General features: G+C 39.9%; 3 protein-coding genes across 5 annotated transcripts in view; all 3 read right to left on the bottom strand.

The window, feature by feature from the left end:
- Window positions 1-11369, bottom strand: part of plekha6 (pleckstrin homology domain containing, family A member 6) — an 80231-nt gene extending 68862 nt beyond the window's left edge. Inside the window, exon 1 of one of the 2 annotated variants that reach the window (XM_053652500.1) lies at window positions 11079-11369. The gene's annotated coding sequence lies outside the window, so the exon portion shown is untranslated. Of the gene's footprint in view, window positions 1-1873; window positions 2038-11078 lie in introns of those variants that run through there. The other variant, XM_053652502.1, reaches the window with a different exon arrangement.
- Window positions 11370-36289: 24920 nt separating this feature from the next.
- Window positions 36290-45167, bottom strand: LOC128625168 (uncharacterized). The gene is made up of 2 exons (XM_053653292.1): window positions 42270-45167; window positions 36290-37953 (listed from the first exon to the last, which is right to left on the bottom strand). Exons 1-2 carry the CDS (start codon window positions 44172-44174, stop codon window positions 37762-37764), a joined length of 2097 nt encoding a protein of 698 aa, XP_053509267.1. The 5' UTR covers window positions 44175-45167; the 3' UTR covers window positions 36290-37761.
- A 4005-nt stretch (window positions 45168-49172) lies between these two features.
- pik3c2b (phosphatidylinositol-4-phosphate 3-kinase, catalytic subunit type 2 beta) lies at window positions 49173-109549 on the bottom strand. Of its 2 annotated transcripts, XM_053652599.1 has the most exons (33): window positions 109216-109549; window positions 97965-98824; window positions 97604-97704; window positions 95835-95995; window positions 90646-90766; window positions 88244-88355; window positions 83414-83493; window positions 82990-83053; window positions 81901-82047; window positions 81562-81595; window positions 79304-79499; window positions 76363-76485; window positions 75195-75365; window positions 71833-71944; window positions 67549-67691; window positions 63091-63279; window positions 62618-62711; window positions 62363-62457; window positions 61187-61367; window positions 60943-61050; window positions 60466-60558; window positions 60261-60390; window positions 59954-60090; window positions 57669-57838; window positions 57349-57505; window positions 56849-56958; window positions 54748-54949; window positions 54491-54615; window positions 53214-53331; window positions 52465-52555; window positions 51715-51821; window positions 51501-51629; window positions 49173-50579 (listed from the first exon to the last, which is right to left on the bottom strand). In XM_053652599.1, exons 2-33 carry the CDS (start codon window positions 98721-98723, stop codon window positions 50388-50390), a joined length of 4752 nt encoding a protein of 1583 aa, XP_053508574.1. In that variant the 5' UTR covers window positions 98724-98824; window positions 109216-109549; the 3' UTR covers window positions 49173-50387. The 2 variants fall into 2 exon arrangements, with proteins under 2 accessions (XP_053508574.1, XP_053508575.1); XM_053652600.1 differs by lacking the exons at window positions 49173-50579; window positions 51501-51629; window positions 51715-51821; ... (1 more) ...; window positions 53214-53331; window positions 54491-54615 and having other exon boundaries at window positions 54879-56707.
- Window positions 109550-133213: the final 23664 nt, after the last annotated feature.

Here is a 133213-nt window from a genome sequence, read left to right as displayed (position 1 = left end):
TACCCAGTCCACTACTCATAACACAGTGCATAGGATAAGTTCTAAATCCTTCTAAAAACACAGGATTATGTAAAACACATTTAATATTTGATCTACATGAAATGTGACACACAATGATTTACCACTTTATCTTCAAACAAAGCTGTGGGTTATCAGCACTTCAGACCTCCACAAAGCGTTTTTTCCACAGTGGCTGTGGTCATTTAACAGGAGGTGAAGCACTGCTAATATTCACAGACACGTGAACCACATGAACCACATTCTTTTTTGTTTACAAAGCCAGTCCTTAACAGGAATTAAGCAACAATATAATGAGTTTTAAAAAAAAATAAAATAAAAGAAGAAGAGGTACTTTGTGCCTGATATCTTTACACATTGGTCTGTGTAAAAGGCCTTAAATAATGTTTTGCCCTGAAGGTTAGTGCAAATCATAATAACAACTCTAGAGTGTTGTGATGTATTGCTTTCCACACCATGTCCATGTGTGCATGTACGTGTACATGTTCACATCTGTGTTTCAAAGAATGGGTCTGCGTGTGTGTTTTAAACAAGGTGTCAACACCTGCCTGCTCTCCAGATGACATCCGGCAGATTGAGACAAAGGAGCGATTCTATCAGTGCTGCCTCATCAGACAGGCATTTAGCTGGAGTTCTGCTCCTCCTCGTGCCTTAAGCTAGGCACACACATAGGTACATTTAACATGCTTGGACAAGTTAGTCAGCCATCACAGTTAGGATAGAAGTTGGCCCCGTGCATGGTCTAGGATGAGTTTTCCTTAAACAAATCCTGTTTGGTTAAACCACAAAATTACTCAGATAAGACTAAAAAGGTATCAGCAAGTCAGGTTGACTTTACTGTCATGCCATCATTGTATAGACATACAGTGGGACAAAATATTTTTTCTCCAGGACCTTGTTGCAGGACCTTGTTACAGAGGTGCTGTACAGGAAGTGAAAGACAAAATGCTTCCTGGGATAGGCTCCAGGTTTCCCCGTGACCCTGAAGAGGATAAGCGGTATAGAAGATGGATGGATGGATGGATGGAGTTTGCATTAGGGTTGAAGTTATATTTACACACAAATAACCTTATAGAAATTTACTATACTTATAGTTACTAGTACCTCATGGTAAATATGGTACTTCAAACAGTCTATGCTTATGAGATCTTTAATAATGGTACTGACACAGTTTCACTATACTTACGACTATGTCTTATGACATGGTCATAATCCTGACCATGACATAACCATTACTGTGTTTTTATTTATGGTACTTATCTTTTGTTACTCTTAAATCAGCAACCACAGGTTACTACTACTGTACTGTATATGGTTGAAAACATATGGATTGCCTGATATTTGATTATGGAAGAAAAACAGTGGATTTTTCCTCAGGTTACAACGATCAAGGTTTCTTCAGTTATAAACAAACAAACAAACACTTTTCTGTTCCAACTATATTCCCATTATAAGGCCTTGTTCATGTACTAGGTAAGGAATAACACACTACAGACCGGATTGTGATACGGCCAACGTGAAGCTGAAGTGGATTGTTTCGGTATGACAGGATGGTATGAAGTGTGTTATTCCGATTATACTGTAACAATTTACCAACATTTACTATTTTTAATTCATTAATGAATGGCACGTCATGCTTTTTAACTGTTTATAGTGTGAGGGAAATTACTCATTTTTACTATGTAATAATTTTGTTCTTGTTCATGTTCATCTGAGGATAATGTCACTGAGATCAGTACATAGCGTTTCATATATATGGTAGTGGTTTAATACAAGGGCTTCAGAGCACTCTCATTATTCTATCCTGCTTTATTCTATCCTGTATTAACCATCTTTCTGTAATAAACCTTTTTACCTTCAGAGGACGAGTCTGCGAGTGTTGTCTAATTTCCACAACAATTTGGTGTCTCCTGGCTGGGCTGAGCGAGTCTTTCAGATTTCCTGAACAAGCAAACCGGAGGACGCTTGTGAAAAAGTTTAACCCTGAAGCCCGTGTTGACACGCAGGCAACCCTTTGTTGTGCAGAGCAAAAGACCACTGACTGGTAGGAATCATCAAGAATTTAGAATTAGAATTAGAATTTTACGAAGTCATAGTGTATTGATGTCATAGTGTATTGCTGTCATAGTGTATTGCTGTCATAGTGTATTGCTATCTCTATGGAAGGGAGTCAATGATTTAGAATTAGAATTTTATGAAGTCATCGTGTATTTCTGTCTGTATGGAAGGGAATCAATGAGATAAGAAATGTGTGTATTACATTGAGAGAAGTATTACATGAAGTGATTTCTTATAAGAAGTTCCAGGAACCACCTCTGCGACGGTAGAGATATTGGTGTTTCTTAGATCACAGCTTCAAAACTAAGATATATAATGACGGGTATATATATAGAGAGAGATAATAACGGTAAAAATATTTGCTAACGGAAAGAGTCCGGTTTGAGCAATAAATAAGTAAAGAGAGTACTGATTAAGAAGCGCAAGAGGCGTAGTATTTTTGCGGCAGGTTATCATCAAGTGGCATGCCCCACTGACTCATTCCATCATATCAGCGGTACATGATACATTTGGCAAATTTAAAGCACAAGTAAATTTTACTGAGATAAAAATAATAATAAAATAATAATTATTATTTAAAAAAAAAAAAAGAAGAAGAAGATTTTTCAGTACATTCCTAATCGTGCACCCTTCTCCTGGTATAGGTGGTATCTGTTAGTAAGTCCTGTCACAAAAATAAACTCACAAATCACTGGGACCGTTCCCGACAATACTGGGGGTCCAGGGGTAGACACTTAAGCTGGAAAGAGAAACCAAAGCGCGATATTGAAGTTTATTGGGTGGAAGACTTGATGATCAATCACGTCAATCACATCGTTGCAGCAGAAAGAGTGCATGACACACACACTTTTACACAAATTTGGTATTTAGCTGATCGTGGTGACGGGACTAAGTGTCTAAGGCGACGTGATTTCTATAGGTCCCACATAAGCCCGCGAAGTTCTTTAGTAGACTATTGCTGCAGATTGGATGACAATTAGTAGTTAAAAGCCCGTATGCCAAGATATTGGCTGCCTCTGTAAACTGTTCTGTATCACCTTTGGTCAGAAGAATCCACCCACACAACGTCACACGTCCCCTCGTCACACAGACACATAATGATTATTCTATCATTGAACACATGCGGTCTGCGATACGCAACCCTCCACAGACTAGCAAGACAGGGTTTGATTAACTGAACTCAGTACTCGGGGGATTGGGCTCGTGGATATTAACCGTCTGTCTACCAATAGGTGCAATGATTCTTCTTGTCTTGCTCATTTTGCCTTGTATTGTTTGTTTCGTTTGGAGCTGTCTCTCACGCTCGTTGAAATCACTAATGACTAAACGCTGATGTTGACAAAAACTGATTACTATCCCTATGATGACCAACCTGACTTGTATCCTAAACCTGACTGGGTATCAGATTCTCCCAGCGACACTGACGATGACGACCCATTGACTTCCATTTCACACCTATTGTAAATATTCCTTTGACCAGGACGACTCTCATTTCACCCTAAATGAACTTGCTTGACTATAGGATACTTTATATCCGCAAAAACAGCCTTAGCGCCTTCATTATGTCTGTTTCATGATGAACTCAGTTGAACCGTGAAAGGATTCTGAAGTTCTGATGTACTCACAGCATAGTAATTTCTCTGTTAATTTTAGTTATCATATTTTGTAATGATAAAATGGGGGAAATGTGAGGGAAATTACTAATTTTTACTTTGTAATAATTTTGTTCTTGTTCATGTTCATCTGAGGATAACACCTAAGAAGGCCATGTCATGTCACTGAGATCAGTACATAGCATTTCATATATAATAGTGGTTTAGTACAAGGGCTTCAGAGTGCTCTCATTATTCTATCCTGCTTTATCCTATCCTGTATTAACCATCTTTCTGTAATAAACCTTTTTACCTTCAGAGGACGAGTCTGCGAGTGTTGTCTAATTTCCACGACAATAGTTACACAATTGTGTTCTTTTATTTGGACATGACTGATTTTCTCAAGAATATAAAGAAATCATCATCACTATATGAGCTCAAATGAACTGAATAGTAAATGGGTACAGTTATAAGCCCTTACTCATCAAATGTATGCACAAATCATTCTGAGCTTAAATGAACGTATACAAATATCATACAGCTTTGGTATTCATCATTTCCATGTTTGGTGCCTCTATCACCATCATCATTATCAGTACCATCAATAAAATCCCTATAATATTCTAACAATACATCTAGTTAACTCTAGTCATAATACTTGAGTTAAGTGGTCGCATTTGGTAAGCATCAGAGTAAACAGAGGAGAAAAGACAGGATCCATTTTGAATTCAGTCTCAATCTTCCTGCATTTCCATATTTGTGAAACTTCACTGAACCCTACACAATATGACATACAGTAACTAGACAAATATTCAGACTTTCTCTCTCATGTTCTGATTATTTTCCTGTAATATAGTAAAGACCTGTAAACAGGGTGTCCAAAAAGCCCCATTTTTATTTAGTGAATCAACATTTTCCACTCACACACAGACATTTGGGTGGGTGTCATGTAAATTATGTGCATCTTTATTAAATTGGGGGTGTCATATTATGTAAATAAAGGACTGGTGGGCAGACTCTTGTCTCAATATGACTGAAACTGAGTCACCAATTCAATTACTCTCAAAAGGCTCATTCTGATGCTAAATGACAGGTTAATGCCTCATATGTCTTTCCTGGAAATTTAATCTAGGTTTGTTTCTATGCAACTAGGATGAACAAAAGGATTTAATGTTTCCACCAGCTTCAGTACGTTCTGACTTTGTTGGTTTGTTTGGGGTAATAAACAAGAAATCTGTGTTTTGTGCTCTGCCACAAAATCACTTTCGTCCTCTCTGTCAAGTTAAGCTTGCCATCACAAATTAGCATTCTTTATCATTACTTCTAAACCTACATATGACAGAAATTTACAATCTAAAAATCTAAAATTCACACTTGGGCATACACTCTCCACCAAATTAGTGCTTTTAAGCATAAAAAACAAGGGTTATAGCTACAGGCTCTCAACAAAGTTACATTCTGCCAAATTACACCATTCTATATGTACCTGATGTATCTAAAAGCTTGTTCCTATTAACTCTGGATGTCTGCCAAATACAAAACCAACGAGGACTGTCTCTGAAACAAAGCAGTCATATTACTGCACTCCCAGTTGATTAGATTTTTATTTCCTACTCTCCATCACTGTCTATTTTTTGCATATATCTTTTTCTGCTCATCAATCATTTCCCCTTCACGAAGGGGTGAGGGGGGACAGGGGAACAAATGAGGAGGCTGAAGTCTGTAATTTGGTCTGGGTGTGGTCAAATTAGCTATGGCCAGTAAACATGTGTTATCCTTCTAATGACGCATGCCATAAAGGATTAACATGCTCATTGCCACCTGACACTGTGATGGTATCAGGTGCAATGAGCATGCTAATGCATTGTGGTATACGCCATTATTTCTTCTTCTTCTTCTTATTATTATTATACTTTGACACGGTAGTCTATGGCAGCCCAAAAGAACGCATTTTAACGTTTTATGGGAATTTGGCAGTGATAAAGTATAGTCTCAACTACATACACACCAAATTGGGTGTATGCCACTTGAGTGCTCAAGTGCCACCAGCAGGGCAAATCTGAGCATACATTTGCAAAAATAACCCTCTAATGCTGTACAAGCACAATTCCACTTTCCTCTAATTCATTGAATTCATGCCAAGTTCAAAGTACACCATGACGTTAATTTACACCATACTGGATTTTACGGTGAAGTTGCCAAACATGGAGCGACGATGTATCTCGGCTATGGCATGATGTATTCAGACCAAACTTCCTACATAAGTAAAGGGCCAGAACCTATGAAGATTTTTTGTCTATATTCACCTCTAGTGGGTGCTTTAATTTATAATTTGTAGTAAAACTGCTTTTAAGTTTTGAACAGCGCAACATCAAACCATGACTGGTCTTCCTGTTGATTCCCTGGAAAATTCGTTTCTTTTTCTTCTATGAGATGGTTCATCCATAACGTGCAAACAAACTTTGATGACAAATCTGCCAAACAGGAAGTGGCACCATTTCTCAGCACTGCTATTACAACAAGCAACATGTCCTGATGTTAACAAACAAGCTTTGAGTTCATTTGCAACTTGGGAGTGCTACTAAAAAATTTCAGCAATAGATTGACTGACATGTTCCCATCAAATTTAATATATCTACTTAGGAACAAATGCTGATGATCCCCTTTTGGTGTTTCTCAGTCGGTAAGAGATGGGCCAGAAAGTGCTTGGCCCCTTAATTGCTGCTTGCAGCTATATTCACTTGTTAAGTGAAAATAAATAGTACATAATCTCTGTAATATAAATACATATTTTACAAAAATTTATGGTGTAAACATCAGTTATTATTAGATAACATTTAAGTACACTTAAGATTCCTAGTGATGTAAATAAATTCAAAGACTTAGCCCTCTATATGACCTTCTGCGTTAATTAAGGATCTCTAATTTTCTGTAATAGGATGCTTAAAAAGGTCAATAGGATACTTAAAAAGGTCATATTTCAGTCAGATACAGAAAATGCCTGAGGCAGAGGCTTAGAGATCAGAGCAGAGCAGAGCCTCTTAAAAACAGAGAGCCCGGCAGTACGGAGAACCCACACAAGCATCCACTGAATGTGTGTATAAATTACTCTTTCAGACAAGGGCTTTTCTGGGGAGGAGTGTCCCAGTGACAGCAGTCCACCACCAACACAGATACACAAAGACACACAGCAAAAGGCCCCACAGTCACAGAGGACAAGCAAGGTATTCTTCTCGCTGAAAGCGTCCATCATCACCAAACTCTCCATTTACCTCAGCCAACCTGCTGGCAGTGCCAAATCTGGGCATTCAGCTGCCATTTAACCAGTCTCAGGTCCATCTACACCACCCATGGCAAGCTACCAACAACCGGGCCATTTTCAGACTGTAGTCGGACCAGTCAACAATAATCAATTCCTTATATAAATCTTTATTTAAAAAAAACAACAACTCCATACTGAAACTCTGTATTGTGAATTTACTGTATTGTAATTTCTGAGTCCACTCCCAAGAAGTGTTTTAAATTCATCAATGAAGAAATATTTAAGAAAGAAAGAAAGAAGGAAATTTCTCAAACAAGATTGAATCATTGTTCATTTACATACATTAAATAGCGCACTTATATAGCGCTTTTATCCAAAGCGCTTTACACTGTGTCTCATTCACACACGCACTCACACACCAATGGTAGCAGAGCTGCCACGCAAGGCGCTAACTTGCCATCGGGAGCAACTTGGGGTTCAGTGTCTTACCCAAGGACACTTCGGCATGTGGAGTCATGTGGGCCGGGAATTGAACTGCCAACCCTATGATTAGTGGACAACCTGCTCTACCACCTGATCCACAGTCGCCATCAGTAAGCGCATATCACAAAAAGCGCCTTTCTAACCAGGATGATTTCAAGAGCCAACAATAACAGACTATCTTATATCACACTAAAATACATGGTGTCACAGCAATAAAAAATAAAATAAAAAAGTCTGCAAGTGGAATGTTATAATTTTCTTTTTTTATTATTATTATTTCAGTTGTATTTGAGTATCAGCCCAGTTCATTCCAACTGCCCTCTGCATTCCAATAGTGATTTACATCTGATATTTTACTATGACACTCTTTATATTAACACAGCTTCCAGAATTTTCTTTTATCATAATATTACAATTTGCTTGGTTTTGCTATTTAGCTTGTCCATTAGCTATCATGCTAACATAGCACAACAACTCACCATTTGGTTAATGCCTTCTGCCCACCATCTGAGACAAATCAACATTTAACATCTTCCACTTTTTTTACTTAACTTACTTTACTTCCTTATCTGCATTTAATATAACTTTTAGTCACTGAATGGTTCAGCAGATTTAAAGCAACTGTGAAATAAACCGTATCTTCTAATAAAGAGACGTACTGCTGATCTTTAAATCTCTGTAGAAGGAATGTGCTAATAACACTAATCAAGAGCTTCCTGTTCCAATCTGAAAGGCTAAAGTCCAACACTTCCCAGCTCAAAGATGTTTGATCCAATTAACTGATTAATAACCAGGTTTAGTATGTTTAGTAAATGTACCAGTGCTGGACTATGGTCTTCTGCGTCTGGAATCCAAGATCTCTATTTAGTGGTGTATCAAAATTTTAGACAAAGGGGTAGAAATGAAGGACACTTACACTATAATACCTAAAGTATGTGGACACCTGACCATGACCCCAATGTGTGGGCATTCCCCAAACTTTTGCCACAAAGTTGGAAGAACATAATTATCTAGAATGTCTTTGTATACTGTAACATTACGATTTCCCTTCATTCGAACAAGAGGCCCAAACATGTTCCAGCATGACAACATACCTATGTACAAAGCAAGGTCCATGAAGACATGGTTTGCCAAGGTTGGTTTATAGGATCTCAAATGGCTGCACAGAGCCCTGACCTCAACCCCACTGAACTGGAACACAGACTGTTCCCCAGGCCTCCTCTCCTGACATCACTGATGCTCTTGTGGCTGAATGACTCACATAATGGTCACATAATGACATTAGTGTCGGATCTACAGGGTGGCATCAGGGTCCCAGGTTCTGTGCAGAATTTTACATGTTCTCCCTATGTCCATGTGCATTTCCTCCAAGATTTCTGGTTTCCTTCCACCTCCCAAGAAATATGCCAGTAGGTGGACTGGCTACACTAAAATGGTCACCTACGATGGACCATCCATCCAGGGTGTATTCTCATCTCCCCAGTGTTCCTGGGAAAGACTACATATCTACCGCATCCCTGACAGGATAAAACAATTACTGAAGATGAGTGAATAACACAGTTGCTCCAAAGTTTCTAATACTCAATACTGACCAAAATACTTACAATGCTAAAAGGATTTAGGTCAGTGGTCACCAACCCTCTTCCTTGAGCTCTACCTTTCTGTAGGCTTCATCTACAACCAAAATCTAATACAATTGCAATGATTAAGGCAATGATTAGATGGTCAAGTGGGCACGATTATGGATGGAGCTAAAGTCTTCAGGAAGGTAGCTCTCTAAGAACAGAGTTGGTGACTACTGATTTAGGTCAATGCTGGGGTGGTGAATAGAGTAACAAGGCAGCTGCCACTCTGTACCAACTAGCATTCTAGGCAGGCTGGGAGATTCAATGCTAAATGTTAATTTGGCTCAAATGGGCTCAATGGCCATGCCCCTATCACTGTTATTCACAGTACTGGGACAGCTCTTCACATGGTGACAAACAGTTAGGTGACAACAGCAGGAAAACCAATATTGGAATCTCGGGTCACGGATACAAAAAAGTGCTTACATGGTGTAATAGTTAGCACTTTGAAGCCTGTGATCTAATTTCAAACACCTACTAGAACTTTTAATGGTTCACAATTTTCTCTTGCCACATAATTCCTGGCTATAACAAAAAGTGTTCATTTGTTGTAGCTGCACAGACAGAATAGGTAGTCTCATAACCTGGAGGTCTTGGATTCAATCCTCACAGGGGCACTTGGAAGCTTTGTTTCAGCAGGAAGGAACTGATCAATGTTCTCTTGGGCAAAACACGATGCCCATGCGATGATTTGTCTTTCTGTAGTAACAACAAAATTACAAGCAAGACTGCAGTGATTGTTTTATCCTAGCCTTTTCCCAAGGTAAGCATTGAGAGAAATTGGCCAGTGTTTATTAACAGAGAAGGCCAAAGCAGCAGTGCTTCAAATCTTAATAAAAACAGTCCACTTGGTAGTGCACTTGGACACTAATATATACTGAGTACTGACATAACCTAATATATGATGAACTCTTTAATAGAGAACATGAGAAGGTGAATATGGACATCATGTCTATAGGACATTACAGCTCACAAGCATTTCATCATATATGGTTTACCTTCATGTTCCAGCCAACAGCACTGCTTACATTTCTTTGGAGTAATAAAGTAGAGGTCTGTCATTTGCGGTGCCTCTCCTGCTTTCTCCTTCCTTCTATGGCTAATAAGCATCTGCCCACTGCCAATTAGCAGCCTATAATTATGAGCAAATTAAATATAACAAAAACAAGCAGGTCTAAAAGTGACACTACACCATGATTTTGAAATCCATAAAAACAAGATTATGACTGTGTATAAATGCAGAAAAACCCCATTGGTTAGTGCTAATGACAGGTTTAAAAGCAGACTGCTGGGAGCTCAGTGGTGCACAGGAACGATATGGCACCGCTGAGTTTGTCAGACTCTCTATGAGTTGTTGTTCCCAGCATCAGAGCATCATCAATCGAGTTTGTACACCCGGCTGTCTTGTCTGAGGCTGTATGACTCAAATAGATAACCTGCATCATGCAGTAGACTTGTAATGAGTTCTGTGGTTATGGTGTATGATTCAAGCATCAAAATTGACTTTAGAGATAACTACAGATATCTAAGCCCTCTCATTTGGTCGAGCTTCTGTTTAAGAAGATGCTTCTCAGGTGATATCATTTGCTCTAGCCAATCCAGACTTTGAGGTTCCCCAGGGCAGTCTGCGATTTTGTGTTTTTGTTCTGCTCCTGGCCGCGACATACCTGAGTTATGTAGTCAGTGTGTGTCCCTATAGTTTGACTACCTGGTACAGGTGATCTAGGAGCGAGAAAAGGACCATATTTGGAGCAAAAAACAGAGCTGTGAAACTGTATCAGGCTAAAGACTCGCAGGCTGTAAGAGTGATACAAATTAGGAACATATGTGTCTGAAACTGAATTGTTCAATAATTATAGAGCTACATTGTTTGCATGAAAAAATTGTGTGTCTAGACATCTCACAGACATCTCACAAATCCACACACAGTAGATGAGAAGAGAAGAAAGAACAGAATAAAGTGTTCCCCAAATAAAAGTACCACAAGTAGTCCTTGGCCTTTATCTCTCTTTTTCTAAAAGCAAAAGAAGGAGAGCCTACCTTTCTGAAAGTCTTTCCGTGCGTTCGTTTTCCTCACGATGTAGTTTCTTGTCTGTCTCCCTCTCTTCCTGTATGAGAATGTGGTGTGGCTCGACTAAAGGAGGTGGGAGTGGGGACAGAGAGAGAGAGAGAGAGAGAGAGAGAGAGAGAGAGAGAATAAGAAAGAAAAAGAGAGAGTTGGTGAGCAAGCAGAAGAATCGAAAGCAGAGGAGGAGAAACACGAAACCACCAATGACCCTCAAACAATCAATCCCCCCCTCTCCCTCTCTCTTTCCCGCTATTTTTCCCCTTCAAGTCTCCAGGTCCTTCACAGGCTGTAAGAGTGGGGACAGACAGATTTGTTTCAGTCTAGATTGAGAGGAAAACAAGGAAATTTGATGAATGGGAAACATGTAGCCACAAAGACTGCGAGTAAAAATATGACCCGTGAAATGGGTTTCCTTTTTTAAAATGCACGGGAAATTACAAGCAGGACTGTGGTGCTTTTTATTATTCCAACCTCAAGTTCTTCCAAAGTAAGCAGAGAGAAACTACCAATGCTGACTAACAGAGAGAGAGAGAAAAAGAGAGCAAGAGAGAGAGAGCGACTAACACAGGTGGATGGAAACAAGTCCATGGGAAAGTTATGGAGCTTGTCATGGCACAGTAGGTGACAGTTAAACAGATCACACATGTCACTCCTTAATATTTTCATTTTCTTTCTCTTCGCATGCCGTGACATGAATTTGCAATCACACAGGAGGTTAGTTCATAAAAATTCTACGGAAAACACTCCTAACTTGTTTTCTCTGCGAGTGATATTAGGCTGGAACATGTTTACAACATCATCCTGGTCATCTGATGCTGATGGATGATGAAACAACACTTGACAGCATGTGTTTATATTGCGAGGAAAACACACACTCAGGTTACTCACCTAACAAATACACTGCACAAACATTTAAGAGGATATATAAAATGTATATATATATATATATATATATATATATATATATATATATATATATATGTGTGTGTGTGTGCATAAGAAGCCTTGCTTGCCAGTATAGATATTAGACTTCAACAAGTTATTCCTGGAGGCATGCATGTGTGCAATTACTGGTGAATACTGAAAAGCCTCTGTGGGTCTTTATTAGCTTGTTATCACACATCCACAGCCTGAATCACCTGAGGGCAGGCTTCTGCATTTGTTTAGATGTCTAGGCTTGCAGGGGTCAAAGGTTAACCGTTGTCAGGCCAACTAGTACCAACTTTGTGCCACTGCCAGGAAGCCATACACGACCTCAATGCAGCCATACAGACGTGCAGATCTACTTCACACAGTACTCTGTGTTTGGCTCGTAATAAAACATCTAAAAGTGTCAGAGGATGTTTTATTCAATATGATGCACATGCAAATCTCTTGTATGAAAAGTTGTAATGAAAGTTATGATTCAAGTTAGGCGCAGGGGTGGCGTTTCTACCTTTTCCTACGGCTTTATTCATATGAGATCAATCAAAACCTTTCTGCATTCAAGTTCATATGGATTTCTCATGAGATTGGGTTATATTTTTCCTCAGAAATTGGTACTCATTTAATGCTGCTAGTACATTATCACAACAACTAAGGTGCACAGCTGTCCTTGTATTAAATAATTCATTATGGTTTAAACATTTATAAAACAGACGCGAAGTAACTAGTGCAACTCATTATTTGGAAGTGGAAGGTGGAAGGTATATGCTCATTTGTCTCTTTTCCTGTCTCTCTTCCTCTCTCTGCTACCTGATTCTGCTAGGGGAGCAGACCCTTAAATGTGAACACAAAGACGTCTTTCTTCAGCCAGCAGGCACTCAGGTCTGTTCTGTTGCACTGTGTTGATATAACGCTATAACTACAGAGATACACGCCTCAGGGAAAAGGAGAGGGACAATCAGACAGACAGACAGAAAGTAGTGCTGATGGTAAGAAAAGAAAGTTTAAAGAGAGAGACAGAGAGTGACAGACAGGAGGAGAAAGAGAGAGACAGTTACAGAAGAAGAGGGAGAAAGAGATACATACAGAGGGAGAGATAGGCATCATTTGTGAAAGACAGAGAGTGAGCGAGACAGAAGGAGAAAGAGAGAGACAGAGTAAGTGAAATAGAGGGAGAAAGAGAGAGACAGAGGGAGAAAGAGAGAGACAGAGAGTGACAGAGACAGACACAGAGGGAGAAAGAGACAGAAGCGTTTATGAGAGACAGACAGAGTCTGATTTCATCTCGTGTCACTCCAAACTGTTCCGCAGAGACTATTTGATGAGTAAACTGGCCTGGTAAACTGTTCACTGATTATTAACCAGAACAGGTTTAGACATATGAGAACTCACTGTCCTGCCCCTGAACATGGAAACACAAATCAGTTCCCAGCAGCTCAAGCAAACACAGCACTTGCCATCTCATTATACCAAGCTGTGGTCCAGCAAGCTACTAAAGGCTCATAACTTTTCTGTAGCTATTTGGGAAACACCAAAAAATCAACACAAGTGCAAAATGTGTGCCTTTATTCTTAAGGGCTCAAAAGGAGCCTTGACATGGCAACGAGTGGCAGCCTTAAAGGATTTGAACTGTCCCATATGCTGTGTTAAGCTTAAGAAGAAGTCAAATTCCTTACTGGTTATTTAAATAACAACCCAGGACAGCAGTGATAACCTTGCTGCTAACAGTGTCACTCAGGGAAGGGGAGGGGATTTAGGGAAGGGGAGGGGATTTAGGGTAAAGCAGCGGGTGGATGTCTGGGAGGCCGCTGAACCTCAGTACAGGATTACACTAAATCTGCTGATTAGACAAAGCCACATTATCTGCCTGACTACAGATTCACCTCCATTTCATATATATATATATATATAAGTATGTATGTATGTATGTATGTGTGTATATATATATATATATATATATATATATATATATATATATATATATATATACACATACATTACCAGTCAAGTTTAGACACACTCATTCTTTATTTTTACTTAAACATTTTAGAATAATAATAATAATAAAGTCATCAAAACTCTGGAATAACACAAATGGAACTATGGGAATTATGTTGTGATAAAAATTCAAAATAAATCAAATTTTATTAATAAATCAAATAATTTAGTATTTTAGCATCTTCAAAGTAAAGTAGACACAATTTTTGCCTAGAATTTTCAGAAATGTACTCTTGGCATTTTCTCAACAGATTTCTTGAGGAATTCCCCTGAGATGCTTTTTAAACAGTATTAAAGGAGTTCCCGCCTATGCTGGACACTTATTGGCTGCTTTTCAGAATATTTCGCTCCAAGTCATCCGTTTAAAAAATATATTTTTGTAAATAAAATGTTAGTTTTCTAATGAAAGAAAGAAATATGTTGGGACAATTATATTTTTCTCCACAACACCGATTTCAAACATTTAATCATACACCTTCAAATCAAAAGGTTGTTAAGATCATGAGAAACATTTCGGTCAAGTGTCTCCAAACTTTTGACCGGTAGTGTGTGTGTCACGTAATGGAGGACAGGACGGGCGCAAGTGCAGATAAGAGCTTTATTAGACGAGAGATAAGCAAACAAATCCAAATCGTGAAACACAGGTGTGATCAGAACAGGCAAAGGGTCAGGCGATCTGCAAACGGGCATTAAACAGGCGAGGCAAAAGCACAAAACGAGAAACAAGATCAAAAACGATGAAACAAAACATGAGGAACAATGTACAAAGGCTTAGTAGGGTGGTAACACTCACAATACTTTGCGATGTACAATGAGAAACGAGGGGTTTAAATACTAAAAGTAATCAGTGGGAAAACACAGAACAGCTGTATACAATGATGCCACGTATGGGAACCAACCAATGACAATACAGGGGCGGAGACAGGAGAGAAAACATAAATGCACACATGTCGAAAGTAAACATAGTCAATGTCATTGTAAAACCCGGAAGCGCTTTGAGCTTCGGAGCATGCTGCGTGCTAAAGTGCGAGGGGAAATCATCACAGACGCAACCACAGACATATGTGCTACTTGTACTGTTGTGTGTGAGATGCACATGGGGCGGAGTGAGCCAAAAACAGGCTACTTCTAGGTCATTGTGAAAATAAATAAACAAACAAGTGCTTTTTTTGTATCAAGTGCTTTTTAACCCATGCAGAACCCATGTGCAGAAAACTGTGCAGAACCCACATTGTTAAAGTGAAGAATCTGCAGTAATATCAACTTAATATGACAATCACAACAAGGTGATAAAAATCAGCCTTAAAGTCCATCCATCCATTTTCTGTACCGCGTATCCTACACAGGGTCACGGTGAGCCTATAACCTATCCCAGGGAACTCAGGGCATAAGGTGAGGGACACCCTGGACGGGGTGCTAGCCCATCGCAGGGCACATTAACACACACACACACACACACACACACACAGACACACATACACACACACACACACACACACACACACACACCCATTCACACACTATGTACAATTAGAGATGCTAATCAGCCTACAGCGCAGGTCTTTGGAATGGGGGAGGAAACTGGAAAAAACTGGAGGAAACCCCCAAAGTACAGGGAGAACATGCAAGCTTTGCGCACACAGGGTGGAGGCAGGACTCAAACCCCTAACCCTGGAGGTGCAAGGCTTCACATTTGTTTACATTTTAAGCAGTCCAAGCAAAAAAATTAATGGAAATTAGCTATTAATAAAAAAAGGTTAGCTGAGCAACAACAACAAAAGCTCTTTTTTTTTTTTTTTTGATTTTTTAATGGGGTAAGCTTGGAGACACATGGGCATGTCAGTATATCAAAAAAAAAAAAATCCTGTTCTGAGAGCTCTACACAAGAAAACAGACAAAGTTTAGTAACCTCAGAGGTATGGCTGAGTGGCTGCCCATAAAGTCATGTTTCTGCTGCTTTACACTGGGTTTTGACACAGAAAAAAATGATTTCCTTGGTAAGTTAAAATTCTTGGTCTTCTATCGCTCAATATGACATGCTCACTGTAATAAACTTATAAGACTGCTGTTATGGCACAGCCTTGTGTACACTTTTCTTTAGCAACATGATGTACTTCTGGATAAAACGGCATATGTAGGAAGGCAGAATTTTTTATCTATCAGCTTGTGTAAAGTGGGTGCTAGCCTGCCATCGACTGTAGAGGAGTACGCACCTCCCACACTACTACTGGCACTTGAGGAAACCTGAGGCGAATGAAATCCTGCTAACGCAGGAGGCAGAAATGAAGGAAGACAAAGATTTCGTCCCAGAAGTGGGGACAAAATATATATTATATTTATTTGAGCATGTGACTCCAACCGATAACAGTGAGTTGACTCGAAGGCCGAGGCCAACGTTTGATGCTCACTCTCATGAGTACCACGAGGGGAGGTCAAACATGAAAAAAGTCTGTTTAGAGACGAAATACATAGATTATTCAGATGAATCATGCACAATCAGATCAGGGACATGAACTAACAAGATAAAAAGAAGGAAAAAAAAGTCTGCTTTGATTTCAGGTTGTATTTGCACACCTGTGAAAGCAAGGTCTGAATACAGAGAACTGTTCCTTGGAAATAATGATGCTCTTTTAGATGAACAAAAGTAGACAATGCTAGAGTTTTCCCCAAACATAATAATAACAATAATAATAATAATAATAATAATAATAATAATAATAATAATTGGACAATAACTAGCAAATCATTTCTGATCCTAGGAACTATAACTCATTTACATTTAAAGCCTACTATTATTATTTACTTATGCTCTTATCTTATCTGTGGGGTACAGAGCCGCATGACTGGTGGTACATAGCAGTAAATAGCAAGCCAACCACCTGCGACGTGATAGGACATTAGTACAAGCACAGAAAATATCGATACCATGGGACTTTGTTTTCACCACATTGCAGCAGGGCAGATCTCAGACAAGAGTTAAAGAGCCGTGAACCATCTCTGCTTGCCAGTTAAAATATGACCAAGATACTAAACAAAGCCTCTTAATAAAATAAGTCTCTTCATTTCCATTTTCATAATGTTAATGTTTTGGCTAATTAGTGTATGATACAGTTTGTTCCTTTTTCCCCCAATTTGGTCATCTGCCAATTCACACCCACCAGCTAACTCTCGCTTATCATATGACAGCTACCGACAGGTAGGGTGAAGGCTAACACATGGTTCCATCAAGACATGCAAAGCCAGCCAACCATATGTGCTTATGCTGTGTTACAACACAGCATAACACATGGGGTGAAAAGCACTATCTGCCCTCTTCCAAATGCTTGACCTGATTGGCTAGTAACAACAGTATGCCATCCCTCCCTCCCAAATAGTTATTAAGCGTCCATTTTAATTCCATTTTCCACTCCATAAACACATTAATTGGAAATTTTAGACATTTAGACATAACATGATAAATGGCAGTGGTCTTTAGAAACAGACTGTCATGAACAGTGTAGATAGAGGCTGACAATTTGTACATGCAACAGATAATATCTATAACAAATAAATAAATAAAAAATAGCAGCTAATCAGGTGGCCAGTGAGTGGAGCAACCGATACAGTACATTTACAATTTAAATCATTTTATTCCAAACCATGAATTCTGAAATATTAGCCTATTACCAATGCATATCTTTTCCCACAATGACTATATTTAAATACAGAAACAACCCCCTTGAAGCAACTCCATGCTTAATTATAGTCCATCACTTTCTTGATCAGATTTCACAGCTATTACTTCAGACGTGTGAATGCTTGTTTGAAGTTGTGTAACACATTGAAACAATGGCAAAACTGTACCTTGTTGTTGTAAACATGACAACAGAGAATGTACTATCCTCGTTATCCAGTTACGCGCCATGCTATCGACCTTCAGGTCAAGATCTATGTAACAACTGTGCTTATTTTGTGTAAAAGAAAGGCTCATTTATGGAGAATATGCTTATTTCATTTAAATGTTTTGAAGACATTGCTTTGAAGACATGCATTTTTATTCTGAATTGCCTCTTTTACTACTAAAAAAAATAATAATCTTAGGTTTTTCTTGCAGTTGCCATTTTTGGGGCCACTGTATGGTGCAGAACAGTTGAAGCATTTGTGACAAATAGTAAACTGAACTGAACTTAATGAGCAAACTTAGCAACACAACCTCAGCCAAAAGCAGGGCAAAGTACAATCTGTTCTAAAATAACGCATGAATACATGAAATAGGCCACTGTAGTTTGCGCTAATGACATGACTACAGAAATAAGTGCACTTAAAGTTGCATTAGGTAAATTTAGGCAAGATTATCTTCCAGATTAGCTCTCTAACAGTTAAGTAGGTGGGTTAGACATTTGAATGATTTTTTTTAAACTCCTTGAGCCCACCCAACCCCATTCCTGCCCATGAGCACAAAACTCCGCCCCCAGGATCTACGGTGGCCCGTGGAGTAGAGTGTTTATAACATGACTAATGGGAGGCCAATCCAAACACAAACAAGCAATCCAGACTGGAAGTCACTTTTCCAAATGCGTTTTCTCAGCCACATAATACTTTTGCCCTGTGGTCATGTCTTAAATCATTATTTAATAATAATGTTCTATGTATATTTTCAGGTTATTTGTACAAGTAATCTTTTTTAATCATCTACTGGACCTTTAAAGTATGATACAGTACACAGGTACATAAATCTAAACAAATGTTCTTAATCCACCACAGAATACATGTATACAATACAGGACTTTTAAAGAGTAGCAGTAATGTATGCATCATGCAATTCACAGTCAAGAAAAGGGTTAACTTGAGTGTACCCACTCCATAACTCACCAGCTTTTAAAAAGAAGTTGGGGCGGGTCGACTGTTGAGCTACACCGGAAAGACAGAAGTTTTGCAGAAGAACTGTCACAATGATGGAAACGTCTTTGTTTATTGCTAGCAATCCATTTGCTATAATGGTCCTAAAGACATGAGATCAAGAAACCTTTCTCATGGCCTCTAAGAGAGACAGTGGTAAATCAACAGTGCTTAGGAATCACTAAGTGCCTGAGAGATGAAATACAGAGAAACACAGGCTCTGTGCTAACTGCGTGGTAACTGAGCAGACAAATAGGTCTCCTAGTGACAACACGTCAGCTCTTGTTAAAGGGAGACGCGAGGGCCAGCAACAAAGTCCAACAACAAGTCCAAAATCAAGTCAGACAGAATGAGTTTCTTTGGCTCAAGAGGAAAAGAAAGGAGAGACAGGGGATGTGTGTAGTAAACCAGCTGCCATTAGCTGAGGCTTAATGGCTCAATTTTATTCAGTTGCCTTTTGCAAGTTGTAGATATTCTACTTCTCATAAGAGTCAGATAAACCCAGTGAAGATATTAGTACCAGCATAAACAAGAAGGGCCATCATTTGATGACTTATGGGTGACAAATTATTGGTGCAGTGAGTGGGAAATGAGCATTATACAGTTAATGTGATTGTATCCTTCCTGTTTTTCCACTCACATCTGAATGTGCTGGTTAGAAAGACTGAGAAATTTAGAAATTTGGCACCTTTTGACTCCATTGTTGATATGAACTCATAGGGCAATGGGTACACCTGGTGGCATTAGCAACACCTCTCTCTCTCTCTGTCTTTGATCAGTGCAGCAGAGAGGATGATTCTTTCTGCACCTCCTGTGCTGCTCACTCCATTTTCCCCTTAGGCGCGATTATGTCCTCACTCCCCAGATGACCCCATGTCCATGGGATATTTATGGGATATTTTTAATTTTCCAAATCCACTTCATTGTTCCTTATTTTTGTCTTGTTTTTAACCCACTCCCAGTTGCTCTGCATAGTAGAAATGTTAAAGAGGGCTTCATCTGGAAAGATTAAAAGGCTAAGCATGGCATCAAAAGTAGGGCAGTGCTAATCAGGTTCAGTCCTTAGTGATATGGGAGAATACACACAGCTGCCTAACACGCCATCTAGAGGAGGCATTGTTTTACTGCACTTTTAACTGGTTAGAGCTGAGCTCAACATGAAGTTCCCTCGCACACTATTAACGGTACCACAATAAGGACCCTTCATCACAGCCACCAATAGAGAATTTAAATGCACAGTCTTAGTGTACAGGGGTTTAGGAATGTGACGTTGCACTACAGTGGCTTATAGGAAATCCCCAATATTGGCCCTCATTTATCAAGGTGGACACAAACAAATTCATTTGTAAATTGGCTGTAGGAGCATTTTCACACAAAAAACATTCGTGTTCATGAAAAATCCTGTAGGTTTGGGGGAACTGTTGTTATCAAATGAGAGTTCCTGAGTGTGTGTAATAAGAAAACTAATCCATGTAAACCACAAGGTCTCAGATCATCTAACTGGCATGGTTTACTAGACTAATCATTCAATTAAGACAAAATGCTGCTGTGTAAAAGGAGGACTGCTGGTCTGTCTATACGGTAGCCGCAAGCCAACGTACTGAGCTGGCCTTAGGCTACTGGAAGATTTAGAGCATGCCACGTTTAGGAGGGAACGGGTATTTAGAGAGAGTTGCTGAGACACTTAAAACAATTAAACATAGCCCTTTCCCTGTCTGAGGTGATAGTTCAGTTTGGCCTACAAAAACATTTACACTTTATTAACGGTTGATAAATCAGGCCCATTGTTTGGATAACATATAATGCATTCAGACAACACAGCTAGCTAACAAGCTAGTTGCTACAAACAATCTAGAAACAGTTTCTTTACAAATTCACAGCCATTTTGGAAAACAGAAAACAGAACAGTGCTTTATAATTTTGCTGCAAGGTGAAAAACAAGAGAAGTAATGTTGCCTGAGGTGACAAACATGTCAAATAGCTCGGGTTTAAACAACAAGATGCAAAACACTCATCTGCAGCAACTGAGCGAACTGGCATTTTCATTCTGATGGGTTTGAAATGTATTAAATGCTGCTTTGCTATCCGCTTTGAACATATAAATTAAATTACTGACCTTGCATCTTCTCTCTCTGTTAGGTAATTCCACTGTAACTGTGCATGGTGGAAATGTGCGATTCACAATGTGGAAATCAGCATTGTATTAATCATGCATCTAAATAAACTGCACCTTTTGAACACCGGACGTTCCAATCTGCGCAACCCATAGAGTTCAGTTCAACTCTGACCTGTGAATTCGCACCACGTGATGACGTGTGACCAAAAGAAGATCAACTCATCAGGGCGTGACCTCTGCAGAAAATCCAAGATGGAGGAAGTACTGATTATAGCCGTGTCACAACCATCCCGTTTTATACAACACAGATTTAAAAGAATATAAAATCAACATCAAAGGAGATAGGGTGAACCCACAGCCTTCTGCTCTGCAGACGCTTTCATTGACTAGGGCAACTATAGTGTAAAAATGCCAGAGTCCATGGATTGTGGATTAAAAAAAACAATGCCTTGGGGCATAATGTAATATCTGGTTGCCGCCCACAGTTGCAGTGGTCTCCAAAGATGTTTCGCATGCTAAAAGTCTAGTGTGACTGCCCTTTTAGAGTATATAGAGAGCACGCTGGTCACATGATCACATTCTTTTGTATAGAACCTGTGCCATTACCAGGAATCGTCTGCACTTGTGAAGTGACTGATAGCCCCAGACCATCACGCATTATAGGTTATATGATTAAATGGGAAATGTTCTGCACTTATATAGTGCCTTTTAACCACTGTTTCTCATTCACCCATTCACACATGCACTCACACACCAATAGCAGCAGAGCTGTCATGCAAGGCGCAAGTTGGGGTTCATTGTCTTGCCCAAGGACACTTCAGCATGTGGGCGGGGGATCGAACAGCCAACCCTGCAATTAATTGACAACACGCTCTACCACCTGAGCCACAGCCACTCCATATGATTATACAATAATGTTATAACCAATAAAAAGTACTCTTCAGTAGCTTTCAAATGACACCAGCCCCATGCCGCTGTGATCTCCAGGAAAGAGGCTATGGAACTCTGGCATTTTAGCTGACTTTGGAGCTCTAGCTCAGGTAAAAATTACACCTCAGGTGCTGCCATGGAGCTCATTATGTTTCAGCTAACCATTTTCCCCAGGCCAGAGACTTTGTTTATTCCATCAAATTCTGTTATTTATTTTTAAGACATGGTGCACCTGTAGTAAATTTTGTTTATAATATTAAACCTCTGTTTGTTGCATTTTTATTTATTTATTTAGCATATTACAGACAAAAATGCACATTGTTTTGCATTGTTTATGATTTTGTTCAAAATATTCTGAAAGTCGAATTGAATTGTGAAGCCAGTATTCTGAATCGAACCAAACTGAAATGTGACCTGAGTGTATAGTTACACCTCTAAATTCCACAGTAATAACATTTATACAATCTGAGGAAGCAAAATGTAAGGTAAGAGAAGGCACTGCTTCCTGACCAAAATGATCAACATCTTTTTTTTTCTTCACCATTTTCTGCTTAAATTGGTCTTGCAAACACACCACTAGCTAACTCTTCTATCTCCCCTATCATACAACAACAACCAACTAGGGAGGGTGGAGTCTAACATGTGACAAGACATGTGAAGCCAACTACTACATCTTTTCAAAAACAAGCTGCGTAACACAATTAGAGGAAAGCTCTCTCTGCCCTTTTCTGCATGCATGAGCTCACAGACACCCATCATTAGCTAGTGTCAGTGTGATAGACAGGGGAGAGTCAGTTAATGCCATCCCTCCCACCCAGACAGAACAGCCAACTTTGCTCTCTGGGCTCTCAAGCACGATTGACAACGGCATCGTAGTATTGAACTCACAAACTCCTGATGATAGGGAGATAGCTAATGCTTTTCTCTTGAGCTGCATCATTATTTGTCTTTGGGTCATAGTTCCAAATATTTAGAACAGCAGTGATACAACTCAGTCCTTTGGCTCATTTTTTGCATGCAACTGCTTAATCTAGCAGCTCTCACTACAAAAAAAAGAAGAAAAAGCTGCAACCCAAAATACATGACATGCTTGGTTCACTTCCTGCAGTTAGGACAATTCAGAGTCAAATCACTTTCTCACTGCAAGCCAACCATGCTGGAGCTCACTTAGAACCAGACTTGCTCAGACACTCTCAGACCAGCTGTTTTGGTCAGTGTGAGAACAGATGCTGTGCAAGGGGAAAAACACACCAGCACCCCATACAAACGGAGTAAACACTGCATACAGGCATGTGAAAGCACCCTGCGTGTTTGTTTTTCATGCATGCCAGATCCTTCAACATGGACGCTTCAAAATACTCGAAAAGGCTTCAGGCGGAAAGCCATTAAGCCCTCATTAGCTTCTTTTGTCATCTTGGGAAAACAAGTTCATCCTGCTTTTCAAGTAGCAGCTCAAAAGTCCACATCCAGTATTTGATACTTTTTGTCATGAAAATACAAATAGTAAATAGTTTGTACTGTAGATGAAATGAGCTACCAGAAATGGGGCATGAATGTAATGTGATTAGTCAGCATGTTGCCTTGGATGAATGACTGCTCGTCAATGAAGGATGCATAATAATCTGAACACCTTCCCTGCCATTTAATTAAACAGTGCTTTTAAGGCCTGTGTTCACTCTCACTGATCAATACTCTAGAGCCAATTAAACAATGTGACAACATGTCAATATAATCTACAGCAAGAAATGCCTAGTAAGTAAAAAGAGCTAAAAAGAAAGCTGAATGATCTTTGTACATAGGTCAGTGAGTGAAAGTGCAAAAAACATCAAGTGGTTATATTTCACCCAAGAGACTCTATTCAGAATGCAAAAAATGCATTATTTCTTGTATATAATGTCAACATAGACAGAAGCAAAGCTCTAATCTTTAATATACTTACAGCCCATGCATAATAAATACATGCACTTAGTGGGCACTCTATTTATTAATAATTATCAATTTAATGTAATTCTATTCCATTAGCAATAGTAATCCCCTCAAAAATGCTCTAAAGATCACAATTGGGACTAAATAAACAAAAGAATGAATACACGTGCCACGTGGTTTAAATGATGGCTTCATGAAGACAGAGAGATGACGCAGAACAAAGGCATTGAGCCACTGTGAGGGTCTTTGTGTGGAGGAGGGTCTCAGAGGAAGGCAGGTGCCTCCAAACAGACCCATTATCTGCCTCTGCTGCATCTGAGCACTAAACACCTCCCCCACCCACCTATAATTCATCCATCTACTGCTTCAGCTCCACTCCTACTCTCTCTGAGAATGACAAACAAAGCCAAGACGCTGCTTTATTATCGGAAATCAAGGTGTAACGTTCTGATTTCTTCAGTGTAACTGGCTGCACTGTATGGCTGTATGCTATACACAGAGTGAATCACTGATAATACATTTAGTGTAGCTATATTAGAAAACAAGAAAAGAAACAAAACAAGACGACTGATATACAATAATGTGGTGATATTACATGTAATATCGTGCTGTGCCATGATGTGGAAGATGCTAATATCAGTTGACCATGATGACTAAGTGAATTATGCCAAATTTATGTATGTTAGTAGAGTTCATTAATACTATGCTAAAATACTGACACATAAAAAAACCCTATAAAACTTGAATTAGTGTATGAGCTTAAAAAAATAAGAGGTGCAAACAATCTGAGCTGGCATGTGTGGAAGCTTTGCACCTGGTTTTATAGTTGTAGAAGAATAAGACCAGTAAACTGATTAATAATAAGAAGGATAATTCGGTTGGGTTTATAATTCATTTGCATTTACATTTATACATTTAGCAGACACTTTTATCCAAAGCGACTTACAAATGAGGAAATACAATCAAAGCGATATATCACGCAGAGAACAATACAAGTAGTGCTACCATACAAGATTTATAATTGAGTTCTAGAGAAGCAAGGTGCGCAGAGTCGAGGTGTAAGAGCCAGAGTAAGTTTTTGTTGTTGTTGTTGTTGTTGTTTTTAATAATGTAGGGGTTAGCAAGAGCTGGGTCTTTAGCTGTTTTTTGAAAATAGTGACAGATTCTGTGGTCCGGATTGAGATTGGAAGTTCATTCGACCACTGAGGGACAGTTATTCAACCGAATCATTAGCATTAAACCTGTATAACTGGATAAGATGGTGGGAAATATTCTTAGTCTTTGTACCTCTTATTCTGAATGCTTACTCCGCAAACAAAACTGGTCTTACAGTGACCTGTTTGTGATTAAACAAGGCACTTCATGGCTGTTAAAAATGAGTGTAGCGTCCTATGTATCACTGGTTAGTATGGAAAGAATAAAACAGGACAGGGTGTGCAGCTGTAGGAAAATAATCAAGGATGAGCTGATGTGTGGAGTTATGTTACAACAACGACTAGATTATTTTCCTACAACAACACACCCTGAAGCGTTTATTACCTCTTATACCACAGCAATTTGACAATAATTAATATTTTTATATAATGAAGAACAACATGTTTCTTTTCATCCAACTGTAGTTGCACTTAATGTTGTGGAAACGACTACAAAACAAGTTATCACTTACATACACTTACAGCTAGAGTCATCAGTCCCTCATTTTCTCTTGAAGTTAATCAGACAGGATAAAATGTAACCGACACTGGAGACTCAGAACATTTCCTTACACAAAGACCCACCATGTCAACAACACACTTTTCTTTGTTAAGTCACACCATGTTTTTTTAAAATCTCTTTATTATTAGGCTTACATCCGGTGTCATGGTAGAAACTACATAATACAACGAGCGCATTAATATAAACCTGGGAGTTGTACCTGCACTGCTGTCAGAGTTACTATTCTAGAAAATCAATCAAAACCTTCTGACCAATCACGAATTCAAGAACTCAACAGCGGCATACTACTAATGTATTATATTTTAAATCCAAACTAAAACTGGAACTCAAAAATATTATGATATGAAATCCTGTCAGATTAAAGAAAAAACAATTTTAGTGCTCCTTCTGAGCTACTCACTGTGAATATCTGTGAATCACATATGAATAACTCCGAGAGACTTGTTTCTGCGATGAGTCACATCATCCAGTAAGAAAAAGACTTCCCACACAGACATACACACCCCGTGGCTAGGAAGAATGAACAATCTATCATCAGCGCATAAAACAGATGCCGTTTCACTTGAAGATGAAACTTGGCATTAACAACTTGGCTATTGGAATTAACAAGGCGAAATCAGCGAAATATCCTGCGCGTGTTTCAATGAGCCAGTCGTGTGAATGATTAATGACTGAGGTAGCATCAGCAATGAGGTTGCTCGATTTCTGAATTGCTAAATGGGTGAAATGTACAGTTGAAGCCCTTGATTAGTTGCATGAGATGAGGTGTGCTTGAGACAACACCTGTTTTGCATATTTGTGCTGTTGTGAGGGATTCTTTTCAGGCGGTTGAATAATTTTGAGACTGGAGAAGTCATTATAAGTTGCATTTTCAGTTGAATTTGAGGAAAGCACTTAAAGCATTCATTGTGTTGAACTATTTCAATTGCTTTTGTTTGATTTGTTCATTGCAAACAGTTGAAAGTCTGTACATTTTCACAATAAACCTGATTTGCAATGGGGGTTGAATCATTTTAATTGCAACTGTATTTACCAGTAGAATAGATAATCAATGCAAGATATAAACACACCCAGACACACCTGTCTTTGACCTAGCTGCTCTAGAGTCCAAGAAATGCAGCATTCCTGTGTCAGAAAAGCACAAGAAATTCAGGCTTCAAGAACACACACGCCACCCTGTATTACGGTCCACAACACTGTGTACAACAATAAGAAAATTACTGTACCTCCGATTTTTGTTTTTACACTTGCATCTAAATCATTGTTCAATCTATGGTTGACCAGAGAAACACCTATTTTTAGATCACTATTATTACATTGTTTTATTATTATATCTAAAATAATGCAACAATGAAGCATAAATTGTATTAGAGGAAATTTATATTCCGTTTATTTTATTTTCTGCCAATGGGACTCTAACTGCACACCAGTAGAGACAAAATATTGGGCAAAGTCACAAACATGAATCAATGTGCCAGAAATATAGCTATAAAAAGCAGTGCCTGATGACTCAAAGGAACATGTACTTGAGCACATGGCCAATATTGTCATAACATCCATGGAACTGAATGAATGGGGGGGGGAAATACAAACACATTCTGGAGAAAGGCAAGCTAAATGCTTAGAATGCTTGCACTGTACTTTTCAATGACAGAAAATAGTACAACATGCAACAGGCATTTCTAGCACTGGCCTATAACATGCATGTGCAGGCTCGCAAACTTGTTCTACATCTCTTGCACGTTTCTGTACATATTTAATATAGCATTTAAACAGCAATAAAAATATACTTCAATGTGAAAAGCTACATGTGGCCGTCTTGCAGCTTTTTAAAAAAAATTTTTTTAATGCATTAATCCCTCTTTTCCTGGTCTCCTGGCTTGACCTAGAACAGAATTTGGATTAGTTGATAGGTAAGGGGTTAGAGAGGCACTAGGGAGCATGGCCAAGGTCAATCATCTGTTCTCACACTGATATCACTCTTTCCCAGACACTTTATATTGCTCTGCTTACTTAATTGTCTGCTTTAGCAATTTCACTATAATCTCTACTGATCATAAATCTAGGGACCAGACTGATTTGAAAGAAACATTAAAATCCACTATTAAACCTCTGTATAGGAATTCTGAGGGCTTATGTAATCAGGTCCCGGGTTTGAGTGTTTTACACAGCTTTTAGATTTTTTGTATTTTTCTTGGCCTCATGGTGCATGCTAGAGTCTTGATTTCTGAAAGTATTGCAGCTAGTACAGACAGGATGAGCTTCAGGGAAAATTCAAATCTGCACATGTGCACATTAATGGCAGCCATGAATTATGTGATGCTTGTAAACCAAGCCATCCATATATAACCTTAGGGAAACCAAAGAAAGGGGAGATTATATGACGAAGGCTTAGATGCTCCAAATGATTTCTTCAAAACTCATAAAGTGCTGAGTTTGAATGACAACAACAATTACACACAAGAAGAAGAAGAAGAAGAAGAAGAGGAAGAAGAAGAAGATGAATGATATTAATCCACAGGTGAAGTCAAATGGACATTTAAATAATCAGAGCTTTATAAAGCACCACTAATTCAACACCTCTCAGGTTGTCCAACAGAGAAGGCCTTACTGTCTCATGTTCTTCACACACCTCTTCATTGGGAACACAGCCAACCGGTTCCAACCATGAAGTGCTCTAAAACATGGGGATTGAAAAGGAGTAGGAGTAGGGGGAGTCTTCTATTACCAGATGGCAGAGAATAAGTCTCTGTGGACTGGGTGAGATAATGAATGTGCAAAAAGATAATAGCAGGAGAACAAGAGATGGCCTGTGTGTACATTTGGTCTGAAATATCTGTGGCTTCAGGTTAGATGTGTGAAATAAGAAAGTTCTGTTTTTCAGGTCCAGGTAAAACTAAGTGGCCATGAAAACCTGTGGCCTAGCCTGAGGTCTTGCTAACATAATGGTTAAACAAGAAGCAGTAAATTAGTTTAACTAAACATTGATGACTGACTCCTGAGTGCTGCAAGAAAAAAAAGCATTCACCCTATCATTGGGAGATCGTGAGTTTCCGATAGTTTCCGGGGGGGGGGGCATACCTTCTCAATCACAGTGACACTAACCAGCCGTGGGCATCTCTGAGCTCATGTATGCGGAAGAAGGTAGATTGGTCTTCTTCTTCTGAGTGTGTTATGCTGCCCTGTGTAGCATGAGCAGTAGCTTAAAAAGATGTGGTTGTCTGGTTTTGTGTGTCTCGGAAGAAACACGCAACAGCCTTCACACTCCCCTGTTGGTAGCTGTAGTATGATAGGGGAGAGCTGGTTAGTGGGTGGGAACTGGTGTACAACCAAATTGGGGAGAAAATGGGGCGGGGGGATCGCTCATGCCTGACTCAGTTCATGACCATAGCAGCTCTGACACTTCTTAAGAGCTTTTTTTTATATGGAAAGTAGGAAGTGTGTGGCATGCTAGATGATTGAGGAAAAATCTCTGAAGCATTGAGAGATGATGTTCTGCTGAAATCTACTATCTTACTGGCCTGGGTAAATAATGGACAGGCAACCCTAAAAGCGTAAAAAAAAAAAAAGAAAGAAAAAAAAAAGAGAAAAAGACACCCTGTAATGTTGATTAAGCAATGTTTTATTCACACAAAAGGCATGACAGCTTTGAATTTTAACTCCATTCCAATTCCCAAAATGCAATAAAGAAAGGAAAGGACTGGGTGTGGAGAGACGCAGCTGTACAGAACCATCAATGAGGAAGAACTTTACATTAAAAATCTGCCTAATTAGTCCTCAGGGAGAGATACATGCGTACCCATGAGTCAGGATCACACACATTCTGGTTTGCCAGGCAGCCCATGGGGAGTGGAACAGAGCTAAACAGGGCCATTCACATGCTAATGGAAGCACAGCCCATGTGGTTACGGTTCTCAGGATATGAAAATATGGATCCAGAACCAGCAGAGAGCAAACTCAAGTATATTGGCCTGCTATTAGTCTCCCATTGCACAACAACAGAGCTGAAAATAATAATTAATTAGGAATATGGAGATGGAATATCCAGTGATGATGCAGAGCACAGAAACATGGTTAGTGCATTAGACAGTATTAAAATCCTCATTGGGGGGCAGTGGTGGCTTGACGGTTAAAGTATTGGATTACTGATTGGAAGGTCGGGGGTTCAAGCCTCAGCACTACCAAGCTGTCACTGCTGGGCCCTTGAGCAAGGCCCTTACCCCTCTCTGCTCCAGGGGCGCTGTATCATGTCTGACCCTGCGCTCTGACCCCAACCTCCTAACATGCTGGGATATGCGAAGAGAAAAGAATTTCACTGTGCTGTAATGTATATGTGACCAATAAAGTCTCATTATCTGAGTGCTGCGCGATGAGCATCAGAAATAATCTAGAATATATGTTCAGTTGAGATCTGTTACCTCATTTTGGCACAAAGAACACAATCGCATGGATTGTGTGGATATTTATCACTTGTGCATTGTTTTGGTGCCTTCATTTTAGTTAGCTTACAGAGAGGTTAAAAAATAAACGTGAATTTCCATATAAAGCATAAACCAAAAAGTTTCATAAATGATTATTTGCACAGCATTCTGGTGCCAATGTGTTAAACAATGGAGTCAGCAGTGCCAGTGTGCATCTGCTTCCAACTCAATGTACTTTTCACTGTGCAGATTTTGTGTGGTTTTAAGCAAACGCAACAGTCAAACAGTTGTTCTTCTGCAAGAGAATAATCAATGGCTCGCTGTCTTCAGCCTGCTTTGGTGAGCAGGCAAGCTTTTAGTCAGTACCATAAAAAACCAGCAGGACCTCTATCAGGATACATTTAAGTGTGATTTGGTTGCAGATTGTCTTACATATTAATGAGCCCGTCAGAAATCATTTCCCACTTGAATAACCGGCCACAGCGGGTGATGCCAGGGTACTCATGCCAAACTGCTGTTGCTGGCAAGTCAAACACCGATCATGGATACATTCAAAGTGCTCCCTGGCATCTAGTGTTTGATATGGAAACAGACAAAATGTGGAATAAGAAGGGTCTAGGTGAGCCAGCGAGGCTTCTGCCATGTGATGCAAACGGCTGATTCGAATCCAAGCAGGTAGCAGTTCACTCCCAATGGTGTAGATGCAACACAAGCAAAAGAGCACAGCAGCGGAGGCACAAGGGTTAACTCGTTTAAGCCGATCTGCTGTAGGCTTGGCACATCCACACTCCAAATGACCAAACCTGCTTTCACAGAAAGTCATTTTTTAGCTCTTTTGATTGTTTAGGAAAATAGTCAGATGTACATGAATAAAAAATATATAATGAACAGATAACAGAACAGACACTTATCTATCTGTAAGGCATCTGGAACAGGGTACAACAAAGGGCATCAAGGAAAAGTAATGTGACCTCAACCATCCCCTCCCCTCATCACTACCTCTTTTTATGTCTCAGTTCCTCCCCCCGCCTTCACACACTCCCCAGTCCCCCTCATTCTCTTCCTTTGTCCTTCCATCAGAGACCATGTCCCTGGGCATCTCTGCATAGCTGATTTGATGGGTTCCTGTGGTAAAGGTGCACAACTCTGAAAGTTTACGCTTTAAACTCAAGTTCTTGATGCCACCTTTCATCCATCGATTGCCAAAAGATGTCACACTCAGGCAAATGCAGGAACTGGAGTGGAGCCTATTTTGCAAAGTGCTACGTTTCATCTGTTCTTAATTACACTTGTGATGAAAAGTAACAGCATGCTGTAACGGTTGAATTGACAGAGACGGAGCCAGAGCCAATCTTGTGTGGCAGTAAGGTTCTGCTTATTACTTTTTACACAGTGGCTTAAGGAAGTCTGATAAATAGACTTACAATATGTTACAAATCATACAGTTCATAAATAATACATGCATTATGGCACCTAGGATAAATTTTTAATTCATAGTTGCCTGACAGACAAAAGATTAAAAAAAAACTCCTTAACGACTTTGGAATACCAGTCCATACAATCTTTCCCCTGAATTTATGACTCATCAACCCCTGCTGTATTACCTCAGTACCAAACAAACCAGACCTTATTTTTTTCAAGCATGACAAGGCTTATATAATAAGGATAACTAATGTGTCATTATGTCACATAACTAATGTGTCAAATAAACAGTGTGATCAAACTCTACATCTCTTGCAAACTCTTTTGTGGAGAATGTTTTAATGAGTTTGGAAAAAAAACAAAACAAAACAAAAAAAAAACATGAAACAGGTTAGATATGTTGCCTGGGTTCTGCTGAGAGGAGGATCCCTCTGGCTAGATATTAAATTTCTGAACGTTAATAACGTTCAGGGTTTTGTGTTACACTGTAATACTTTATGTACTCATCTCCTGTATTGTCTTTCAGGTTACACTATCGTCCTGAAGACTTGATATTCAATCCCACTGTATACATACAATTTACGTGAATATAAAATTACTTTGAAGCTGATTTTATTTGAAGCCTGAATGCACGACTGTCAAGAGGACAAGTATGAATGCATTGATTACGATTTGATTAGTCAATCAAGGATCGAATCATTATCAAATAACTGCACCCGGTCTACTACAGACATCTACCATGCACTAAGATAAACATTGCCTCTATATTCGAGTCCACACACTGCTTTTCAACACACACAGCTATACTCACCACACTGTGGCCAATGAGGGATTAAAACAACAGCTCACTTCTTAACCACAAACCAATAAAGAACAAAAACAAAAGGTGAAAGGAGGACAGATGAGATATTGGCAACTACATAGACTGAGCTGAAGGGACAGAGAGATAGTGTGTCTCCTTATGCCATCCATACACACAAACTCTCCCTGAGAACATGTTCTATTGGCCTGTGCATTTGTTGCGTAATCCTAACCTTTACATCTGTAAGCAAAAGTCATTCTAAAGGTCGTCCAGTTTTTTGGGCTTAAAGAGTGCGTATGAAATTTGTTGTCATGGATACTGAAAAAAAAATCCCCAAAAATGAATAGTTAATCACTCACATCACCATTTGCACATGTAGGGAGCCATACTGCCTTGAATGGGTCAAACATTTCAATCCCAGTGTAAGCATCACACTACATTCCACTGTGCAGACTGTGTGTAGCACCAACATGTAGAGAGTTGGAGAGAGAGCAGGAGAAAGAGAGAGAGAGAGAGAGAGAGAGAGGGAAACAGACAGAGAATGAGAGAGGGAGACAGGTGGTGGCATTCCGAGGTTAAGATAAAAAGAACACATTTGGTGGCACAGCATATGCAATGAGCAACGAACACCAACCAAAAAGGAACCTTCTCATCACTAGAGTATACAGTTTCGTACTGGATTGTATATTACCCATGGCTACGATTGTGCTGTAATAGTACCGTAATCAATTATTCCTCTGAACCCATTCAACAGCAGTTCATATGAATGGAGAACGGATGAGAGCACGGATGTCAAAACAGGATTAGTGTGTTGACAACACATGGAGCGTCCAGCATGGCCATTTCAGAGAAGCTTATCCCCCCCACCACACACACACACACACACACACACACACACACACACACAGAGAATCTTGTAATGCTATCATTGTAGGGTATTTCCATTGACGTGTCTTATGGTAGCTAAGTAACACTACACTGATGGCTGTTTTTATTTTTCAGAACATTCAGGCAATGTCCCCAAAATTGTCCTGTATTACTATCACCATGGGATCAGTTGATCCCAATACAATCCCAAACACATTGTGTCTCTAACACACATAAAATAAACATGTTTAATACCCGAGCACAAAATCACATCAACACCACTGACATCCATTAATGCATACTCACCAGCCACCTGCTTCAAGCTCTCCTCGATGTCTCCGATTACCCGTCTCCAGTATGTCCACAAGATATAAAATCAGCCTCGTAGAGCCAGGAGATGATGGCAGTCTGGCATAGGCCGTGTATAAGATGGTCAGAGGAATGAATAAATAAAAGGCTTAGCTGGAAAAAAACAGCCATTCATCAGGCAGCTACAACAGAGCCAATGCTGGTGGGTGTGAGGCTTTGGGATGCTGTACAACAACATGCATCCTCCTCTCAGAAAGGGATGAAAGGAGGGAGGGGCGACGCACGGAGGGAGGGGTGGAGTGAGGGAGCATGTTCGCTGCAAATCCTAAGGAGTCACATGACTCTGTCTGAGCTCTCCTTCAGGAGGGAGGACGAGAACAAGAGGCAGTAAGGAATCTCAGTGCTAATGAGTGCAGTGCACAGTAGTGGGTGGTATCATCACAGCTGCAGTTCCATGCTAAAGACAGAAAGAGCTGGAAGCTCCTGCAGGGCCGCCCACAGCACCTAGCCGACTAATAGCAGCAACGCATTTCTGGATTAACCCCTGGATTCATCTAGGGTTTCTGAAGGACCTGTAAAAGAGGCACAAATATAGAACAAAGCAGACAGGCAGAGATGTCCCTGTGGAGAGAGTTAGTTAGTGGAACTGACTAACAAGAAAAAAGAAAAACTTTCTTAAAAGAAGAGCCCACACTGCAACACGTTAAATATGTTTCTACTGAAATATTTGTGTTGTGTTTAGTGGTTCTGCTGCTAATTTGTTGGTTGGTGCTGTATTTTCAGTGTTCCTGTGAGAAGCTGTCAGCTGTGTGCTGTGCTGATGTCATGGAGGACATTATGAAATGACGTTTAATAGGAGAGAAAAAAAATTCACTGAGCTCAAACATAAGGGATGAATGCTAAAAGCAAACTATATAGCTAGGTACTGGTGTTAATAATATTTATCTTAATATTAGCTAATATTGCTAGCGAACCTAGCTACTAGTTTTTAAGCATAGCATAAAGTGTATAATAATAATAATAATAATAATAATAATAATAATAATAATTCTATTACTATGATCATTTGAGCAAACCTGGTTACTGCTATTAATTACACAGTATAGTTTAGTATTAGTTTAGTATAAACTAACCCTGCTCGCTAGCAATACAGTGTGTATTAGCACAATGTTAAATATGTTGCGAACCTGTGTACTGATGTAATACATAACATGAACATTTTAGTGTTTTGCGACACTGCAAAAAGTTAACAAACTTTAGAGTCACCTGGCTAATGTTTGCACAGTTCTGTGGTCCTGTAGATGACCACCTTAGTTAATGTTACTAAATTATGTATTTTAGCGTGCAAATCAGTATTTAATGCTAAACAGCGCGCCAAATGTGACGTCACGTGTTCGTGATGTGTCGTTCGCGAATGAGTCGACTCTTTGTCCGGCTCTTTTAAGTGAACTCTGAGAGTCGACTCCCATATCTGAAGAGCCGTATCCATCTTCTTTTTCTTTTTTTTCTTTTTTTGCTTAAAAATATGCGCTCATCTCAAGATTAATAACCACATTAATTCCTTTAATCACAGAAACCAACCATCAGTTGAATCTTACTTGTTTGGCACATCATATCGATTTATAAAGTTGTGACGGATTGCACTGCTTATAATGGGGGGGGGGGGGGGGGACGTGTAGTGTAATGTAATGTAGTGTAATGGGGGAGGTGAACAAACATCTTTAAAACATCAGGTGCAATAATACTGATGCAGGCATACTTACTGTATTTGTCAATGCAAACATGTAATTGTTGGTTTTACGTAGATCTGTAATAAGTATAATAATATTTTATTAATCAGAAGTAAAAGAAGAAGGTAATTTTATTAAATAGTTTAAGTGATATGTCAAACTGTAGGTAGATTTTTTTTTTTTTAAATTACGGCTATTGTGATTGGCTGTAGGACTCGCTGCAGCACTGGTGGGCGGGGAAATATGTACGTTACCTAGCTGAAACTGATTTTTATTGGCTATTACCATCGCTGTAACAGGAAGTGGTCTAGTGATCGGAGAACGCAGAAGTGAGTTTGGATCCAACCAACGGTTGATTTCTAGGTGCATGTTTATACATAAACATAACATGTTAACAAATTCTTATTTTGTGTGTGTGGTGTTCTGCGATTTTAAATACATCCACGTTTTAAGTACACCACCGAAACTTTATTTAGTCATTCAGCGCAAATAGAGACACACACTGCCCTCTGGTGGCAAACTGTTCATCCTGCACTAAATGCACTTCAACTTTGTGTTCCTGCAACCGGTTCAACTTTGTGTTCTGCTGCAGAAATTCATTCAAATGTAGAAGGAAGAATTTTATTTCTCGGTTAGAAATGATTATTTTTTAAGCATCAACACTTGATTGATAACGTGCCTTTTAGTAGAAAACGTGTAAGTACATTAATTACAAAATATATTTGTGGTACATGTAGTTACCAATAGTTTCCACTAGATGGCACGACTGCCTGACATTTTATTTATTTTGAGTACTGGAGCAGTTCCATTGATATGCAGTAAATAACGTTTACGTAATATAGCAAAAGTAAATTCTAAACTGTAATTTACATTAGAGTATTAACATAGCTGTCCCATTGTGCTCAGTATTTCATCACTTTATATCTTCCATTAAAACTGACAAATAACTATTAACTGTATTTAGTCTAAAGAAGTAAATAAGTGTTTATGGCAGCGCTTACTAGGAACATTTACATTCTGTACTGTGGAAACCATCTATATTTCCAGACACCAGTACATTAGTGATTCAAAATCAAAAGTGAAACATTCAATACTCTGGTATCATCATTCCTAATGACGTTTCTGTAAGAACCGGACACAGGGCTCAATTTAAATAAGGTTTATTTGCATGTTAAACTGATTAAGACAAAACCCAGAATATATGCAGAATAACTATACTCCTAAATGTTTTAGAAAAATAAAACACTTCCATGTTAATTATACAGATTAACCCTATGCTTTGACATCAAGCATATTATTTCAATAGATCATCATGCATTTAAGCTCCCTGCATTTCTTTTTAGTCACACACATAAATCCAGCCACTTGGGACTACAAGGACACGGCCTCTCGTTTAAGACACGATACACACCACAGTGATTCTCAAGCACTAGAAAGTCAAGCGGGTTTAGTAGATAATGAAAGCTAGGGCTGTACGCTTATACAGGACCATGCAAATATGGAGCGTGACGACCCGCCCGCCTTCAGATGCAGGAACAGATACTGCCTTCAGTTTAGCTGATCTCTAGAAATACCGCGTGTTCATCATCCACATTACTGCTTTGTGCTGTGTGCTCAAACATGGAGCTTCCACTAAATGATCTTTACACAACTCAAGTGCAATCTTTGGCTTGAAGGTTAATTAGTGAACAGGTTTTACAGCTGCATTTAGAAAGGGTTGGGACATTTGACCCGGGTTTATTAATGTCCCCTTCTCATGCTATAAAAGAAGAGACTTGGCATGTCTGGAGCGTTACTTTTGCAATAAAGGGAAAATTTTTTGAATACATGTTCAACGCACAATACAAATTTTAAAAGATTTTCTCTTTTTTTGGCACGAGGGACAAAACACTTACCACCCCGAAAGATGTATAACATTAAGAAATACTCAAAATATCCATTTTATGAAACAATTAATGGAAAACAAAAATGGTATTGACATGAACGGTCAAGTCTAAACCATTATACAATAAGGGGGAGGGGGGGACAAAAAACACCCACCCATCTAAACACAGCCTAAATAAAATCCTGCTAGTACATGAAGGCAACAGGAAACTAACACTACAAAGGGCAAGATTTGAATACTGTTGCACTAATACGATAGTTGAGAGGCTAAATTTAGGATCTATTTAGTCAGAGTTGCAGTTAGTGCATAAGTGGCTTTTAACATGAACAACAGCTGCACAACATTTCAACGCGGTTTGAAACCTTCCTTTTTGTCAAAGCTGTGACCTTTTTGTTTGCAGACCATTGTGGACATCATATAAAGTCATTTTTCACTTCATCGTGGTGTTCAGGAAGCTGCAGTACTGCATACTGTAATGCAATGAAGCTCTCCACAAAACAACAGTTCTTTACTGTATGACTCAAGTGAAAGGTTAGACCCGAACACACTGTAGAAACGGCAACGCGGGAGTCTTTATGCCTTCCTTTTTCATTTTTTTTTTTCCCCATTTCCGTACCTCTTCTTCACCCTGAATTAGACCCGATATGTATGTAATTTAGTCTCGTGCAATCAAAAAAAAAAAAAAAAAAAAAAAAAAAAGAGTAAACAAATAAAAATAATTAAAATGTTAATCAGCTACTAGGATAGCGTCTTTGAAATATGTTAAGGCGGAAGCTGGGAGACAGGCAGTAACTGATGCTCTCCTCCACCTCCTGAACACGACGCTGGAAGCGACAGCGGTCTCGGGCGTATTCTTCCCACGGACCGTGCCGCTCCTCGTCACTGCTGGCGTAGAACTCCTCCACCTCCTCGATGAACGTCACCTGCAGCCAAACATACAGAGACGAGGCTTAAAACTTGTGTAGTTCTAGGAGAGAAAATCATAAGCAACTTACTGTTTTATTATAGACATTTTGTTACACTGTTGCAAAAAAGAACACCCCCCCAAAAAAAAGCTTCTATGCCAAAATACCAACTCGTAATAAAAATGCTGACAAATATAGTTGCTGTATAAAACTATTTCCTTATCAAATTTATGACCTCAGGTAAAATGCCTGAAGTAAACACTGTCACTATGCCGACACGAAATTCACGTTAACTCCAAAAGAACAAAGTACAAGTGTTAAATGTAAATGTTTTTCATAGAGATGTGCCTTCTGCCCATTTTTATACGAGTACATGGAGTTAGAAAGATGTTCTGTTAACTGCGAGAAAAGAAAAAATTGCACTGTAATCCAGTATAATTTCCCCGCAGTAATTAAACTTCCCTCCTGTCTGAAGTGCAATTATTAAACACAAAGCTTTACTGAGTTTCAGCTCAATATTTCAGCCTGTAGTCCAGCTGTAACAGATCTGGTGGGTTTCTTTTTTTAACTTTTTATTAACTTAAGAGTGAGAAGTGAACAGGTTTTGATGGTGATAACAGAAACTGACTACTTTTACAGATGTTCAACATCTATCTAGTTTTACAGCATTAGATGTAACTCTAAATGCATAAAAAGTACTGCACGTTTTTAAAAAAATATATATATAAAATAAGTTTGGAATTGTTGATAAACTGCTCAGTGTAGAAGTAATAAAAACACATCAGGACATGCTACTAAAAATCACACCATCCTATATGTGATTATTTGCCTATTACAACAAGTTCTGGGGTGTTTCATCACTCACGTAATCCAATGGGCCACACATTGGCAGTTATAACTTCAGAAAGTAAAATTTTATGCGGTGTTACACCAGGGCTACAGGCGCAAACACTGAGCAGACACTCAGTAAAGCTTTTGTTGTGATTGTAATGTTTCTGTTCATTATTTCTCTCTATTATATCTGTCAAACACAAACACTTGCAGCACTGAAAGAAGGAACGTTTCAGGACAGCGGAAACAGACAAAGACATCTGTTCCCCTCTCTTAGCAGTTCACAGAATATCTGGACATTAAAGCTTATGCATATTTAAAGAAGACATATCGCTAGTACATGTATTTATTTTAGATACACAAACAAATGATCCAGTCGTCTACCATGGGGGAATTAGAAAGGAGCCATTTAAAATGCTACACATGCATATACACTCTTACCATCCCCTTTATTAAACACCTTCATAAGCTCATGTATATCTAATCAGCCAATCATGTGGCAGCAGTTCAATGCATAAAATCATGCAGATGTAGGTCAAGAAATCAGTTAAAGTTCCATCCAAACATCAGAATGAAGAACAAATGTGATCTGTGACTAACTGTGGCATGGTTGCTGGTGCCAGATGGGCTGGATTGAGTATTTCAGAAACTGCTGATCTCTTGGGATTTCTTTCTCTCTCTCTCTCTCTCTCTCTCTCTCTCTCACACACACACACACACACACACACCTAGAGTTTACACAGAATGGTACAAAAAACAAAAAACATCCTGTGTGCTGAGGGTCTGCAGGCAGAAACACCTTGTTGATGAGAGCGATCAGAGGAGGATGACCAGACTGGTTTGAGCTGACAGGAAGTCTATAGTAACTCAAATAAGCACCGTTTACAACCAAGGCGAGCAGAAAAGCATTTCAGCATGCAAGAAACTTCAAACCTTTAAGTGGATGAGCTACTACAGCAGAAGGCAACACTGGGTTCCACACCACTCATCCAAGAACAGGAATCTGGGGCTATCATGGGCAATTTCCCCTCTAATATTACAGCACTGAGCAAATAAACATTCTCGGAGCACTAATTTCAAAACTTTCAGAAAAAATTTATTCTGTGACTTTACTGAGATTATATATATTATATATATGTATGTATGTATGTTTGTGGAAAGCCTTTCTGACAGCAGCATCTAAAAACAGATTTGGGGAAAAAAAGTTAACCACCAAATGATTACAGCAATAATAAATAAACATTTCTAGGCACTAAACAAATAAGTTTCTTCAATCTTCTATCTATCTGTTTAACTTCAGTGATTATAGACTTTATTTATATACAATCCCTTATTTCTTCTTATTTCTGCGGTTCTTTACACATACAACAAAATAGTAACCTAAACTTTAAACAAAATTTAAAGTTGCAGTCAAATAATTAATAATTACTTTATACATTATAATGATGAGATGCTTAAGGAATTATTAAAATTGTTCTAGGCTTATACAGTAAACAGTAAAAATATTGCCCAAGTCAAGCACATTAATAATAAAACACATTTTCGTATTGTAGCCTACCGTTTTGTATTGTAGCCTAAACTTTTCCCCATCTGTTCTTGTCTGCTTTCCAGTGGTTGTAGATCTTGTCCAGATTTACAGGACCCTCTGCTTGTATAGACTGGATTCTCATTAGCTGATAAAGTGGGTGGTCTCAAGGTCGGTTTCGTGATTTTTGTCTCGATATGATTAATCAGACTGAAACCACGTTCACAGCCTGCACTAGATGCTTGAAATGTACCACAAATGTCAATGAGCTGTACAATGCTCAGTGAACTCCTCACATTTTAGTGTTCAGGATTATCTCAGCAAAAGTCCGCAGCACTCCCATCTACCATTTTTCCTTAATAGTGAACTTGAACTTCTTGTACTGCTGACAGATACATTGTGTAGCGTTTCTTCTTTTCGTTTAGTCATTTCTGATCGCTGTATGCTCGCCTACTTGAGGCGGCAGGCGGTAACCAGTTAGTTTTTGTGCGCAGCCTAAAATTGTGTTGCGCAGGACCTTCAATTAGTCTGCGTGACCGCTCAGAGGGAACATTGATCATAGGCACAGACTCACCCAAACTGGACAGTTGAATATTATTGGGGGATTTTTTTTTTTTTACCTCGTCTTTTACAAATCTTCAACCTTTCAGTTTGGGTGAGTCTGTGCTCACGATAGCCTCAGAGTCTTGGTCTTGGCAGAGTTATTATATTGTTCCTGGCAGCTCAAACCAACCTGGCCATTTTCCTCCGAGTCTCTCTCATCAGCAAGGCATTTCCACACACAGAACTGTTGCTCGCTCAGTGTTTTTGTGTTTTCGTACCATTCACTGTAAACGCTAGAGACTGGTGTGTGTGAAAATCCAAGAAGGAGTTTCTGAAAAACTCGAACTAGCCCTTCCCAACATCCATGCCATGATCAAAGTCACAGAGATCACACTTTCTTCATTCTGATGTTTGATGTGAACATTACCTGAAGCGCTGGACCTGTATCTGCATGAGTTTTTTTTTTTGTTTTTTTTTTGCACTGCGCTGCTGCCACATGAATGAATAATTAGAAAACTGCATGAATGTTCATTGTAAGTACCATTTCATATTCCTCGAAAATGACCTGATATTAAATCAAAAGGAGAACGCGAGGAGATGATGGCAGACAGATGGTCCACTGTAGTGGCTGATACAGTGCATACTTCTACAGTTACACCTATTGTCTAAGACTAGACTAGCATAGAGTCAGAGATTGAAAATGGGCCAGACTGATGATGAATAATGGGCAAAATACTCATTCACGCTTCCCTGGAGAGAGTAGAATGGAAGTGTTGCATCAGAAGAGGGGGGGGGGGGGGATGGTCTGCTTGCACTGCTTTACATCATTCCCACATCATTTCACAGCTGAGCCTTAATAATAATGATCTAAATTCAGCCTGTGACTACGGATGCTAAAGCTAATAACCAAAAATGGGATGTCTGTCACACATCTAACAAAAATGACAGCAGATAAGAATTTTCACTGTACGTCTATACTGGCTAAAACAGCAATATGTAGAAAATTGCATATTAACTTATCAGTTAGCTTTACAATAGGAAAAACATTCAATATGTTTTGTGTTCCACAGAGACTAGAGGTGTATACTGTTAAATAACGACATGTTGAACTGAAGGAAACCTACACGATTAAAAGCCAAGTGGGTTTAAGTGAAAAGTAAGTTTATATACACAGACAATTCATTTTTCTTTTGTATTATCTAGGTAGGTGGCTATAAAATTGGGCTCACATCACTTCCTTATCTTCCAAAAGGCATTACCTACTGCATCACTATCGTTTCAAATATAACATTTACTCAAAGCCCTCTCCAAAACAAATACCTAATCACAAGTAAAGAAAACAGGACAAAGCTTGACCATGACATACCACGTTAGGTAATATGTGAATTTCCTGGCCTACAAAGTAATTGCTGAAAATTAGAGACATCACACTAACCTTTTTCAGCCTGACGACTCCAGCACTTCCGAGGTTTTGGACAGTGGCTGCCTCCGAGAATCCGCTGTCCATCCTCTCCTCTGCTTCCTCTTTCCTATAGAGCAGAGGCTCAACCGGTGTCTCTTTCTTACAGCGCTGTCTGGCTGGCTGCAGTGTCCTGATTGACGCCTGAAAGTTCAGGAGACTGTAGGGATCCGATGAGCAGCTGAAAGAGTTCCAAAGTCTCAGGCTCTCAGCTTCGTCCATCGATAAACAGGCCTCTTCGCTGGACTCCATGTCTTTCTGGGTTCCTCCAAGAGGTGCAGGAGGGGATGATTGGGAGGAACACAGAAGGGAATCAGGCTTTACTGGCGATCCCACAGGGGACGAGTTCACCGCAGATGCACAGAGTTTCCGGGACGTCTGAATAGGAGCCGTGAAGTTGCGAGGGTTATAGGGGTCCCTGGTTTGGCACAATGAATTCCACAATCTCTCGTTCTCCGAGTCAACTTCCTCAGATTCTGAGTCCTCCTCGTCCTCTTCCTCCTCATCACTATCCTCTAGGTCCTCGGAGTCAGAATAGCTATCCAAGACGTCACTGTCAAAGCCGTCGTCGTCATCACTGTCCCAAACGCTGCTGTCTTCCATGTCTGAGTCGTCGCTGCAGGGACTGCCTATGATGTATGCGATCGCCTTATTCTGACAGCGAGGGGTGGACTGAACTGGCAAAACCTCATGTACAATCTCCAGCTCAGTATTTTGCACTTTCTCCTCCTCGTTCTCAACCCTCTCGCAATGAGTATTCCCTGCAGATTTGTCCTCCTCTCCTCCGTGTCCATGATCGCCAGCCTGAGAAGCAGCAGAACTATCAAGGTCCACCAACTCACAACCAGCATTCATTTTACACTGCCTTGCACTGGCACTTTCTTCCTCCAAACTAGAGTAGCCATTGTCCTGATCCGGGGTCAGAACTGCCACCTCGCTGCAGGCGGCAGCAGCTCTGGTACCGACCTGATTCTCTACAACGCTGTGTTCACGAGCTGACGGAAGGCAGTCCGAGTTTGGAAGGAATTCCAGCCTAGTTATGTGAAGGCTTGTATGGTCAGCTGACTCTTTGATGCGTGAAGGTCCAGCACATTCACTGCATGTCCATTCAGCCTCATCACTGTGTTCCAGCGGTTCTACCGGCATATCAGCTGCAACAGCTGACCCCTGGCAATCCGGTTCACAATGACCATTACTGTGGTGCCCTCCACAATGCGTGGACTTTGTTTTAGCATCAGCAGATGTTCTAGTCTGGTACAAAGCAGGAGTGTTTCGAGGGTCGTCAGAGCTCCAAAGTCCCTGCCACCACCAGGTGTGCGTGGCTCTCGTGGTTGGACTTGGGTAGCAAACACCCAACTTGGGCTGCATGGGCTCAGTGTGCTTACCTTCTTTTGGTGCCAGAACCTGGCTGAGAAACTTCCTCATGGATGCAAGGTACCGGTATTCTACCGGGGCTGTTTGTTGAGCCTTAGAATTCATATTCACGGCGTCCTGAATCCCTAATTCCCTCAGAGAGTCTGCTGTCAACCAGCTCAGAGTTTCTGCATCGCCGGAGGTGAGAAACCCGCCGTTTTCATGCCGACAGTGAACATAAGCTACTCGCAGGTGAGTGGAACTCTGGTCAGAAGGCATGAGGTTATCAAGACCTGCCATTAGCTGGTGTCCAAAGTCAATATTGGATTTTCCTGCCTCGCTGGACCACGTCTGCATTCTTCCAGGCAGATATTTCTGAAGAACCGACCACGCAGGCCTCGACACTGCTGACAGCATGCTAATCCACGAGCTAGCCCAGCTTTCGTTCCCCACCTCAAGGCTAGCAGTGGTGGTGGGCCCTGAACCCCTCTTAGAGAAGTGTTCCTCTGAGCTCATATTTCTATACATTATTATATATTAATATTTTCCAAAATATTAAATAGGGTTATGAAATTTAAAGCACAGAAGAAGAAAAAACAACTAACGTTTCCGGTAACTTAGCTTGTGAGCTAGTAAAGTTTTTTTTTTTTTCGGCGGTGGGAGGTGTTCTCTCCTGTTCTGACAAGCCTAGCTTAATAGTTAACTTAAAATGTTAATTAAGACTTTAGACGCTAACTAGTTAAGTTGCCCAAAAATACTAATAATACCTGTGTCAGAGTTACAGTTACAGCTCCAGCTGTTAGCGTTAGCTAGCAAACGAGTCGGAAACCTTACAATTTCATGTGCTGCTAAATATTAGCTACTGAAGAACTAGCAAAGTCAACGACAAAGTGTCGCAGTCCAGAATACTGTCCGTGTTTAATATAGTCAAATCCCCAAAGTGTCCATAGTGTTTAAACGGCAACGACATGTTGCCGGTTAACTCTCCATGCGACCCAGCAGTGAAGGCAGTCGGCGCCCATATTGTCCCCGGCATTCGCCATGTTCATATTAACAGCAGCTGTACACTGAGGATTCATCAGACACGCACACTCACTGAGAACGGGAGAGAAGAGAGAGGACGACTGAATGATGAAGATCGAGCTGACACAATCCATACTTCCCAAATCGGACGTCGATATACAAGCCATCTTGGTTTTGAAGTCGATACTGAAGCTAGATCTGTCGCTGGTGAAGATCCTCCTCTTCCGATAAGAGCGCTTGAACGCGAAGCTACTGAGTTGGCGCTTTAACGAATTAAGCAAGCGTTTCTTTTACAACTCGATGGAATGTCTCATTCAAAGAAAAACAAAAAATCAGCGAATAAATGCTTGTTATTGAAACAGTTGTTATTTGCCAATAGACCCAGCGGCGGTTTCTCCTGTTCCTCCTTTTCCTTCTCTTCCTCAAAGCTAGCAGAGAAAAGCCCAGCGCAAACAAGGGGAGATTTCATCAGAAAGGTTAAGGGACCGTCAATAAACTCCGTGGTAATGAAGGCAGAGTTAGGGATCGTCGTAGAAATGCAGTCGCACGCGCCCAGTATCTGTTAGTGATGTGAAGTTCGGATCATTTTACCGACTCGGATCTTTGATTCTCGTTCAGCAAAAATGAACGGATCTCCCCCCCCCCCCCAAGTCATTTGGTTCATTTCAGCAAAATATAATTCAAATGTTACATGTTAAATTCCCCCAACACATCTAGTAGGCTACTTACGCAAACAGTGATCACATTTGGAATAAAAAATAAACTATAGGCTAATGCAGCCAAGGTCACATTATGAGAAACAGAAACGATTCATTAATTGCTAAGCTGGTCTTCAGGCTATGCAGTCTGTTAGTTCACCTCACCTCCAGAGCCGAGTCGTTCTTTCAGAAATGAGTAGTTCACCTCTCGAGTCTTCGGGTTAGAGTCATTCGTTCATCACATCACAGCCCCATAGGATCAGTTTAGGACAAGCTTAAAAACAGGCAAGTTAACTGTAATACACTATGGCCAAAGGTTTGTGGACACCTGATCACCATACAAATTAGTGCTTTATGAACACCTCATTCCAGACTTGGTCCTCCTTTGATTTTAAAATAAAATCCACTCTTCCAGGAAGGCTTTCCACTAGATTTTGGAAAGTGGCTGTCAGGATTTGTGCTCAGTCAGCCACAAGAGCATTAGTGAGGTTAGGCAGTGATGTCAGGTGAGGAGGCCTGGGGCGCAGTCGGCGTTCCAGGTCATCCCCAAGATGTTCAGTTGGGTTGAAGTCAGGGCTCTGTGCAGACCACTCGAGTTCTTCAACTCCTATCTTGGCAAACCACGTCATCATGGACCTCACTTTGTACACAGAGGGCATTGTCATGTTGGAATATACTTGGGCCTCTTAGTTCCAATAAAGGGGAATTGTAATCCTATAGCATACAAAGACACTCTAGACAACTGTGTGCTTCCAACTTTGTGGCAACATTTTGGAGGTGGTCATAATATGGGTGTGAGGTCAGGTGTCCACATACTTTTGGTCATAGTGTATTAAGACTGCATATTTTCACAATAAAAGCAGGTCCTGAACCTGTGAGATGCAGCAGTCACTACAGGCAGAGCTGCTGTTATAGAAAACCAATCAACACCTGAACAATTCCAAAGAAGATTCACCAGCACTGTGGTATAATTACGGAGTAAAACACAATGGGACATGCCATTATAGGAAAATAATCAACAATGGAGTGATGTTCTTTGGGATGTTCATTGAAATGTATGTATTGCTACAGAAATGATTACAGTTTTTGTTTAAATAATGAGCATAACATCATACACTATATAGCCAAAAGTATGTGGACACCTGACCATCACACCCATGTGTGACTCTTTCCCAAACTATTGCCACAAATCAAACTGTATAGAAGGTCTTTGTATGCTGTAACATAAGAGGCTCAAACCTCCTCATAACAGATGAAGAACCAGTGAGCATGTTCTCAGCTGGAGAACAGTCGTGTCCTCTTTACCACGGTAGCTCTACTCCCTTAACACACTTCTTTACCCATTCTAAAATGTATCCTTTATATCATTATGCGCTATACAAAATAGGGCTGAAATGGCATGAAAAGTTTACAGTATGCTAAAATACACTTTTACCCTCATCAAGAACTCTATGAATATATAAATTGGATGTTTTCCCCATTTAGTGAAGCATTTTAAAACTCTTGTATTGTATTCTACCTTAAACAGGCTACAGTACAAATTTTGTTAATGCCGTCATTATGTATCTTTGTAACATTACAATTAACACGATAACCAGTTCAGATTTCCTTAAATCCTAACATCTTGAACAGTAAATCTTGTAGGAAGGAGCCTTTTGTTTGGATAATTACCAGCTTTGTCATTCATCATTACTCCTCCCAGGACCGTATTAACATTAATGACTATAATCAAATGCAGCAACAAACACTGCTTACACAAAGTAGCAGACACGTGGCCAAACACACAGGCCTGATGTAATTCTGAACACTGTAGGATGCTAACAAAGCTGGGTGAGGGCCACGATCAAGGTGTGAAGGACTTTTCACAAATCCATCAGAAATTCGTAAAGACGTGTACTCAATGTCCACTTTATTAGGAACACGTGTAAAAACTGCTCATTTGTGCAATTATTCGATAAGCCAATCATGTGGCAGCAGTGCAACGCAGAGACAGGTAAAGAGCTTAACTTAATGTTCACATCAAACATCAGAACTGGGAAAATGTGATCTCAGTGACTAACAGCAGTGTGGTTTGAGAGCTCAGCATGGTTGCAATGAGTTGTTATTTTAGTTACCGTAACTTTCCTGTCCGCTCAATGTGAACATTAACTGGAGCACTTGACCTGTATCTTCATGACTTTGTGCCTTGCACTTCTGCCACATGATTGTCTGATTAGAAAAGGACATGAAATGTGCAGGTGTACAGGTGTGGATAGTGTGTGTATATTGCGCATTAGGCAGGCTAAATGAGGGCATTCCATCTGTGTGAATGAAACCTGATCTTCTTTCACATCCAGCAGTCTTTACAGAACTGCCCTTTCAGAGATTAATAAATATGCAATGCGAGCATTACGTGCAGAGCAAGTTAACCAACACTGGCAGATTCATATCCTCATAGACACAGTCTGTTTTCCATTTTGAATTCAAGTTCTTTTTTATTATTTAGTGCAAATAATATTGAAAAAAAAATCATGGTCTAAAAGGAACATATCTATGTCAGGAAATCAAAACAGTGTGACAAAACCATAAAAACACAGACAAAATTATATTCTTAATATGCACAACACACTAAAGCCTGTTCATTTTGAACTTACATTCTTTCCTATTTTCTCTTGCGCAAATGGCCTGTGGTCATTCAAATTGAGCTAATTTGGGTTTGTCGGAGTCCTTTGCAAACCTCCTGCGTAATCACAGCAAGTCTAAGCCTTACAAGGGCACACAAAGAGCAACTCACCAGTAATAATACTAACACTCAGTACAGTTTGCTACTTCAAAAATAAGTTGACTAACTTCAACATTAAATAAGAAACATTAGTGACAGAACCTTATAATCTCAGACAACAGCATGAGTAAGACAGCTGGCATCTCAGGAATGGATCTAGTCTGTTGTTTAGAACAGTTCATCTTTCCCTTTTGGCTCCATGTGGTTCATTGTTAGGTGCTTACCATATCAGACCACCACGTTATACACACCTGTAACTAAACACACTAGTTATTTATATACATATTGCTCAAATAACTTCTAAAATGTAGGTGAATTTCAAGCAACTAGTTTCCTTCATTAAACTTCATCTTTTCTATCAAAGCCTTTAGTTTACTTTAGAATAGTGAGTTAACGATTGAAGTGGACAGATCAAAAAGTTTGTGTTGCAAAGAAACAGAAAGAGAAAGTATGTGTAAAGGTTTACAAGAGAAAAAAAAGAAAACAAACAGCCTTAGCCACATGTTTAGCGAATCATTTGCATGCATCAAATTCTGGAAAGGAAGAACACACGGATTAAAGCTTAAACGTTAGATTTAGTTCCCAACAGAATAAGGAATGAATACTAACAATACTTATGTGTTAAGGTTTATCTTCACTTCCCTTTCTTGAAATAAATAAAATATTCAATTTAAAGAAACAGACTAATCCCAGAAACGTAAGCACAAAATACTTGATAGCAAATAAGGCCAAAAGTGCAACATTTATCCAGTAGCAAATATCACAGCATGCACATGAATCATTCAACTACAAATTTTCACTGGAGAGACCGGTGCTAGGTTGAGATACTGCATCGAAACCGAAACTTAGGCTCCCATCATCATGTTTCAGCCTTCACACTTCATTTCAAGGCAAGCTGTTAAGAGCACATGTAAATAAGGTCATTGTTAGGTTGTGTGCTATTGGGCTAGGCGATATATTGGAAGTATATCACGGTCACAATGTGGGACGCACACATTCGTGGTCTATAAAGTGCCAATGTGATTAAAACAAGGCAGTGCCTACTGAAAGCTAAAGGTTTAATTGGTTTATAGATACACAACAAATAAAAACAAGTCTAGAATTCACCTGGAAACCCAGAATGTTTTATAAAGCATGTATATATTAATGTACATTGGAGGAAATTCATTGCACAAATAAAGAACATGATTAGATTTTGTTGAATATTAACCTGGATTTTTGTTCATATCGCCCAGCCATAGCATGCATTAAATCCCTCTTAGGTTCATTAACAGTGTTGGTTAAAAAAAAGGAGCCATTTTAATTCAATTTCTTGCTTATATATATGAAACGGCATGTTAAGGTCACTGGTACAATGTGAAGTATAATATAACATTGCTAAATTTAGACTCCAACCTACATAAGTCCCACCATGTACAGATTTTTAAGAAAACGCTCAGTGAAAATCACTGCATCCTGGATCTATTCAAAGCCTGGTGCTTGTTTAAAAAAAAAGTGAGTAATAAAACACACGTATGTTATTGAGCTATTTTCTTGCCATTCATACTACAGAGGTTGTAGGACAACTGGACTGAGTTAGACCTTGCATGAGTACACACAAGCTTGCAATGCCACAGAATCTCAAGTGTTTTAGTTTTTCAAGATATGGTAGATCCCTTCCACCAGCACCGTGAATCTAATCGTTTTACAACACTCCCTTTAACTCCCTTTTTACTTGATAGGTAAAATCTGTAATAATCTAAATCAGAGACATAAATGTCACAACAAAAGCTAGCTCAAAATCGAGCCAAAATAAAAGAACATCTTAAAAAGAAATAAGTTAACATTTCACTTCCTCTCGCTTAACAGGAAACTGTGAGGCTGTACAATGGACAAAGTTTTCAGATCCTTCTGGAACACATCCGGCATCCAAGAGAGTCAGTGTTTCTTATCTCAACTATAGTCCATGTAGAGGGCAAAAAAAACAAAAAAACAACCCCAACACAACTAGCACATTTAGTGATAGCTCTCCATCACAGAGTCTCCAGGTCTCCAGGGCGGGAGAATCAGCAATAAACATCCCCACTGTGGGGAAAATACATCCTTCTACGCAGCAACTCACAGATGCTAATGCAAAGACAGACACACCTACATGGTCCTCAACAGGCTTCATCTTCTGAGTCAGTTCCCTTTAAAGGGACGCACCAAATTACACCAGTCGATCAGAATGCAGCTATCAGTTCATCACGTAATGTCGGTCTTTGCAACTGCATGTTTCTGTTAGCGGCTGGCATCGGAGCTGCCCGTGCTCAGCTGGTGCCAGTCCACCCAATGCTGTCCAGGTGTTAGATTCTTTAAGGGGATGATGGCCTCGCCCAGCAGTGTGTTTTCCCAGAACGCCCCGTCGCCTAGCACTCGAAGATGGATTGACCTCTGGCTCAGGTCCCCATCTGGTATCCCATCATACACCAGCTACAGGGTGAGAAAACCAACGCAAACATCAGACATAATGGTTTTACAATCTGACTGATCACAGCAAAAAAAAAAAAAAGTACATTCAGCTTCATAATTATTGGTACCCTATGGCAAAATTTACACTTTTTTTTCTCAAAATGTGACCACCTTAAATTGCAAACAAATGGTCATAATTTTTTGTAATTGTTTATGATCGATATCTAAGTGCTAAGGTATTACACCAAAACACACTGGCTGTCTCTACCAGGAGCTTAAACTTTGCCATGGATAGATGTTTCCAAAACCTAATGAAGAAAAACAGAGTAATGACTATCTCATTCTCCAGACTTGAACCCTACTGAAAACCTGCAGTTGAAATGAAGAAAGCATTTACAGGTACATGTGCACAAAAAGACTAGGAATAAAGAAACTTGAATTGTTGTACATGGAGGAGGCATTGCTCTCTCTGTTGTCAATCAGAGCAACACTAACCAATCATGGGCATCTGTGAGCTCGCATATGAAGAACAAGGAAGTTAATGCTTTCCACAGCTGCAATTTCACATAACATGACCAGCATTTTCAAAAGTGTGGTTTCATGTGTCTTGGACGAAGCACGTGTCTTCGCTCTCAATGTCAGCGGTCATGTGATGGGGAGAATTAGTGAATGGGAAATGGCAAATGATACAAGTGGGAGAAAATGTGGATAAAAAAAACCCCATATAAATAGAATATAATTAAGGATACAGTGCTCTGTGATGTTTCAACGTAATGCTATTTTTTTCTCTATAAACGAAGCCATTATCTCTTTTGTTTGTAATAGACTGCAGGTTCTCAGGAAAAAGTATTGTTTATCATAGACACTTTAAAATGCAGAAACTGTCTCTGTTGACCACTTTAAAGAAACAAAGTGCTCTCGTGACATTTATACAGTGTTTACCATTTCGTTATACGTGGGGTTGCATGTGCGGCGAGCTGCCTTCGTCTTCCTCTTGCTTGTTTTCTGCGGATCAGGGAGCAGGTACAGTTTGACGTACGGATCAGGATCGGTGCTGTCCTGCAAGGGTTGCTATTGGAAAAATATGGGATTGTTATGTTACACTTCTTCTTAATGCAATATATAATGCAAACGCAACCAATGCCAAAAGACTCACCAAGCCTCGTATGTGTATAACCATGATGAAAAGTTTGTTGCTCTTATAGGAAATGGACAATTTCACTTCACCAGCCACTTTACCAGGCACAGGAGTCCAAGAACCCTCTGTAATAGCAGGAGAATGTGTTTATCACAAAACCTGTTTGGTGGAATCTTAGAAACGTGTTATGTAGCACTGTTTGTGTCTGTGCACGAGAGAAACACACGTTTATGATTTAATATTTAAGCTGAACAACCTGCATCTGCCACCAAGAGTGGATAATTAATTAATTACTATTAGATGAAGAGAGAGAGAAAAATTTACAGAGCTCATGTTAATTAAATATTAAACAAGAGTCGTGGAGCCAGACTTGTCTGAATGGTGTTCACCACTGACCTGTTCACTGTCCCTATTAATGTTTAACTAGCTTTATTGAATTTCTGGAGAATGGTGAACCAAAGTGCTTATAGACCAGTGACAACTCACTCTGCATGATTACAAGTTCCCTCCATGTGCTGGCTGATTTCAAGCTCATTGGAAATTACTGATAAGGCCCTAACACACCATTGGCCTTTTTCTGGTCATCACAGTCACACATGCACTCTTAGGCTGACTAGTTTGAGTTTTATGACTCATTACTGGACTGAGTCACATGATGATGGTGGATGAACATTAACCCTGATGTACTATGTCATGCCCACATGCTTGATGAATCACCAACATTTAGCTTCTAAAACAGAAACACTGTGTACATGTCAGAACAGTCACCTGTTGGTTTGTTTCCCAGTGTGTTTACAGCCGTTCCGACTGGCCGCTCGTCTCTTGGTAACGGGTGGAAGAAGGTGTAGACCAGGTCACTCTGCAAGGAGGGAGACAGAAACTAAGAATCATCATGGCACCTAAACAAACAGCTTAGCTGGAGGTTTACATCAGGTTTACAAGCAGCGCTTTGAGAAGCTGCTTTTAAAGGCGCTTTATAAAATAAAGTTTGTTATTACATGCATCCTAAATGAAATGCTACGTCGAACATCATTCTTTTTAGACACTCCCAAAAGGAGACGCAGTCGTGTAAGTGTGAACTGCTCGGCTGTTCTCAGAGCTGACTAGGAGGGGCAGAAACACTGCCTATCTAAAGCACAAGGTTTTTTTCTTTCTTTCTTTCCAAGAAGTGTGTGGCTGATTTCCAGGAAGCAACGCTGTCAAACTGAAACACAAGCACACAGATCATTTATGACCGTCATAACAGCCAAGTGAGGAATTCCTGCTGCATGAGCAGCATGGGATGAACATGATCCTAATTTATAGCTGTGTTTGTTTATTATTTTGATGCCAGGATACAGGCGGACTCTGTGTTCAACCGATTATAAATACATCAAACTGCATCATTTAAACTGTTATGTGTGGTTATGCAAATATATAAAATTACCCTGATTTTCATTAGGGTTTTCCCTGTCAACAGTAGTCCTAGAATTGGACAGCGTGTGCTGGAAATAACAGGAATAACAGGTGGGAAGTACCTGAGCAACCTCGGCAGCCGAGTGGATCAGATGCCACACATATGCGTTCAGCTCGTCTTTCCTCCGGTCAGCCATGGCTTCTCCACGAGAGCGGCCAATCACAAAACGGCTAGGGAAGCTGTAGGACAGCAAAGTGAGGGACGGACAGAGGTATTTTAACATGAGCTTGTGTACAACATCGAAGTGAGGAGATACTGGTAGTGCCAAGAAAAACACTGCGAAAGCGTTTGCCTTCTTTTAGCTTATCTGCTCATTCACTGATAAAATACAGGCACAGATACAAGAGTTTAAAAAGAGTTTTTCATTAAATGTTCTGCTCGACATTCACATGGGATTTTTCCCACAGCACCAAACAAACAAAACAAAACAAAACACAACAAAACACAACAAAAAAAAAAAAAAAACAAGAACCAAAAGCAGAACAAACGTTAACTGTTCTCACCCAAGGTCATTCTGAAAGACAGGTGGAACCGTGACAGTTGTTGTGTGTACTGAACCAGACTGAGCGATTAAAGGCTTTGCAGGTGTTTTGAGTTAATTATGTGATTAGAGCTCTTCTCAGGTCGACATTTCTGTATTATAAATTCTTTATTCTAATATTTTGAGATACTGGATTTTTGATTTCCATGAGCTATAAGCCGTAATCATCAAGATTAAAACAAAAAAAGGCTTCAAATATTTCACTTTATGTGTAATGAATCTAGAATATATGAACGTTCCAACTTTTTGAATTAAATTACCATAATTTCCCACGATATAAAATTTTTTTTTTTAGATGTACCTGTAATTATGATTAGCTCATTTTCATTTTAGCTTGGTTAATTAGGTTTCTGGGAAACCAAAACATGTTCTGAATCCCAAGCACCAATCAGCAACAAACACTGCTGTTAGACCCACACCGAAGGTATCACCCATTTCTACTGGCACCAATCGGCTGCAGGTACAAAAAAATCATACAACTGGAACCCTTGGTACTGGACTGGTAACCATTGGTAGTTTTAGTTTTCTGGATTTCTTGTTTTGATACTTTGATGATTGATGGTAACTATAGTATTTTCTATTTTATTCAGTGAGTAAGGCTCATTAGTATTGCCACTTAGTAAAGATTTATTTTTAATTATTCATATACTGTCAAAATACAATGAGCAAGAGAAAATCATTTCCACTTGTCTGCTGCACAGTTTGATCCGAGGTATTAGACTCGGAATCAGTTACAACCTGCATTATAGCTAATAAAAGTTGTTTCATGGTTCTGGTGAGAGACATTATTAGTGTACCTGGGTAGTTTAAAAGAAGGGAAGATGAGGCGCAGTTTGCTATGTAACTCGTGGAACTCCTCAAAGCTCCTCTGGACCAATGTCGCCCCCTGCTGGCCCTCTCGCTCCACTTTCACCACATAGGACTAAACAAGAGGGAAAAATTTCCATCAGAGACCTCTTAATTGAAAACATATTTACTACAACAGTAGCACTACGAGTGTGTCTGTGCTTCATGTTTCATCATGATGTCTGAGCTGTGTTTACAGGGGACGTACATAACCCTTGTTGGGGCTGTAGGTTTTAACGTGGCGGCACACAAACAGGCTGCGTATGAGGCCGTCACTTTTCAGTGTGTAGACTCGTGGTGCAAAGGACAAAACGGGTCGCTCCTCGGATGAGGCAAACTTCATCTGGGCAAGGTTGTGGATGAAGAAGTTGAGTTTTGTGGCCACGCTGCCCAGGCTGGACTCTATCAACCTGGAAAGATGAGAAAAGTGTCCATGAGATTCAAAGAATACCTTTCAGAACTCTATTGTATGTATTTGTGGTGTATTTCTTGGACTCCACTTCTAAAGACTAACAAAATATCTGAGCCCATACCAGAACACATGTAATTATCAGTTATATAATATACTGCAATTTTCAATGCGTCTCTTGATTTTTAAATTTTTTGTGTACATTACAAGCCCTGCGCTCATTCCAGAAGCAAATGTTTATCCACAACAGGCAACAAATGGCCTCTCCTTAAAATGCAAACTATTGTGCAAAGCACAAAATAAAAACTACAGAATAAAATAATTACATGTTTTTTTCACAAACATTATGTACTGTAAAGCTCTTAGACAAGCATCCCAGTGTTGACTGGAATATTAGATCTGTCAAATTCACCTCATCCTCACAGCAATGTATTTTTATTCCACAGTTAGGCTTAGTCCCATATAGATTCCTATTCATGACATATGTGTTCCATCTAGGCAATAAACATGGTATTGTACATCCTATGTAATGCACCATATGCAGTAAATGCCATTTGAGATTCAGCTGTAGAAATCAAAAAGCAGCGTACGCTCAGCAAATTGTTATGGAGGAATAGTACATTTCTGCCTTTACAAATTTTCTCTAATAAATGTTCTGGCTCTTGGAAATGTAACAGAGCCTCCACTGCTCAACACTTTTTACATAAAAGTTGGGTCTGGGATGTTAATCAGATTTCAAAAATGAAATACTGCCAAACTGCAGACGTGCCTCTGTCCTTCCTCCTGACTTACAGTCATGTAATCCGAGCAGACACACAGCTTTCTTTTCAACAGTCCTGACTGGATTTTGAGTCATGTTATGAATATCCTCACACGGGAGATTTTAACACTTCAGTTTAACTTCAGCCCAAGACCAATGGGCCAAAAGGGTCATGATTCTTAACCAGTCACCTACATATTTTATAATACAGATAATACACAGAATGTATGCTTCTGCTACATGAAATGTGGATTAGCTTAGCTATATAGGTTTTCTACTATAACGTATTCTGTTTAATACATTAGTGAATAAATCTTTAGATTCGGTCATGGCCCATACCTACAACAATATTCCTGAATTGTGATAGAAATACGCAGAAAAATACACTTATATCGTTGTTTGTTTGTGGACAGTAGAAAGCCCTTTGGTTTTGACTTGCCCTAGGACCAGTTCTGTCAGTTAACACTAAGACAAATAGCTGTAAAGTAGTTAGATCTCATCAAACTCTTGAGCACGTATCTGGTCTGAACAATGTCAGACAAAAATGTGCTCACAAGTGCAAGGTTATATTTGTCTCCATAGATAATAATCTGTTATAATAAGCTGTTAACTTTATTGTAATGGTTAACTTTATCCAGTTATTGTTAACTTTATCCAGTTATTGTAACATAACCTGCTAGCCATGGTTAGTGTACCAAGTTTGAAATGTTAATAAAATATTTATTTTTTAATTGGTTATCTATTCTAGGAAGTTAGTAAACAGCCGTGAATGAACAATTATGTGTACAATTAAAGTATAACGAATCAAAGTTCTAAATGATTCAGTCAAAGTTCCTTTTCTGATGTTCAATTAAACTGATGCAAATGAATAGTTAAAACCTATTTAACACAACATTGTGACAATGATAAAATGTAACACGGTTATGATGATATACCTGGGCTGGTGAAGACTCGGGTTTCATAAGAGGCTACATTACACTTAGTCCAATATCAAGTGGACTACACCAAATAGAAGGTTTGTTGTTTAGTAGAACAATAACACATCAACAACTCCTATTAAATTTGTTCATTTATCTGTATTTATCTGAAAGTTACGTTCTGAATGCATTAATGGCCTGAACATTATTTTAGTTTTCCAACCTGGTGAAGTACATGGTGGCATCTGCTTCAGACTCATGTGGTCTCAGAGTGTCATAAACATACTTTAAATCCTCTAGATCCGACAGCTCAGGAATGCCACAGGACACCATCTGTACACACCCAGACACAAAACAGATTTAATAATGTAGATCAGGGGTGTCCAATCTTATCCGCAAAGGGCCGGTGGGTGTGGGTGCAGGTTTTTATTCCAATTAAGCAGGAGCCACACCTGATTCCACCTGTTTAATCAGTTGAGCTTGGCTTTCAATAGACTCAGGTGTTGCTTCTACTTGGTTGGAATGAAAACCTGCACCCACACCGGCCCTTTCTGGATAAGATTGGACAGTCCTGATGTAGATAATATACATGAAAGAATACAGGTTACGAGAAATGCAAATAACTTCAGAGAAAGAAAAGAAAATTGTCAAAAACCAGCGGAACAAACTGAGCTAGACAAGTGCAGATGGAATAACACTGATGATCAGATTTTTTTCACTCACCAAGCCCAGCAGGTTGAGGAACAGATGTGCGTGTTTCCTGATGAGGTTGTACGCCTCACAACACAAGTCCACAAAGTCATGAAAGCGACTCGAAGGCTTGTCACCCCCGTTAATCACGTAAGCCATGTCAGACGTAAAAACGAAAGGAGCCCGGTCCCTGAACAACACAAAGAGTAAACCAAACCATAAAAACACATCACAGTTTTTCATCTTAGAGGGAAAAGTAAATTCATGTCGATGGCTGTAAATGTAGTGTTGGTCAGTCCTGAGTAAACTGGTGTAAACAGGGTTTTCCCCTCCATTCCAATTCCTGGTCTCACCGTTTGATGTTGCCAAACATCTGCGCATGGCCCAGGAATTTGCCGAAGTCAATGTGGAACATGTGGCCGCTGCTCTTAAGCATGATGTTGTCATTGTGGCGGTCGCAGATGCCCAGGATGTAGGTTGCCACACAGCAGCCTGCACAGGAGTAGATGAAGTTCTCTACTGCCTGCAGAAAAATAATGACACGGTGTCACTGGTGTGATTGACAGCTCTGTATCTATGCTGTGAGAAACTGTCCAGACTGTAGGAATTCGGATAATGAGTGCAATAAATCTTTGGTGTCAAAAAATGGGCATCATATTTGTGCCAAACATGCTTTAATGATTTATGCCTCTCATTACTTCACTTGCACTCATCACACTCTGCATGGCAGCACGTTATCTTTCAGCCACTGGCACAAGATACAGGGAAGTTTTATTTATCCAGAGTTCCAGCACCCAGGTGTTTCCAAACCGCTGAGTCAACTGACTGAGGACCTACAGTATCTTCCATAAGTACTGTACTTCTCCCGCTTGAACTTTTCCACAATGAAACTTAAGTGGAATGAATGAATGAATGAATGAATATATATATATATATATATATATATATATATATATATATATATATATGCGTATAAATATAATGTTTAAGAATGCCTTTGACAAAAGAAGAACATATATTAATCCTTCTCATGGCTGGATCGGGAAGCTGTCGCAAGATTGCGACTGAGCAAGAAACATGGCAAGAGCATCACACGTGACACTGTCGCCAAACTTAACCCTCTTACCCCTAAGTTCCCACAGTATTATGTCCCATAACCCTATATTCCCCAGAGAAACAGCACGCCAACCCTGAGTTCCTGGGCCAAAATCAACATTTTAATTTTAACATTTTTAGGCCTTGAAACAACTTATAATAATGTATTTGTGTGATATTACTTTGAAAATGAAGCAGTTCAGTGTTTTTACTAAACTTGGAGCACAATTCTTAACTAGAGAAATTACAAAAAAATGCTTGCTAAAATCCTTATACTCATTTAGAAGTACCATACGAGCATCAGCGTGGGCAATGCCTTTGAATAAATTCAAGTAAATAATAAATAAATAAATGCATTTTAGCGCCAAAAGTCAACTTTCTGGTGATAATCAGACCAGCAGGTAGTGTTTTCACGAATGCACAGAGATGGTCAGGTTATGACTCCAGACCCCTGCAGTGTCAGTCGCACTGGTTGATGCTGAAGATGAAGACGGATCAGGGTCTGAATCAGGAGAGTTTGCGTCACTATCAGTTTCGGTTTCGGTTTCAACATCGCCTGAACTTTCACTGCTGTCACTATCTAGAATCCTCGCTCTCGCCTGTGTAACTGTGTATGTTTTTTCTTTTTTTTCACTGTTTTAGATGTACCTGTGTTCACTGTAGGTGTAACTTTAGCTGGAACACGATTAGCTTTTCACTTTGGCATTTTTAGTTCACTTCTACTAGTACACCAATATTCACGCTTGGATCAGCTTCATCGTAATGACGGCGTAATGTCATAATCACGTCCTGACGTCATGAACCTTCCACGCTAAAAAATAATATTTAAATAAGTAAGGAATCATAGCAGAGTAATGCCGGTACACCGGCCTTATGGGGATAACGTTTACACTGTAAATCCGCTATATCGGCCTTACGGGTATTTGGCATAGACGACCAAGCCGGTATATCGTCCTTACGGGAATAGATCAAAGACGGGCAAGCCGGTTTTTCGGCCATACGGGGTAAGAGGGTTAATAAGTTCAAAAACACTGGAAGTGTTGGGACCACCTGAGAAGTGGACGTTCACGAAAATCCACTGACGAAGGCACAACCGACGTGGTGCTGGCATACATGGTCCCTTGTGTATGGAGACTTTTGGGACACCCTTCAATTCTGGTGTTACTATTTGCCATCAGAAGTCACAAAATTAGCTGAATGGAGTAGCTCAGTGTGCAACTAAAGTGTCATGTGATCTCAATATAAATTCAATAGAAATCTGCTCCTGGAAGTTACCAGAGCTTGTTTGAGAATATATCTAAACAAACAGCATCAGGACAACCCAAAAGCTATAAAAAGATGCCGTTTTTGTTGTTGTAATAGCTGCTCTCCAAGAGGGTTTTCATAACAGTATTCACATACCTTGAGCAAAGTTTTGTACTAGCATTAGGATGTGTTCTTATTGCACATCTTATTACTTCAAAGCACTTTTGGAAGTCTGTATAACGGCAACTGCTAAATGCTGTAAATGTAAATTTATACAAGGATGAAACCTCAGGCTCACTTTCTCATACTCATCTTCAGTGGGGTTGTGTTTCTGCAGCCAGTCAGCCAGCGGGCGGTCTTTGAAGGATCCGGTGACCCCGTGCTCTACTTGGATCTTCCTCAAGGTCTCGGCATTCGGGATCATCTCCACCATGCCTAGGATAACATTTAGACAGACCTCACAAACTGTTCAGACAAATCCCAGCATTACTCCAATGATTGTGCAACATCCTGTTTAAGCCGAAAACTAAAGCATACATGTGCACTGAAGAGCAAAACCAGACTTCATCTCTCTCACACACACACACACACACACACACACACACCTCGGCTCCGGCCGGTGGAGAAGCAGCGGAAGATGACCATCCTCATGTCCAAGCCCTCCTGGATCCAGATTTTGTTCATGATGCGGATGATCTGGAGGGTGAGCATGTCCTGCCGCAGGTCATCTCCTGACTAAATGCGTTTAAACGTCAGTTATAATTCTCACACCTTTAGCACCTCTAACAGATTTAGCAAATGAGTAAGCACCTTAAAGATGACGTTGATGTTGTCTCCAAGCGGGTCCATGTTCTGGAACGAGAGCTTGAGTGGCACGGCGTTGGAGTTGAAATAGGAGCAGGACTGGGGGGGGGGGGGGGGGTTACAAGGAGAGAAAAGATATTCTGTTTTATTGCTGTTGAGCCCTGAAGGAGTGCTGGACAACACACAAAGTTTCTCTGTTTATCAGCAGCATGCAGTTTTGGCATAATATTCTGTACAATAACCATGCCATTTTGCTTCTCACCATCAAGAGACTGGAGAATGTAGTTACTAAATTAAATCATAATATTTTCCTAACCGCATGCCCTGTCACGTTTTATTCCTTACTTTTTGCATACGACATAAAAGCTTACCATTATGAAAATAGTCACTGTCACCAATGTTACGGACTTTTACAACAATGATAGCCCACTTATGGATCAAACTGAAGACTGTATAAGCATTGCAGCTACATGAACCATGTACCTGTATGTTAATGCCCTTAACTAGCAAGCCAGGGTTAAGGGGAAGGCGGCAGCTGCTGCTTATAGAGAAGAACTGCTTGACCTCATCTAGTCCCTCTCTCAGAAGAGCCTAGAGCGAAACACACAGGAACACCACCTTACCATCTCACTTCAGAATAAGCAAATTAAACAGCTTCACAGCTGCTCAGAGTTCAATGACCAGTACGGGAGATATGGCTTGATGAAAATGAGGAGGAGGTTCTGACCTGTCTCGATGATGGCGAGGCGTCTCGGACACGCTGTGCGACTTTAGCCAGGATGCTGATGAGCCAGCACTGGCGGTCAAACTCTTCACGGAGGCCTCGGCCTGAGCAGCAGAGCAACGCGGCCAGCAGGTGCTGATAGCGTACACTGAACTGTGAGTCCTGCAGAGTGTCTTTCAGCAACCTGTGACATACAATTCTGCATTATGAGGCTAATCCGCAGTATACAACACTATACCACTACGGGGTGTCCCAAAAGTCTCCATAGATAAAGGAAATGAACACATTCTAGCAAAATGTCTTCCAAAATTTTTCATAGTTAATTTTTTTTCAGATGAATTCCTTAAACAAAAGAAGAATGTATTGAAATCATTCTCATGGCTGGATCGGGAAGCTGTCGCAAGGTTGCAATGGACTTTAACGGGAAACACTGAAAGCACATCACACACGATACTTGAACTTCCACTGACGAAGGCACAACCGACGTGGTGATGGTAAACATATTCCTCCTATGTATGGAGACTTTTGGGACACCCTGTATAACAATCTATACTGTACACAGTGAAATATCCTACAGCAACCTACCCAAGATAATACAATACAAATGCTTTGCACTTTACTTGCACTAATTTTTGCTTGCTTGTGTCTTTAGTCTCTATAGCCTGATCTGGACTTGTCTTCCAGACAGGCAAAAAAGCACTTCTGTAATTTATTGTGGATAACAGTGTGATACAATGCACATGAGCAGCCTACAGTAGACAACAATAAGATCTCTTCTAACAACCTATACAATACACTACGCTCTAACAACATTTGTTGCCTTTTTATACACAATACAGTGGATCTACAGCAGTTGAAACATCATGAGCCAGTGAGACAGACTTTAAGCAAGGATCTTTCCAGCAGATGGCGCTATAGCTGCCCGAGTGAGCAAGTACACTGAACGGGGTTATTATGAATCTCAGATGTAGACCCAACACCATATGCACTGTGCTGGAGGCAACTCAATATGCCTCTTGTTTTAAAAGGGTTTACTCATGTTGACTAGGACTGGCCGTATGACACTGACAGGTGCATGTGTGTGTGTGTGTGTGTGTGTGTGTGTGTGTGTGTGTGTATTATCAGATTTCAGAGTATGCTAGATGTCAGTATTGTGTGCAAAACAGAAGGTGGACACACCAGAAAAGGCAGTGAGCGACACGCACGTCTCCAATGGCTCTGCGCAACAGGAAGCGCACCAGAGGACTGTCCAGGTAGCACTCATACTTCAGCGCCTGACGAAGGGAAAAAAGACAAAAAAGATTGACACATATCAGCTACAATGTATCACGTACAGAACAAGGAAGGTGTGTGTATGTAAAATAGAGAGAGAGAGAGAGAGAGAGAGAGAGAGAGAGAGAGAGAGAGAGAGAGAAGACAGTATGTCCATGGTACCTGCACCAGCTGTGGGAGAAAGTCCAGGAGCTCAGGGTCAGAGATGGAGTCCATCCACTGGACAGCTGTGCGCCTACACTCCTGATCTGGAAACCTAAATATACACATAAAACTTTTGAGATTTTTTTAATAAACAAGTTTTACTTCTGCTTCAATCCAACAGGACAGAAAAATCTTACAGGACAGTTGCTGAAGGAGTGTCTACACAGTGTCTACATATATTCTAAAGGTATATTAGTTATTTTAAAATAACTATTTTAAACTAGTTATTCCAGAGAAAGAAAGAACGAACGAACGAACATACAAACGAATGAAAGAGAAAAAAAAACGCTGAAATAATTTCGGATGAGGATTTGAGGATTATGATATTGAACAATAAAGAATCAGTGCATAAAATGATGTGCTGGAGGTGTTAGAGTTGGTCACATGGGCTTGACAGGATGTGAACAGTGAGCAGGAAACGGAGCTCTTACGTGGCATGCAGCAGGCCCAGTGCATCCAGGTGGTTGGTACATATCCACTGGCGCAGGAGGGCGTAGATATCAGGCAGACAGGCCCACTCCCAGCTGGGGGCACTGGCGAGGATCAGGGGCAAGCGGCTACTCTCAGCGTGGCAGAAGTAACGCTTTTCCCACAGCAGACGCTTGTGCTCCGGCGTCAACCTGACAAAACACAGAGACAGAGAGATGATGTGCAGTGGTTAATGTACGTTATGTATCGTCACCCAGTTGACTTCTCCAACATCGGCAGTACTGTTAAAGTATGCAGAATTTGAAAAGTGTGTGAGTGAGTGAGTGAGTGAGAGTGAGAGAGAGAGAGAGAGAGAGAGAGAGAGAGATGCAGTAAAGAGAGTAAGACCAAGGTAGGGGAAACGTTGAGTGGGTGTAAAGAAGATGAGGACAGAGGTTGTAAAACGAACTTGGGATAAAGGAGAGATTTTGAGAAAGTAAAAGAAGAAACAGAAACAATAGTTGAGAGAGAGAGAGAGAGAGAGAGAGAGAGAGAGAGAGAGAGAGAAAGAGAAGGGCAGAATCATCTCTGATTATCTAAGGGTGTAATCAGATGCTAGAAAAGTGAGACGTCCAGACATTCAAAGACATGCACCTGGCTCGTATTGATCTGATAAGAGACATTTGACAAGATTTTACGACACAAGGCAGTAATTCCTGTCACACATCGACAGACTGCAGATACACACCGAGATTATTAATCCAACCACATGCAGTTGCTCTTGTCTCCAAAGCTGGGACTTCTTCAGCACTTCAATCTGTATATTCCGAAGTTGCACATATTCATGTTCATCATGAAACTCCTGTTCTACAGGATGTGATGCATATGTTCATCATCATCATCTCTCTGCTTACTCAACATTCTCAGAGTACCTCATAAATAATGCATCCCGCACGGAATGTGCCATTCATCTGAGAACGGGGAAATTTGTTTTCAGCACAAATTGCTGACAGCTCATTCATTTCTCACTCAGACATTTGACTAGTCCCATTCCTGGGATTCCTACACTGGCTTGTGTTCATATTTAACCTTTAAGAAAGAAAGAAAGGCAAATAGAAAGACTGAAATACAGAAAGAAAACAACAGAGACAGAGAGACAAACTGAAAGAAACAGACGATAAGATTGAAAGAGAAAAAAATGAAAACCAAGAGAAAGAGAAACAGCAAAGTAAGAACAAAACGAGGCGGACAACATGAAAGGAGCTGAGAAAAAAAAGAAGACATGAAAGATTCTGATGAGGATAATCAGGAAGTAAATATTTGTTCAATTAATCGATATTTATATTTAATCGATTTTCTGTGCAAGAAACGACAGTAGTAGAAATAAAAATCTGAAAAACACACGAGGTGTGATTGAGCTCCGACATATAAAACTGAATCGTTTCCATTCTGAAACTGCATGCGCACATGCGGCATGAACAAAACTACAGATTCATAATTCATAGAAATTTATTCTGCCCTATGCACGATCCACATACATTTTCACAAACATGACTAGTTTTTGCTCATGAGCTCATATGCATATAAACAGAAGCATGATCGTCACGTGATTTCTCTGTGATGATCTCTCCAACACTCGCTCCAAATCGGAACACAATTCCGAGGGTGTCCCGTGGGAACTGAAAACGGCTCAACAGCGAGTCATCGTGAGCTAAAAATTCCGTAAAAACATGGCCCCTTCATAATCTGCCTATTGGCAACATCCTCCAACTGCGCCCACGCAACCATCATTAGTTGTTCTGCAACACCACTGAACCACGTTTGACAATGTGAAGCAGTGAAGGGTGGTACAACGGTAGAAACGTGACACGACTAGAAATCTTGACATTTCATTTGAGATATGAAATATCACTTCTTACGGCCATGACCTTTCTATTTTATACGAATATATTTGTGTGAAAGCTTAAGTTTGGAAAACACTGCAGTAAAGGTTGTTTGGTTTTCATCAAATCAGACACCAGTAAAAGGCTAGAGAGTTCGTATGATATCGGAATATTATGATATCGGATATCGAATATTGGAAAAACATCGTCTGGCTTTGTAAAAAATAAAATAAAATAAATTTTAAAAAGGCCGATTTTGGTGTGAAACAAAAACGTGTTGAGAACATCTCTACACCTTTACCCTCAGCCTGAGTAATGAATAATGAATGAGTGATGAATAAACGTAAAATGTACAACATCGAGTCCTCAGACTTCCCCTAGATTTCAATACCTGAGGAGACACACCAGTCAAAATCGAACACCACAACAATCAAAACTATTACTCATGACTATCATTAGTCAAGTTTGCTAGCAGGCTACCTTAGCATGCAATTACTGTGGATAAAAGTTTCCTAAAATATAAAAAAAACAGTGCATGTTTCACAACTTTGTACCTATTTAATGACGTGATGGACTGAGCTTATGTAACTCATGAGAGTCTCCATTAAAAAAAAAAATAATAATAAAAGTGAATTTAGTGAGCACTGTCCTCAATCAAAATTTGACCCAAACATCAACCTGTTTAAGTACAACCAGCAAGAGGATTGGTACTTGTGTGGTGATGGCCAGTAAACCATCCCTCAGTAAGAACTCTCACCAACCCAATGCTGCCTTAAAAGTCCATATTTTGGGAGCGGCTCTCTCTCCTGGGATGCCAGCTGTAGGGCAAGACCCCTGAATCATATTACCACCCATGTGTGCTGAACCCAATCCATTAGGAAATGCCATGCCACTCCCTCAGCCTCTGGATTTGAGCCAGAGTACTGTAAATGACCAGTCCCATGCCCTTTATGACTGCATTTCCAAGAGTTCACTAAGGACCGAAAGAGCTTTGAGGACTAGTCTAAATATTAGAGAGGAAAAAGAATACTAGGCTGTCTGTTTTTGGTCAAAATATGACACTTAAGTATCCAGGATTTAATACTAAACATATCCAGTCCCCCAAAACAGCGAGTTTATGGATCTGATTTTGCTCAAAGAAGAGGTTTAAGAACCAGGATTTAATGCCCTCATTACTAGCTGTAACACTACTGTGACTAAAGCACACCGCTTATTTGTTTGTTTGTTTGTGTTTATCGCCATACCAGCTTCAATGGCGATTTCATGGCGAATACCGGTATTTATCAGACATAAATAAAACAAAATTTTGTAATAATAAAAGTAATTAAAAATAAGTAAACAAAATAAAAGATCACAATATAATTCAGCTTAAAAAGACAGACATTTCTGTACAAAGATAAAAGATTCTTTAAATTTGCTTGTGATAAAATTTTTTCTGGGTTCATCTTACAAAACAACTCTTTCAAAGTCTGACCTGATAAAAGGCGCTGTCTCATGACATTATAAATAGGGCAAGCTAAAAAAATGTGTTTTATGGTCAAGGGAGTGTTACAGTATGGGCATTTTGGTCATTCTTCGTCCTTCAAGAAATATCCATGTGTAAGTCTGGTTTTGTAACTATGTTCTGTGTGTACTTCATTAATCCACAGACAGGTAGTTTCAGGATGGCCATGGAGCAGTTTCAGCAAGTGAAAACGGTAAAATATTTCAGAACTACCAGAAACAACCACCACCAGGTACACTGTGAAACTGAACAAAAACAGATCTGAATCTCACATCAACGGCTGATAAAACAGCACACACCCAGCTCCAAACATTTGACCTTTGTTCTGACCGATATATGACTTAATATTTACAGGTTGACGTGTCACACTCCAGTAAATGTTTAACAGAGTATCCGTGTATCTCAGTAGGAGACCTACGTGGCAATATGAGGGACAAAAAGCCAGATAGAAAAGTGGTGGAATGGGAAAGAGAGAGGAAGAAAATACAGAGAGAGGGAGTAATTGACAAAGTAGTACAGAGGAAGAGGAGACAGCTGGGAGGATATCCACATCAGCTGTTTGCAGCTGGATGTACCAGAAAAAACAAACAAACACAATTGCACTTTTGGGAAAAAGAAAACAATATATCGAAAAGGCATTAAAGTCTAAAATATCACTAATGAACTGTTCTTGTGTGTTGGTGAGAATATGCCTACTGGCCGGGAACGGTTTGCCAACTTGGGTTTTGGGAATGTGGGAAGTCTAGGCATCATATCACTAAACTATGAATGGAATGACCTGCTTGCAATTGCTTAAGCAGACAGTTCAATAATCCTGTTGCTAGGATTATTATAAATCTTGACAGATTTAATAAATTGGTTAATATCCCTTTCTACATTCTACATTGAACGGACATTTAACAGCTGAATGAACCTCAGTATTCTATCCAGTAAATGAAAAAGGCTGAATCTTAAAACCACTTAACTACAGACACCGACTCATGTCCAAATGACTTACGAGAAGCCAAGCAGAGCTAGCAAAGACCTTGGAATGGTTCTCTCCCCTTCCATTAGAGATCTAATGCTCATTGTTTTATTACAGGTGTGGTTCTCACCAGAAGAGAGACTTCTTGCTCAGGATGTCTTGGAGCTGCCTCTGGCTGCCCTGCTCCAGTCGGGAGAACTCGTACCGAGGACTGAACTCGGCCGGGGGAGGGGTGCTAAAACGCACCTCGAACGAAGACGTTGGGAAGTCCACCTGAACAAGTGAAAAAGTGGAGTTTAGGAAGTTTCATGGTGTTTGCATTGAAAAGAGACATACAGAGATAAGTTTACTGAACATTAAACTAAAATAAAACCAAACTAATTCAACATATATAAATAAAGATATACTACATTGGAATTTTGCTTACAATGGACTGGATATATTCAAACATCTAGTCATATGACACAGAAAAAGGAAGTGGGGAGAAGACGACAAAGCTAGTTATTAGCGCATCGACAACATCCATAGAACTGTTATTTTCATTTAATCATGTTCATCAATCCTTTAAACATAGTGTGGATTTTTATTTTTTTTTTACTTAATGGCATTTCAAAATCATTTTGATAGTAAGCATCTTTGTACACAAGCTCAACACTGATTGAAATTAAACTCTGAAGCGTGATAGATTCAGAAAAACCAGCTGTTCAGTCTCTTCTGGAAATCTTCCAGAAAATTGGTTGGGGACTTCTCCTTAAACAGAACATTGCACTCAATGTGGAGATGTGCAAATGCAGAGGCTGGTGTCTCTTTACTACAGCGGGAAGAAGTGGCCAGGTTTGAAACTAGTAGGACAAAGAAATGCCATGTTCATTAATATGTGCATGTACGGAGCATACAGTGCTGCATAACAAATTGAGGGCATGCTTTTATTCATTGTCCATATTTACTTTATATAGGTCAGAATGGTTTAAATTGCAAATTTGTTTATATTTTAGGAGATAGAACCAATTACATTTGTCAGAAAATATCATGGGCAGGTGCCAGCAATAATAATAACTGTGTGAGTGGATGGGATTAGTTAAAATTCCTTCAGGAGCAGACAGGAGTGGGGTGTATTTTAAAAAAAAAAATTAATAAAATAAAAAATTAACACACTTCTAACTTCAATCTCTCCTAAACACAAGCAAGTTTTATGTAACTCTATAACATTCTGACAGATCAGCCTACACTAATGTCAATCTAAAAAGTTTTTTCTCCAATTCAGAAGTTTTTAGCAGAGGGTAAAAGGGGATGAGAATGCAGCACCAGGGTTTATGGTTATCATCAGTTGCTTTAGCTCACTGTAAGTCTTGGCAGCTGTGTCAACAGCTGTGCTGGGCAGTAACAGAAGCTTCTGATACAGTACGGCCCCTCTAACAGTGGGGGCTTCCACCTTACCACGCCAAGTCAAACACTGAACGATTCACTGCCATCTTTCCCTCACATACATACGTGGCCATGCAACACTGAGTGTGTGTGTACTGGAGCAGGAAAGAAACACAGATACAGCCAAGGCACATGATTTATAAAAAAAAAAAAAAAAGAGGAAGGGAGGACAAAGACAAATAGACTTGAATTTTAAAAAAATAATCGAGATCAACTGAAAAACTTATGGTGCTGGATTGAAGGAGGTGGGAGAAGAATGTGAATAATGGGATGATCATCATTTTGAATCTTAAATAAAGCCCAGATGTGCAGCAGTGCCAATCAGTTTGAGGGAATAAAACTTCCCTGCTGTCTTTCAGAAGGGACAAAACAAAGGCTGTAATAAGGCTGGAAGCTGTAGTCCATCCAAACAGCGGTCCATCGGTGTCCGCTCCACAGCCCAGTGCCCTCAGACAAAGCTGCAGCTACCAAGCACAAAGCACAGCTGGCACAGTTCTGAGAATTCAGTCTACTTCACATTGTGCCTTTCTGTGCGACTGATGGACGTTTCAGAGCATTATCATGATCTCATTTGACTTTGCTGTAGGTCAGCAAGAGACCAGAAGGGTTTGGTGATTTCTTGGCTCTAACTCGTAATGAGTTCAGTCGGGTGTGTAAGAGCAGGGAAATAACCCGACTGTGCTGGACTCTAGCCAGGTAGGACCACAGCTCTAGGGGAAGAACTGTAGAGGGAAGGAGAAGTACCATTTTCAAAGGGCACTGCAAAAATGTCATGTCTGAATGTCTTATGAGGTGTCAAGTCAGTGTAAGAGAGTGTGTAAATGTGCGTGGGGGTCTGTGAGAGGCTGCGGGGTGATGGAGTTTATGTAGTCAATGACTATGTGTGTGTGTGTGTGTGTGTGTGTCTCTGTGTGTGTGTATGCGCTGGAGGGGATGTCCTGCAGGACGAGATGAAAAAAGAAAAAAAAAGTTTTTTCTGGCCTATTTCCCTCATGCTCTCTCTCAGAATGAACTGACCTACTTTCAGTCCTCTTGTACTAGGCAGCAGGACACACCCCTACAGAACCAAATCTCAGCTAGAACTCAGCTCTTCTATGTAGACTGTAACCAAGTTAAACCAAGACTTAAGGTGGACCAAAAGCACGGCTTTTTGACATCACAAGCAACCACCAGACATCTACTATATAATGTTAAATATATATAAAAAAATAAAATTAAATAAAAAAAAAGACACAAAACAGTGAGCAATAAGTAATACACACAGGTATCAAATCTCCAGCAGAAATTTGTAGCAGTGCAATTTCACTACTATTTGCTGTCATTTGTATGTTCAACCAGTCAGTCAGTTAGTTCATGTTTCACTGCTGAGCTTCCACAGAATATCAGCTAGCCAAGATGAGAAAGAGAATTACTTTTGTTCGCGACAGCTCCTGTTTATCAGTACTAAAAGATTTTATGGCAGTTCTGTTTGAATTGTGAAGCCCAGTTTCACCAGTTCTGGATTGCGAGGTAGATTTTGATTTGATTTCTAGTACTATGATCTGATTACTACTTTTATACCTAAACAAAAGATTCTAATGTAGTCTGTCCTCCTGCAAAATAGAGCTTGCCTTGGTCGGTTATATTTTGGTTCCTCGACACTAATCGCCTAAACCCCTCTCTACCTACTACTACTGCTGCTGTAAATAGAGTTCAGTAGTGATCAATACAATAGTCTTAGTGAGTGCAGCCATGTGAAAAGGTCTGGCAGTTAACGAAACTTTTTCGCTGAGGTCAGTGTATATGATGTGGCTGTGAATGTGTGCTGGCGTGTTCGTTATGTTGGTGGGAAGTGAATGTAGCACATTCAGCACGTTTCTAAAACTACTTTTTGTCAAGACACCCACAAAGAATACTCTGACTTAAATTTAAAGTCAAATTCTTGTTTGGTCGATTTTAGCAGCTACCAGCGCATACCTTTAGTGTGTACAGATTAGGACTGCAACTAACTATTTATTCGATTAATCGAACGGGGTGGGGGGAGACGACAAACTTTCAGCAGCATTGTTCATTTATTTAAAATAAAATCCACAAACAGTGTTAAAACTTTATACGACTGTTTTTCCAATTATATAAGACTGAAAAGAACCCAATACACACAGACACACACCAGAATATATATTATTAATTTAGGACTGTAGTTTAATTCAGTGCTATATAATTGTAAAATACTTATGTAAAATACTTAAATAAATAAATAAATAAATAAATCTCGCACACATACATACGTATATACATACAAGTATTTATGCATTATTTTTTATGGATGCACAAAAAGCACTGAATAAAACTACAGCCCTAAATGAATAATAAAAACTCACTTTCACTGCACTTTGTGGTTTCTGTTACTCACTGCCTTGGCAAATTGTTTTACTTCTGTTTACTTTTGACCACAGTGTTTTAATTGGACATTGCAGATCTTACTTGATCTCCCACCGTTTAACAGCGCGTCTACACCGTGAGTGAGGAGCAACACGGCCTCGTTTCTAATAGATCACTTCCGTTATAATAAATGAAAGAACTTGCACTGCAAGCGTGCAAATAGACCATATAATGACAATAAAGTTAAATTAAACTAAACCTTTTAAGCAATTCGCACCAGTTCCCCAACCCCTTGCACACAGTGGAGCATTTTGTTTGTTTGTTTGTTTGTGTGTGTGCGCGCGATGTTTAAATAACTCTGAGGTGTGTGATGTTATTGTAATGTTATTTTTTATCAGGGAACTTGCTTTTTTGGCACAATAAGAGAAGTGGTGGACTTTTTCAGGAAGAAAAAATAAATTAGCAGGTGACTGAAGAAAGGGAAGTGGTTTGGCATTGTACATGAACAGAAATAATCCACAAATAAAATAAGTCGAGTGAAGTAGATGGACAGAATGATAGCACTGAAAATAGAGAAGCGAGAAGACACAGGTGCATGAGGAAGTGTTTTCATGTATAACATTCTAACCTGCAGGATGACACTGTCCGGCTGGCTGAAGTTGGGAGTGCTGGACCGTGTGTTTCCACTTCCTGGGGTTGACGGCCAAAGACCCAACAGCTTCCTGCCACACGTCAAAATGCTGTAACACAGGAAAAACACAGCTCAATCCCACCAACCAAACATCCGCTTCTGGATATGCACAATGACGACAATGACAGGGGCTTTGCAGTAATATTATTATGCACAGTGTGTATGTTTCATCTGCTTTCAGCATGTTTTTTAACTTAAGTGTCTACACGTAGAACGAAGGTCAATTCTTTTAGAAATGATGCTATTTGAATGAATCCAGAAAATACAGGATTTGTTCACATTTTTTGCTAGTGTGGAATAAATACTTATGCAATAGTCATGTTGTATATCCATAATGGCGGTCACCAGTGATACAGAAGACTAAACTACACCAATAAGGAAATGTTTTGCTTGGTTGGCTTCATAGGAAGAGTTATTTACTCAACTTTTGGTAAACAGGCTTCCAAAGAATGTATTACGTGTATGATGACTGTTTTCTCGATCTGAGACAGTTTACATGACGAGTTTAATGTGTGTGAGAGAAATTGTCCTTTATTTCATGCTGTACGTTGTGTTCTACGCCTGCACAAGGAGGCACGCCTAAGAAGGTCGTGTCATGTCATTTAGATTAGTACAGAACGTTTATCTGCTTACAGAGTCACAAACATGTTTTTTTTCTGTTAAGGGTTCATCTGCACATTTGCAGATGAACCCTTGCAAGACCCTTAAACAAAGCCTGTTTGAACTGCCTCAAACTGATCCTTATCGATACATAGAAGTGTATCCTGCCCTGTGCTTCCTCTATATAGTAGATGTTCAGCACAAGCGTCTTAGCACGCTCTCATCTTCTATTCTGTATGCATCCTTCTATAATAAATTTCTTCATCGGAGAGGACGAGTCTGCGAGTGTTTGTCTTTAAAACAAACAAAAAAAATCCATACTTGCATAATGGACAAATGACTCCAACAGATTACTAATAGAGTTTCCACAAGTGTTTTTCCGTCTCATCCAGCAATTAGAGAAAGAAAAAACCCTATTGACTTTTTTACGTGCTTCATGGCATAGCAATGCACTTCTATTGCACGCACACGACTTATTCTGAATCCAACTACCTGCTGCACTACACACATCAGCCAAGGCACTAACTGGCTCTTGGTTTTTATAAATAAAAATTTCAAAAGTGGGGTAGGGGTTTGCAGGGCAGATTAATTCTTTTCACAGTTACACTCTGATGAAACCAAGTAAATTAAACTACAGCGGAAAGCTGTTCCATTAAACTTTTTCCCCACTACATTTTTTATTTTCACTGCACAAGTAAGTATTATTTCTTCTTTCCTCAGCAACATTCACCATTAAATGCTGAAGATGTTTCTTCCTCATAACATCTTAGGGAGTTTTTCCTCGCCACCGGTTTGCTCAATTGGGATTAATCCACACACTTAAAATCTGTATCCTGTGATTATGCTCTGAGACAATGACCGTTGTAAAAAGCGCTAGACAAATAAAATTGAATTGAAAAATTGAATTGAATTAAATGTCACTCTTCTTACAGGAAAAACAATAATTGAAATGAAAAACCCTGTTCATTTTGAACAAGGGTGGACAAATCCCCAGCTCCTGGGACAAGCAGATTTTATTTTCAGGTTATTGACCAGAAGAAAAGTACATTCGATAACCGGAGAAAAAAAAGAAAATCTTACTCCTTACTGACGGTCACAAAAAGAAATCTTTCATTTGGTATGTGCAGTACGTGTAAAACGAATACACAGTGGTGACACACCAGGGCTGTAACTGCATCTTGTTCTTCTGTAGCCCACCACCTGCTGCACTACACACATCAGTTAAGGTGCGATCTGGTTGACGGTGGAAAAAATTTGTACTAGGTGGATTAATTCGAGTAAAAATGACAATCTTTTCACAATGCGGTAGAAAAGTTATGTGGAAACGCTGATTAAACCAAGCGCAGAGCTGTCGTATAATTTTTCCCCTAGCACAAAACACACAGTCTCCTCACAGTTAAATATACTGTAGATCAAGAGAAAATAAAGTTAAAAGATATTAGAATTATGTCTTTTACGTGTGATGAGATATAGGTGATCGAGCATATCTCATAGTCAAACCATTGCCCAACAACTCGCTGACTTTTAATCGAGGACACAAACACAATAACCCTGTTGCATATCTGATGAATGTATGACCCCTGCTTATTTTTTCCACGCTAGGAAATATACTTATGCCTCTGCTAAACAAAGTTAATCTGATAAAGCACATCAGTGTCTAAGATTTCTACAATAAGACCTTGGCCTAATCTTGGATTAACTCTACTTGGCTAAGGGAAAGACAATCCCTGCCGTATCATACATTCCTCAGATTGATCTACAGCAGCTGCAGAAACTTAGCATCCCTCTTACCTCAATCTTTTTTCACTCCAACTCGATCCTTTGTTCAGCAAAATTTACCTACTTGCATACAGTGTGGTAGTGCTGAGTCAAAAGCAAATCTTTTTTACCACAGAGACAGGTTTGTTCTTTTGTTCTGCAGGATGTTTTTGAGCACAGAGGAAGTGCTGTTTTGCAAAAGGAGTACGTTTCTTGTACATTTACCCCTTAAAACTCTCCCAGTGCAACAGTGCAAGATTTTGCACCAGTGGATGTTTGCTCTTCTCTGACGCACATAAAACCATGCATAGGTAAACTATTTAATGTCAAGCCAAAGCGGAAGCTTGTTTCCCTTAACTTACTAAACAATTCCATTAAATAGTGTTTAGAGTGATTATTCATTATATTTCCCTGCTTGATAGTTGGTTCAGACGTATGCCAGGCTTACACTATTATACCTCATAACTGACTAATACACAGTCAACTGCTTGTGTATACGGAGTTACAATTTGCTTACAAAAGGCTCATTTTCAAACACGTGCATCAGTCAGATGTGTTTTAGTATGCTTTTGCTGATAATGGCCAGCACATGTCATTTTTCCATCTGTGACATGACAAACCCATCTCCTGCTCTATGATTGACTAGCAGTTCTTACTCAAGCAGTCCATGACTGCATGTTTCCGGCAATGCCTTGTTGATGTGGGAGGTCAGGAGAACGGTCAGATTGGTTAGAGCTGGTTGAAAGTCTACAGTAACTCAAATAACCACACTTTACAACTGTGTTGAGCAGAAAAGCATCTCAGAGCAGACAACAGATTGAAACTACACACAGCACGTAACCCAAGCTCAGGAGCAAACCATGGACCTTGGAGTTGTGAGGAGCGGCAGCACTCTGCTGTCCTACACAAATGTATAAATAATCATTTCTCGATGCACTCACTGTCTGAAGTTGAAGAGCGGCATTGTGACCCAGCCCAGTGCCTCCATGTTGCGGGCCTTCTGCTTGCTCTTGTCCTCTGCTCCTCCAGGGGGTGGTAGCGGAGTCGCATGCAGAGTCACTGTCAGCTGAGACTCTCGTGGCAGCTGGTTGATCTGCACCGGGAAGCATATCCTACAATGTAAGATGAGAAGAAGAGAGGAAAGAGAAAAAAGGATCATTCAGCATCATGGCATCTCATCTAGAGCACCTAGTACAGCAGCTGGTCAAAGCTGAGTGGATGATAACTGGTCATTCATCACACACAGAAGGTCCCAAAATAGTTACAGAGGTCCCTCTGTGGTGAAAGGGATGCCCCTTGTTCTTCATAGTAAAGCACTATAGATGGCATCTAACTGGCTACTGTTGCTACTGCAACAGTGCTCTTCAAGGAGACCTGATGAAAAGGAGACGATTAACTTTTGTTGTGAAGATGGGGATTCTTTATTTAAGGATCCCAGGTCTCACTTCCAAGAACAAACTGTACTGGCTGAAAAAGTTAACCATTTACCAGTACGTAAAAGAGATATTTTATATTATATATATATATATATATATATATATATATATATATATATATATACACACACACACACACACACACACACAAATATACATACATGCATATCTCAAGGTTATAAGGTTAACAATATCTGCACTTATTATATAGGATTATTATATAGGATATATTACAGTGTGAACATAAAAGCACACTCTTGTTTATAGAGAAACGGGGGGGGGGGGGGGGGGGCTGACCGAGGTTCAACACCTGGTGACAACTATATCCTCAAGCCATGCACATCAAAGCATTAAAAAAGGGGAAGAATTTAAATTTTATAATGCAACAGCTTTCATTATAAATAGTTTGTGCATATTTAAATTACATCTGACAAAATCCTTATTGTGCTTGCTAGGAAGTAAACAAAGTATAGTCCTCCCACACCATCCCCAGACAATACATTAGATGCAGACGTGAGGGCGGAAAAAAACAGCCACAGGATGCTGCACTAGTTCCTATTTCAGATAACATGCAGAACATTAAACAGATTTCTATTGGAATGCCATTTGAGGCAGTATGGTGTGGACTATGCAGAGAAAAATCATAGCTGTGAAGGCTTCATTTGACACTCACCTTTGGTCCCAAACCACCAGATGGAAGAGGTATTTGCTGACTGACTGTTTGCTTGTATGTTGAGGGGCACACAGTTCGTCTCCCCCATGGGTGAGAGAACACGACAGAAAGAACCCTTCATAACTGTGAATGATAGAAAGAAAGAGAGACAGTCAGTAATTTGCTAAGTGTACTTAAGCTTGCAAAACAGCCGCATATTTGATTGGTGATCTTCAGTGATCTTTAAAGCATCTCTAATTGATATTCTAAAATTCCCACCACTAAGAAAGTCCATCCCCATCCAGACGTGTCTCCAAAGCTCCTCGCCCTAAAAATGTTCACACGCACAGTACAATGGTGGCATCCGATCAAAACAACAGTCAATCCAAAACATGGGTCGTGTTTTTGTCTAGCAAATGATGTCATATACACCATAAAGTTACAGTTTCTAAGGAATAAAACACAACAGGGTGTGTTGTTAATAGGAGAATAATTAGTTGATTATTTTCCTATAACAGCACTGATGTGTAAACTGCTGAAACTGGAGACTCATTCCAAAAATGCTAAACAAACATCTCCTCACAGAAAACTATAGCAATTCAATGATTAATACTCATTTAGTTTTTAAATAACAGCACAGTTTTATTTTATCCATTTTTCTTTGTCCTAGATCCTATAGTGCATCCCTCATAAAAGTCCCTGTGAATCAGTGGTTACTATAGAAACCATAACATATTAGCATGAGGATATTAATATAAACCTATGATCTGCCTTGCAGCTATTATTACTATCAGAGCCATGCTGTTATATAAGATTAATCAACATCTTGTGACCGAGAGGATAACAGTCATAACCAACCAAGCCTGAAGTGCAAAATAATTTCCCCTTAAGAAGAAAAGTAAAGCAATCTTCCACTTTTCACGTCTCTCCAGCGTTCTTCTCACTTACTCCGTCCCAATGCTTTCTAGATGCTTTCTTTCCTTTCTATTTTCACGTTGGAACTATGACTTCGCTCAAATGTCAGCCTTCTTTCAAAAGATATCTCAGTATCTCTGCTGTATTCCTAGCCTTATCCCCTACGCCATCAAGCTGCCACTTTGCTTTCTATTTATTTATTACCTCCCCTTTTATCAGCTGCCTGTGCATGGTGAAATGTCTACTTGTTCATTACTCAATGCATTTCATTTGCTGAAACATTTCTCTCAAAACATAAATTTTAGATAATTTATCAGGTCAGAAGCCTGGCAGAGATCAAATCCAAAGTACATGGGAGTGATATAAGTTATATAAATGAAATTAAATGCATCATACAAGCCTCTTGCATGCAATTCCATGGGCACTAAATGTGAATACCATCAAAGGCAAATTTGCCTATTGCAAAAAATAAATGCGCAGAGGCACCTGATTTGCCTAGACGTGGATCAATAGGTTCTCTAATGTGTTAGAGAGTTGTGACTACCATGTCAACAGGCAGAACAAGGTAACTACTGTAAGCAATGTAATGGTGATTTAGCATCATAAAGTAATGAAAAAAATATAGAACAAACAATTGGATCAGGCTTCAATTCTACTTGTACTGTGCACTTTTTCAGCCATTCCATGACCCAGAATCTCTGTTTCTGGAAACAGACGAGAACTTTTTAGGTTTTGAAGAAAACTCCAGAGGGCATAGGTTATGTGTAATATTTAGTGCCAGCAGAGGAACATCTTTCCATCACCGTTTCACCGTTTCTTGTACTGGAAAAGTCTTTAAAAGGGAAAGGGCTCTCAAGAGTGTGGTTCAAAATAGAAACAATAACATTCGCCAGCTAACTGGAATGCCAGATGACTGAAATATACAGAACAGCTAGATAGATGCCAAACGTTCAGTTAATTTAGAACTTCCTGTCCACCCTTTCCTCTGCCCAGTCACCAGATGGCGTGCGTCACCACTGCACAGGTGCTTAGCACCCCGACTTGCCCTCCAGCCTGCCTCCAAAAGGGGTCAAAGGTCATGGCGAGTTCCCATGCTGCATCCTTTGTGGCAGCTCCATATGCAAACAGCATCAGTTTCAGAGCGAGACAAAGGACATTGGTCCATCCCGGGCAATGGGTGGAAGAGACTATTCACATGGTAGGAGGGGGAGAAGGCAGGGCTGAACCATTCTGGGGGTGTGGAAGATTATGGCAATGGTTAGTATTTGTTTCCAAGCACTACTGACGATGCATTGTCAATACGTGTGTGCATTGAACTCAGCACTGTGTATGTATTATGTTCAGCCCAGTGAGGTCTGTGTGTGTGTGTGTGTGTGTGTGTGTGTGTGTGTGTGTGTGTACTGGGAGGCTCAGAGGAAGCAAAAAGGGCTGTCATTTTCAGGGGTTCCCTCTGCACCTCATAATACCATGTAATCCCATGTGCAACTCAGAACATCTGTGTGTGTATGTGTGTTAATGTATCAGAGCAGTGTTCGCTTTTATCTCCAGCTTTCCTCTGTGGTTTTGCTTCCTTTGCTTTAAATAAATAAGTATACTTACTAGGGTTCCCACTTGGAAATCAATGAGGAGGATTTTCCAGGAAGTCTCTACATCATAGTCACTGTGTGTATTAATTTAAACCTTGTATATGTATTATAAACATCACAACTGTTGCTAATGAGGTGTTATTTTAAAATGATTCACGTGTGCCAACATCGTTAGTATAGAAGTTAACAAGAAGTATAGAAGTTTTATTTAATTTGTTCAAATCGCAACACGGAATACACTAATGAGCCAAGTAGAATTTCAAGGATTGCATGAAAACACACAAAAGCAATTTGACCCCTGAGAAAATCGCAACTCTGGCGAGAATTCGATACTATTTTTCATTAAAGCAAATGAAAGGCACAACTTCAACACCTCTCTAAATAAAAGAGCCAGTCAAGCTCGTGACATGATTTTCTCGGCTTTAGGAATGCTAATGAATGCTGGTGTGCGTTTGTGTTACCTGGCGGCCCAGGTGATGGGGACACGGTGGGCAGCATAAATGTTGAAGGACAATACGTTGGTCACCATGCCTGCCTCCTGGATTGGTGCTGTGGCCCGGCTGCTGTGTGGAGCCGTGTGGAAGTTGGCGTTGAATGTGCTGCAGTAGAGCTCCACTAGATCCAAGATGGCAGCTGTCAACCTTTCAACTATTTTCTCTGGAAAGGGAACATGAACAGAGTAGAGGTCAAAGACTTTTCCATGTAAACACACTGATGGGCCTGCAACTGGCTCAAGATGTAGATGCACAACACACACACACACACACACACACACACACACACACACACACACACACACACACGCACACAAATCTACACAGTTTGATTTCAAGCGGTCTTCTTTCAATCAGCATGTATAGACAGCATGCATACACTTTTTGGAACTAGTCTTTATGCACAAATGTTTGTGCGTACTTATAAGAAATATGTAACAAACGATGAAAAAAAAAAAGTCTACACTTTTGTAGCTAAATAAACATTACACAACATGGTTATATTGAATGGTTTAAGTTAGAACAAATATGACCAAAGGAATGTGTGTGTGTGTGCGCGTAAGCTCTTCAGAACATACAAAATAGGTTGGTCTTAAATTCCCTCAATTGTATATTTTGCACATTATTATTATTATGATTATTAAGCACTAGGATGGGTTGCCAGTCCATTGCAGGGCACTATGCACACACATGACACATTCATAGCTAGAGGCAGTTTAGAGTAGTCAGTCCAGTGGGGAGAAAAACAGAACAGTGAAAAACATACGTGAACGCAGGGAGAACAAGCAGAACTGTACATAAACAACAACCAGGGCTCAGGATCGAACCCTGCTGTGAGGCAGCAACACCCACTGTGCCCATTCAGCACTTTTTTAATTATTATTATTATATTTTTAGATGTTATTTATTTAAAGAAATAACACATTTATTAAGGAAATCATACACATTATTGTTATTATTATTATTATTATTTTTATTGATCACGGCTAATACCTGTGTATTTGCCTCCAGATTAGCAACCGTGCATATTTATTGGGACAAATAAAGACTCATTTAGATACAGCACATGTTTATGGAGTAAAGCACAGAAGAGGAAGGTGAACAGTGTGCATCCTGACGCCAGACATGCATCCTTCCTGTTTATCCCAGTAAAGACAGACGTCCTTGCAGCAGGAGGTCTTTCCACACAAACACACACTGACTACGAATTGCCGCACACACACACACAAAAAAAACACTCCTAAAAAAAAAAACTAAAAGTAGAACAAAACAAAAAATTATATTTAAGTATCATCAGTGAAACAAGACTTCACAGAATAATACACAGACGTTTAAACTCAAAAAAGGTCAAATGACTTCTATACATGGAAGTTTGAATAAAAGGCAATAGCTACATTTCTAATTTGCTAAATTTCTGTTGGTGAATAACACTAGGGCCTGATTATACATGCTTTGAAGCAGTCTTTCTTAGCTAATCTTATACTAACGGTTGGTTTGCTTGTAATAATTTGTTTGTACCCTGAAAAACTAAAAGGCTCAGTGATTTAACGTACATCAGCTCCACTTGATTAAACTGAGTTACATCAACACAGTTTGTTTACATAACAACAACATGATTTGATCAAGATCCAACCTGGGTCGCTGGCATTGTGAAACAGCAACAGCTGTGCTGCTGCACGGTTACAATCTTTCTTTCCTTCAGTGCCAAAATCCTCATGAGATGTCATAACGTAATTGGATAACATTTAACGACCCGAATTGATTATTCACTCTAAATAATTGAAACAAGTAATTATAAACGTACTTAATATAAGCAATTAAATCATGTTTTGATGAAAAAGTTAACATTTTTAAGTAAACTATGTTCCCTTAAATCTGACCGCCTGCATATTCCTGTTTTCCCCCCACATTTCCCACACAGGAAAGCTTAATTTCAAAATGATCAACTGATGGAATGCTTTTGTTTTATTTTACTAAACGTTATTTGGCGCCGTTTATAATAGAAAAAATCTAATATTTCCCAGTTATGTTTATACTGCTAATGTTGCTAATATATTGAGTAGTGCAAAAACTGTATTTCTATAATAATAAAGAAAAAAAAGATCACTGCGATGTTCATTTTTAAGCAGTGATGAGAAAATAATGGCTATAGTGATACTGTCTCTAAAAAGCAGGTCACAGCAGAAGCGTGACACACAAACTTCTGGGTATGATGGGAACTGTACCTCGGTTTTCTCTCTTCGCCAGCACGCTCACATCCTGTGAAACAGAAACACACGGACAGTCAGAAAGCAGATGAGACTTGCACTGGGGGGAATTTCTGCAGCATTAGCGTTTTGGCTTTAAAAGGTTAACAGTATGAGAGAAGACGTTCGACTGTACACTGTGTTCGCACGCTGTGCCGACACCAGCATGGCTGTTTATAATAGAGCCTCCAACAGAAATATGGTGCTAGTGCAGCGTGCAGCTCAGCAGACCAATACATCACTGCTTTCCAGTAGCTCATCCATGTTGGATTTTCCACAGGTATTTATATTTGTGTCTGTGTGCATGTGTGTGTTCACCTTCTGCACTCTGGGCTGCAGTCTGCAAGGGCAAGCAGGCAGCTGATTCAGGGCTGAGGTGATGTCGGGTGTTTCCACAGCAGCAAGCGAGCTGCACAGAGCCTTGACGGACTGAACCAAGCGCTCCACGTGCAACTGCAGTTCGGCCTGGAGACGGGGAGAAGTAGAGAAAAAGATATATATTTGTTGAGGTTTTATATTTTTAGAAGTGTTGAGGTGCAGGTAGATTTACTCATCATGTATATAAATGCAATATACATTACATACACACCACTGGCACCTATAATACAAATCTTTCATTATATATCTTGATTTGTATACTGTTGGGTACCACTTTGTCAGTAACCTCCTTTGTTTGGAAATAAATAAATAAACAAACTAAAACCTTGGCGACATCGCAACTTATTTTCCAATAACAGCATGTCCCCGAGTTTGTTTTTTTTTTTATTCCTCTTATACCACAGCAATTTGTCAACACCAAGTTTTTTTTAAAAAAATAATTACAGATCACATCATACTATTTTTCTGTCCCTATTTACATTTTAATGTTGTAAACAGCTGTGTAATTTCTATGATCTCTTATTACATATTATTAAAAGTTTGCTTATCAACCTCTTCCTTCACCTCTCTTGAGGTAAAGAAGACAGAAAATGCAGATTATGTTACAGAGGAACTTCGCCCTGAAGTGTAAAGAAAACCTAAAAGAACAGCTTTATCTCTGAGAGTGCTGACACTGGAGACTCCTTCCAAAAATGCTAAATAAATGCCTCCTCACAGAAAATGACACCATATGAACAATAATTTTTTTTTTTATCCATTTATGTAGACCGTCTGCCATACGAGTACCTGTGAATTAACTGTTACTTTAGAAATGTAATAACATATCAAACACTGCTAGGAAATTAATCATCTTCTGGCCAATCAGATTTGAGCAGACTTGAGTTCTATGGGTATTGTAACAGCTCCACTTGCACCAAAACCCTGTAATCAGAGAGTCACCTAATTTTCATTCTATAGGATTTGCTCTAATTGATCCATAAGGATTTGATACCTGCAGTGAGTTTTGTTATGAAGCCAAACTCGTCTTACCTCTGATAATACGAAAGACTCTGCCTCATTATGAAAGGTGTCCAGAAGCAATGTTAGTGCCTCCCTGTGAAAAACCCACCAAAGTCAAATGTTAGGTACAATGATGACATTTATACTCCTATAGCCCCTTACATTTTCTGCCAAATTTGATCATTTGACAATTCCCACCCTCTAGCATGGATGACACTCGCAGTATAAAGCGCTATCTGCCCTCTTTCTCATACATGTGCTCACAGATGCCCATGATTGGATAGTGTTACTGTGATTGACAGGGGAGCGAGAGAGTATGCCGTCCCACCCAGAGAGCATGGTCAATTTTGCAATCTCTAGAATATAGGGCGAGCACTTCTCTGTTGTGCTACCTGAGAGCCATAAGTATTTTTATTTTATTTTTTTTATTACTGATCCTTCTTCCTTCCCTCACCTTGTCACAGTCTGCTTGATGGGCCTCTCCTGCAGCAAGATGCTGTGGTTCAGGGAAGACAGCATCTCATCATCCTCTACCTGCAGAAACAGTTAAAAAAAAATCAATTAAAAAAATTATTCACCGTTAGATTTTCTTCTAAAATCTGCTTATATATTATATATACACAACGTCATGTGAAAAAAATAAGTACACCCTATGGAAATTGTTGGCTTTTTTTTTTTTTTTTTTTTTTTTTTACATATTTGGACAAGCAAACATTCGATCCTCTTTGAAACAGTGCCTATTTATAAAGTTGATACACTATCCAATCACACATAAAATCGACATTTTGAACCCCAAAATTCATCACAGGATCTGCTAGTAAGTCTCGCAACTGTTGGTGTCAAAGTGCATGCAATTACAATCAGAAAGGGATTGCACAAATTTGACCTGCATTTGTGGCGTGCCAGGAAAAAGCTTTTGCAAGACTACAGTTTGCCAGTGAGCATATAGGCAAAGACCATTCCTTTGGAATAATGTGCTCTGGACAGACGAATCAAAGCTAGAGTTGTTTGATCACAGTAATAGCGGACATGTTTGGCAATGACCAAAGACAGCTTTTCAGGAGAAGCACCTCATACCAACTGTGAAGCATGGTAGTGGAAATGTTGTGGTTTGGAGTTGCTTCGCTGCCTCAGGGACTGAACAACTTGCATTTACTGTATCAACTATGAATGAATTCTGCATCATATCAAAGAGTGTTGTCAGATAGCGTGAGGCCATCTGTACGAAAGTTGAAGTTGAACTGAAAGTGGACCCTTTCAACAGGATAATGATCCTAAGCACACTAAGGAATGGCTAAAATAGAAGAAATGAAGGGTAATGGAATGGCCTAGACAAGGCCTGGATTTTAATCCCATTGAAATGTTGTGGGGGGATTTGAAAGGGGTAGTACATGCTAGAAAATCCTCAAACATCTTGCAACTGAAAGAATATTGCATGGAAGAGTGGTCAAACATTTTAGCAAGCCTGGTGGACAATTATGAAAAACACCTACAAGAAGTAATTTCTGCTAAATATGTTAAAAAAGCCAACAATTAATTATTTGATCAAGTTTGACCCCAACTTCTTCCCATTATCACAGCACGGATGGTTATCTAGCTTTGTGCGATAAGAGCACGGCAAACCCGAGTAATATGACGACAGAGGAGACAGTGTCCACCCTGCTGAATGTCAAGTTTCGCTATATGGAAGCTTTGATAAAACCAAAGTTGTGTGCACTTATTGCAGTAATGAACTGTCCTTCCACTGAAGCACGACAAGTTTGAAGTACTATCTTCGGGCGAAACACATTTTTGCTGATGTTAGCAAAGATGCTAGTGCTGAGACTACGGTGGCCGAGAAGTGCAAAACACAACGATAAATCCGAAAACACATTAATAGGTCAGAAAAAACGGAAAAGGTAGGTATATTTTGCAAATGGATTACTTACCGCTGGTTGGACGACACATCTGTCAATCAAGATATACAGGAAGTAAGAAATTATAAACAACTTTTTTTCTTGTACATTAGTGGACTTCTGTGTTTACGTTAAAGCATTTTTTGTCCATAGCGAAACTTTAATGTTAGAAAATAAAGTTTATATTGGCAAGAAATGAGAAAATGGAATTTATTAAGCGCTACTTTGAGGAAGGAAATTCAAATGCCGTGATTTTGGATATGCTGTTAACATACCATGACAAAGATTAGCTTGCACTCTCTAAAATCACACCTAAAGGACGCAGGTCTGTTTAGACAGAAAAATATTATTCCCCATTAAATGAAGTAAGGAATGCTATAAGAGCAGAGCTGTGTGGACCAGGACCGTTGTTCGCCTACCGGACAATGTGGTTAGCGCTTCAGCAGAAACGCAAGCTGCATGTAAAACATGATGTTATGCAGCTGCTGCAAGAACTTAACCCACAGGGGACAGATCAGAGGACACGCCATAGATTTGCTAAATTTTTATTTTAACCGCAGTACGGACAAAACATATTAACACACGAGCACACGAATTGACTTTCCAGTACTGGTGTAGTGCCGCAGCCTGCTGTACTTCCTGTATGTCTTGATTGACAGATGTGTCGTCCAATCAGCGGTAAGTAATTCAGTCAGAAAATATACCTACCTTTTCCGTTTTGTCTGATTTGTTAATGTGTTTTCGGATTTGTTCATGTGTTTATAATTTTTTGTTTTGTTTTCGGATTTGTTATCTTGTTTTCATATTTGTGTTTTGTTCTCTGCCACCATGAGACAGGGTCAACAAGCCATGCTTGTCAAACGACATTGGCGGAGTGCAGCCGGGGCAAGTTTGTCAACAAAATGACAACAGCAAAGTTAACTAGTGCAATCGCTAAATGGATCGCCACAGACTGCAGACTAATCAACATAGTTCAGGACTGGCGGCTTCAATACATCATTCAGATCATCTAGGACATCATTTAAGGCCTGTACCCTAAACAGATACCATCTGAATGAAAACGGTAGTCATTAAGTCAATTCTTTGGTGCTCTGTTTGCACTGTAGGTACATCACTGAGCTCCTAGGTGGTGAAAAGTATGTATCCTGCTCCGTGGTGCTACCTGCACCATGTCATCTCCTGCGTACAATGATGTTGACCCTGCCTACATAGCGCACTTCAAGGCTGCATTCACAAAGAACCTTAACGGGCAAAAGAAGAACTCAAACCTGTGGTGGTTAAAGGTAGCAACCGTTCTAGACACTAGGTTCAAGGAGCTTAGGTGCTTGCCTAGAGCAGAGAAGGGAGAGGTGTGGCAAAAGCTGAGTGAGATGCTGAAGGATGGAGAACCTACACCACAGACCTCTGGAAAAAAAGTGGAGCCAGAGCCACCAATGAAGAAGATGGCCCTCCTAATGATGGGATCAGAGTCAGATGAGGTACTGGTGCCTTGTACCTCTAGAGAGTGACAGAATAGAAACATGTCCACTACAGTAGTGGTCATCACAAGCAGGTACATATGGTAAGCTGGCCATATGGCAAAAAGGTACTTGGCTATACCTTCCTCAACAGTGCCATGTGAGAGAATGTTCTCTTTGGCAGTCCACATTCTGCAGAAGAAGAGGTCAGCTCTATTATCTGAAACTGTGAACAAGCTAGTCTGTCTGAGCAACTGGTTGGGGGGGGGGGGGGGGGGGCGAAAAAAAACCACATACACACTAACATTTTGGACTATGCACAGTATCTACGATTGTGGCTGAGGGGCATGGTCGAGCATCAGCTGTGCACGAAGAGGAGGTGGGCCGAATTGGCAGGCAATGCGTACTCACCTGTGCTGGATTAGCCAGAGTTTATTTATGTACGTCTGTCTGTGCTTTCAGTGACGAGCATGAGTGAGATAGAGAGCCGACCATCACAGAGATGTGTGTGTGTGTGTGTGTGTGTGTGTGTGTGTGTGTGTGGTTGAATGAGTCCGCTAAAAAGCGAAAGTAAAAACAGAGAGAATAAAAAGGCCTTTTGAGTTGTAATCAGCCTGCCTCCTTATTCCCGACCCAACCTAGAAGTGTTACAGCAATATAATAATGACAAGTCAAATCAAATCAATTGAAATATATCCGAGTACACGTTACAGGAGAAACTTGAGAAAAATATTTGCGCCGAGACCTTATTTAGATGTGTAATTGTGAACGTACTTTGTTATTATTTGTAACGGACATTATGTCTGACAATTTTTTATTTTATCGGACATTTTGAACTTTTAACGATCAAAAAAAATAATAATTTACTAGCTAATGGAAACTCTGACATATATACACACGTGTAACATTTGTCCAGTATAGCACAGCTGCCTATCTATATCTAATCACAAAACACCATGTGGAAGGTTTAAGCAGTCTATGCACCCTGATATATAAGGCCTACCATAAAAACAGCATGGTTAAATGAGCAAGCTATATAGTTAGCACATTTTACCCTATATTGTTTTTGTGTCTTCTGGTGCATCGACAATCGTGTGCTTTACGTTTCATTGTCATTATACATCTGATCATTTCAGCAAGCAAACACTTGGGTTACCATTATAAATACTTGTTATTATACATTACGATTGTCTTAGAATTAATGTAGTAAAGTAATATTACGGACCTCTCTCTCACATACCACTTATGTATTTCCTGAGTTTGAGTTTATCTTGAAGCGGCTTATACTATATTTTACTTTTATATTGTCCTGTCTTTCGTTTCTGTAACAACACAATCTCTATTACACCATGAAGAAAAAAAGAAGAGTTATGCTGTGGTCATGGTGCCTTAGAAGTTGTCATTTGAAAGTTATTTGTGGTAATATGCAAGTAATAACATTATTTCCCAGCTCTGCACATTTAACATGCAAAGTGGGGGACAATATACATACACGCCACCGTGAAAGCATGTTTTTGTTTGCGCATAAAAAGCTACTTTAACAGCACTTTTACATTTACAGGCCCGAGTGGCTATCGGTACTGCTCTACAACCCTGATTCCAAAAAATTTGGGACGCTGTGTAAAATGTAAATAAAAACAGAATGCAATGATTTGCAAATCTCATAAACCCATATGATATTCACAATAGAACATACAAAACATAACATGTTTAAAATGAGTCAATGTACCATTTTAAGAAAAAAAAATAAGGTCATTTTGAATTTGATGGCTGCAACACGTTTCAAAAAAGTTGGGACGGGGGCAACAATATCCCCCGCACCCACCCCTTACAGGGAGTTCTCATTCCCCTCCCTACTCTATGTTTTCAATACTGTGATGGCTCTTGTGCAAACTCAGGTCTCAAGAAAATGTGCTGTGTTGTGGTACTCACAGTGCGGGCTAACTCCATATTAACAGAGCTTCTCTTAGTGAGGAAAAGCTTGATGTCCCAATCAAACTTCAGACACTGCTGGATGTATTCAAGCCCAGCCAAGGTCTGAGAGCTGAGGGAGTGAGAGAGAGAGTGAGAGAGAGAGAGAGAGGCAAAAAAGCTCTTTGAATCTTTGTGTGTCCCTTGTGAAACCTAAAAATCATATGAAACATTTGCAGTGAAAAGTCATAAACTGAAACAATTATTAGTGTATTTTTTAAACGATACTGTCATCCTAATATACACAAATAAATTTGCACTATGTTTAGCTTTGACAAGAACTTGATTTGCCATTCAAATGAGTGAAGTTGAAATATGATTTTATCTGTGTTGTTTCGAAAACCACAACCTATTTCCCCCATCCATAGCCACTGAACTATAACATTTTACAATCGCTGACGTTTTTCTGCATTCCACTGTTAGTTACTACCAGCAGTTAACACCATGATTTATTGTTAATCTCATTAAAAAGCAGGCTACTTGATTCTGTCGTCAACACTGGTGGAATAATAACAGTGCTACACAGAGGAAGTCCCTCCCACTTTGCACAAGTTCAAGGTTATCGTGACGAGACACATTTCCGGCCAGCTGCGCCCTTAGCAAAAACATCCAACTCTTACACACAGTCACACATACCACTTGCTATTGTACTCTATGCACTATGACAGGTTGATTTACGTTGCTGTTAAGTTGTGTAATACGTTTCAGTCAGGGATTGCTCTCAACCACACTGGTCGGCCCACCAGCCAATCAGAGCAAATATGAACACATTAAGAATTACATGGCTGGATAGAGGTTGTCGCATTTTCGAGGAAACCCACTGTGGTTTTATGCAACCACAGAAATAAGCACAGCAAGTTTTTTTTAATGGTTTTTTTCTTCTGAGGGGCTCTTAGTTGAATGACAACTATTTGTACCACAAACCACTAAGCAGGCGCTTTTCTTTCGGAATCCCCCCTTCTTCCGGCCACAGCGCTGGCAGCAAACACTGACAAGGAAAGAAACTGCCTATATAACACGTCACTTGTTACATTGTCTAGGAACTACTTTTCATGACTGACCCAGTACACATACTTTTTGTGTGTTTTTTTTTTCTAAACATTGAGTGAGATCTGGGCTGGATGCCCAGGCCTCTGTGCCCAGTGTGAGGTGGGCATTATAGCCACAGGGGAGAGGGGAAAGAGAGAGGTCTGGGTGCCATGATGGCAATGGAAAGGCATTACAGGAGGCCTCTGCATGGCCTGGTGCCAAACTTTCAGCAACATCATTCAGCAACTCTAAACCATTGCACCATTTGTAAATCTTCTGTTGTGGCATGTTGCAGCCAATCACTAGGAAATTTTTTTTTTTTTTTTTTTACAGCATTTGACAGACGCTCTTATCCAGAGTGACTTCCATTTATCTCATTTATACAACTGAGCAGCTTGAACTCAAAAGCTTCCGATCAGCAGGCCGTTGTAACCACTGCGCTACCACTGCCATTTACGTACATTATTTAGATACAGGAAGCTCATGGACCATAGATTAGCTCCAGTCATTGAGAAAAACAAGGGACGGAAACGTATGCACTTATTCTCCCGCATCAAGTTCAAACCACACGTCGTTTCTGTGGCATTAGTCAAGTGCCACTACGGACCAAAACATAACCACCTCGAATTGTCTTATTTATAACCATAAACTATTCACTTAAACATTAAAAGGTGATCGTTGTCATCATTCACTCAGGATAGCTGATTCTCCTTACCTTTGTAAGCAAGGAATTTCATATAACTGGAGCTTTACAAATTTTAGTTGAATACTTCTGGTGTAGAGAGTGATTATGAAACTGTAACTGGGTGGGAAGGACTTCGAGAACTCAGGCTGGAGATCTGGGCAGCTGTACTTTGCACTAAACAGCCAGGAAGCCCACTAAGATCTTCGGTAGGAGTCAGCGAATAATAGGAAGGTGACATAGATGGTGGGTGTGAAAGCTCCAGCTCGAGGAATGAAAATGAGCAGCAGGAATTTATAGGGAGGTGGAGTATCATTTTCAGTTGTGGAGGTGGAATTTCAGTCATCTTTCTTTTTTCTTATTAACTTTTGCTTTTATCGCACCAATACCATGCTTTATCAGAGAACATACCTGGAACTTCTGAGATCAGTCAAAACAATTAGTTCATTTCTAATGCATGCTTCTGCAATATTCCAAGGCCAATGTTGCCATAACTATCATCAGCAAATATACTGTGCAGCCCTAACAAATGCTTTCACTTTTTTTTAACTGAGAAAAGAAAGTGCAGTGCCAAGTTCCTGAAATACACAAAACGAAGCTGGTTTTGCAGATGCTGCACTGCCACTTCTTGGAGTTCACTTGTAGCTCTTACTTGTTGAGATATTCGGCTTGGCCACACACTTTCATCAGGTAGTCGTCCACATCGATTAGGTCCAGGTCGTCATGGGCATAGCACAAGGTCTGGTATATCAGCAGCTCAATGGTGGATGAACCTGAGAAACCAGAAGAGGATTTTTCAATAGAGGTTTTAAGGCAGCTGGATAATTCAGATTATACCGATGCCGTCTTTCCAGTAATTGGAAAGGCTTCATCAATAGAGGGTATGCATGTGACGTGACAGCAGCCGGAACTCGCCGCGGTCACGCCCACTAAGTGGCAAAAAGACTGAGCGGAGGCATTAGTGTACTTTACACAGAAAAAATGCATCTAAAATGGGAAAAAGCTGGTGTGCTATTGACTGTGCTAACAAGGTGTCATCCCACATACTCACTCAAGATATAACTGCAAACATCAGCGCTGCTACATGCGAACATGTCTTTCCAAGTCCTGCCATACATTTACAATGGCCTGTGAAAACTGTCCCTGTCATCTCTGCAGCTATCCAAGGTTTCAATGGGGGCTCATTCATTCTCTGACTGTGTTTTACCTTCACCAATATATAACGTTAGTAAGTGGAAGCAGTGTTCGCTACAAAAAAACTAGGACTAGCTAGCTTACGGTTTGGCAGATAAAATTATATAATAAAATAAAAATATTTGTACATACCTGTCCACATACAACCTGAATGTTTATTGGTGTTCTTGTAACTTTAATTGCTCCAACATATCCTGCCTTGAAGACGGGACCAAGCGTCAAGGCTTTTGTATGCCTTCAGGTTTTGCTTACTGTATTTCTATAGTGTCGAATTCAGGTACATATAAGTGTCGGGAGAACCGATTTCTGGCCACATGCCAATATCCATGGACCACAGGTTCTTGGGCAAGTTGTAAGGGTTACTGTCGAGTCCAACTGCCTTTAATTTAAGCTGATATTCGTGAGTTATATTAGCGTTTTCGCAGCTTCCCCTATTAAAACCAGCCATTTTACTGGACGTTTTGCCACTCAGTCCGGCCAAGGGGGTGTGTTCAGGTGTGAAAGTGACGTCAATGCATAACCTCTATCGGTCTGATGTCTAACACTGCACAATATCATATCAACAGACAGGAAAAACTGATTGGGGGATTAGAGAGTATATAGAGAGATATACTCACCGTTCACTTTAACTGGAACACCAGCACACCTTCTTATTTATGCAGTTACCCAATCATTCAGTCATGTCGCTGCAGCACATTGCATAAAATCATGCAGATACAGATAACGGCATAAATGAGCAGGTGTACAGGTGTTCCTATTAAAGTGGACGGTGAATGTATTATGCCAGTCTGCAATACAGACTCTGTTTAATCGATAGAAGTTTCCAATTGGTGCCACAAGCATGGCTTTTCCTGTCCATACACACTTAACCATCTGCTCCATTTACACAGAACTGCTAGCCAGCAATCTGGAACAAGCCAGTAAATATCTTACACTCAAAAACTCTGGGATGAAAAAGCATTTCATCCCATTTAAAATACAAAAGAGAATAAATGGACCATCCATATTTTTTTTACAATTATATCTGCGATTAGACAGATAGAAAAAAAGGTTTCTCTCTCTCTTTTTCTTTTTAAATCTCCATTTTCCTCTTTCCCACATCCAACAAATTTCTTAAAAATAACAGAACTACAAGTGCCTTTTTCCGAACACTGATTCTTACACAATCAAGCAAAGGCCATCTGATCGGATACAAATATAATAACCACCTACAAATATAATAACTGTATATCCACATGGATATACAATCTGAGATAAGACAAAATAAAAGAGAATGTACAGGTTCCTTGGTTTGTTCCTGCTTACTCAGGAAAGGCCACCTTCCAATCATAAACACAGGCATGACTCATGAAGTGCACTGAGCAAATACACTCCACTGACAGGAAGGGGTGGAGGATGGATCACCAAGTTCACAGAGAGACGCGTCTCTGCCAAAATAAGCTGTAATCAATTTAACAACTAGGTAACAACATGCTTTAGGCTTGCTGATCTGATTGTTGTACTCTGTATTTCTGTAAATATGCCCTAGTTTGTATGAGACTTTCACGTAAGAAGGTCTCAAACTAATCCAGCCCTCTCTGCTTGTGTAGGCATATTTGTGTGTGTGCTCGTTTTAGCGGGTTGAATGAAAAGTTGGCTATTTTAATTGAAAACACAAAACAGATGGCTGGCACACTTTCCTTCCACTGTAATTTCATTAAGAGGATTCAGAGCTGAAAGCCCTTGCAGTCTATCAGATGAGAGTCTCTAGTCCTGGCCAAATGTTTCTGCTGCATAGATACAATGCCTTGCACAAGGAATCACCCCCTTGGCACCCCTATTTGTTGCATTATAACCTGCAATTTAAATGGATTTTTATTTGGATTTCATGTAATGCACATATACAAAATAGTCCAAATTGGTGAAGTGAAATGAAAATAATAACTGGTTTTTAAAGATTATAAAAAAAATTAAAAACGGAAAAGTGGTGCGTGCATACGTATTCCCCTTTTGCTATGAAGCCCCTAAATAAGATCTAGTGCAACCAATTTCCCTCAGAAGTCACATAATTAGTTCAATAAAATCCACCTGTGTGCAATCTAAGTGTCACATGATCTCAGTATATATGTACCTGTTCTGAAAGGTCCCAGAGTCTGCAACACCACTGAGCAAGTGGCACCATGAAGACCAAGGAGCTCTCCAAACAGGTCAGGGACAAAGTTGTGGAGAAGTACAAATCATGGTTGGGTTATAAAAAAATAATAATAAAAAAAAAAGATATCCAAAACTTTGAACATCCCACGGAGCACCATTAAATCCATTATTAAAAAATAGAAAGTATATGGCACCACAACGAACCTGCCAAGAGAGGGCCACCCACCAAAAATCACGGACCAGACAAAGAGGGCATTAATCAGAGAGGCAACTAAGAGACCAAAGTTAAACCTGAATTAGCTGCAAAGCTCCACAGCAAAGATTGGAGTATCTGTCCATAGGACCACTTTGAGCTGTACATTACACAGAGCTGGGCGTTACGGAAGAGTGACCAGAAGAAAGCAATTGCTTGAAGAAAAATATAAGCAAAAATAAGCACGTGCTGTTTGCCAAAAGGCATGTGGGAGACTCCCCAAACAAATGGAAGAAGGTACTATGGTCAGATGAGACTAAAATTGAGCTTTTTGGCCATCAAGGAAAACGATATGTATGGCACAAACTCAACAGTTCTTATCACCCACAAACCACCATCCCCACAGTAAAGCATGATGGTGGCAGCATCATGCTACGGGGATGTTTTTCATCGGCAGGGACTAGGAAACTGGTCAGAATTGAAGGAATGATTTATGGTGCTAAATACAGGGAAATACTTGAGGGAAACCTTTTTCAGTCTTCCAGAGATTTGAGAATGGGATGGAGGTTCACCTTCCAGCAGGACAATGACCCTAAGCATACTGATAAAGCAACAAAGTGGTTTAAAGGAAAAACATTTAAATGTCTTGGAATGGCCTAGTCAAAACCCAGACCTCAATCCAATTGAGAATCTGTGGTATGACTTAAAGATTGCTGTACATCAACGGAACACATCCAACTTGAAGGAGCTGGAGCAGTTTTGCCTTGAGGACTGGACAAAAACCCCAGTGGCTAGATGTGCCAAGCTTATAGAGACATACCCCAAGTGACTTGCAGCTGTAATTGCTGAAAAAGGTAGCTCTACAAAATATTGACTTGGGGGGTTGTAAGGCAACAAAATAGGAAAAATGCCAAGGGGGTGATTACTTTTGCAAGGCAATGTAGGACGGTGCACAGCTCTTCAAGCTATGTACATTTTGATATGTATGTGTGTGTGTGTGTGTGTATATGTATAAAATATATTTTTTAAAAACCGGTTTGACAAGTTTTGTCAATCATAAACCTAAGGCCTATTAAACTGACACATCACAGTTGTTTCCTGAGCTGCCTACCGGGGGATCTAATACACCAGACACAAATTCTCAGGAGGATATCAAGCCAGTAGTAGAGAACAGCAACAATGGCAGTGCATGGGTTCTCCAGGCCAGCACCTAACCAAATTTTCCAGAGCTGCTTCAATGAGCACACTTACATGAACACTAATTCTCATAGTGACATCTATCACGTTATTCAAGTTTACCCGGTAAACAACACATTACAGATCATAAATCAAATTAAAGCCATGCTTGGATTTAGCCAAGTAGGTTTTTCACAACAATTTTCAGATATCAGATTAACAACTGTTAATCGGATATCTTTTTTTGCATGAACCTGAACTTAACTTAAGCAGATATATAAAAACTGTTCTGGACCTAAAAAAAAAAGAGAGACAGTAATATGTGCAATTTATCTACTTTAAAAATAAATATTTACTTTGGGAGCTGGCACATTAGTAGTCAGTATCAACTTAATTGTGCTTCCAACCAACCAAGAAATTCATAACTCAACGAATCTTGGAAATGTATTATATTTTATACCATTTGTCCCACAGCTCTACTGGATCCATCCAACCCCAACATTGATTACATTCCAATAACAGCAGGTCTCAAAGTGCTTTAATCCTCGTATAACACAACAATTTTTTAAATTTATTTTTATGAAAGTTAGTTCCTGAAGACTTCTCTGTGCCTTAAAATCTAAAAGGAACAGCTTTACCTTTAACTGTTACAAAGTGCTGACAATGGAGACTCCTTACAGAAATGCTCGCAGAAAACGTCATCATAATCCATTTATGTGGAGGATCCACCATAAAAGTTGCTGTGGAAGCTGTTATTATAGAAATGATTGTGCATTGGAACCAAAAAATTGATATAAACTTGTGATTTGCCTTGCAGCTGGAACTATTTTCACAACTGCATTTACAGGAAAAATAATCAATGTTGGGGAATTAATGGCCCTCAACTTCACATCGAGCCACATCAGACTACGCAGGCATTGATTATTTTCCTATAACGGCATACTCCTTCGTGTTTTATTCCATGCATAATGTATAGATTGGAAAATTGGAATGCTACAGCCCAACATGTTACTGTAGAAATAAAATTAAATTGTTGACTGACTCAAAACTTTGATTGAATAATTGCCAAACCTTACTCTGTCAACAATCACATTATTTTATAAACATACTCTAAACATACTGAATGTCAGTACACTCTGGCTTACCATCACAGGTGAAGATGAGTGGCTCTCGGATGTGCTCGCCAATGACTGTGACCTTTATGCTGACCCCGAGCCCCTGCTGCAGCTCCTCCTGTGCCACACATAGGCTCCACACAAACCCCGCGTTCTTAGAGCGGTCTGTGCATGGGTAAGCCGAGCGCAACCTGCACACACCAACACTACACTCAGAAAACATCATACTGGACAACGCTGACATCATTAAAGGAGGATGCCCACTGTGCTGCATAAAAATATCCTTTTTTTTTTTTTTTTAAGATCACTGATCTAAATGGCAGTGCCTACTGAAGCCATGAATTAAAGCACACTCAAAAAAACTGTAAAACTAGTAAAACGCATCATGAATGATTTCAAAAACTTGTACTGAATTAGGTTTCCCTGATAATAATATAACTGACTCCTGATTATCTTGATATAATCTTAAAATTTTTTCACATTACTTCCATTTATGTTAGCCTATAGAGTATGTCTGACATGATACCATACATTTTTATATCTGCAAATGTGGTATATCTAGTTTCAGTTTAGTCTTCACTATGTAATACTGTAACCACATCTTCATTCTCTTGAAAGGGTAGTTTCATGAAATGGTAGTTATGCTTGTTGTTCCAAGCAAAAAAAAAAATCACAGCTTTGATTTCACTGCTTTCAAGTTCAACTTAAAATGTACTGGTTTATTTTGTTTTGCTATGAAAGTGGTATTTGATTCGACAGGTTTTTGTGCATTTGTGTAAAGGATTTTTTAAAATATGAACATTATATTTTGGAAAAAAACAAAAACAAACAAACAAAAAAAAACTGATTGTCCACAGAAGCTAAATCACTATTAAAAATGCAAAAAAATCTAAACAAACTAAGTGTTAACTGGTAAGAGGTTGAATGTTCAGCAGTAACACACATTCACTCATCTGAACACCTGAACATGTTACTTTTTTCTGTAAATATATGACACTTCTTACATTTATATACCATTACATGTTCTAATCCCATTACAGTTACTGCTCTCATAAAAACACAATTACTTTTGTTTCTAAATATCGCTAAATATAACATCAAACTACATATCTGATCAAAAATGAATATTTTAGTCAGAGTTACTGCGCTTCCTTTCTACTGCGCGATGTTTGATTGACGCACATGTGTGGACTCACACTCATTCAGTGAAGTTTAATGGAGAGTCACTCGCTGTCAGAATGAGCCTTCATGTAAAATGTAAATACTGGTGTGAACTTCTAACATTTACAGATAAGGATATAAGTGTCATTTCTGCGCTGAAGAAAACATGTCTGGAAAACATTAAACAGTACACACATCTGTCGCAGCATCTGACACGACAAGCCACGTTAATACACTTACGAGTTTGTTTGAAGAGCTTAATATATAACACTCATGTTTTGGACGACCTGGATCGTGAAATTTTCCCCACAGCAGCTTACTCTGTGACCTCTGATGTTTCTCAGATGAGTTTTATTCATAGAAATGTGTTTTTCTCCAATGTGATATGTAGTCACTGACAAGGGTTATCCACAGTGACATCACAGACCCGACTAATCCATAATGAAATTCGTTGCCGATTATTTTAATCATTGATTATTATTGATTGTATCAGTTAATTATTGCAGCCTTACTGATTATATAAAAATATTACATAACCATAGATTGTGATAATTTGACATAGTAGTATATTATTTTGAATGTTAACATTCTTTTTTCTTTTACAAGTTGTATAAAGGACGTGAGCATAGAGAACTCACACGTCGAGCATATGACAGAAGGCAGCCACCTCCTCATCACGCTCCTCAGAAACCTGGAAGAGCTCATAGCCAAAACCATTGAGTCTGGAACGAAGCGACACCTGCATGACAGGAAAATAAAACTCAGTCCTAATTCTTGCACCACTATTCACAATAAAATACATATGTTACAGAAATAATTAGTCTAAGGAGTTACATGTCCAGTGTTTATAATTATGAAGACTTTATTAACAATTAACTCTTACTTAACCAGCAAAACAGTGAACCCAGTAAATCTCATTTATAACCTGTTATATGAATATCGAATCAGGTACCAAATCTGACACTGCCGCTAGAAACATTATTTCTCTGTAGTACATACCGGATCAACTGACACCCTGCGGTTGTTTCTGACACCCTTTTGCACAGGCAAGTAAGTGCGAGGTGGCACCTGAGGGGGTAGCGTCTTGCTGCGAGCCACAGGCTTCCCAGATTGGTTGGAATTAACTTTTTGTTGCCTAGGTGACTGCCTACCACTACTGAGCCTCATAAGGGAGTCGTTCAAGTTGTCATAGTTCATAGTTTCTCCAGAGGGAAGCTTGGGTTGATCCACCTCAGGGCTGAACAGGTTCACATCTCTGGGAGCTGAACCCCTGCAGAGGTGGAACGAGTCTGGTTGAGGTATTGGATTCCTTGGTGGAATCGCTGGAGGAGGTTCATCCGGGGGTGGCAACCCCTTTGAAGGCCCTTCAGTCATCCACTCATAATCGTTCTTTCCAGGATTCTCCAGGATATAGAGGGGCTCCTTGCTATAGCCATGCGGATCTACATTCGATCTCGATGGGCTGGAAACTCCAGGCTGGATGAGGTTGAGAATTGGATCAGACCCTGATAGCCCTTGGCGCAAGTTTGTCCCAGGTGGGCTGGGGATACGTCTAGATTGTGTATTTCTGGATGGCATGGTCTTGCCTCTCTCAGACTCCCCACTACCACTGGGATCTTTGTCCTGTTTAAGTCGAGAGAGTGCATCATACTCCATCTGCAAAGCCTCAGCCAGTACCAGCTCTCTGGGACTTAGACCCAGAGACTCCAGGCAGCTCCAGCGCTGCTCGTTGTCATTCTGTGTCTGTGCTGCAGACATGATCCTGTAGGGAGCGATGCCCCTATGCTGGGTGGTTAAAAAATAAGGGGATTTGGAGGGAGAAAAGGCCTCTATGAAATCCACAGCAGAACCATTGAGCCCTGTTGAGAGATAGGAGAGCAAAAAGGGTATTAACAGTTGACTATTCACATCCCTTTGTCTAGAACACATAATTTAGCCTGGCATTACATACCTCGTCCATAACAGGAAGTGCTCACCAGTATAACGCATATACCTCATTACATGGGAGTCTAATAGCCACATGACCAACAAACTACACACACAACTAATTAAATACACACAAAATGCCTTGAAATTTATGCTCCATTTGAATCAAAGACAACAGTGACATTTTATCCAAAGAGAACCCCAGATGGATTTTGTTTTAGCAGGACAGTCATCTGGCTCCAATTATCTTTGCTTGCTCAGCAAAAGCCTCTTGTAGGCTGAACATGGCCATCAGCACTCTGCAGGCAGCAAAGCAGGGAGTCATCATCCTGGCCCCAGAAAAACTACAGAACAGTCAGACTCTAGGAGGTCACTGGGTTCTTTATGAATGTGTAAGAATGTAGCTTGGATGAATGAAATGGATGAAATGTTTATTGTCCATTTATAGCCCAGAATCAACTAATCAACATGAGTAACTGTCCTACACAATCTATGTAGAATAATCAACTGTTTTATAGGTCACGAATGGCTAAATTACTAGAATCGCGTAAGACCTCTGTACCTCTACCCTTACAGTATATTTATAGGAACTATGAATATACGTGAACAAGCAATTTGTAAACGCCACACCATTCGAAATAAAGCATAATACTGGAGACTTTATTAATCAACAACATTAGCTAAATTAGACAGCAGGCCCACAAGCTTAACATGGAGGTTCTGGGGTTCCAGGTCACCCTGTAATTTCAAACATGGTCCAAAGCTGTAGCTGTAGTGCAATCTCACACGCCCCAAATCAGTTTGTACTGAAATACTGAGAAAATCTTTAAGATGTTAGAGGTCTTTGCTTTGTGAAATTAACACATCCGACCCAAACGCCAACTTATATCAGTGGAATCAGCAATCCAAAATCCAAAAGTGGCGTTAACTGAACTGAATGTTTTTGGAGTTTTGATGAAAGTTAACTAAAAATCTAAATTCAAACAAATAAAGCATCACTATACAGTGTTCTGTACAAAACCACATGCCAAAACACATGGCCTGGCTAAAACAGCTAGCTGCTGCAAGAGATAAAGCATCTCTTGGAAAGCTTATTTTATCAGCTTTCCAAACTTATATACAACATGATGTATACAATAGGTGTTTGCCCTCACACATGAATTCTAAATGTGTCCGCCATGGACAATGTAAAATTAAATAAAAAAAGTCTTATGATTCACACAAAATGAGTGCAGAAGAAAGAGTGGGTCAATACTACTTACTTCTTTTGTTCTAAATCACAGATCAAAGTTACTACGCTATTAGTAGGGGTGTAATGGGGCAAAAAAAATTCTAATTCCCTACATATGATGTCTCAATACAATACATGTTTGATACAGAAAAAATAAGGATTTCCTTATTATTATAAAAATACGGAGTGCCTCAGGGTTTCCAATTTCAATCGATTTAAAACTTCAACGTTATGAAAATACAATAATTGAAACTTTACCATGATGGTGTTTGTGTGACTCTTAACAGCATATAATAAAACAAAAGCTGTGGATCAAAAAGTATAAAAAATAATAAACATGGCCAATTAAACATTAGCTCTATGGCCAGGAGAGCTGGTGTGCAGGGCTGCCAGGTCTCAGCATAATCCCCCCAACTGTTCTCTCAAAAAAAAAAAACCACAAAAGATCTTAAGGTAGGTCAAATAATTTTCCAATGCTTACAGCGTTGTCATGTTCCTCAAACTATTCCTGAGCAATTTTTGCAGTGTTGTAAGCGCATTATCCTGCTGAAAGAGACTGCAACATCGTTTAGGTAGGCGGTACGTGTCAAAGTAACATACACATCAATGCCAGGACCCAAGGTTTCCAAGCAGAACATTGTCCAGAGCAACACACTTCCTCCGCCAGCTTGCCTTCTTCCCATAGTGCATCCTGGTGCCATGTCTTCCCCAGGTAAGCGACGCACACGCACCTGGCCATCCACATGATGTAAAAGAAAAGGTGTTTCATCAGACCAGGCCACTTTCTTCTATAAATCCTCCCGCTCAGCCGATATGTGATAAGACAGATTTTTGACGCCATACAGTGCAATCTTCCTAATTCTGGCCAAAAAAAACCACCCACTCAGAGGTGAAGTGAGCATTCGACAGACAGTAAAATGCCCAGTCATCATCTGCTTTTTAACATGACGTTAAGTAATGTCACACACAACAGCACCCCGTTGCGCAACAAAGTCTTAAGGCGGGTACGGGGTCAGACAGTCTTGAGGTTGTGAGCCCTCACAACCTCAGACACAAGGCTGTCTGTCACATGCAACAGCGAGCACGCACACAACAGGAAAGCTCCCGCTGAATACAGAGAGTGACTAGATGAGAACATCGTATGCAACATAATACGAGATGGTAAGTTTGAAGTCCTAGCATTTAAATCCATGTGTACTGTATTTAATTGTCCACGATTAATATAAAACCATGTGTCGTGTGTACCTTTTCATGTGTTGATGTGATGCTAAGAATGCATGTAATGGTAAAAAGTATCCGCCTTTTGTCATATGGGCTCGACATAGCATTGCAGATATACACAACATGATGTTATTATGTTGAAGGACCGCAACTCAGTCCATCGACGTTCCTCTGCATGCAGTGCTTACCCATAATCCTCTTGTCTGCACTGTGACGCAAATACACAAATATGCTTCAATGCCGAACTATAAACCAGCCTCATCTGACTGAAGGTCAGCAGTACAAATCATTGTTTTTTTTTTCCCCCCGGACAGTCACCACAACTCAAAGTTTCTCTGAGAAGATATTTTACTGACAAACAATCTGAAATGTGTGATCTGGAAGAACATCACATATTACAAGAGAGTACATGAAGTCATCTTTTTAGTCTTCTAAAAATCACAGACATCTGCTGTAAAGCACAAGATTCAGACTAGGCCTGAAGAACAAATTTCAATATTCAAATACATGACCTGCAAGGCCTTAAATGGGACAAACTGCGGGGCAGTTTACACGACAACGTTTTCAACTAAAAACGGAAAACTTTTTATGCGGTTTGGCTGTTTGTTTACATGACAATGGCGTTTTGGGATCTGAAAACGCAAACTTCTGAAAAGTGCAAGTTTTTGAAAACGTAATCTTTTGAAAACGGGTTTCAAAGTGCAAGTTTTTGAAAACGATGCCGTTATCGTCTCTGTGTAAACGTACAAAAACAAGAATCTGTGAAAACAATGACGTTATGCGCGCGTGTATTACGTGTTCAGTCTATAGGTACGCGTGCGAGTACTTCAAAACAATGCGCAAGACATTCAAAACTACAGGACTGTGTTTGTGCTTCTCAAGATTGTGAGTTTATTGACACTTCTCCAGCAAAGTGTAGATTTACTGCATCACTACTACGACCAGCGGAGACGCATTTGTTACAAATTATTAACTCAAATCTATGCCAACGAGGGGTATTCCAAATCTTACAATTATCTTTGTAATTGTCTGTTTTGGAGTATTTCTATCATTATATTGCTAATAAAATATAGAAAGCAGACTGACTGCCAGTGTATTTAAAAATGAACACGCTGTTTAACAGAATTCTGACCTGGATCACAAGAAAAGCTAAAAGATGGGGCTGAAGACAGAAAAATCCATTTCTACAATGAAAAAAACTTTATGCACATTTCATGTAAATTACATTGGAGACGTCTCAGCATTTATCAACCAAGAAAAATAAGCCACATCTATATGCTCAAGCGCGAGTTTCCACAACTCTTTATGACAACCATGAATAATTTCTCAAGTCTAACTACCGAGATTCTAAATAACTGAAGACAGAACTTTTTTTGCACTCCACGTACATCATAAACCATTGAAATCGTTTGAGAAACGTAAACATTATTGTGCTTTTTATCCAGAAAAACCACAGCTCCTCCGTTTACCTGTATTTGTTTATAGGGCAGTCTTGCCCGGATCAATATGGCGGACATGTTGACGTGGATGCTTATGTGAGCAGGTGCACAGCGTTTCTTTACAAAGTGACGTCGCCAACTACTGGCCTGGCATGCATAATACAGCGTTTTTGGTCGTTTTCACGGATTCGTGTGAACGGGGATCGCTTTGACAACGTTGCCATTTGTATGCAAAACTTTTCAAAAACTTTTCAGTTTTTAGTGCATCATTCCCATGTAAACGTAACCTGAATTTTACAAATCGTAATTAACGAACACTGTTTTATTAAGCAAAGCAAATCAACCCTTATAATAACCAACATGCAGACCTGCAGGTTTTCCAGCATCTTTCTATTTATTTGCATAACTGGACCCTATTACCCTGGATTCCTCCAGTTCTCTATTTCACCTGCACCAAATCTGGAAGGGCCTGTTCAATAGCTAATTGGTTAGAACAGGTGGTGGACCAGATGCAGGAAAATGACAAAATACAGGGGGGGGGGGGGGGGGGTACTGAACGGGTCAGCATTTTTTTTTTCAGTAAATATATTTCCAGATGAGGCTATTCACATGAAATTTTCACCAGACTTTGGTATTAACTCAAGAAATCTGGAAATATAAAGAATTCACAACATTAAAGTCCATAAATATAGTTATGTGTAATAAAGTGGAATGACACAGAAAAAAGTATTGGGCATGCTAAGAAAAAACAGTTCTCCAAGGCAAGGTAAGGCAAGGAACCAGCTGAAATCCGCAAGTAATTATATACCCCCTATCTGTGCAAATTAATATCAGCTGGGTTAATAAATTGATGGTCTATAAAAAGGCTTTTCTTACCAAGGTGTCATCCAAGAAACATCTCATTATGGGTAAAAGCAAAGAGCTCTCCCAAAACCTTCACAACCTCATAGTTGCAAATCATATTGATGGAATTGGATACAGTTGTATTTCAAAACTTCTGAATCCTCCAGTAAGCACCATTGGGGTCACAATCCGCAAGTGCAAGCAACATCACACTGTCATCAACCAGCAACACACAGAAGCTCCTCGTAAGGTTTCTGAACAGGGCGTCAGAAGAATAGTCAGAAGAGTAGCCCAAGAGCCAAGGACCTCTCAAAGAGCTCCAGAAACACTTGGAGGCAGCAGGTGACATCATCACAGAGAAAACAATAGGCAATGCACTACACTGCTCACGCTCACCCCGCAAGACTCCATTACTACAGAAAAGGCATGTCGAAGCTCGTTTAAAGTTTGCTACAACTCATTTGGACAAGCCTATGAAATACTGGGAGAGTGTAGTCTCGTCAGACGAGAGCAAAATTAAATTTTTTGGACTGTCATACTATACACCATGTTTGGAGAAGAAATGGCACTGCACATCACCCTATAAACATTATACCAACAGTGAAGTTTGGAGGTGTGGGGCATCATGGTGTGGGGCTGTTTTTCCATCACATGGTACTGGCAGACTTCATATAATTGAAGGAACGATGATTGGAGCCCTTTACCGGGAGATTCTTGAGAAGAATCTGCTGCCATCCACCATAATGATGAAGATGAGACGTGGGTGCACCTTCCAGCAGGACAACGATCCAAAGCATATAGCAAAGGAAACTCTCAATTGGTTTCAGAGAAAAAAATCAAGGTGTTCGAATGGCCCAGTCAGTCACCTGACTTGAATCCAATTGAACAAGATTTAAAGACAATATGTTTAGAAGAATGGGCCAAAATCACACCTGAATACTGCGGCCGATTAATTTTTTCATTCAGGAGGCGTCTTGAAGCTGTCATTACAAACAAAGGCTTCTCCACTAAGTATTAAATACATTTCAGTTAGCGTGTTCAATACTTTTTTCCTGTGTCATTCCACTTTATTACACATAACTTCATTTATGGACTTTAACGTTGTGAATTCTTTATATTTCCAGATTTCTTGAGTTAATACTGATGTCTGGGGAAAATTCCATGTGAATGGCATCATTGGAAATATTTTTTATAATTTACTGAAAAAAAAATGTTGATGCACCTAATACTTATTTCCCCCACTGAATGCAAAGCAACAGTGCTTGTATTAAAATTCAGGTAATGGCAGCAACTTTTTGACTTTTCTGAGCAGCATTCTCCACATCGCTGCCCATTCTCTAAAGAGTACAAGAGAATTCCTGCACATGCATAAAATGAAACCTGTTCAAAACGACAAGATTTTAACTGGCCATGACTTGGTAAATCGGATTAGCAAAGTACTTGGAATATAAAGGACTTGTTTTGATGCAATATTTAACCGCTCAACCTCCAGCTTCTATAGCAGCGCTACATGAATAGAATGAGATGGAGTAATTTATTGCCATATGTACATATACATGGGAATTCCTTCTCGGCTTGACCTCGGCTTTGACCTGCACTGACAGCAAGACTGGCACTGGGGTTTTCCCCTCTGCTCATAACAATGCGCAGGAAATTCTCACACACTTCTGCCCACAGTCCTCCAAACAACAGGGACAGATTGCAGGAGATGAGTGGAGAAAAAGAAAAAGAAACAGACATGTGACACACGTAACTCAAGCGCTCCATACTTTGACCTCTTTTATGTGCACCCCCAAAATTTATGAGCACATGTGCTTCTGGGGTTAATGCCACTTTAAGAGGGGTCTGAATAAAGTCTTAAAGAACTGCTAAGCCTACGAACAGTGGGCTACACTGACTCCTCAGAGATTAGCTCTCTTTTGGCTTTTTGTCAACCACTCTATTTAGCACCTGTTTTTCCCATTTGAGCGCAGCTGAACATATGCGTGCATACAAAGATGCACAGATACAAGGGCTCCATAGTATATGAAAGTCAGACCTGATTCAACCATGAACAGGGCTAATCTCAGTCACAGGTAGGAGAGTCGACTACCAGAGAGATATGACGGGCGGATCAGATTACAGAGATTATCAGGCTCAAAGGACTGAAAGGAGATTCACAACCCAGAAAATGTTTGTAAACAGGCAGTCCAGACATCAACAGATGGATCCATAGCGCTATGTGCACGCGACATCTACTTCCAAACGGCATCTCTGTGCCTGGTCTCCTTTTCCCAGGAGTGTGATTCTCCCATCATCTCCCCATTCTGAGCACCAAGGCTTTTTGGCCGCAGGGAAGCAGGAGCGAGAGGAGGGGTGGGAACAAGGGCGGAGTCTGCATTGTTCCAGCCCTGGGACCCTGGAATCAATCCCCCACCGAGATATAATCCCATTCAATTAGGGGCGGCTCCCAGATTGGCCAAACAAAAGACACAGAGAAGGGGACAACACGTGAGCCAGGGCCGGCACAGACACGTTCACACGCCTCCGAGAAACGAGAGACAAAGAGGCCGCTGTCATCTATGGCCATGCACCCCACACACACAAAACCCCCCTCCCCCCCCCAATAACACCCACTCACCAACAAATAAACCAGCACCCTCTTACACACAGCTTCCCTCACAACCCGAGCGGGAAAAGACACCCACTGCTGCAAGCCAATAGGCAAGCATCTAGCGATATGTATGCCATTTTGAACTTCCCTTAGCTCTCAGTAAAAGGAAATTGTAGGAGATGCTCAGTACTAGACAAAATAATCACAAAACCCACAGGAACTAAAGTGGTACATCCAAATATTGAGCTACAGGTAGAAATACTAAAAGATAAAGTTTTTGATAAAATATTAATATACACAGTACTGTCGTCACAGCAAGTTGAGCCTCCACCTCAAATGAAGGTTTACAAGTTGTACGAGATATGCGCTTTAAGTCAATTTGTGGCCTTTGTTTATGGTGTGTCTTGTGATTGTGACTGACATGTCCATGACATGAAATAGGATACTGATACTTAACATCAAATTGGCACAACCATAACTAAAACACTGGCTCCATTGGCAAACCCTGACCTTACCTGGCAACTACTATCAGCTGAAAGATTTCCCTGTGATAAAACATCAGAACTGTAGTTTTTAAAATCACGTTCCCTGAACTAGTAACATGCAAAGAAAAAGTGTGTCAGGTGAACACAGTACAAGATGCCATTCATATTTTAAAAACATAAGAAATTCAAAAAAAAAAAAAAAAAAGTATCAAGACACCATCTAACAGCTGTGAAAACTACCAAATGCCCAGGCCGCAATCAGCTGGGGTTAGAGAATGATAGTGAAAATGAACGCCGCGATTGGCACCAGATCAACTGTGATTGTCATAAGAGATTATATAAGCTAATATGTCCCGTGTCGTGTGCAGCGGGTTGGGGTGCGTGTCGTGTTGTGTCGTGTGCAGCGGGTTGGGGTGCGTGTCGTGTTGTGTCGTGTGCAGCGGGTTGGGGTGCGTGTCGTGTTGTGTCGTGTGCAGCGGGTTGGTGTGCGTGTCGTGTTGTGTCGTGTGCAGCGGGTTGGTGTGCGTGTCGTGTTGTGTCGTGTGCAGCGGGTTGGTGTGCGTGTCGTGTTGTGTCGTGTGCAGCGGGTTGGTGTGCGTGTCGTGTTGTGTCGTGTGCAGCGGGTTGGTGTGCGTGTCGTGTTGTGTCGTGTGCAGCGGGTTGGTGTGCGTGTCGTGTTGTGTCGTGTGCAGCGGGTTGGTGTGCGTGTCGTGTTGTGTCGTGTGCAGCGGGTTGGGGTGCGTGTCGTGTTGTGTCGTGTGCAGCGGGTTGGTGTGCGTGTCGTGTTGTGTCGTGTGCAGCGGGTTGGGGTGCGTGTCGTGTTGTGTCGTGTGCAGCGGGTTGGTGTGCGTGTCGTGTTGTGTCGTGTGCAGCGGGTTGGGGTGCGTGTCGTGTTGTGTCGTGTGCAGCAGGTTGGGGTGTGTGTTCTGTGTCGTGTGCAGCGGGTTGGGGAGTATGTTCTGTGTCGTGTGTAGCGGGTTGGGGAGTGTGTTCTGTGTCGTGTGTAGCAGGTTGGGGAGTGTGTTCGGTGTCGTGTGTAGCGGGTTGGGATGTGTTCTGTGTCGTGTGTAGCGGGTTGGGGTGTGTTGTGTGTAGCGGGTTGGGGTGTGTTGTGTGTAGCGGGTTGGGGTGTGTTGTGTGTCGTGTGTAGCGGGTTGGGGTGTGTCCTGTGTCGTGTCGTGTGTAGCGGGTTGGGGTGTGTGTCGTGTCGTGTGTAGCGGGATGGGGTGTGTGTCGTGTGTAGCGGGATGGGATGTGTTCTGTGTCGTGTGTAGCGGGTTGGGGTGTGTTCTGTGTCGTGTGTAGCGGGTTGGGGTGTGTTCTGTGTCGTGTGTAGCGGGTTGGGGTGTGTGTTTTGTCGTGTGTAGCAGGTTGGGGTGTGTTCTGTGTCGTGTGTAGCGGGTTGGGGTGTGTGTTGTTTCGTGTGTAGCGGGTTGGGGTGTGTGTTGTTTCGTGTGTAGCGGGTTGGGGTGTGTGTTGTGTCGTGTGTAGCGGGTTGGGGTGTGTGTTGTGTCGTGTGTAGCGGGTTGGGGTGTGTTCTGTGTCGTGTGTAGCGGGCTGGGGTGTGTTGTAGCGGGCTGGGGTGTGTTGTGTCGTGTGTAGCGGGCTGGGGTGTGTGTTGTGTCGTGCGTAGCGGGCTGGGGTGTGTGTTGTGTCGTGCGTAGCGGGCTGGGGTGTGTGTTGTGTCGTGCGTAGCGGGCTGGGGTGTGTGTTGTGTCGTGCATCAGCGGTTCTGTAACCTGTTCGACGGGTTTCGGTACAGCAGATAAGACTGAACATGTCGCATCTCCTGAAAAAAAAAAACACACACAAACCCTGACACAGAAAAGGCGGAGACAGACCGAGAGTGTGTGTGAATCTGTTATTGACCGAACAGAAGACTGATGGTGTGAGATATTGGCTTTCCCTTCCCCCTCACTCACTTTCCACACAGAGCAGATGTAAGGGATATAAATTGAACAGGTTGCTGCTGTATTTATTGATACAGCCCATCATCATCATGCAGTGCACTCTGGGAGAAATGGTAAATAACTCGCATAACCTGCTATTTCAACTCCTTCCCATTTCAAACTTTGTTTACACTGCTGTTGGACTTAGAAACCATCCAGTGGCACACAAACAGAATTCTGCAAACACTGGTGACGAAGGAGTCCTAACATTTCACAATATTCACTCGAAGTGGATTTAATATCCAGCTATTTACAATTTAGCATTAGTGTGAAATCGCTAGAGGGGAAAACAGTGTTCAATGCTTTCCCCCCCGAACACCATCTCAAATCTTACACCAAATCTGTCCGGTGCGTCATTTTATTCCACAAAATCACAGTCATGAGTGGTGTGTATGTGTAGAGGCTCGGTGTCCCTGCACGAGCTCTGTGCGAAACGCCGCGTTCAGCGCGAACGTAAATAACATCGTCACTGCGCACCATACCGCTAACACTGTGCTTCCCAACCTGCGAATCACACAGATATGGGTTGTGTGTGTGTGTATAATAAAAACCAGCACATATACCTTATCTACGGCCTTTCTGGAGCCTAGGTCATGCTCTTCAAACCCCGCTTCCAAATGAATTGATCCGCGATTGATCCTTTGGATGATCAGCACCGGTGCAGGCGCCAGTTTCCGGTCGGTAATGGCCCTGATTCGCGCATGGGTTCTAATACATAGCCTTCTCCACGCTTCTATGTTTCATATAATGTAAGCGACGACGCTAAATTGCGCACAGCACCGAGATTCTGTGGCTGACTCGCTGAGGATTTTCGGTTTGGGTTTTTCCGCGTCGAGATTCTCATTCCAGCGCGCTTTCGTTAGTGAAGCTGGAGACTCAGAGGGAAGGCGAAATAGCAACGAGGATTATCACCCCCCCTGGTGGACATATGTGTAATAACAGCCACAGTCCCACAGACACTAACACTTACTTGCTGTTACTTGTTAATAATTAGGTGTTTGTTTTGTCATATTTTAGTGGTAATTATGTAGGTACAGTAGAGGAGCACTATTATATTATCAATTATTATATATATTTGATATTTATATATAACACAGTGGTTCATCACAGTGGTTCGTGTAATTTATATATAACACAGTGGTTCACAGAGCTTTTTTTAGAGGATTTTTTAAAAATTGTCGAACGATGATTTCATTAGGAAGTTACGCCTGATTTCAAGAAATAGAAACACTCAATTTGGATGATGATGATGATGATGATGATGGGTTATCCTGCTGGGTTGTGGGGAACCTGGAGCCTATCCTAGGGTGCATGGGGCACAGGGTGGAGTGTACCCTGGACAGGGTGAAAATCCAGCGCAGGGCATTCACACACTACGGACACTTTGGACATGCCAATCAGTTTACTATGCATGTCTTTGGGCTGGAGATGGAAACATGCTGGAGGTGTGGCCAGCGTGCGCCCCGCTGTAACTTTCACAATGCTAATTAGTGATGGAGATACAGCGCCCTCTAGTGGTAGATAAGCGTCTACACCAAGAATGACAAACGGGCCCACTAAATGAAGTTAAAATCCGTGTTCTAAATTAAAAGCATCTTGTGGATAGTAACTGAATTGGAAAAAAAAGAGCTAGTCTCTGTTATTCCACTAGTGGACAATATAGAGTAATAAACTCACGGCCATAAAATCCGCTCCTGGCGTATGCTCCTGGGTATGCTAATAATAGCCTATCTTCATTAGCAAGCTAAAAGAAATCGACATAATCCCAGTTAAACCATTTTCAGTTCCAGGTTGTAGCAGGTTGTAGAATAGCCCAGTCAGTCACCTGACTTGAATCCAATTGAACAAGATTTAAAGATGATATGTTTAGAAGAATGGGCCAAAAACACACCTGAATACTGCGGCCGATTAATTTCTTCATACAGGAAGCATGTTGAAGCTGTCATTACAAACAAAGGCTTCTCCACTAAATATTAAATACATTTCAGTTAGCGTGTTCAATACTTTTTTCCTGTGTCATTCCACTTTATTACACAACTTCATTTATGGACATTAATGTTGTGATTTCTTTATATGTGTGGATTTCTTGAGTTAATAACAAAGTCTGGTGAAAATTTCATGTGAACAACCTCATTAGAAATATATTTACTGAAAACAATGTTGATGCATTCAATACTTATTTCCCCCACTGTTGATAGATAGATAGATAGATAGATAGATAGATAGATTGAAAACAGATATGAAGTGAGAGTCCCTGTTACAGGTACATTGACAAAGTGAGAAGGAGAGAAGGCTTCAGGCCATGTGCACACAGGTGTGTGTGAGTTGTGTCAGTTGGAGTTTGAAATCTTGAACATGCTGAGCCAGGCTCTAGTCTAAACATTCTGTCAATGTAAGTGAGTGGGAGTTTTGGGGATTTTTCATCGTCATTTTTAACAAAACCGTAAATCCAGTTAGAAAAGATCAAGCAACACGAGCCAGAACAGTCTGAAGGTCTGACCCATGTTTGGTGGTCATAGCTTTAAAGCTGTAGGACTAGTTAGAGTCAGACATTTTGGTCTCAGAAGAAGAAAATGGAAGAATAATATGTTTAAATAGCATTTCTATATGTTGGCTTTCTTAAGCCAACATAAATAAATAGTTAAAATCTGAAAGATACATAAGGTACCAATTGTTACAGAGTTGATTAGATAGCTAGATAGCTAGATAGATAGACAGATTATTAAAGATTAGATAGAAAGAGTAATATTAGATAGAATGGAAGCTTAATAGAGTCTAAAGGGCTTCTGGGTGTTTAAATTTGAATTATTGATAGTTGGAGTTCGAACAGTCTACATAGATAGACACAGGCAGACGAATTAATAGACTGTCAGATAGATAGATACTTAGATTTTGAAGCAGTTTTAAGTTTGAAATAGTTTTAAAAAGTTGGAAGCAGTTTTACATTTAAAGAAGTTTTGCTAAGCATTTGCTAGGGTGTTCTAGGTGGTTGCTAGGCCATTGCTAGGGTGTTATGGGTTGTTGTTAGGTGGTTGCTAGGCAGTTGCTAGGGTGTTATGGGTGGTTGTTAGGACGCAATAGATAGATAGATAGATAGATAGATAGATAGAGTGCCAATAGTTGTGGAGTTGGAGGTGTAATGTGTGTGTGTGTGTGTGTATATATATATATATATATATATATATATATGAGAGAGAGAGAGAGAGAGAGAGAGAGATTCATTGATTATAATCAATGAATCTATCTATCTATCTATCAATTGATGTTTGGCAACTAATTTTGCAACTGAACATTGTTGACATGATTTGTGCTGAGAACATTTATCTCCAAGTTCCTTTAATATTCTCATTCAAAAATTTTTAGATTCTAAAAAAAAATCATTATTTATGACATTATCCAGGACTGATTCTAACGTTTGATCTGCTCATTAGATTATGGACAATGCACTTCAAACATAAGCACAAATATGCCAAGTATTTGAAGAACTTTAAAAACTGATTTGCAACATACATGACTCAGAGGAGTAGTTAGGATCCATTCGAAAGTGGTTTATTGTATTAAGAAACAATCCACAATTCAATGTGCATAAATTATAAACAGTCCAAGATCATATGCAAAATGCACTTAACTTCCAGATTGAGAGGGGAATCAGTAAACAAAGTAAACAGGACAGCCCAGGGTCAGAGTACAGAGCAGACACAAGTAGCGATGTTAGTTTTGACACAGAGGCTTCAAAGCTTGTGTCAAACTCGCTAGGTAGTTTCTAATGATACACTGTGTCGAGGTTGGTGTCAGTCCAGGAAAAGACCACTTGTGTGCTTAAGTCCGCTGTGTTCAGCTGGAATCCCCTGACTGGGTTGGTTTCCGAGGTAGAGCTTCGAAATCTGGCGGGATTCAATGTTTTAAAAGGATCTGAAATGACCTGCCAACTGAAACACAATCAACATCAGAGACAATTTTAGAAAATCCCTCTGTTTAATGTGCATGTGCATGCTATATCACATCCAATAGATCCATTAACAGTGTCTTGGTTGATTACATAACATCCTGTTCACCAGCAGATCTCACCTACGCCTGCTATGAATGAAACGTCAAACAGTAAACCAATTTTTAAACACAGAGGTTCAGAAAGGCTCGTTTTGCCATCACTAGCTGTAGGATTACCAGCACCAGAGGATAAATCAACAAATCAGGAAAACCGGGAGGTGTACTGTAGCAGGGAACAAACACAAACTAGCAATCAGGAATAATAAAAGCACAGCAATAAACAAATCACTAAATAAGCAGCAAAACTTGGCACCTGGCCACCTGTCCATGTGCTTTATGTACTACACAAACAGGAAGTTGCTGTAACAACCAAAGAAGAACACTAGAATTCAGGGGAGGTTGCCCTCTGGTGGTGTGGTGCTGAATTGTCCCTACTAGATGTGTCCTAGTGTCTGACTCTGTCTGAAATTCATCAGATGTATCCAAGGACCTGGGGTTTAGGGGTGTTGAGGATGCTGCATCCCCAATTTTCAGGATTCTTTTAATTGCAACTACAGTTCCAACTGCTAAAATAATAATATACAGATAATAAACAAATAAAGAAACAAACACAATTTTCCAATGAGTATAATTTTTAGTTTAGTAATGAAGATACATCATACTTTTTAGCTTTTCATAGTTACATTTAACGTTATGCAAAGTCCACAAGCCTCGAGTCTTCATGACAGTAGAGTTTGTGTATTCTCTGTAACATGACAAGCTGCATTTTTTGCATCTGATTTCTTGACAGAGAAAAACAAAAGGCTGATGAGGGAACAACTGTATATACCTGCTCTTATGTAAGTGATCACAGGAATTAACTCCCTTGTAAGGAAAGGAGGAATGAATCTTACTGACTTTTTACAATGCACTGATACTCAAGACTCTATAAAAAGTTAAATATCTCCTAACTGGAAATGTCACCAAATGTTTTTATTTATTTATTTTATTGAAGCAAAAAAAAAAAAGTTATCCAACACATCACCAATGTGAAAATTGTACCCTTAAAGTTAAAATCTTGTTGTGCCACCTTTAGGAGCAATAACTGCAACCAAACACTTTTGATAACTGGAGATCAGTCTTTCGCTTACTTCTAGGACTAGGATTTATTCCTATGCTTTGGATCATTGTCTTGCTGCATAATCCAGTTGTGCTTGAGTTTTAACTTATGGAATGAAGACCAGACATTCTCCTTCAGGATTTTCTGGTAGAGAGAATTCATGTTTCCCTCAATTATTGCAAGTGACCCAGGCCCTGAAGCAGCAAAGCAGCCCCACACCATCACACTTCCACCACCATGCTTAACTTTAGGTATGATGTTCTTTTTATGGAATGTGGTGTTTGGTTTACACCAGATGTAACGGGATCCCTGTCTTCCAAACAGTTCCACTTTTGAATCATCAGTCTACAGAACATTCTCCCAAATACTTTGAGGATCATCAAGGTGTGTTTTGGCAAATTTCCGATTAGCCTTAATGTTTGTAGTAGAAATTTAGACCAACACCAGTAGACTTGTGCCCACAAATGGCTCCACAAGAAAGCAAGAGCAGAGCTCCTGCCTGAGACCCACAAGGTGGTCTCACCTGCCAAGCTCCAGTCAGAGGACAACTTGGCGACCTCCTCCCCAGAGTTCCAGCATGAGACCTATGAGATGGTCTCACCGGCTGAACACTCATCTGAGGTCAAAGTGGCGACCTCATCTCCAGACCTCCAACCTTCATGTCCAAGGTTGACGAGGCAACTCCCAAGCCACATTCCCATCCAAGGTCGACAAGATGACCTCCAAAGCCATGTTCCTGTCCGAGGTCGAAGAGACGGCCTCCCAAGCCAAATTCATGTCTGAGGTCGAAGAGATGACTTCTCAAGCCCAGTTCCCGTCCGAGGTCGAAGAGACAACCTCTCAAGCCAAGTTCTTGTCTGAGGTCGAAGAGACAACCTCTCAAGCCAAGTTCCTGTTCAAGGTCGAAGAGACGGCCTCTCAAGCCAAGTTCCTGTCCGAGGTTGAGGAGACAACCTTTCAAACCAAGTTCTTGTCCGAGGTCGAAGAGACGACCTCTCAAGCCAAGTACCTGTTTGAGGTCGAAGAGACAGCCTCTCAAGCCAAGTTCCTGTCCAAGGTTGAGGAGACGACCTTTCAAGCCAAGTTCCTGTCAGAGGTTGAAGAGACGACCTCTCAAGCCAAGTTCCTGTCAGAAATCAAAGAGACGACCTCTCAAGCCAGGTTCCTGTTCGAGGTCGAAGAGACAACTGCTCAAGCCAAGTACCTGTCAGAGGTCGAAGAGGCGGCCTCTCACGCCAAGTTCCTGTCCATGGTCGAAGAGAGGTCCTCCCAAGACACGTTCCTGTCTGAGGTCAACGGGGCGACCTCCCACGCGAAATTCATGTCTGAGGTTGACGAGGCGACCTCCCACGCCAAGTTCCGTTCTGAGGTCAATAATGTGACCTTCCACACCACGTTGCAATCTGAGATTGACGATGTGACCTTCCATGCCACGTTCCAGTCTGAGATTGACGAAATGACCTTCCATGCCACATTCTAGTGTGAGACCCACGCCATGACCAACCAAATTATGCTCACGCCAGAGTCTGTTGACACGACCAACCAAGCTCTCCTCATGCCTGAAACCGACGTCACGACCAACCAGGTTCTGCTCACACCCGTGTCTGTTGACACGGCCAACCAAGTTCTGCTCCCGCCCATGTCTGTTGACACGGACAACCAAGCTCTGCTTACGCACAAGTTTGCTGACACAGCCAACCAAGTTCAGCCTGCAGAGTCGATGGAGGACAACCCTCTGCCTTCCTGCTCCGCTGAGGACGACGCTCTGCCTTCCTGCTCCGCTGAGGACATCACTCTGCCTTCCTGCGCCGCTGAGAACGTTGCTCTACACTCAAGAAGGGCAGATGAGACGGCCCACCAAGTCAAGCACCTGTCTAAAGCTGACGACACAACTTCCCAAGCCTGGGTCTTGCCTAATGACCTTGGTGAACCAGCCCCAGTCTCATATCTGCTCCTCGGCTCCTCTGGTTCTCGTCCTCGTTAATTGAGTGCTATCTGTCTAGTTTATCCTGTTTGCTGATCGCCTGACCATTTGCCTGTTTTGACCACGTTATTGTTTCAAGATTTGGATTTGTCTGCCTATATCTCCTATAATAAAATTCTTATCTGCATTTGTATCCGTGCTCAACCTCCTTACGTGACAGTGTTACTGGGTAACACCTTTTAACCAACTTCATGCTGTTGAAAAAGTTATATTTAAGTGTTGCTTTGAATGAACAGGATTTGCAGTAATCAATCCTGGTTGTATCTAGTCCAGCTGAACCCCATTATAAATGCAGTTTCATAGATTTGGGGAATTAGTAACTACTGGGGAAAATACATTTTCACACAGGCCCAGTTGGTATTGGATAACCTTTTTGCTTTGATAAGTAACATTTAAACATCATTTAAAAACTGTACTTTGTGTTTACTCAGGTTGCCTTTGTTTTTATCTTAGATTTTGTTTTAATTTCTGAAACAATTTAGTATGAGATCTACACACAAAAAAGAAGAAATCAGGATGGGGCAAATACTTTTTCACAGCACTGTACATGAAGTGATAAACTTTTGGATATTGGAGAGCATGTGAGGCCACTAATATTTCCCTGGAAAGGGGGGGGGGGGGGGGTTAGGCCTGGGGTATTCTTGATTTCTCGGGTCAATTTCCCAGGTTATTGCATGCATATACTCTCCACACAGATAGTGTCCCATATTCAGGATTGAACTGGGACACTGGGACACTAACCCAAGGTATCAAATGTATCCACTTTCTAGTGCCACAGTGAGGTGCCTGTGTGGCTCTTTCTAAAGCTGTGCAGTATAGATATTGTGCTGTGTGATATATGTCTCCTTGTGCCTGGCTGCATATAATGCTGATCTGTACCAGTGTGTTCTTGAGTCACACTAGATGATGTACTGTAGATTCAGGCTGGGAAAGAACAATGTGTATGGAACAGAGTGGCATTGATAAAGCCAGTGTGTGGTCCATCATCATTTGAGGCTGTTGAGCGTGTATAATTTCCGTGTTATAATATTATTTAAAAAGTTTTCAAAATATACCTGATGTACAGGTAGGCTGACAGACCTGTTGCCTGTATCGTGGTGCTAGATGCTTGACTGCTGTGTGGGTGCTCAATCCTTTTTCTATATGTATATTTCCGTATGTCCACTTGCTGGCAGACTGAATAGTATATTTGTTGGTACCAGAGTCATTTCTGCTCTGTGTGTAGTGTGAATTGTTTGTTACTTAATGTTTTATGTCAATATAAAAAGGAGGAAATAAACTGAATGAATAAAATTCACATTTATTGATGAAATTTCAGTTTGCTACAGTACATATTTAACAATAATTACTACAGCATATACCGTTGAGTATGTTTTTTATTAATGTTATTGTCATTTTGCAATTATTTATGTGAGCTTTAACAATAAATATTGTTATTAATGGAAACACATCTCTTGGCCTTCTAGATATAACAAGCCTTTGTGCCTTCTCCCTATAGAGCCAAATTCCCTGGATGAGAGTCCCAGGTTGGTGTCATTGTTTCTTTTCATATTACTTTATTTATCTCATTATCGATTTTCTTGATAAAGTTAGTAATTACCCTCCCTCACTTCACTTGCCACATAAACCATTTGTAAACCTCACAAACTGGAAGACCAGATTAGAGTTTGCAACAACATCCTATGAACAAATGAGACAAACACCATCTTGTACCCGAATGATAGGAAGAGAATAGTATGAATGTTTCCACTACAAATACCATTACACACCATTAGTGAACCATTTAGTCCATTACCATTACCATTATTGGTCCTTAATGGTGAACACTAAACATAACAGAACCCACCAATAGAAGGCAACAAATAGAGACCCAGTAGAGACCCACGGGGACCATTACAGATTCCATTAAAACCAATACAATTCCCATTATAACCATTAAATTACAAATTCTCTGAGGGTTTCTATTGGGTTTTTAACGCATGGTTCCTTTAATATGCAGTTCACTCATCAAGAATAAATGCGATTGACGACCTGAACTAACATCATGTTATTACCAAATGACGGATCATGTTTGGTCCAAAAATGAGAAATTCGCAAATTCTTTATCAGGGCCGAATAATGAGAATCAGACAGCCGCTTAGCGGTAATACTTTTCCAGCAGGGACGCGCGCTCCCGCTCCACATTCACTTCAGTGTGAGTGAGAAACGGGAGCGCGCGCGTGGGATGAGTGGGTGCGCGCTCCGTTGATGAAACGGCCGCTTCGGATACAGCCGGGGAGGAGAGAGGACAACCACATACATTACACTCATCAGTTCCGCATTAAGCCGAGATCTGCGCGTCCTGTTGTACATCTCGACAGAGGAATACGTGGTGAAGTCGGTTCCCTACAGGTAAGAAGCTAAACGTCAGTATTGCGATCATTCCGCGGTTCGTGCGCGCCGGACGCAGCGGCCTCATCGCACAGGCTGAAGGCAGGTGCACAGATTAAAAAAAAAGAAAGAAAAAGACACACAAAAAAGACAACACGTAAAGCCCGTGTTTATGCGGTTTCTTTACTAAACACAGGGTTTGATGAGGACAGAGCTGTTCTGGTAATCCTCAGTCTTTGCTCCTCTTCATCCTCAGCCTCACTTGCGCATCGTTCCGCGATGCGGTGTCATCTTTTGCTTGTCTGCGCAAATTATAAACAAGCTGTCCTGTCCGAGGAAATGCGGCGCATGTTCGTAAGAAAAAGTCCGGAAACAACCTGGGTTGACTACACGATCGAAACAGCCACTATAATGAAATACGAGCTTATTTAAGGCTGATAAGTTGTTTTTGAGGCCGAATGCAGCTGCATGCCGGGAGGGGGAAGAGAGGGGAGGATGCTCGGACTGAAATTCGCCTCTCTGTCGCTGCGTAAAAGAGGCCTATAGTAATGGAAATGCAGAAGTTTAGCATTATAACGATTGCAATATAATGATTCTGGGTTTATCCTAAGGGTATCAGCTTGCCTCATGACTACATAATGTCCTGTTCAGTTAGCAGGGGAGATTAAAACTTTACGCAGAGGTCAGAGATGCAGTTTATCCTTGTGCCATTTTTGCAGACACGGGCGTCCTGACCACATAAAGGAATCACTGAACTGATTTAATACATTCAGAATAACTAAGAAATCGTTCTAACAAGTACGCTAGCCACTAGGCCTGTAATACATGCAAAAAAAAAGAAGAAAAGGATGACACCATTTGTACCATTAGTATGTAACTTGTACCTAGAATGCTGCATGTAGGTTATCTTTAAAGCTTTACTCTAAAAGTTAATTCGGGTAAAATTATGTACCTTGAATCTATTTTAAAGGTACACTATATCCACATTTCCAGGTGAAAGATTATCATGGGTGCTACTCCAGCTACAAGGAAGGCACCCAGATAATACTTATTACAGGATCTTTGACAGTGGATAAGGTAATAAGACGAAGAATTCACTACATGGTAATTATACAACAATATCACAGTTTTCTGTATTTCATGGTATAAGCTTACAGGGGATGATAAATGCTGTAGTAAAGCTGCATACAGAATGCATAACTGATCTCATAAGAAACTTCATCACAGTCAAGGAGCAATATGCTGAAATGTTAACATTTGTAATTTTTCATATGAATTAATTTGTGAGAATTGTTACTTATGCATGGGAATGTGTTGGCAGAAACAGTGAAGGTAGAATTTGCTGGGGAGCGTAGAGACTATCTATTTTAATATTCCACTATTTTAATAATGGATTTGTTAAGAAGCATTTTGCCTTTAGTAGGTTATTAAAACAATGTAGAAACAAACATTTTCTCTGATTTTGATTCGTATGTTGACTAGAGAAAACCATTGTTATGCCCTTTTTATGTGAAACCAATATTTTAGTTTCAAAGTGTTTGTAAGGTATATCAGACTTTTCGACAAGCAGCAGGCATTGAACAACCAAATACAAAACGGGGGAGCAATGCTAAAAGTCAGCAGATACATCTGAGGTTTTGTCAGATTATGAAAAATTCAAGTTGCAATATATTTGTGTAATAAAATATATACTTTCTTTTGCAAATAAATATATTTCAGATAGGATGCTTTCAGAGATTGTTATTTATTTTGACACCTATTATAGTTATTATAACTCAAGGTCCACAGATTAAATGTCCCCATTTGTAATTATTTCCAGTACCATGGGAAGCTTTAGCTTACTAGAATTACTCCACTGACTGCACAACTTTTCCACCATGAATTAAATATACAAAGAAGCCCACTTAAGATTGTATCTATAGCCATGTGACCTTGCTATAGCCCCACTCCCACAACTCCCACCGAGCTGGACCGTTTGGTGTGAATGACAGAGAGATGTACATGTCATCATATCTATTCAGATTGCAGTAATATTTTGTTCCACTGAGGCCTAATTCACCATAAAGTGAAACACTATCCGTGGTGTCTGATCTCCGAATGTTTGATTGTTGACAGAGATCTGTTCACCTGAATGGACAAGAAAAGGTATTAGAGAATCATTCATTCTATTGTGTGAGGTTAATTAAAGGAGTTCGTGTATTATCTATTAATGTACAAATGCAATAATGATAGTGGATCACAGCAAGTGTTGCCGTGGGTTTGGAAATGTACTTTTTCAAAACTGACTACCCCAGAGCCCCAATATGAGGACAGCCCTCTAAAAGTATGAATTATTTTTTTTGGTGCAAACTAATATTGCCATATTGTAGGCATTTGACTAGACTCACAGTGTTCTTTCTAAAATCAAGCATTTTGTTCTTTATTTCAATGCATAGAAATTTGCAGATAATGACTTGCAGTTTCCCTGCTTACTCTGAACTGCAGTACCTTAAGTCACCATTAGATGATGACATTTCAACCACTTTGTGTTATGCTATTAATAATATCTGAGTGAAATTAGTATGGTCGGAATAATTGGAATATAACATAAGTAATATTTTAAACTTTTTAATTAAAATTTTAATAGCAGAGTGTTCTTATTTTTGTATATTTTTTCAGTGATTGTCTGTAGTTTGAGGAGAGGAGATTTTAAACCTGTTTCACCTGTTATAGTAATTTTCTGCCATGTGGATTAATTTTAAGTAATCCTCCTAACTGGCATCAGGTCTGTGATATTGCATAGAGTGGCATTTGCCCTTCCATGCTGGTCACGGCAGGTACTGGATGCCCGCAATTAAAACAGTATTAGAGGAACCATCTCATCTCATCTTTTTCTGGGATTAGTACAATAAAAGTCCCCAACAGAATACTACAAACAATTATGTATTTGATTGTGCCATATACACACACGCACCATAGCAGGTGCTAAAATGTAGGCTATATTGAAGATTTATTGTTTTACAACATAATAAAATGTCACGTATTTATTATGGACATGGCTTTCTTTGGCCTTTTTATATATAGGACGTGGGATGCACTACACCTCTCCTTCCTCCCAAGAACGTCCATATCTTTATATAGCATTGTCTTTTTCCCCTCCACCCTGAAGCCAAGTGCCCTGCAAGCTCAGGTTTCTCATACTGCAACTGAATGCACACCTTTTAGTTTGCTGGCCTTTGTTTTTTTTCCAATGCTCTATTTTTAGCTCAGAAACAGCAGCTTGCTCCCGACGAGGGGTGAGTTAGTGTGAGAAGGGTGCGTCTGGAGGAGGGCACGATTAAAAGGGATCAGCAACAGCATTTCGCTTGTTTTAACAGAACCTTGTGTTTTGGTAGATTGCTTCCGGGCCTTGGAACAACAACGAGCATGGCAAAACAGTAATAGAAAATTCAAAAAAGCCCAAAAGGCCACTATGTCTGGGTTCAGCCCAGTAAATTCACTGTCTGGTTATGGATTTAAAAGAATAGTAAAAAAAAAAAAAGAATAGATTGCCAGCTGTGTATGGGCTTGAATCAATGTATTTTGGCCTCTAGCACATGCATGAATGTCTTTCAATTATTCAGAAGGCCTTAACTGTTACCTAAAACCATTAGCTTCCTTTTAATACAATATAGTTGTACCTTGTTTGTGATATAATATAGTGCAATCATTTTGTTAGATATGTGTAGGCATTGGTTTGGTGTGTCATTTGCAATAACTCATTTCTTCTAAATTGAAAAAACTCACTGGCTCAAGTGTTGCTGGGTAGTTTTGTTAGTCAAATAAGCCTTAGGGCACGTCTGTGCAATTCTGTCATTTAGGGATGTCGGATCATGTAGTGTCTTCAGGACAGTAAAAAAGACAATAGTCACCCCCTTTTAAAATTTGTATCCCATTTTGTATTCCTATAAAGTGAATGTTTATCTATTTGATATCACATTAATAAATGTTTTGATTCCATCCTATTTAAAATGTAAACATCAGATCAGGAGTCAAAACAATACCTTACAATTAAGGCAAATCACCAGTGTATCTAGTTACTACGGAGGTGGTTATGCAGAAATGCATGATTTTTTTGGTAATGTATTTTTATCAGCGTATTTAACAGTGCAGGTCGTAGCCACCTCCTTAAATTTATTTAATAATTTGATGATTGTGTGTGTGTGTTTTTAATCTTCAACTCTGGTAATTGTGACATTTTGTGGAATTATTAGCAGACCTTTATGAATGTTGCTTCATGCTGTCTTTATCCTCCTGTTCAACCTTCAGTATGTCGCAAGGGCAAATTAGCTGAATCTTTTGACACTGAAAAAATATCATTGCTTCAAAATTAGACTAATTCATATGTGTGCAGTAATTGCCTGCCGAGGGCTTTCCCCTTTCATCAAAATCTGTATTTCCATAATCAGGGATTTTCCCTTTAGCCGCAATGGATTAAGGAGAGAAGGACAGTCTTTACAGTAAAAATGGCCATATGAATGAAATGTCATTGGACTTCAGTAGAGATTTTTTTTCATAACTTGTACACATACTTTTAAAATTTGTACAATTGTATATTTTGGAATAGTTATTTATGGTTGAAAGTATCTATGGCCTTAGCCTCACATCTAACACACTATGATCAAAGTCAGATTTTTTTTCACTTAGAACAATGACATTTGTTGCTTTTTTTCAAGCAAGGTGGCCATCTGGCAGGTATAGTGTTTTTATGTTTGCTTTTATATATGGGGAGAGAAGAATGGCATGATATCAATATCATGATAATATCTATCTTATAATAGTATATATCTGAAAAGAAGTTTAGGCCTGAAGGTGATTCATTAGCCCCTTGTCACAGAATGCACTGTATTTTATACAGCTGCCCACAGGGCTGTTGCACACATCGGAAGCTTTAATATTTCTTCCTGTGCCTTTGAGGATGCCTTTCCATCCCAAGGGACCCTACGAGCCCTCTGAACCCAGCAGCTTTTTTGGCTCTTACGTAAAAATAAGGGATGGTATTCTTCCAAATTGCCTGCTTTCATAACTATTTATCAACTTATTAGCAAATTAGGCCTGAGTATCAAGGCAAATATTCTCAATATGTTGAACAGCAAGGATACGTGAGTGATCAGGGAAGGGTAGAGAGTTGAGTTTTCTGATGAAGCATCCATTACTTTCTGCAGAGCCCAGAGTGGACCCTATGTTTGAGTAAGGTCATGCTTGTATATTCTCCCAACTAAATATTATCTTGCATTATCCATTCCCTCATTCATCCATCATTCTGCTCCATGAATCGCTTTACCAGCTGAAGCCAGTAACACATATCTTTAATGCTTGCAGATGGACTGCAAACTCCCAGAGATGTCCAATTTGTAGACTTCATATCTGGACAGCTTCATGCTGGACATGCTTCATAGACTGAATTTACAAGCACTCAGAAGTCAGGCTTGAGTAGTTTAACATCCCAACTGAGGTCTTGTCAGGAATTGGAAAAACACTGGATATTGCTTCCATTTCACAGAGTCAAAAGACACTCTTTAGTTTTGAAGTTTCATACACCTATGATTTAAACTTGGAAGAGTCATACTCTTTTGTCAGCTTTATACTACTGCCAATAAAATGTATCTGCCTGAAGTTTGCCTTTCTTCTATGAGATATTCACAATGTGGTAGTATGAAAATGTCATAATTATTAATTAAGAATTAATTATTGTGACTATAAACTATTTTATAATTAATCAAATAAAAGATTTCAGGCCACCACAAGCCACAAGAATAGCCTCAACGCATCTTGACATAGATTCTATAAGTAAAGAATAATTGATGACAGGCCACTGAATTATTATAAAATAATGCACACCACATCGGGGGTGCATTATTTTCTAAGAATTCAATGGACCAGAGTCAATTATTCAGCTTATACCACAGTTACAACACAGAAAGACATTGTTCAGATGTTTTGTTTCAAGACATTTGTCCATTCCAAGGTTTTTGTCCTTAAAAAGCTCTTGTGTGTGGAACTAATTTATGGCGCATCCCATCTCAAGGAGGCTTGAGCCATTGGTATGCAGTTATTGGAGAGAGACAGAGAGAGAGAGACAGTTCACATTTTATTTAGTTTCATGCTGATAATAATAATAAATAAATAAATAAATAAATAAATAAATATCGATAGGCCTACATGTTCACAGGGGTTTTCGCTTTTTATTAATGCAGAAAATACAACAAATAAATAAATAAATAAACATTGATACTTGTTCACTTGTTCACTTTTCTGTTTCATTATTGCAATTACACGTGCTCTCTCTCGTGCTCTCTCTATCTTTTTTCCTGTTCTCACTCTCTCCAGTAACTGCATATCAATGGCTCAAGCCTCCGCTTCGTCTCGTGGCTGCATTACCACCTCGGTTGTGCATTATTTTTCCCATAATTCAATGGCCCATTGTCAAATATTCCTTACTTATTCCTGGAAAATCACATTTGCCTGTCATTTTGTTTGTTGTTAAATGTGTATGCTGTGGTGGAAGGTAGGCTAACTTTTACATTATTTCAGTTAACTTGGCGAAGTGATATCCAGCTGTAATGTGGTCAAGACCTAATTTAGCTGTGCATTTACTGAAAAATAATTGCACACCTCAGAAGTCTGTCAGCCAATCACAATCGAGAATTCAACAGTGCACTGGTATAAGTCTCTGGAACTGTACTTGAGCAATGAGCACTATTTTTCCAAAAGATAATTGGTATTATGATGATGGTAGTGACCCAAAAGTTTGAGCCAAAGTCTCCCATAGTTGTTCAATTTGGTTGAGATCTGTTGACTAAGAAAGCTATAGCATATGATTTGCATAATTTTCATCCTCATCAAACTATTCAGTGACCCTTGTGCCATGTGGATGGGGAAAGGTCATCTTGTAAGTGACCACTCCCATCCATCAGGATAGAAATGTTTAATTATAGGATAAAGGTGACCCGTCAGAATAATTAAAATGCCCCCACTTCATAAAAAACCCCCACCAGTTTTTCCTTTAATTTGTCACCTGTTGAGCCAAGCTGTTAATCAAACTACGAATGTGCAGATTCTTAGTTCATCGCTCTAATTTCGGTGTTTTGTTAATTATGATGCTCACTAAGAGATAAGGAACATAAAGTACATTATATAAAAATTATGGATTTTTATTTTTTATTTTTCTAATTTATGGATAGAAAGTTACTTATTCTGAATGTGTGTGGGGAAACAAAGATGGTACTTGCTACTTACTTGGGACTGATCTTTCACTGAGAGCAGTTTCATGTGAGAAATGATTTATTTTGGCCTTAAAATTCTACCACTTACTTATTAATGTGGTTTCTTTTTGAGTTTGTTTGATTTATTGTATAGTTGAATCCGTTAGCACAGAGGGGTTGTCTCTCTTTCTTGCTACCGTGCATCTGACCCCAGGGCACCTTTTAATCTTTGTGTAAAGTGTTCTTGGCTGAAACTAGGGCCATTTGAGCTCCCATTAAAGGGCAGATGTCTAAAGAACACCATCTGAAAAACTCACATGGTATTTGGGTAAAGCACATGTGGATATCCATTAGCAAGAAATCATGGAAACACACTTGCTTAAAATCATGTCTAGGTTTTTATTTTCCTTTCATGAACTGCATGAAACTTAGTTTTTATTATACTACTACTACTACTACTACTAATAATAATAATAACTATTATTATTATTATTATTATTATTATGGAATTGAAGTGCAATTATATTTTGTAGATCAAACTTCAGGTTTTCATATTATTTTACAAAAATAATTATTCATAGTCAATAAAACAGGTCAATATGAATGAATTCATTATTTTAGGACATTGTACATGCAAACTGTAACAATATAAGAAAAAAATCTTTTGACAACATTAATATAGTAAATGTGATCAGTGTAAATTAACACATCATAGATTATGCCATCATACTATACTTTGGACCAGTTTTGCTTAAATTGGTTAACCCATGACATATTGTATGTCTTACCAAAATATTCACTATTCATACCCATTCCAAATGATGTCTAACTGGTTAAGCAAGCATATCAACAAATCGTAGTGTAGAAGCCACTTGATATGACACAATTCCAAAAATCTAGATGGTTGTTGCATGTTGTTAGCAAACCCAGGCCTCTGATCACAAAGCCCCACTTGGTCACAACACCTGCTCTTAGAACAATGGAGAAAGGATGATGGTACAATATTGAGACCTATCTTTTATCTTGATATATTTTCTCCATCCCCCATCACACAGACCTAGATATTCCTGCTGGTCTGTGGTAGATAACATGCAGTGATAATAGGGGTGATGTCACTGGGGTCACAGGGTCAGGGGGTGGAGACCACTATGGTGGTGGGCCACGTGCTTAGAAAACACATGTTATTATCTCTAGACACCCTTTCTGGCATGGCAAGCTACATGTAACAGACAGCAGGGTCACACATAACATGCTGGTTTGGTGCCAGTAATATAATATTGTGGTGAGACTTTGAGATATCACTAAGAACAGCTAGATCAGCTGTGACAAGACACTTTAAATGAATCAGCACTTCCGTTACATTGACACTTTAATACTGTGAACTATGCCTTCAATTTAATCCCAGTGTGTTGGTTCCTTAGCACATGCAGACAATGGAAGATTAAAAAAAGATTCACAAGATTTAAAAAATGTCTCAAGGATTGTGAGGAGCAGTGGGAAAGGCTCAGGAAGGCTGTGTAAATAGCGTGTGTGTGTGTGTGTGTGTGTGTGTGTGTGTGTGTGTCAAGCAGGCTCCTAAGTGGCCATACAGAAAGATTTTAGTCCTATCAGTGGGAGGTCATAAGTTAGAATCTTGAAGAAGCCACAGCTGTCTATTGTCTAGAGTCCAAGAAAGCAAAATTAGCTGCGATCTTTGGGTGGGAGGGATGACTTTACAGTCTCCTCTGTCATTCTGAGCAACGCTAACTAATCCTTGGGGTCTGTGAACTCATGTGGCCGAGAAGGGAAGTTAGTGCTTTCCTTCGTGTGTGTTATGCTGCCCTGCAGGTGCATGGCTGACCGTCACCCTCCCTGGTTGGTATCAGTCACATGATAGGGAAGAGCTACCTAGTGGGGAATTAGCAAATGCCCAAATTGATAAATTGGGAGAACAAAGGGGTAAAAAAAAGAAAGAAAGAAAAAATGTATCTTGTAGGCAGTATCACTTGACAGCTGACAGAGGTGTGCTTGCCTGTCTCAAAAACAATAAGAAGAAAAATGAAAGTGATAACCTGCAGAACACATTCTGTCACTGTTTATAAGCCATGCTGGTTCACATTTCCCCTCTTTTTCTCCTCGCACCAGCAGATGGACAGTGGAGGCTCGGCTAAAGCAGTTCTCCTTGGGGTCTGCCCCGGTATCCTCTGTAGCCTTTTGATATTTAAACTCACCCAGCTTGGCCCTCAGGGAGACACCCAATTGTCTCTATTGTTGGGCCAAAACTGGGCCAAGAAAGAGGGGGACGTACAGAAGGGATGAGATTAACAGAAAAGGGGTGGATATGATTGCGAAGATACACAGAACAAGCAAATGAGCCTTGGCAGTCATTTTCACTGTCTTGTTAAATTTCTTGAGGGGTGAGCAGAATGTAAATTGTGAGACTAGACAGAGAGGCTTGGATCCCAGAAGATTCTTCATACTGGAATGTTTTGAGTTGAATCGAATTGCTTTAGGCAATATATATCACAAGGGGATTTCTTTATGTTGGCAAATGGGAACGTGTCTGTGTGTGCATGTGTGTGTGATGTTCTGGGGGTGGGGGTGGTCAAGAGAGCTATTCCACCAACACTGGTGGTATCTGAGTCTTGTTTTGAATATATAAATTCAGCACATTTCTTATTTATAACATACCAACGTAATCTATACTTTCTTGCCTAGTGGCACATCAACCTTAAAATCAAATGTTTTTTTTGTAGGTCAACTCATTGTCATATTTAGCACCTGTCCATTATGCACGTATGGGACAAAAGAGATTTTTGCAGAATATCTACACATCCTGTTGGCTTTTTTTTTTTTTTTGCATAACCAGTTAAAATTTCATGTGCCCTTCTCTGTGCCCCATTCTGAACTCATCAAATCCTGTGGTATTGTCTGTATAAATGAGACAGAGAGAGACAGAGCTGCACAAAGGGATTTCAGTCAGACAAATGAAGTCTTCAGAGCAAAGCACTCAGCTTGAGAGACTGCAGCATGGGTAATGAGACTGCTAAATGACAATTCGAGGAATACATAGCTATTAAGGGTATTGTATAAAAAGATCAGTGACTGAATAATTAGGGGTTAAGGGAAAACTGTATTGTATTGAATTAACATGTAGCTTTATAAAAATATTCCAATGCAGATTTGGAAAATGGCAATAATAATATTAGTTTTAAAATAACAGTTACCAAAGATAAATCTGTTTAACTGAATGATTATAGATGTACTGTATATGCAAAATGTAATAACGTCCATTGTAAATGAGAATGGTTTGATGAAATAAGTAATTTGATGTAATAGTGAAATAAATAGTATCTCAGTTCATTTAGACTGCCCGTTTGACTTATTAATATTTTACAATACCCTCAATGATATGGAGCCACGTTTTTTTGTCTCCCAGGCCATTTGAAGCAATGGCTGTACTGATTCAAACACTGGTCATAAAATATTTAATTAACACTCTTGCTATGCAGGTTATGCTAATCATTAAGATGTTCTATTAATTAAACATCCAGCTAGAGAGTTTTATTATTATTTGATAAATGCTGACAGCCTGATAGCCAATAGGTCAATTTTGTTGTTAAAGTGTCACTAATAGGTTGATTGTATCTCTTTACTGGGCACAGCTCTGTCTTTAAATTGAGCCACAATGGACAGGGGTTAATGTGATCAGACAGTGGAAGTGAAGATCCTTTCTCAGCAAAGGTCAAGAAGTGGTACTTGTGTAAATCTTGGCCATTCTCACTCTTGTCCCTTATCTTTGCATTTATCATGGGGAAGGAATGGAAGGAAGGAAGTCCGTTTCTCATTGCCCTGGTTGTAAAAGTTGCTGATGAGGTTCTCTGATGAGCTACGTTTCTTCTCTTGAAGGTCATAAACTAAAGGTCAATGTCTGTGTTTCTCTCTTTTGAAGGTTGTTACTGAGGGAAACTAATGCTCCTTGACCTCATATGAGTCCATCGATTTGCACAACGTGGACAGCATCCAATCCAGAAGTCCAGAATGATTATAGCCTAATGAACCATAGTAGGTTAGTGGTAAATACCAGAGTGTACTGCTGACAAAGAAAATAATGTGACATTAAATTCAGAGTTGCTATAATGCAGTGTGATGTAGCTTGTAGTATGAAGGGGGTTTAGAGTAGTGTACACAGGGGGATGGGCAGACACCCTTGCTGGGATGAAGGGAGCTTGTATGAAATATTTATTTTGGCATGAGATGATATATACCACTTGATTTGCCCATGTGCGCTCCAAATTGTCTCTGATTAAGTGTTTTCATAGAGAGTCGTTTTTAATCTTTATGAATCCTGCATGTCAGTATTCATTACATATGAATAGAGTTCCTTAGAAAAGATATTGTGCTGATTGAAAGTGAAACTGAATGCATTTCTGTGAAAGAAATCTGAATTTAAGTCTTTAACCTGCTTTCTGATATCTATGAATAAATATAAACTGTGAAGGCACTCTGGTGCAGTGGGTTTTGCCACCTCACAGCTCTCTACATTTGATCTTGAGCTCAGGTTAATATCTGTGCAGTGTTCTTGCATGTTCTCTCCTTAATCTCTTTGAAAGTCACTTTGGCTATGCCTGTAGGTGTGAATGAGTGTTTGTGTGTGTGTGTGTGTGTGTGTGTGTGTGTGTGTGTGTGTGTGTGTGTTCATGGGATAGGATCTGGCTCCTCTACAAACCTGACCAGGATAAAATGGTTATTGAAGATGAATGAATGAATATTAACTGCTAACTACCAGCCAGTGTTGGTATATTTGCTTGGCTTTCAGTTTGTAGTTCACTATAAAAACATCCTTAGCCCTGAGGTCTTTTTTGCCTTAGGTCTTTTGGTTGGCACACCACCTTCTGCTTACAGATTTACAGCAGTGAAGTTGAAATATCAGAGCTTTGGTGACCCACTACCTAAATTTCACACAATTACAACAAAATTCTGTAAAAAATTGCAAGCCAGCAGTGAACTATAATTTTCTGGCTATATACATTTTTCCCCCTTCTTTTCACTTCTTAATTTCAGGACTCTGTGTTGCAATAAACCTGTCAGATTATATATAATTATAAAGATACTGACATATAGTTCTAAGAGATTCCTTAAAAAATACAACTGTCAATATAGATGGCAGCTATTGACAGTGACTGTCCCACAAAATGAAGTGTTAAATATAGTAACCATGATTTTGGGGCTAGTGTTTCATTCCCAGGAATAATAAGCATGCCTGCAGGTGTTTCACAGAGGGGAGTCTGAAATTCAATGTTTCTCAAGCAAGCTGACTGTATGCTATGATGTCTCTGTCACCATACTTTCCCATGTCTCTTCCGGGAATAATACGTGTCAACATACCAGTGTTTCTCTGCATGTCGTGACATGCATTTTGAATGGCTTAGTGCATGGAGGGATCAACCTTTCTTTTTCCTATAACCAACCTTCTTTAGCAGAACTCTCAGAGGCATGTTTGTGGTAACAGATCGTCATTAGTGTTTAAATACAGAACAATTGTTCATTGAGTCCTACAGGGAAGTGACATCAGCATCAGCATCGAGTGTCTCTCTCTGTCAGTAGCCGAAAAAGCCGATAATGGAATAGTACACTTGCACAAATGAAAAAACTGAAAAATAATTATGAGCATGTAAGCATTAAGAACAAATTAAATTTCTATGATCTAGGTTTCTAGGTTTCTTATTGATTTGAAGCAGATGTTTGGTCTATAGTACAGATGGCTTTTCTCTATTTCATAATTATTTATGCAGGACTACTTTGTGGTCTTGCTGTCCAGCTGCTTTGCTCTATTGTCCCTTGAAACATTGTCTTGTGTGTGTGTGTGTGTGTGTGTGTGTGTGTGCATTTTTGTTGTAGAAGGGGGTGCATGAGCACACTGGCAGGAAACCAAGGCTTTCCCTGCATGGTCCAGACTTTTGCATATAGGAGTCTGGCCAATAATTAACTGAAGCAACGACATGACCTCCTGTTGATAGGGAGGCTGAACCCACACACCAGAGAAGAGAGAATGAATAGGTCTGCATGTGGCAGCCATTCTGTGACTGACATGCAGGGAAGTGCCTTTGTTACTGTTAACGCAGTGGTTTAGCCATTTACTTGACATGTGTGTAAAATAGATCTGAAGAGTGAACCCATTGGATTACTGACTGACAGATGACTAACTGCCCAGCTTTTGTATCCTAGCATGTTCCATTCACATATAGTTCCTTATAATGACAATTATTTTAATGCATGGTCTGTATGGCACATATATCATTAATATAATGATATAATGGTTAAGTTGCAGCAGAGTGGTGCTTCTATCAGAAGGGTTGCCAGATCTCTGTTATAAAATACGAGACATGTTAAATATTAACATTATCAAACCACAGAGAATGGTTTGGACTCTCCTAGACTCATCTCCTGTTTTCATTCTTGTCCTACCTTAATTATGTTGTGTGCCCTCTATATTTCTCTAATGTCATGATGACTTACAATCAACCTGTAGCTCAAAACAAATTGTAGAATGGAAATGTTGTAATCAGGCCTGTCTGACATTTTACCTTTCCAGCACCCCTTGTTGTATTGGATCCTCATTCAATTTCCAACCCGATATGTTCCCATGTTAGACGAAAGTGGAGTGCTTGGGGCGTATGGCAAAGATGCTTAGACACTCAGGGTCCTGCTGTTTATATTGGTCACAGCTCTTTGTCTCTAAGGCGTACGTGACATCTGCTCTTTTAAATGGATAACCTGATCTTAACTTCTGACCCCATTCATTGCCTAAAGGTTACATTAATTATTATGTGGCATGTTTGTTATGTACTTGACAATTCTTTAAACATTATATTGCTAAACTCTAGTGTGTAAGGATAATACTCAGACATGCACACTTTAAAAAGAAATAAACAATTAAAAGAATTTCCGCACAGGAAACGGCTACTCTGCTTAAAGCTAACCAAAGTTATTGATGTACAGGCTTGATTACTTCCATTATCTGCCATTTCTTATATATATATATATATATATATATATATATATATATATATATATATATATATATATATATATATATGATTGAATTTATGCCACAAATGAACAGAAATAAGGAAATAAAAATAAATGAAAAACAGAAAGGAGGAAAGAGGAAGACAGGAGGATATGAGTCTAGTTTGCCTGCGGCAGCAGCTGTTCTCAACTGCTACCATTAATCTGACCCTTAGACCACTCCCTGTCTCTCAGTGCAAGAGCACATAGGCCTAAGATCAATTTAGAGTGGACAAGCGACAGAGAAAGAATAGAGGGTATGGGACTGACAGCAAGTACACCAGCTGTCGCAAACACAAGGCTCCTTTTTTATTCGTAATCCTCAGACTTAATAACTATCTGTGTATACATGGTTGAATTTGGCTCCATAGATGCATTGCTAACAAGCTTGTTAGCTTTACTCAAATATGCTTTTACAATCTGTTTGAGCTATTATATAGTGTTTGAACTGTGCACTGTTCTCTTCAAATTGCCCAGGCCACAGACAGAACATAAATAATAAGCACACAATCTAATTGCTGTTTATGCCACATGGTCATTATTAGGGCTGCAACAACTAATCGATAAAATCAATAATAATCGATAATTAAAATAAACGACAAGGAATTTCATTATGGATTAGTTGGGTCTGTGACGTCACTGTGGATAACCCCTGTCAGTAACTTCACTTCACAATGGTGGAAAATGCATTTCTATGAATTAAACACATCTGAAAAACAGCAGAGGTCACAGAGTGAGCTGCTGTGGGAAAAGTGCACTATCTAGGTCATCCAAAACATGAGAATGTTATATATTAAATGCTTCAAACAAACTCATAAGTGTATTAATGTGGCTTGTCGTGTCAAATG

The sequence above is a fragment of the Ictalurus furcatus genome, chromosome 21, assembly GCF_023375685.1.
Source record: "Ictalurus furcatus strain D&B chromosome 21, Billie_1.0, whole genome shotgun sequence".
Taxonomy (NCBI): domain Eukaryota; kingdom Metazoa; phylum Chordata; class Actinopteri; order Siluriformes; family Ictaluridae; genus Ictalurus; species Ictalurus furcatus.
The sequence above is the reverse complement of the archived record's forward strand: the minus strand, read 5'-3'. Positions and strand labels throughout refer to the sequence as shown.

Bases quoted from the DNA above. Each gene is read 5' to 3' on its own strand.
- pik3c2b (XM_053652599.1), bottom strand. From the start codon at position 98,723: ATGTCTGCAGCACAGACACAGAATGACAACGAGCAGCGCTGGAGCTGC. The intron at 71,945-75,194 runs GTGAGTGCATCG...CCTGTGTTACAG, and splicing joins CCGCTCTTCAACTTCAGACA to CATTTTGACGTGTGGCAGGA. The intron at 56,959-57,348 runs GTGAGTGAAAAA...GGGTGTGTACAG, and splicing joins TCCTCAACCTGCTGGGCTTG to ATGGTGTCCTGTGGCATTCC.
- LOC128625168 (XM_053653292.1), bottom strand. From the start codon at position 44,174: ATGTATAGAAATATGAGCTCAGAGGAACACTTCTCTAAGAGGGGTTCA. The intron at 37,954-42,269 runs GTTAGTGTGATG...GTTTGGCTGCAG, and splicing joins GAGTCGTCAGGCTGAAAAAG to GTGACGTTCATCGAGGAGGT.